The sequence below is a fragment of the Haliotis rubra genome, unplaced genomic scaffold, assembly GCF_003918875.1.
Source record: "Haliotis rubra isolate DU_JTF1 unplaced genomic scaffold, ASM391887v1 Scf120, whole genome shotgun sequence".
Taxonomy (NCBI): Eukaryota; Metazoa; Mollusca; class Gastropoda; order Lepetellida; family Haliotidae; genus Haliotis; species Haliotis rubra.
This window is the reverse complement of record NW_025765115.1, coordinates 392,178-536,356: the sequence shown is the minus strand read 5'-3', so window position 1 is coordinate 536,356 and position 144,179 is coordinate 392,178. Positions and strand designations below refer to the sequence as shown.

Sequence of the window (144,179 nt, the reverse complement as noted above, 5' to 3'; positions counted from 1 at the left end):
TCAACGCATGTACAGCACCGAGTAAAAAAGGCGTCATTCATGTATGTTTACATTAGAGAGCTGAGCTGGATATCGGCGGTATACAAATGTTAGCATAATGTTAATAATAATACAAAAGCTCGTGTATCAGGTGAGTTACAAAATCCCTCATGTCTCTTCGTTATTTCGATTATTTTCATGATTTTCAACTACTTTCTCGTCTCGAGTGAGTGAGTGAGCTTTAGTTTTACGCTGCACAAAGCAATATTCTAGCTATATGGCGGCGGTCTGTAAATAATCGAATCTGGACAAGACAATCCAGTGATCAACAGCATGAGCATCGATCTGCGCAATTGGGAAGCGATGACATGTGTCAACCAAGTCAGCGAGCCTGACCACCCGATCCCGTTAGTCTCCTCTTTCGACAAGCATGGGTTACTGAAGGCTCATTCTAACCCGGACCTTCACGGGTTTCTCGTCTCGACATTCTACCCGTTACCTCAGTAATATTCTCGTTCTTCCAAGTTGAATTCAAAATCTCTAAACGTCGAGTGATTTCCTGCTACTTCGAATACATTTTGTTGATTTCACAATTCTTGAAAAATCTCAAAAGTTTCAGTATTTTTTCTTTACTTTAATATTTGTATGATTTCGATTATTTCGCGTCGGTAATCTATGATATGAATCTTTTCAGTGCTTCAAAGAATGCATGAAAACAAAATGTAGTTAAAACCTACAAAATGTATATCACATCGATACACTGAGGAGTGTATGCGTCAACATCCATACAAAGGAACGTTACCCCACACATCTGCAGCTGACAAGAACATTGTTCGATAACTCGTGTCATCAAGTGGACACTTGACTAGCCTTTCCTTTGTTCATAAAGTTTTTGCTCCAACATGACTTTTGTACCATACGTTGGCACTTATAACTGTCGTTGTCTACATCTCCTTCACAATGTCTCGTACAAATGTTTTAGGTTCAATTCGCTTCCATTGATTTACCAATCAGAACTTGATATACATTAGACAGGTGAGATTGTCTGACTTGTTTCAAAGGTGGTGGGGTAGCCTTGTGGTTAAAGCGTTCGCTCGTCACGCCGAAGACCCAGGTTCGATTCCCTACATAGGTACAATGTGTGAAGCCTATTTCGGGGGTCCTCCGTCGTGATATTGCTTGAATATTGCTAAAAGCGACGTAAAACTAAGCTAACACACCCACTCATTCACTTGTTTCATATTTAGATTCATTGTTACAAAATACTCTCCACACAGCCATATGACAAAACAGATGATTCCTACTTTCCATTGGTCACAATTCCCTCATGTTGAGCAATATTCCAAACACTCTAGCCATTGGTGTTTACATTTCTTATCTTTTAAGGTACAATCGAGTAAGCTCTTTTTACCAAGATATCAAAGAGCTTTGTGAGACTTTGCTCGAAAGTTGTAATTTGATCAATGTTATAACTTTCATGTATATATTTTCTTTCATTTTATTGCGATATTCGATAAGATTCAATAGCCATATGCAAACTTTAAGGCAAAACGGGGCTTCATTCACGGCCTCAACAGTGAGTGAGTAAGTGAGTTTAGTTTTATACCACACTCAGCAATATTCCAGCTATATGGCGGCGGTCTGTAAATAATCGAGTCTGGACCAGACAATCCAATGATCAACAGAATGAACATCGATCTATGCAATTGGGATGCGGTGACATGTGTCAACCAAGTCAGCGAGCCTGACCACCCGATCCCGTTAGTCGCCTCTTACGACAAGCATGGGTTACTGAAGATCAATTCTAACCCGGATCTTCACGGGTCACGGCCTCAACAGAATGAAGTGTGTATTTCTAATTGCATGGGAATATTTACATGCCGTTTTACATGGCATAAACTCCAAGCCATGACTCCGAAATCAGAAAAGGTATGAACTACATCTCAAAGATTACTTTGATCTCACTAATTAGAACAGTCAGTTGTATTGCCAAATAACGGCAACCACAATGCTTCCATCTTTCTGTATGTCTGTTTAGGTTGGGGAAACTGATACACCTTTATAACACCGAAATCTTCTCAGAACACGGGTAACTATCATTGTACAGAAATGTGTACATATAGACTGTCAATGTGCGAAATAGTTTCCAAATTTTGCTTGTAAGTCAGTCTAGATTTGCCTGAAAGTTACTAGCCCACAAATTATTTCACTAACCCAAAATTTGAATGAAGAAACTAAGTAAAAGATTACAAAAAAGGTAAATGTCACCATTTATCAGGCCATAATTTTGCATGATTTAAAAGTGTATTATGACTTAACAAGTCGGAGAGAGTGATATATTTACAAAATGACGCCATGAAAATTCACTAGCCAGTCGGGCTAGTGACTGTGGAGATTTACTGGCCGGATTGGATTTTTACTAATTTCGCACACTGCCTAAAAGTATATTTGGGGGTTCGTGAAGACGGTATCCCAGTCTTTTGTCGTGTACAGTCGCTTTAGTCAACAAATCGACTCAACTGGCAGTGTCAGACAGCAGGGCAGACGCCAGACCCTTGTGCTCCTGTATCGCCGCCATATAGCTGGTAAATTGCTGAGTTCGGCAACCAGCCATTATTGGAGAAAATACTCAAACAGTGCAATAACTATTTTCATTCGCGTTCTTATCCTCCAAGTCACTGAAACCGTACACCTTATCTGGCGATAAGTAAGCTATATTGTCATATACATCATCGTTGGTGTTGTAGTATATGCTTATAACTGTCCACAACTGTTCTGCTGAGCGGACCGAACGTCTTGCATCTGGCCCAATTGTTCTGGTTTCTGGTTTAAGTCCGGTTACATGCTGTGTGGTCCCTTGAACAGAAACTTTTCTTGCGGTAAAGTCGAGCAGAACCAAGTAAGCTTGGAATATTTTTTTTACAATCAGTACTTCAGAATGATCGACGTACTGTTTCTTTTAACAATGCGTAGTTCCATTTACTCTGAAGAATAGTGTCTGGCATAAGCTATTATGAATGCCTATTCAAAACCACTTCTGTTTAGATGACGCTAATCCCGAACCATGGTGATGATGTTGTCTGCATATATGTGAGTTGTGATGTATTGCTCTGTTTTCTATAAGAGAACAAAGGATCCTCTATTGTTCAGTTGTTATGGAGTTGTCCATTGTGTTGGCATGGCATAGGGTACTAAATCATTAAACATGCCATTTAAAACACTTTGTATTGTCATTCATTTTGCTAAAATATTTCAACTTTTTTTGTGAATTGCCCCTTTCATATATCGTTCGCTCTCTGCCGCCTGAGTAACAAATGAACCTTGAAATATAGTTAAGTATATGCTTGAATAAACATGATTCAACAAAGGAACGCATGGTCATAAACGGAAGCTCCAACTGCAATGTACTTAATATCATTTGAAGATGGTAAGAAGACGACAAGCTGCTGAAGCTGAGAAAGGGGAGAAAATAGGATGGGGATGAGTAAATATTTACTCAAGTGACTGAAAGTGAGACTGCTCTGTCCCAGATTGGCGAAATCAAAGAATGTATTCTTTTGACGAACCTGGTCTAGTTTCTTGGCTTTGTTAATGTGTCCACAATCAACTTGTCATAACAACCAAACAAGTGTAGTTACAGTTCATTTAGTGTAACACCTAATAGAGAACGGGTCAATGGGATTGCATAACTCTTAGGTTCTCGGTACTTTCAAGATATATATTGACTCAATGTGGAGATTCAAAATGTCGGTATAGGGTCTAGATCTAAAATGCCTGTTTGGAGACATATATGAAAAAACACCTTTTAGTTATTAATGATATTGCAAGTGTGATCGTATAGATAACCTCATCATATCGGCTTCATTGTGTTCATGTGATCGCATGCATATGTCAATGACATGTATAATTCGAATCATTCTATTTGCATAACCTAATATCATTATGTGCATACTTGATTGAATATACAGTAAACACAATATCGCTTAATCGGTTGATGTTTCCGCGTGGCAGTGCGATATCACTTCAAATGCAGATCTATAGTATCTGTTGGAATAGTTTCAAAAGCAAATAAGACAATAGTTGTCTGACACTGAAACAAATCCATTCCTGATCATGAACCGTGGAAAGCCATAGCATGGTAGGAAAATTAACACTACAGTGTATCTCTGTGTATTGTTACAAGATATGGTATTTAAATATTCATTGAAATGCGAACATGCATGTATATCTATGTGGGTGCTATGATATTTAGTCAGCATAAATCAATGCACTAGTTTGCATTTTGTATAAGTGCAATTTGACCCTTCGCTGGTTTCTTTTACATGTTCGATACGCTTATTAAAAGACTGAGTTTGAACTCCCGTGTTACAACAATAACAATGGGAAAACCTTTGTTCGTAAAAGCATAAACTATTCGACTGTTTGAAATTTGTACCACTGTACAAGTTGTGTCGCCAAATGGTACATGGTGGCATAGGAAACAAGTCGATTTCGATGTGTCCCCTCGTGAACGTCATGACAGAGGTTTTGGTATGTACACATTTGCTCTATTTTGGAAATCTAGTGAGTGTGATGTATTTTCCTCCTAAGCGACACGTCTCGCATCAGCTACAAAACAAGGGCAGGGTCCTATCCACAAAGCGTTTGTATCAATACGATATTCGTAAGACTATGATAAACTATATACTTACGTTTGCCCGTAATGCTACGAACGTTTTGTGGATCGAGACCCAGGCCCGCTGATCTGGATTCGAGTAAATATAAAGCGTTGCTTAATCTATTAGTTTTTAAAGATTTGACTTTCACTTTGTAAACATTGCATCTCGGAGGGATGGGACTATAACACCCAAGGCTAATACAAGCAACCAAACACCTACAGAATGTACGTCATAATATGTGACCTAATGGTGGACGCGACCCCTAGTTACCCACTTTGTGTTTGGTCATTGGAGGATGAACCGTTGAAATGTGAGAGCTCCGACGTTCATTCATTTAGGCCATGGTGAGTGAACCATGTGGGTTCATATTCCAATGAACTGACAGAAAGTGAAAGTCTGTTCTTATAAATGTCTTGTTTTGTACTTCGTAGAACGTGCACACAAGTTTATTTAGTACGACCGACCTCAAGTGCACACTAACAGTTGTATCGCGGACATGAAATTATTTCCTCGCAACGAAGGATTCCAAAATGTTCTGTGGCCACATCATGTGTAGTTTATTAACAAAGTTTAACAGATTTGAATAATATCATCTTAAATGAGAAATGTCTGTCATGAACTACCACCGTCATGATCAGACGAGGTGCAATTCATTCACTTAAAGTACGTGATGTTAAAAACGCCGACACGATTCCTGTGTTGACGGCGAACGCGTAGCAATTAGGTATTAATCAGTATTGATCAGTTGCTCGTTCGATCGGGTCGATATAATGATGTTTACGAACAGACAAGTACCTTCACTGTTAATCTCTGACAGTCTAGCCAGTCAGTCTAGATCGAGTCGCTGGTTTGCATGTGCATTTCTTCACTATGATTGGTCGAAGCTAGGATATTCGATCATTCTACAGCGGCTGACTTTATCCAATGCACAGCCACAGATCAAACACTGTGTTAAAGTTAAAATTGTCTTTATGTCAAAAACAAACAACGCTTCTCGGTTATTCGTACCTTGAAATTCCCAGGGACCAATGGTTACGTCATTTCAACAATACAGTTATCCGGTCAGGTGACAGGCATCCTCCAATACAAATGCCGTAATTTGTGTAGAGTTCGTGTATGCATTCTAATAATTATTTGTAAAAAAAACCAACAACAATTATGTCAGAAGTGTACGCAAATTGTATCAATTTCTGATGCATATGTATTTTCATATGTGTATATTGTAAGGAGTGTGAATAATTGCTCAAATGAATATTATCCATTTCTCCTCAAACGAATTAATCACAGATCAATTTCAGGGAGTATGTACATTTCCACTGTGCATGCGCATTCTATTCGATATGGTTTATTTACGCCGCTTTGTTTCCATGGCGGTTTGTCTCCATGGCGTGCCGTGGGAAAATGCACTGGAACCACTGGAAATATTCATTTTTCATGATAATGGTATGAATATTATCAGAGTGACTTGACATATTCAAATGTTTTAACAAGCCTTGTTTCTTCGTAAACATAGGAATTGGCAAAGGAAGCACAAGAGGTCGATGTTTCCTCTGATTATGAGCAATGTCCTTGATCTGTACTGTCGTTAGCGTTATCTCCTTGGGTCAGTCATCTTGGATCCTTCTCATATGCAAATGTTATAAAAGCGCTTCCTAGTAAACACTAGAATCAGCCTTTACGGCACTTTCTTTCAAAATATGTACATTTACTTGTTGAAATTCCAAATTCGGTATTGGTTCAAATGAACAAATTCTTAATTTTATGAACACGTAACATTCACAACAATTTCCAAAAGTGTTGCCTATTTCGTAAATTATGTCAGTTCGTTCGTCATTTGGAGGAAATGATCAAGTTCAAAGTTTGCACTTTGGTAAAATCCAGTCTCACACCAATGACCGTGAGACTGGCTAATGGGGCAGTAGGACTCCAGCTGTTCACGTGCTTGATTGGCCTCAAACCATCTGGCTTCCAATGTCCCCAATCCAATGTCTCGAATTATCACGTACTATTATTCATCCATGACTCAAAGCACCATTTCTTAGTTATTCCTGGAGTATGTTATGCGCAAAGTATGTCTGTGTACTCATTCTTCATGTAGTCATAATGCCAAATTGGTATTGTGACGGCAAAGGGCCCACGGATCTTTTCACGGTATCATTGTTCACAAACAATGACATGGTATGGAGTGAGTAACGTAACGCCCAAGTAAAGTGAAACCCACTTCTGATGGAGCGCAACATGTGATAGGCTTAATGAATGGAAGTACTTCAGAGGTTTCACTAATAGTTTCAACTATTTTTGCAGGTGAAAGATGAAAGCCAACTTTGTTTCAAGGTACGCCATGTTGCAGACGCAGATGCAATGGATGTATGGGTTAAGAAGGACGAAGTCTTGACGAAAGTTGTCAAGTCAACAGTGGAAGACAGGGTTTCTTCGTTCGTATCAAAGTGCGTCGTGCAGATAAAGAAAACACTCTGTCTTCAGAACAGAAACAAAAGAGTAGTCCGCATCACGGTTGATGTTGATCAGGACATATACAAGTCTGTGTTTGGACATGTAGGAAGTGACGTCATGGTAAATGGGACTAAGTACACCATTGTCCCGGATAATTCTGAACTAGAACAATACTTTGGGGCAGGATGGAACTTGCGAATGTTAAATAGAAGAGGGGACTTTATGTTTGTCGTTCCCGGTACGTTTAAAGCATGCTTAAAGAGCCATGCCCCTGTGAAAGAGTTCGTACCAAGTTCAGCGGGTCTCATAGAAAAATGGATGTGGCAGGGATTGTTTTGTGAGCTTGTCTTTGTTCCAGAATTTGGCACAGGGCCGGATTATTTTCACCTCATGTGGTACTCTTTGGACACCTTGGTATAATGCACGAAGATCTATAGCTCGTAGTGAAAATTCACTTTGAATGTTCCTTTGGCACCAACGTGTCTACCCATAACGAAATGAATGGCATTTTGCTACATGTACCGATGTGCAATCAAGTCTGAACAACATCGTCTCCTGGGCCTTTATTCTCGAAACGTTCGTAGCCCTAAGAGCTCTTAACTTTGATCGTAGCCAATGTGTTAAGAATGGGCTTAAGAAGTTCGTAGGACTCAGAACGTTTCGAGAATAGCTAGCCTGGTTCATAAAACTATATCCTGTATATGTGGGTGCAGTTTGTCACAAACCAAACAACTGTTGTGCAACAGTCGAATGAAAATCTAATATCTTCGATATACTACATTACAACAGTAACAGTGCTTTACTCTCAGTAACACTCTTTGAGCATATTCGTATAAACATTATAGCAATTACTGTATGGTTGTAAGGCATGTATCGGGGTATATTTCGGACATGTAAGAATGCTAAATTCTACTTTCTTTAGACATGTACTCAGGACCTTAGTCACTGGCAGTGATTCCATGATCTATAACCATAACCTCCAACATTTCACTGGAATGGCGTTGCCTACTGTCGCTTTCACCGAATTTCGTGTGATGTCGTACAGAGACATTGTGATTATAAGTAATTACAGACCAGTCACGTGTCATAAAATTCGTTCCTTCCTTCCTTCCTTCATTTATAGCCATAAACTATGTGTATTGCAGTCAACCTGTTAACTAAATACATTTTGCTTCAAAATCAGATCGTTTACATTGTGTATTGGTTTCCGCGTTTAAAGTTTCAAAATATTTGGTTCATTTGCTTCATTTCAATTGTGCTTCTCGTAAGAGGCGACTAACGGGATCGGGTGGTCAGGCTCGCTGGCTTGGTTGACACATGTCATCGGTTCACAATTGCGTAGATCGATGCTCATACTGTTGATCACTGGATTGTCTTGTCCAGACTCGATTATTTACAGACCGCCGCCATATATTGCTCAGTGCGGCGTAAAAATAAACTCACTCAATCACTAACTCATTTCCATTGATCTTTTACGTAAGTGGATATTTGCAGAACTGGTTGGATAGATACATTCAGGTAGTCAAGTAGGTAGGTATAGACATAGGTAGATATAGGTAGATGGTACATAGAAAAGGAGATATATTGTAAGTACAATGTCGCATCGTTATGATAAAAGGCTATTAAAGATGTTTCCTCATTGTCATTGTTTTACATACAAGAAGCGTTATGTTAACACATCATTTGTATTCAGTGTTCATAGTTCATTCTGTTGTCAAGTCACTAAGTACAAAAGACAAAGATGTAATCAACGTTCCAGAGACTAGAGAATGTTCTTACATCCTATATTAATCAATAACAGACTCAACAAAATGATCTCTTTGTTCTTGAGTAGTTTACAATGCATAAATACAATCATGCTTGATTGCATCATATACAAATGTGCCGCATACATATTCCTTCGCTCGTATACCGTAAGCACTTGGACAAAGAAATAAACTCAAATGCATAAGTGATCCGTTTTTCAGTCGTTATTAAGGACCGTAACCTGTGTAGCCGTATAAGAGATCGCCTTATTATGTTTTCTCTTCACTAAGGCTCTGTGATTTGTTTACTAGTCAAAAGGGTGACATTTCATTATTTATTATCTATTTTTCTTCAAGTTATCGAGTTGGTACTGAACAAGTAAGTCAGTGCAAGAGACCTGTAAATGCAAGCATAGCTTTCTTATTACATAGTCTTCCAAGGAATACAATAGCTGGTGAATCAATGTACGCCTGAAGAGACATTAAACAAGTTCAAGTAACTGCGACAGCAGCGTGTGGACAATGGCTTACATCGTTTTACGGCAAATATTCCTGGAATGACAATTTACATCAGATATTTTAAATGAATATTAATCAACACGGTTTCACTTCCTTTCATGCGAACAGCATGGATAGGATTCAGACAGGCAAATTATGCACGATGACTATAATTTGTATTGAATAACCACAGATTTGTCACATATCTTTGGGGTAGGGTCGGGTTGCTGTTGTGGTTAATTTAAAGCAAATCAATACAAGCCATATTTTCCTTTTCAGAAGGTATTGATACCAACATATACCAATATAAACATATTAGCATACAGAAATGCATAGATTCCCAAACAAGCATCATATATCATATGCCATCTATTAAAAGCATCCTATTTCATATGTCATCTATTAGCATTAAGTAGACAGTGCAGTACGTCAGTTTAAGGATATAGTCTGTCGATGGAATTCCATGTATACTTACCTATGGAAAAGACAAACCATGCCTTGACTCATCCACCGAATGCAACTAATCTATTTGGTATAGAACGTGATTGTAAACAGCCATACCGGTAGGACCTTGACAAACACTTTGTTTAACATGACAGATTACACATTGAGGTCAATCAGCCTCAGCTTACACCTGCCTGGCTTGAGGTATACACTGTGCGTTACGGTCTCCTTAATTTTCCATTACTACCAAAACTATTCAGTTTGAAAGACTATGAAAGAATTACTCGTTGAACAAAGCGCAATAAATGAGATTGCCTTTCTTAATAATTAGCTAAGTAATAGTAAGGTAGGTAGGCAGGCAGGCAGGTCGGTCGGGATACACGGTCACATCTTACGGTCATGAACGTTGTTCTACTGGGCCGTAGTGATTAACGTAGTAACGTAGTAAACCGTAGCTACCACGATGTACTACGGTCAACACAACGGTGCAGTAAGGTCAACTACGGTCTTCTAGGGAGAACTAGGGTCAACCACGCTGAAGTTCTCTCTCTCTCCCACTACGATGGTCTACGTTGAACTACGTCTCAATACGTCAAACTACGTTTAACTAACTTTAAAGGTAAAATACGGGTTTACTACCGTCTACTACCTTCATCCTCCACTTAGGTCAACTACGTTTAACTAACTTTGAAGGTAAAATACGGGTTTACTACCGTCTACTACCTTCATCCTCCACTTAGGTCAACTATGTGCGTGTCCGTAAGATGTGACCGCCGCATTAAGCACCCCTTGGTACGTATTAGACACAATGAAGGTTTCCCATACTGAAACGTTGCTACGAACACCTTGATGACCTCTAACTTATTGTCACCAGCGGAGCTTTCAGTATCTCTGTTGTATCTGTGTGATTGATCATGCCTCTGATACATTAAGCTCAGTGCAGTGTGTGAGTGTACCAGTCAACCCCAACGTCATCTTAGACTTTTACTATTATTGTTTCATTGACAGTGTTATAGCGCCAACGACAACAAACATCTCATATTCAACAGAAGGTCGTCAAGTTCAGAACAAAAGTGGCATGACAAGGTATAGGACGTTATTGCAGCGTACTAACTGATGTACCTTCTGATTCTGAAGGTCACAAACAATTCCCTATGGTGTAAGGTATATATATCGGATTTATCGTTGAAAGGGAATGTGTGTACATGTAGGTAGTTAAAAGGGCCCAGTTAGACTCAACAGTTGAATGATGAGTACAGAAAAGTAAGTCAAAACAAACTCCCTTCGTGAGTACGTGCCCTGCTGATTAATGACGTCATTAAGCCGTTCAAGGCTTATTCTGATTACTTAATTGTACATCTTTAACCGATTAAATGGGACTGATATACCTGAGTGGGATTATGACCCACATAAAAACCAAGAAACGCATGTGCTGTTGTAATAGTTTAAGTGAAAATATATGAATAGATAACTGTGTATGTCAAACTAAGTCCATTAATGCTTCCTCAACAATGAAATGTCAGTGTCACTTGAGTTAATAGTCGCCATTATCATTGTTGGGGATCTGATGGTAGTGATGTTATCAGGTAATATGAACCGATCCTTGTATTGATTCAGAAGTACACAAACCACATGTGCAGTCAACGAGGATATGGTATTTGAGCTACGTCACAGCATGTCACCTTGACGTGGGAGGAAAGACGGGTTGACGCAGCTCATTCACATTTATTGCTAAAAGTCAAACGATCATAATCGGAACGAGTCTGGGGTTTAAACGTGATCTTTGTGCGGTAAAATGACAGAGTCCTTCACGCCTAGGCTCGATGTTTTAAAGGTTGGTTTGTTTAATGTTCATCGCTACATTCGTTGTATGGCGGCGGTTTGTAAATAATCGAGTCTGAACCAGACAATCCAATGAGCATCGTCCTCTTTTACGACAAGCATTGTACTATACTAAAGTCCTATTCTAAAACGGGTCTTCACGGGTTGCATTAAAAGAATGACCCATGCCACCTACGTTGCGAGACTGACCGGGGTCGGATTTCACCATGTCAATTACGTAGATTGGGGCTCTTGATGATAATCACTTGATTGTTTGGTCCAGACCGTGTTATATAGTGGAGTATCCCTGACTGAGGCGTTAAACAACAAGCAAACATCGGAATGCACAGACACAGTGCTGTCGTCTATGGTTCCTGAAACTGTCTTCCAGTTGTTCCTGTTCTTCTATGACGGATACGTAAATCTAATGTACACAAAGTGTCAAATCTCAGATGAACCGAACAGCCTTTCCGCTCCATATGTTTCAAAGTGGAAATGGACAGAAGATTGACATATGTCTGAGATCAATTATAAATGACGCACTAGATACCCCCCTGTCTCCGCGGGCATGCAGCAAAGTATTGCACGGTGACACTGTAGTACCTCTTTTGAAATTGAGCGAGAAATTGTGAGTCGAAGCGACACGCTTCGTGGTCACAGACGTTATTAACCGAAGAACCATTTGACTTACTGACTTAATGAAACCATTTTCATTTTTTCCAAACCATTGAAACATGTTTACGAATGCTCAATGTTTGATCAAGTGAATCTCAAAGGATTTTAGTCTTAAATGGATGAAGGTTTACAATTACAAAGAACTTTGTACGCTTGCCTTGTGTCTGTCTTCACTTGAAACCCTCTTTAATCATGAATACAAGTATGTAATGGTTGACAGGCAGCGGAAAAGTCACACCGTCACATGCCATCTTCAGGAATATACGTTCTGACTCAATAATCTCCTCTTAAATGTAACATCGTCATTTTATTTCTTGAATTCAACCACATTTCATTAATATGTTAATCACGGGACACACCGCAGAAATATGTGGTGCATGAAACCTTAATAATAATAATAATAATAATGGATGGCATATATATAGCGCTAATCTCCGAAAGGACTCTTTGCGCAAACCTTTTCTATTATATTTCGCTATGGTTTAAGGGAGGCGAGACATAACCGAATACTTCTGATATTTTGAGTAAGTAGGTGTTTTATAATAACCTGTGCCTCCTCTATAAGACGTTTCGACGTTGGTAAGCCCAAAGATATAACCAGGCGTCTGCCACAAACTCTACTCTATCGTATCACACGTGCAATAATTTCGTTGACTGAGTTTACTGAACTCGATTACAGGACCCCATGTTCAAGAACTCGAGTGCTGCTTCCGCCTTATTTATTCTCGACTTTCATTCTTCAGGTTTTACTTTTGCGTACTTCATCGAACGTATAAAGTTACTGTTATACGTTATGCTGTGTAAAGGGAAAGCGTGCCAATGGTCTTTGCTTACACACCCATGGGTGAGAAACCCATGTGATAAGACTGGTATCGAACATGTCAGATGCATTTCTGTGAGGTAGCCTAGTGGTTAAATCGTTCGCTCATCACGCCGAAGACCCGGGTTCGATTCCCTGGTTCAAATTATTGAACACCTTTATACCTACCTGTTACTCTCAGAGTTGTAACGTAAATGTTGAAACACTTAGAATACATATAACAACAACAATCTTTGATCCCTTTGATGGGTGACTGTGTTTGGCAGCTTGATTCCTGAGAGTTTCTGGGACTTCAGACCTGCCCCACAACGAAGCACATGTGACACATGTGGTCTCACTTTAGGCAAGTGAGTTTGTTCAAAATTGCCTCTGTTCACCCAGCAGAAAATGGGTACCCGGTGGGATAAGTCATGTGACTATTACCCTTCTAGCGCCTCACTGGCAGCTTGGGTTATCCGGGATAATAATAATCTGATTATCAGATTCTGATTACAGCGTCCAGTGAGCAACTAGTCAGATGGATACTAGGAGCTATTTAAATGAATTATTTTTATCATTAATTCAAACTGGCTTGAGCAGTCAGTGATACCTGTGTAAACAATTATGTGAATATCGCCGGCGCGGTTCCCTGTGGACATTGATACTTTAACTGAAAAGATGCGACAAATGTCATGCATAGTCTTGCAAAAATACCTGACACGATAACATCAGTGCCTGTCGATTATGAGATCAATTTGCCTCATGATGATTTCTTCGATAAACATCCAATTCCAGTCTTCGAGCTCCTTTGTGATTGATCTTTTTTTCACAAATTCAATCATGATAATCAGAACCGAAACACACTCGTTGAAACAATGTGCAACATGGAACGTTTGCAAGGGTTCATGAGTGCATAGACGACACACGTCCTTTCGATTCAATCCCACATCTACAAGCACGGTACACAAGTCACTGCTCAAAATATTAGTCCGACGCATAATATACAGGATGTTATCATCTCACATTTCATCCCCACAACAACGTTACATCAGTAACATCCCAAGTGACAGTTTCGGACTCATCATGTGTTGAAGAAGGGTAGTTGGCCCTCTATAGTGATCGTAACATCAGCAATGTCACATTCAAGCACTCTCGTACACATATATAATTGCAGAAACTCAATAGTTCTGGTTCCGGTCTTGTACAAGGGTCACCTTGACCTTGAGCGGAGTGACGTCACTCATTCATACATTTCGTTGTGTAATATTGCATCACTACGATACGAAAATATGAAATATTAATCTATTTGACTCTAAAGTAGTGTGTAAGAAACATATGACTGTACTCGTGTCTGTGAGATATATCTTCCAACTCTTTGTAGTTTGTAAGATAAATGGTATCTGTCTTTAATGCACTAGCACCTTACCCTGATGAATTATAGTGCAGTGTACGAACGTATTACATATGGGTAGCATCAAATCGCGATCCCTCACCTAGTATCAATTAAGGTTGACTTGTTGACTTGTGAATTTCAACTACTTTATTACAATGTTTTGGCACAGATAACAGGACTGCTTGATAGACGGTCTTGCGTCTGTTTCAGTAACGTAGAATTAAAATATTAAAGATTTGTTCTCGTGACTCTAGCACGTAGTCCTAACATTGTATTTGAACATTGTATTTTATGCTATAGGGATCAATAGAGGACAGTTATAGGTTAATACAGTATGGTATGAAACTTTCTATGAGGTATCTGGACTATGTAAGTGGGTAAGTGCATGACATCGTCATTTCATATTACAGATCGTTTTTTCACCCTGGATATCCAGCTTAGGGCTATGCTTATTATGTTATATTTTATATTGAAATTGTAATTATAGAGCCATTTAATTCTGTACTGCTACTATATTGCGTGCTACGATTGTACATATTTTGCAGTAATGTATAAACCTGGTTAATTTTAGGGATACAATGCGATTGTGAAGTGTGTAACATTTCTTTCTTACTTGTTTGTTACCCTCTGCACAAATACAGGTTTTCTCCAGTACCTGGGTAGGCGGTCATTCTTGTTCTTACCACTGCATTGAAATATGGTCAAATCACTCTGAGCAACCATTTTGCTTCATCTGGTGCAACACTTAAACTCTTCACTCTCACTAATACAGTACTTTTGATCACATTAGGTATGTGTCGTTTGCAACGTGGTAAACTCCCAGGTACCTTTGGCATGCTTCAATGTGGTAGTAGTCAACGGGAGAAAGGAAACATGTTCAGTGTGCCTCGGTCTGTGATTTGCAGCTTTACGTAATACGGGTGGGCGTATGGAGGCTTCCTAACGAACATCAAGCGAACATTAGTACATGACAGATATGTGGGTGGGTCTGTAATAATAGGGGCGAGATCACTGACGTCATAGTCAACCGCTAGGTGGGTCAGGCGCTTGGCGAGGAACAGACACGACTCCTTCGCGTTGTCTTTGGGAAATTGATTCGGGCCATGCCTACCCGACATACACATGTTTGACCAAGGGAGTAGCTAAACTAGTTATAGATCAAACATATCAAACGTCTCATTTCGTTTGTGTAAACTCCTTATCGTCTTTCGTGATACTTCCCATCCTTACAATATACCACCAACATGTCATGCTGAATGTCACTCCACCCATTACCACCTCTTTGTACACACCTCTTTGTATTTTGTAATCTTCTGCCAGTTTCGAATGTTAATACATCTTCATTTTCAAGAGCACAACGGTGCTGCAAACAATCTAGTGCGTATTGGTGTTATGTTGTGATCGGATCATTTCCCTCTTACAGTCAGCTACGAGAGAGGTGGCTGGCCGTGGAGTCAACCCTGTCCTGTCTTGCTGTCAGTGTGTGTGTGTGTGTGTGTGTGTGTGTGTGTGTGTGTGTGTGTGTGTGTGTGTGTGTGTGTGTGTGTGTGTGTGTGTGTGTGTGTGTGTGTGTGTGTCTGTCTGTCTGTCTGTCTGTCTGTCTGTCATGTATGTCGTCATCAGTGTATTTTGTATAATTATCGTTTTTGTTGGTTACTTATCACAGTGCTAAATATTTGGAACTTTATCGTATAAGCTTGTAAGGGTCCATTTTGTCGCAAGGACATTATCAATAGTCAGTTATTGCAACATTTCAGTCATTATAGTATTATACTGCCTCTGATAGAGTCAACCGTGTCTTTCCATCATGCTACATTTCCAGGTCTCAGTGTGTCTGGTGAATGGGTGTGAAGATGACCTCATGCAGTTATCCGTACACTAGCAAATCTGTGAATGCTGGTGAATGGGGTCAGGAAGTGTTCTGACGTATGACAGTGGCAATGTTACTTTGTCCATTTTCGGGGACCTTCGTGGAACATTCCGCAATACACTTTTCTGTTTTTTGTCTCCAATGTAGTAAAATGTTAGACAAAGAAAGTTTTTGAAAACTTCAAGAAAGTTTTTGAAGACTTTGACTTTTGTAACCTTTAAGAAACTTTACAGCAAGAGTTGTGTAACTGTCTTCGAAATCAACGGAGAAAGGCAGGGTTCGATTGTTAAAAAACAATGTTTGGAATAGTAGACACCAACTGTTGGTAGATTGCTAGATATAAAGATAAAGTTGAATATTGGAATGTTGAAGTCAGACCTCTTGTCATACAGTCCTAAAGCTAATGTTGCAGAAAGTACTGTGCCTAACGCCAAAGGATGCCTTACTGTCTCAATTGTCCAACCAAGTGGCTCAGCAGGCCCCATGGAATGGAAGTAGAGCAATACCTCATTTACTGTTAGCATCAAACATGGGCTGATATAAATTAACCCAATGCGTTACTATAAAACGTCTTAGGGAGAAAATAGCGGCCATGATATGAGACTCACGTGCGAATTTGTACCCAATTGTGCCTTGTTTACAGATTGCAGCTATATGTTCAAACTACTACAGTGAAATTGTTTCATCAGACTACCGTGTTAAGCGATTGACATGCTCATGATTCAAAATAATGCTATACGCAGTACACCGTGTATTTCCAGATTTTGTTCTTGGCGCAATGGCGTTTTCAATAAAGTACTTGAAAAACATGAATGAAGCGTAAATAAAATATAAACGTCTCTGCATTAAGACAAAATACCTGAAGCCTGAATCTGAAGCGTGTGTTGAACCCAAAGGGTAAGTATGTAAGTGCCTGTTAATGATATGAGACAATGGATAAAGGTGAACAGGTACACGAAGCGATACGTTTAAGAAGGAACATTACAGTGTATTGACATTACAGTGTATAGCGTTCGTGCATAAGCGGTGTCTAAGACCAAGTGCGTTGTTTCTATTTTGTGAAATTATCGGTGAAATATGTTTAACTTGACAATTACTTCCCTTAGGATGGCATGGCAATTAAAACGCTGCCATTCAGGAGTAGTGTTACACCAGTGTAAGGATCGATGATTGTCTGTAGCTCTGGGTTCAGTCAGTATAACAGGAACATGCTCTATGGCAGACTGGCACCGACTGACAGAAGACTGTTATCTGTAATTATCTGTACGCTATATAACAATAGACTTTACTGGAAGTAAACTGTCTGTACACATGTTGTATAAAGGAAAGAGCTGTCATGTCTGTGCAGGGGCATTTATCATTTGCTCATTTTATTAATATATTTGATACATTCTCTAAAATGGATTATCGTCATGTGAGCGAAATATTCTCAAGCACGACGGTAAACCCAATTTCACATCACCTGAAATGTATTCTCATGGGCAGGTAGAGTTGTCACCGTGATATTTAAACTATTATAAAAGTATAGTACGATGATCTTTTAAGGTTTAACACTCTGAATATTCCGAATCTCATGAGTATTTTTGGGACACAAATGAACATATAAAATACTCAAAGACTTTTTCTCACTAGACTCCATTGTAAATATAGCAGTCCAGGTGTTAAAAATGTAGGGAGGATTTTGAAAACAACTTCTTACTGGCGTATGTATGAACGTTTCCTGACTATTAAGGTAATAACGTCAGTGGTATATATTGATCCTCCCAGTCAACAGCTGCTGGTCGTAACAATTACACTTCAGTCCCTGTCTAACCACGGGTACTAGACAATACAGCATCCTACGTTGTGGGTTGCGACCATTCTTCTACGACAATCCTTGTGTAGCTACAAGAAAGCAAGAAATCAAAGACTACAAAACTAAAGAATAAATTATATATATTGAACTGTGGTTTACGTCATTGGTAACACACAAAAGCGTTATTTGGTAACCCGTGAAGAAGAAGTAGATTTGGGACAGTTGTCAGTCCTAGCAAATACATGTATAATGCTTTGTCCTGAAAACTGAATTTTGTAATGATTGGCACCATGTCGTGGACTTGTTTTACTTCATTTCATCTATTGTAAGATACCTTCTCGGCGGACTTATGTTTGAGATTTGTTGCTTCTTCTGGTTTAATGGTGTAACTTTTTCTGTTTCATACAAGTATACAGAGCGATTCTGACGACAAAATAATCAATGAGATTACTTTAACTGTGATTGTCTTGCAAAGTGGTTTGTAACTGAAGTTGTAATGTCACAGTTGGACCGTGACAAAGCGTGAAGAGGACATTTAAGCATTTTAAAAGCATTGGCATTAATACCAATCGAATTTGAATTTACTATGTGTCTACTTTCCGAAATACATTTCAGAGGGCTCGTGAAGATGCTGACGTTGTTATGCATCTGGCTGGCTGCCATTGTCCACATGTGAAATGGATCGTTAGTAAGACTAACTGCGTTGTTTCAAACTCCTGGCTGTCAAAACACGTTTTGATATAAAAGAAATAAACATCATGACAGTGCTGCAAATGCTGCTGTCTCCCTTGGCCTACATGTATCGGATGAGTGCAGCTAGCAGTGAGCACTTACAAGACCAGAGACATGATAAAGCATTTCGAGTTGTTCAGCGGTTTTGATTTATATATAGCACACATCGTTCTAGAAACACAGCGACACATGTACCTGGTCGGATTCTCATGAGGTATTCATGGCAAAGATAAAGGTAAAGCATTTGGATGTGTCACAACATCTTCATCCCATGAACAGACACAAGTGTAAACATCTTCGTTTACAAAAGAACGAATTAATCGAAAACTCTAATCGGAAAAGAATTCAATGTGAAACCAGCAAACAACAAAGAAATGTTATACAATACAAATGTGTTATAAAATAAAATAGGTTTACAAATCAAGCAACTGCAAGTAAATACAATGGCAGTACACAATGCCGTGATAGTACAATGGCAATGGCAGTATGCAAAATATGATATTATATTATAGGATATTTATATAGCGCATATATCCACGCAACTAGCAGTAATAATAATAAAAATGCCTGCGATGATATTATATACCTAGCAGCAACAGTGACCAGTCTTCTGACACAGACCTAGGCTGGCTATCCAGAGTGAAAGTGTGATCTTCATCCCAAGTCTGGTCTGGATGTAACTCATCTCCCTTATATAGTCTTAAACACCTTTCAAAATGTTCGATTAGTGTAAGCTGTATAGAAGATGAGAGAACACTTTTCACCCCCAGGAGCATCTTAATATAGCTACTTCCACAGCACTGCTTACATTAGATAGTAACACATTTCTCAAGCATACTTGTACATATTTTATGAACTTTAGCAAATTCGACTCTTTAGATTTTTCGAGGAGTATGACATATCTACTATATTTGTCGTCCATAATTACTTATAATTAAGAAATGTATTTCTTTGAAAATGAAAGTGATGGTACCTGCATGTGTTTATGATGTACCTAGTAATGAAGGAACGTTTTGAGCTATATACAAATGCAACTATTGTATGCACTTAGAATTTATTTTTGACTTATTCAAAAGGTTTGGTAACCATCATAAATCAAAGAGTGTAGTCAGTGTCAGATCTGGCTGGGAATACTTATACACGGCAGCGACGCACTACTCACAATGTACAACATCTTCACATCTTCTGCCGTATATAGAAACTAAATAGTATAGCATGGCTGCTTGCTTGTTTTGTTTGAACAGTTTTATTTGAGAAATTATCTCAATACTTTCCACACGTATTCCACCTTCAGAACTCAAGCCCTATCCTTTTCATCAAGCTTTCCAATGAACTTTCTCCCCGGTCTGCGCTTTGAACATGACATTGAGCATGAAAATGCGCAATGTAAATCGACAATTGCTATTATTTTTTGGCGTATATATACTTTGGGAGATTCCAAGTTTCCAAAAAAGCATACCTTTGCAAGTTGACCAAAATGCATATAGGTTTACACTTTGTAAGAAAGCATATTTATCAAACTTCCGTTTTCGGAGTTGTAGAAGGACATACCCATTTTAGTGTGTACTGACTAATTTCACTGTATTTGCCCATGAGCCCTTATCTTCTTGTTTATTGGCGTCCTGAATAGGTGTAGCTTTGTGTCACAGTCCCTGAAACATTCCCTTATTTTTCCTTACCGCCCAGTCCTTACTGTAATGACATGGGCTTAAATAAATGAATTCTGATGGCTGAATCCCTAGTATCAGCAAAGTTTTCATATTAATTAGGTTGTTTGTTTCTCTGCAAATTATATTGACAGACTCAGAGACTAAGCGATAATTTAGGTGGAGTCGTGCAAAACATGTCCAAGGCATAACTGCGTATGTTACGAACAGGTACACATTTTGGATTGGCGTCTGATTAAAAGAAGCATCTAGACGACCCAGCACGTCAAATGAACTATCTTTTATCCATGTGTTGTGTAGACTGGCGTATCGGACCTGATATTGTAGCGGCCATAACATTTCCGAGTCCCGTGCTCTGATTCGAACCACTGACCTTCTGATCCGAAGTCGGACACCTTGTCCACACAACCAAAGAGGTTAACCCCGTCAACAAGCTGAAAAGGTAAGGATGTCATCTGTGGGATGCCCTGCTACACTTTTCATCTTGCTTACTCTTTATTACAATTTTGCTTTCTATAAGGAAGATAGATTTATGGATGTCATCTACGAACACAACGTTTCGGGGTATATCCTTACTATCCATACTCTTTTCACTTAGTAATCGCAAGTGGGAATAGTTAAGTTGGTTATCAAGCTCCACATGAATCGAAAATTGCTGACTACTTGAAGAACGGCTTGTTTTCAGCTTTCCATGGCATGATTACACCAACTATATGGCTGTGAAATGTATGTATGTGAACATTTTGAAATTCTTGAAAAATTCTTACATTCTTAAAAATGTGAAAGATGCTGAACAACATGAAGTTAAAACAGACATTATGACATATAATAATCTCACCTTTCCTCAAAAGCATATAGAAAAATTACAAATTTCTATCAGAAAGTGGCAACGTTTTATGAGAAACTCTCATACAGCCTATTGTTGTCTTCAATGTGATTAAGATAAATATGATGGAAACATGTTGATGTTATCGTGGTGTTGAAGATATACTAAACCATTGTTTAATGCAACGTGTTCTGTTACGTCTCAATTGCTCATCGGATTGGTCTTATGTCCGCCCTGAGAACAAGTAGTCGGTGGTTGGATACCCTGGCGGTATCATGCCTAAAACCCGGGACTAGAAAGTATTCATTCTTACCCTGACCGGTGCTCTGCATTAAGGAGACAAAACAAGAAGTGGACGGTTTAGTATCAGTATACCGTGGGCGTATCCCTGTTAAACAGCTGAGTGATATCTTATTGATCTAATATTTAAAATCTGCGTTAGAACCGACTAATACAAGCAGCCACATGTGTACATACACGTCTTTAAACGTTGGATAATTATCAACGCTTTAAACTACATTAGACAGGTCACCCGGTTTGAAATTAGTTTTAAAAGATCAGTTTGTTTTCAAAAATGGTAGAAACACCACACCTTTCATGCACATTATATGTTACCATGAATATGACTATTCAATAAGGCCTCAGTTTAATGTGGACATATCAAGCGTATTCATGTCTCACACAGCAAGTCAGTCTTGATATTCAACTCACTACTTGTAATAAATCAATAAAGACACTATACTTCATCATCCTGCGGCAGCTACAATATATTTTGTGTGACAAACAAATGTTGCTGATATTATTCGTTTACACCAGAAATGCGCTCGTTTTAACGACATTTATCACTATTATTAACATCTCACTGCAGTAAACCTTAGATTTAACATACGTATTGAAGAGCCATTGTCGTGTTTTCTCGCCAGAACGACGTGTCAAAGTATATATAAAGTCACTCACTCACTCACTCACTCACTCACATATTTACTTACATACGGAATTGACCCGTGAAGGCCCGGGCTCTAATTGATCTTCAGTAACCCATGCTTGTCGTAAGAGGCGCCTAACGGGATCGGGTGGTCAGGCTCGCTGGCTTGGTTGACACATGTCATCGGTTCCCAATTGCACAGATCGATGCTCATGCTGTTGATCACTGGATTGTCTTGTCCAGACTCGATTATTTACAGACCGCCGCCATATAGCTGGAATATTGCTGAGTGCGATGTAAAACTAAACTCACTCACTCACATACACAATTATGATAAATAATATTTAAGACAAGTATGTATAGTAACTTACATATTATATACAATAATTACATTTTTCAGTATAATGTGTAATGATGCTGTTGCGAACAATGAATAAAACTGAGCTGATTTTGTTCGAAAAATGGTACAGGCAACACAGATTCTTCTAATTGTTTTCATTTATTTTACCCGAATGTCGTATTGACCTTAAGTAAAAGCTACAGGGATTCAGATTGAGCCGCCTATCACGAACGTCATTGCCGGCTTAATTGATATGTTTTCATGGGAAGGCTGAGATTTGCATGACATTTTAACAATTAATAACTGGCAGTCTTTGGACTGGGGTGTGATTTCACAACTCGGCCCGGCATTGCCAACTGAGGCTGAACAGGTACTGCGCGTCATTTAGCTGGAACACCAACTGAGTGTGACGAGATGGTCAACTATCGTCAGCAAATCGTTGACACTTCCGAATGGAGTTCAGAGCATATGCTGTAGATAGAAACGTCACTTTGGGCATGTTTTGCAACAAACTCTTCTTGTGTGCCGTGACCTCGTGGAGTGTGTGATCATTCCCTCGTGCACAGTTAAATAGTTATTAGTTGAATAACATGAATAATAAGTAGTAGCACCGCTCAGTTCTTTGTATTACTGGACAAAGAGTTTACACAAAATAAATGCATAAACCTTTGATGTTTCTGTGAAGTACGGTATATCTACATATTTAGCTATCACTTTCTCTTGGCTGCTGTCAATATTTAATCTAGGGGAGTTATTAATGTTTCGTGGGAAATTTAGGTTTGATGTTATGAATGTATTCCATATGACCTGGGTCAGATGTGGTGAATGTATATCGTGATATTTAAGTTTGATAATCAGATGAAGTTGAAGATGGTGATGTATTACACCATATATACAAATACAGCAAGAGATGGGTAATCATTTTAATCGCTGTTGATGGAAATTAACACATGATTTGCCATGACGCTATAACAACTTTCCATATATATTCTCATATATGCATATGTACATTTCTGAGAATAAACAACCTACTAAAACCAGACAGAGGGAATATATCATCATATTATTATTCATTAATTATGCATATGGATTTTTTATTCAAAATATCATCTTCTAGTTTTATGCATGGATACATCTCTGGTTGTGACGATGTTGTTAATATCTACAAGAATTCAAAGCGACAATTGTTGGTGTGCTTGTTTTTTATATAAATACACCAACACATCATATATGAACAAACTTGTTTACAAATAATGCGAAACAGTCCATGCATAAATTAGTAAACATTATGTGACCACACAAAAAAACGCAATGTAGAAGGTATGGTAGTCCCAAATCTGTATTAAAGAAAATGTGAATCTATTGACATCAACTTAAACGGAAACTCAATCACGATGTATCCTGTTTTCTACAATAAACATCCTCGTATAGTTAATTTGCATGTAATTATAACAGACATGACACATCAACTCTTGTTGTGAAATATCTGAAACGTAGTATATTCAACTTATTCAGTAAAAAATAGAGTGTCATCTCCAGTTTGTGAAGACAACAACTCTGTTGCCTTCTAATAGACACTCCTGAGAAAATTTGGAGATATGACATATCTGAACTGCCTTTATCGGGTTTCAGCATACAAACCCTGCTAATGTGATTGGGGTTGATTGTAATCTTCCATTACTCGGCCACTAGGGATCTTTTCTGTCTAGACTCACCAGCGGGACTGTTATAAGGAAGTGCTTACCTTTCATACAACGTTTATGTGCGTGCGTGCATGTGTCTATTTGTGGGATAATGTGTGGGATTAAATGCGCTTCATATATTTCTGTATTGAGGATGAAAACAAAATGGGTTTTTTAAAATCATTTTTTGGTAATTGTGATGGCCATATCATCAACCTATATTGAACCGACTGTTGAAGTCAATCAGTGTGTATTTTCACGCTTGTAATGGTTGGAAGAAAGAATAGGGTAACAGCTGCACAAGCAAATGACTGGGCCACATTCACAAAGAACAGATGCCAGGATGTTTGTAACAGCTGCAACACGTTTCATAGATAACGTTGTAATTGAATATACGACACAGTTAAAATCATTTTATCAGAGTGTAAAAGGCCGTGCATGTCATGCATAATATATCATATGCAATATTTTCTTCTTATCTAGTATCTTTTAAACATATGTTATTTAGTAATACAATGCACTTTTAAATGCATATGGATGAGGAATAGATAGCTATCGTTTTGAAACAATCATAATATTTTTTTCTAGATGCAAAGCGTGTTACGAACAAACAAAACAAACTAACATATTTTCGTTGGTCAGTTTCTCAAATTGAACCGAACTGTTCTGACAGCGACTGGTCTTGCTGGATACCGAGTCTGTATAGAGACACAGAAAACAAAATTCCATTGCCAGCTTTGCTGGGATCGGCGGTAACTGAACATTTAGACTTGCACAAGTCCCTTCAGTAACAATTATCACTTTAAATGACAGTTTGTGCATTATATAAATAAAAAGAACAGGTTATAGATATAAAAGACTGGCGTCCTTATGATGATGTCCGCTTGTCAAAACTTAAAAGGATGGATTTCCATACATTCATTGGCAAAGCATTCAGTACAACCTTGGAGCAAAGCTACTGAACATACTTCATAATCAGTCATCCACTACTGAACGGTACTACTAAGGCTTAGCTTGGAGACCTACATAGAATGGATTCTTGGATATTTGCATCAGTCTAAAGTTTATCCACAGTAATATTCTAAATACATGTGTATCAATATTTCCCAATAAAGAGCTTATATATTATTTGGATCAATAGTGGCATCTACTAGTATAGGTTTCAATTCACAAAGCTGTAAACATTTCGCTTGCAATATAGTTTTTATGAACGTTGGTCAATTACTTAGCCCATTATTTCTCAGGCAACATAAATAAATGAGTACTGTAATTGTGTTTGTGAAACAAAATTATATTTTCGATGATTTTATTCGTACTCTACTCATAATGGACCTTATATAATTATTATGTACAAGATATCCTAATATCATCATCACACCATTATGAGTACAGCACTATAAGTGAGACCGAATATCGTTATGATCACTGTTTTGACTGGCCTACGTACATACTCAAAAACTAAAGGGATGTTAACAGAAGAGATTGTATATTTTGTAGTCGGACGGACCCACGTTACAAATGTCGAGATCACTGGATTGTCTGGTCCAGACTCGATTATTTACAGACCGCCGACATATAGCTGGAATATTGCTCAGTGCGGCGTAAAACTAAACTCACTCATTCACTCCAAATATCGAGCACAAGTACAGGGTAGGTATGGCATCTCAGATGTACGTCATTTCAGGCATTTTAGGACGAACAGCAAGGTCCGAATGAAGTGACTGTGCTGTGCCTTCCGTCTTCTTGTCCCTCTGTGTTCCCCTAGGCCCGTCGATCCACATGCTGTAACAGTTCAAATCGGGGCCATGTCTAGGCGTATTGTATTGAAATCTGCCGTTCATTTTACTTTCCGAAAATCCAAAGTCTTCATACAGGAAACCATCATACTTGCTCCCAATGGCTCTGGGGACAATATCGGCGTCACTAGAGAAGGCGTGCCCTTTGTCGTTGGGTTTGTCATCTGGATCTAGTTTATGAGTCTTCCAGAAACGACCTTTCATGTAAAAGTGGAACCTTTTGAGAAAGCGTCTCTTGGGCATCTGGTAATGTGGTTGGTATTTTTTATAGCATGTGTCTGTATGTTTCCCAAAACTATGAGTGTGATGTCCACTAGACTGTCCAACAAGGAAGTCCTCCTCGTCATCAAACACAACCTTCTTGGTTTTCTTGTTATACGTTCCCTGTCCTATCCCGTGTTCAATCAAGTCAGCCCCTAGTATCTCTTCACACAGAGGAACTCGAAGACCAATAACTACGTCAATCAGTTTCAGGAATATATATGATGTCACAAAAGACCATGCGATCAAAACGACTATTGCAAGAGTTTGAATACCGAGCTGGTGAAATCCTCCTCCCTGTAAACAAATGAGATAAAAAGTCTATTTACTCCCACAAATTATATATTTGAATAACATTAAATCTATGCGCATTTAAATGGTTAATCTGTGTACTTTCAATTTGGCATGCATTACTTTCTACATGCATAATAGCACGAAGATGATTCTTTATCAAGCTGCCAATTATCCACGCCCGCAGGATGTAGATTTTTCATTTCATTGGCAAGCTACATTTCAAGCATGAGTACAAATCAGTGCCCCTCTTTGCTGCTTTTCGTCACGATTGGTGTGTGTTGATAACAAATGTTGATAAAGGTAATTATATGGATTCAGTATCATCGACATGCCCCGTGGTTCACCCAAATGGCACTGGCTGATAATTCAGTTAGGGTCAGTAAATATGCCTACATAATAAACTTGCAGATATCCACATGTGAGTTACCTGCCTGAATTAATGAAACACAACCGTTACCACGAAGACCACGCATTCAGCACTGTTTTCAGTACCTACAATCAGTTAGTTTCTTATTCAACAGAAAAACGGAGTGTTTGTACTGAAACAGTTAACATATACTTCTATTCCCAATTATAATACCACCAAAAGCAAGATCGATAATTTACCAAAGGGCACTTACAAGTGTTGTTTAAACTATTTATCAGATGCATGTCAATGAATGTGACCTTGTTTACCAGACAAGTGGTGTTGTCGTTAGGCATTAACTAATAACAACGTAATACAATCAACCTTACACTGAGGACACCATTCTGCACGTTGTTAAGTTGAAGTTCACTTGCAAATGTGTCCTTCCTCGACACAAACCCTGCTGCAAGCAAGCTCCACGTACCGCCTACAGCATGGACGCCTACACAACCTGCAAGACAGGCATCAGATCACCTCGCATGGCTTGTCGACTGTTCAATATTGCCCATTTTCCTCAAGAAAATTCGTGCGTAGGGACATATGTCTTTCTTCCTGTGCAGGACGACTATGCTACGTGTACATAAAAGTCTAGAATTTTGACAATTATTTCTTGCTAACCAAGGCAGAATCTGACAGAGACTTGAGAATGAGCAGTTAACGATACGACACTGAAAACAATACCTAAATAAATAGTACAACGTGCCATTCACAGTTGAACGTACTATCAACACCGCATTTGGAATTATATTAAATACATTAAGAGTCAGTCAATGCATTTAGACAAATAAACAGGATGTGGGTGTAAACGAATTGAACGATGGCATCCCTGTTAACCGAAACCATCAGTTGTTGGGGCAGTGAAATAGAGTGAGTGAGTGAGTGAGTTGGGTTTTACGCCGCTTTTAGCAATATTCCAACCATATCACGGCGGGGGACACCAGAAATTGGCTTCACACATTGTGCCCATGTGGGGCATCGAACCCGGGTCTTCGGCGTGACGAGCGAACGCTTAACCACTGGGCTACCTCATCGCCCCGCAGTGAAATAGAAGTATGGATAGTGATGTACAGCCATGGAAATTAACTAAATCACCGGTGTCGATATATGATGTGTTTTCGTAGACACTTACCAACGGGGTCATCAATCTTGAGTTTCTCCAGGACTGTAATACCAAGTATTGTAAGACATGCCCCAACTATTCCGATCAACAAGCCTTCCCATGGGTGGGCTATTGCACATGTGGCTGAAATGTACAATTGCATTCGTGTTAAAAGACCTACAAGTTGTATACCTTTTGATGATAGATCATCATTTATCATTAATATTATCTTTATTATTTTAAATATAATTATTCTCTGTGCAGGTATGATAACATGGTTCTGGTTTCTAAATTGGTCCCCGAACTCTTATGCTAGGGTTACACTATGTTCCCTGCGGCCACGGCAGCCCCGTTCCGGCGAAACGTAGTGAAACGGGGACAAAAAGGGATGGCCATGAGACAACGTGGGAGGACTGAATGAGCAAACGTGACAGTCCGTGATTGCCGCGGGTGCCGTGCCAATTTTTAAACTGTTTCAAACTTTGCCACGGCAGTCATGATGTCTCAGAGTCACTGACAGTTTCAATCCATTTTCGGTTCGGACCTCTCTGGTGAGAAATGTTTGGTAGTGGCCCAGGTGCTGCCTTCTCCCTTCCGATAACCATTTGCGCACCCACATATATCTTGGCCTTCTTCCTGCCTACTGTTCTCTGGCATTGTCTCTCTGCAGCTGATGCTGGCCTTCTTGCTGTCACAAGGACTCGATGTATGTCCCCGGCAAACATACAAACACAAAATCTTCATCTTGGGGGTTCATGCTGCTCTTGTGTCTCGAGACGTAATGGCTGCTATTGCTTGGGAGGCCTTATTTTTATACCGTGGGCACAAACGTGCCTCAAAGCTGGCCGGCGGCCACGTTTCATCCGTAGAAAGTCTTGACAGAACACACAAAACGTGTCAAACCTTGAACAGGCCGGGAGGAAACGTAGAAGCGTCCGTAGTGCGCCTTTGAGCTTCCGAGACTCAGCAGCCCGTTTTTCCCAACGGCCACTCACGGATACCGTGATGGTGTATATTTCCCAGAGAGATGAGAAGGCAGTGGGATGTACAGTGGTCCGTTGACAAGCGTAATGGTGCTAATATATACATTGGTTTACCACTTTCATAAAATAAACGTTTGGAGCATCCCGTGGGAGGGTCCTACGCAGTTGAAACAAACCCTTACATTATAATATTTAGACATTATTGTACTACAAAAGTACAATTGCAGAGAAAAAGTCATAAAATGCTAAAGCGTAAGACGAAAGGATAAATAAACACAAAGTGCTTCAGGACTGGCGTTATGTGCACATAGATATGTGTGCGTGTTATGAGCCTGGCAGCTGTGTTTTGAACACGCTGTAACTTGTCCATGTACTTCTGCTGTATTCCATAGAGTAGACTGTTGCAGTAGTCTAGACGTGATGTCACAAATGCATGGGTTAGGCATTTTACTGCTGGTGTGTCCATGTACCTGCTAAACTGTCTGATGTTCCTTAGGTGGAAATATGCAGATTTGCTTATGTTACTGACGTGACTTTCCATTCTTAATGTTGAGTCAAAGATGACACCTAGATTTCGAGCATGGCTTTCTGGTTGAACAAACGTGTCTCCAATTTGAACTCCAGGGAACTTGAACTTTGATTTTGTCGGTTTGGAGCTGATGATGAGAATCTCAGTTTTGTCATCGTTCAATTTCAGAAAATTACTGTTCATCCAACATTTGATCTCAGCTATGCAATTTGTTATTGCCTGCAGGGTATTCTGTACAGAAGATGCAGTTTGTGGCTTGAATCCGAGATATAGCTGAATGTCATCAGCATAGAGATGGTAGCTGAAATTGTGGGCTCGGGCTATATCACCAACGGGTATGGTATATACAGTGAACAGGATTGGGCCTAGGACTGAGCCTTGTGGCACTCCAAACCTTAATTCTCTGCTTTCAGACCTTACCCCAAAGATGATAACTGATTGTTTGAAACGATTGAAACCATGATAACGCATCACCAGTGACTCAAAGACGTAACTGTGGAGTTTCCAAGAGAGTGGAATGGTCTATTGTGTCAAATGCCGCTGGAAGATCCAAGAGGACAAGAATTGCCGCTCCCCTGGAATCAACACCATGCAGAAGGTCATTCTGCACACGCAGCAAAGCTGTTTCTGTGCTGTGACCTATTTTGTATGCTGACTGCATGATATCACCAAGATTGTTGTCCAGGAGGTGTTGTTTCAGTTGGTTTGCTACAACACCCTCTATCAATTTGGAAATGAATGGTAAATTTGAAACTGAGCGATAGTTCTTAAAGACATTTGGTTCCAATGTTGGCTTCTTTAAAAGAGGTGTTATTAGTGCTTCCTTCAGTGACGATGATACCTGGCATTGACTTAGTGACTGGTTCACTATGGATGTAATAGCTGGCATGACGGCCTGTGGGTTGTTTTTAATAAGCCATGTTGGACAAGGATCGAGAGAACACGATTTAGTATATATCCGCTAGACTTGCACAAATGTCTAAGTAATAATTCATAGTTTAAATGATTTTTAATTTATAAAAGATATGCATATCTAATTTATATAATATGTACATATTCTTCTAACAGACGAGTGTCCGTCACTTATCTAGACTTACCTCTTTAAAGGATAGAATTACTATACACCATGGGCTAAAAATTCAGTACAGCCTTGGAGCAAGGCTACTTGTTCCGCCTACTTGTTCCTTTATACGTGGTTCCTATATCCAAACTGTAGTTAATGGAAATGTCTATGTACGACGGTAGCTTTGTGTTATTTGACCTGTATCAGTCTCTGGCATAAGACTCACCGGTTATAGCAACAAGAGACCCAAGGATGCTGTTGATCAGATAACCCACATCAAACTGACGCTTCTTCAGAATGTAGCTGAAACTCAAACATCAGTGTGCTGAACAATATGTGTGTAAGTCTGTTATCACTGTGTAAAGAGAAATCTCACCCAAGTGTCTACTGATATCAATTATATCAACACGAGTTACAAATATCCGAGGCTTGCCGAGGATATTTTTACTTTTATCAACGAATGTTGATATAATTGATATCACGAGGGTGAGATTCTATTTATCATAAAAAATCACTCTTCATTAGCTTTCAATGAAAAATGTACATCTCTGAACACGGTACTACCATTAGACTTGCAGTGCAGCCATGTCATAGCATTGTGACGTCATCACGTTTATGACGTCATAGCTTTGTCAGAGCCTTGTACAAAATCTACTGTCAAAATGATATCTCCTAGGAGATATCGTTTGATCTCGCACAAACAATATCTCCTGTGGAAAACACAGTTTTGGATGATAAATATATATTTTGCATCTAGCATCCACACAACAAATTAACAAAGCCACCATCCCTACACACATACACACATGCTAACATCACCCCAAATACGCCTCCACACACCAACATTCGCGCACGCGTACACACACGAGATTCTCCAGATGCATTTCATTAGAGAAGTTTTCGACATAATTGTGAAATGCTACCTGATCTGGCTTCACAGCGACCAGTTAGAACACAGTTAATAATTCCTTAAAACTGTCTTAGTTATTGGCCATGAGATTACTTAAACTGGAAACTGGCTACAATCCGTTTCTAAGATATCCCACGAGGGTTTAATGACAACCAATTACTGGCACGTAATCAACCATTCAGAGATACGAGAGGCGATTTCCAATAGGTTTGAAAAACGTCTATATGTATAAGACGAGGCACGAGGGAAATGGATATGTGCGTCGAATTCACGTGTTTCGTTAAGTCAGCTGACATCAATTTTGTTTTCGGGCAATGTTAGTGATCCGATCATTGAAAGAAGATATTTCTAGAACAATAACTCCAGTGAAGGTGAAACAGAAGGAAAATTCAAATCATTCACCATTTCTATATTATACATAACAAACGTTTTATTTTATCGGAGTTTGTAAATGCTGAAGCAACAGCACATACGCTCGTCCATGATCGTTTGGGGATTCTCGAGAGGCATTTAGAAGTTGGTGAATATATAAGCCGAGTATATGGATGGCAACTTCTTCTTCTTTCTTATTGTTCCCAATACGTTGAATACATGCATATAGAGGAATATGTGTACAAAAAAGCTTGTGGGCTCATATGAGATATAGTACATTAAATATCAATATCAGTAATAAGTTTGGGTTAAATAGTCATTCAGGATTAAATTCTGGGATGAGAGGAAACCATTTGGCTAAAAAGCTTTTGACATCATTATTTCTTCTGGAAATGAATTTTTCAGTGGTGAATATGTCTTTCAATATCCTTAAGTAATTATCAACTTTTGGGATTGTTTTTTCAAAGAGCAAGTGTAAATATACCTCTAAGCAGATAATATTATATGATTCAGTAATGAGTTCTTACCTAAAAAGCCAAACCATATCAAAGTTTTTGTCAAATTAAGTGCTTGGATACTTTTCGTAATCCACTGTTCAAGTTTCTTCCAGAAAGTTTTTGTTTCATCACATTCCCAATATACATGGCATAAGGTCTCACCAGAAACTTAACTAAGAGAACATATTGTATTGTCAACAAGATTCATTATAGAAAGTTATTTTTTGGTATGAACAATTCCGTGCAGAATCTATATTGAAAATCTAACAGATTGACATCTCTTAAATTCTTTCTGCAAATATCAAAACCCTTATGCCAATCAAAGTCAATACAATCAAATAATGTATCCCATTTTGGGCACATATTAGGTTTAACATTTTCAGATAACAATTTATCATAGAATAATCTTGAATCTTTTCTTGAGGATATGAAATCCTTTTGGAGAGAATTTATATCGAGATCATTGATGATTATATATCCATATTCCTTTATAGTCTTTTTCCAAAATATATATAACATATCCAAGATCTAAGTGTGTACCTCTTATATCAAATGTAAGCTTGAAATGATCAAAGGATAAAAACCCATGTTCATCACAAAGATCTTTGATTGTCAAGATTCCACTTTTAGCCCAGTGTCTAATAATGTAATCTGAGTTTTTGAAATTATTATTCAGCCATCTAGGTTGGGATACAATTTCATTAATGTTCTCTGCTTCCATAGTAATTTTGATGCAATATGATTTCCATGCCTTTTAGACATCTTTACAGAAAGGATTATCAACTGCAACTATATTCTGAACATTTGCTCCATATTTTAGCATATACTTAAAAGGAAAGTTGCATGGGTTACCGGGATTTGTTTGTTTATTAAATATAGTTTGAGTGTAGATAATTTCATGGTGTTAACAAAGGTCTTAATATCAATCATGCGTAGACCCCCCGTAATACTTTTTTGCTCCGTATGATTTTGTCATTTTTGTCATTCCGGATGAATTTTAAAAAATATTCTCTCAAGCGCGGGGATAAAATCCTCAGGAGGGTTAGGTACAGTGTTAAAAATATGAACTAATTTTGAAAGAGCCAATGTCTTAAAAACAGTAACTTTGCCTATCAAAGTCAAATGTCTTTTTCTCCAAGTTGCCAGTAATCTATTTACCTTCTTCCAGTCTTTTCTTTGTCTTAATAACCCAGAAATTATTCAAATCCGAAGTAAGTTTAATTCCTAATACTTCAAATTGGTTTTTTTGCCATTCTATATTCACATCTTGTCAAAGCTTTTGAGCCAATCCAGATTGCTTTAGTCTTATCTATGTTTATTTTTAGTCCTGACATATTGTGAAATGTATTAAATGTGTCTGTAGCAGAATACAAGTTTTCATCTGAGCCATCCAAAAATAATTCAGTGTCATCTGCATATTGACCTAATTTGTATTTCTGATCATCCATTACAATACCCTTTATAGTTTCATGTTGTCTTATCATACATCCTAGGATTTCAGCAACAAAAAGAAATAGATACGGAGACATGGGATTCCCTTGCATGAACATGTGTCATAAGTTTAATCCAACGTATAATCTTTGGACCAAAACCAAATTTTACTAGGACAGAATTGATAAAATCTTTGGAAACTGTGTCAAATGCTTTTTCGAAATCAGTCAAAATTAGTAAACCGGACATGTCTCTTTTCTTAGTTTCAAACATAATATCATATAATAACCTTGTATTTTCACATAATGTTCTGCCAGGCATAAATCCAGTCCGGCTATTATGTATCAGGGAATCAGGGTAGTTTTTAACCGATTTGAGATACATGCACTTATTAATTTATACAGAGCATTTAATAAAGTAATTGGTCTCCAGTTCTTCAATAAGGTCCTATTTTTATTAGCGCGCGCGCGCACACACACACACACACACAACACACAAAACAAAAAAACAAAAAAACAAACACAAATAGGCATTTCGAAATTCGTAAGTAAGTCTAAAATCACTGAGAACAGAGTGATGCATACTCTTTACAGTTTATCGTACAATTTGCAGTGGTTTTCTTGTATTGTGGATACATCTAAGGAAAAGAGTCGAAAAGATGGGAAATTTCTCACGAATGTACGTCCCCTTGATGGAAACTCAATACAGTTTTGGATGTAGCTGTAATATTTACGCAACAGCTCCACCTACAATAAATCACTGTATACGTTGCAGTATTTCACTTAACGTTTATCGATTCATATCGCCCGTCCTATACCCATGTGTCTCTCACAATGCATATAACAAAATGAGAATGAATGTATTCCATCAATCATGTTTGAGCAAAGCATATCTACACCGAAGAGATAATAATCTCAGTCGTCACTCAAAACTTAAAGTGTGTTTATGCCTAAATCTGCTCGCTGTATCTAGTTTTCATCATATTTACTCAAAACTACATTTAAGTGTTTTGTGAACTACACGGTATGGGATATACCGGTGACAGAAAGTAGTATAGCGTAACAAATAATGCAATTTTAGCTAGGGACCTTTGTTGGTAAATGGTAAGCAAAACAATGCACCGTGGGAGTCCAGATAAACGTGCAATGTGTCCGTTGTTCGATGGCATCCGATGCCAAGGCAATCTAACGGAGCTGAGTTTAAGATACATGCAACGACAATTATGTCGTTATCTTTAGCACATCAAACCGACCTGACCTCATGCAACCCTTGATTTGTTTGACGATCACTGGATCTATCAGATAGAACCCCTGTAGTGGTTCAACAATTCGAGCGAATCTTTTAATTGAATGTCAAGTCCATTCACTTTTCCTTAATCAATAAAAATAGTTTGGTAAGCATCCACTTGATAACTGACTGTAATTTATATCTCACCGACTAACCAGAAACAGTCACATAATGGTCTTATCTGAAGCTAACAGCTTCGACCACTCAATTTTCTCGTTATTTAAGTAGGATTACAACTGATAGTGATGAAACGGTTTGAAACAGATGATAGGACAATTACCTCAGGGTGAGGCCAACAATCCCTCCAGATGTTGACGCACATATAGTCGAAACTGCTGATCTGGAAATAAAACAGATTTAACATCGGCGTGGAATACACAATATTCTTATTCAAACATCAACTATACATATAGTTCAATACCATATATACCGTATGTGAGATCTGACCGTTTTGTAAATAACATTGGGTATTCCTTAACTGTACAGTACTCACAGAAGCCGTCACTTCCACTAATGTCGTATTTGTTTTCAATACACAAATCAATGAATTTGACATAGGTTTCCTTCATGTTTGAAATTTCAACATGATAACCGTTTTGTTAAATTCATTATCTTTTATCTCGGGGCATTTTTCTGTTGTAAGCATGACAAACCTTAAAATTGTATGTTGTGATGAATTTGTCCATTGTCCATTTGTCCATTGTCCCTTTGTATGCAAAGTTTCTATAATACAGGACATGGAAATTGCGTCTTTATAGGTATGTTCACATGGTGGTTCGTGAACAAGAGTATGCGTTCAACAACTTTAGTGCAGGTAATAAGGAACTACCAACACTCTTATATTATGATGCAGTTAAACTGCTCTTTTCTTTCGATTTCCTTTATGCACTGTTTCTGTTGACTCTTAGCAGCGAGTTTACTTTGACAAAGTTCCAAGCACGGTACTAAAGCAGCCAAATACTGGAACCTGTGATTCTATGTTTGTGATACCAAAAGGGCATTCCAAGTACAGAATGATCTAGGTGAGGTGGTATGACTATATGGTCTATATAGACTTTAGAAAAGAATTTCCCTGCTTCAGTGGCACTACATCTAGAGATATACCTGGTATTTTAATATTTGCAGATCTCACATGTACATGGAATGAAATAACAAGAAGTTATCAAAAGACACTGTCTGATGCATACTCTCTCTAGACATAAATTCTCACAGCTGTGAAAGAGACATGGCGTCATCCTTGGATGTTATGACATCACGGTACACAAGAGGATATTTAAATGGCGTGCTTGCGTTTCTAACTGAATCGTCTGGTTAGGATAATGTACACACACAGAATATGCGTCATTTTTTCTGATATGTTGACGTTAAGTAGGAAGCTTTTGGTGTAAATAAGTGTTTTTAGGGTTTCAACTTCCATTTAATCAAGTTTTTCAACCAATACAATTGCAGCATACACTCTCATTATTTTTACAATAATTTTAACGAATTAATTGATGTGGAAGCTATTACTATTCCATGCTTGGTTCTGAATCTAGTTCTGGTCCTGGCGATATACCGGAACCACAGCTTTGCTATTGATAACCGTCTCCTCTTATTATCAATTAGTGTTAATGATCAAAAGGCCTATCCATTAATAGTTATTGCAACACTCTCTTATTGAAGGATATTGTGTTCTACATACCGTGCACCGTATGTCCAATAAAGGTTCTGTCCTGAAGGTATGTGGTTGCAGTCTATTCTAATAATGATTACACTTCAATTGACGAAAACGTCCCCGTGTGCTAAGATTCATCCCATAACAATGTTCTAAAAGCATGTATTTTCAACCCTTGACTGATCCTCTATAGTTCAATCTCGCGAACGTCATTACCTAGATTTGAGTATCACAAGATACACAGATGGTAGCGACAATTGCACTTGGGACCGTTACTGCCTGAATATTTTATTTTGAGTTCAAGCTTTTGAATTTAGCACTCAACACAAGAGTCAAACACACCTTGCGTAAGTGAAATTGTAACAGACACTTTACGCTCGTGTACATGTTCACAAAACGATTATACTCGAACAAATGTTCAGTGGATCCTGTCAAAGCTACGAATTGCTCCAATATGACTGTACGAAGTAGTCGTCTTCAGATAAATGTATGCATTAAAGATTTAAACATGCGGGATAAAGTACAATGCCTGGCTGAGAAAATGTCACTTTAAGCGAAAAGTATCTTTCAAAAACTCCAGAGCAGATGAGAAGGTATTACAAACACGCTTTTTGAACTCCACAAGAAAATCATTCTATTTTCCTCACATATACTTTATACGTTTAACGTGTTATGTTTATGTACCTGAAACCCAACTTCCACTTCAAACGAATGACTTACTACAGAGAAGGTAATATGACACCAGTCACAGCACTATTACTTTAAGGCCACGATGCATGTATTCTTTTTTTCAAAATATATCTGCCGTTTCCCGTTCTTCTCTTAATTGTACAATACCTGGCTGCCAACTTCCACTTCGACCCGGATATTCCAAACGTGCTGCCACAGTTAAATCCAAGCCAACCCCACCTTAAACACCAACATCCGTACAGTGTTAACGTACTGCACTTGGGTATATTCACACACACACATAGTTATATCAATTATGCCGTTACACATATGTGAGAGAGTGCTTGTGTACCACGGTTTACATGTCAGTTACTGATTCGATGTTGCACATTGTCCTGCATGCATTTACATTCTGATCATGATCGAGTCGCCTAACCTTTCAGACCATTTGTAGATATATTTAAACCTGGAGTTAAGTATGCTGAGTTATATACCTTGAAATCCTATTTATATAGAACTTACCAAAGCATAAACATTCCGAGCATTGCATTCGTAGGAGATCCCATTTGAGGGGCTTTCTTACTCTTGAAGCGATTGTGACGAGGCTTGAGAAGAAGAGTTGACACCAAGCCTGTGACCCCTCCTACTAAATGAACTGGTCCTGCTCCAGCGATGTCAATCACACCCATAGTCTGTAACCATCCCTGTTTACCCCAGAACCAGTGGGCGGGGAAACAGTACACGAATGTATTCAGTAATGAAAATATGATGTATGCCTCTAGTTTTGTCCTCTCCGCCATCGCACCTGGAATAACAATCAAACATAGGATGTATACCAGCTGAAGTCAAAATAGTTTATCATATACATCTGGAATGACAATCAAACATAGTATATACACCGGCTGAACCAAAAATAGTTTATCATAAACATCTGGAATGACAATCAAACATAGGATGTATACCAACTGAACTCAATTAGTTTATCATATACATCTGGAATGACAATCAAACATAGGATGTATACCCAACTGAACTCAATTAGTTTATCATATATACATCTGGACTGAACTCAAAATAGTTTATCATAAACATCTGGAATGACAATCATACATAGGATGTATACCAACTGAACTCAAAATAGTTTATCATATACATCTGGAATGACAATCAAACATAGGATGTATACCAACTGAACTCAAAATAGTTTATCATAAACATCTGGAATGACAATCAAACATAGGATGTATACCAACTGAACTCAAAATAGTTTATCATATACATCTGGAATGACAATCAAACATAGGATGTATACCAACTAAAATTCAAAATAGTTTATCATATACATCTGGAATGACAATCAAACATAGGATGTATACCAACTGAACTCAAAATAGTTTATCATATATCATAGAAAAAAGTTGTCATGTTTTTGAGCAATAAATATGTAAGTATAATCATGTCACATTTAGAGATTGCAATCATTTGTATCGTTGAATTATCGCATTATTGAAGTTATAATCGTAGTCTGTGTGAAATACTGCTCCATATAAATGTAGTAATTATTTACAGGTGAAGCTGTATACTCGTGAGAAAAATGTCGAATCTTTTGGAATCTGACCAAATAGACAGAGATAACTCTTCAGATGTATCTATAATACAACATTACCACTGCAAAATGTAGGTTAAATTCTGAAGTGATGAATCACTCTTTTCTTAGTGGTCACAATACTTGTGTGTGTGTGTGTGTGTGTGTGTGTGTGTGTGTGTGTGTGTGTGTGTGTGTGTGTGTGTGTGTGTGTGTGTGTGTGTGTGTGTGTGTGTGTGTGTGTGTGTGTGTGTGTGTGTGTGTGTGTGTGTGTGTGTGTGTGTGTGTGTGTGTGTAAAACTGAGTATTATTTGGACTCATTTTCTGTGCCAGCTGTTTACTGTGCCATCCCTTAAACACAACCATGAATTGATATCATTTATGTAACCCTAGCATTCATATTGACCCTATGGATGGTAAAAAAAGGTAACAAGGTTTCAGATCAGACACCATGGAATAACCAGTGAAACGTTCATATCTGGAACAACGTACGTCAATGTATATAGGGTATGACTATGTTTTCACCAAGAAATAGACAATCGTTAAGAGTTAGAGATCGGTTTCACGCCACTTTAAGGAACAAAATTAAAACGTCACTCATTGTACCATGTAGGGACTCGAACATTCTTAATTTGTGAAGCCCATTTCTGGTGTCCCCCGCCGTGATATTGCTGGAATATTGCTAAAAACAGCGTAAAACCATACTCCGTCAGTCAGTCAGTCGAACATTCTCAAAGTCGAGCTTTCAGCACCTCGAATTTTAAACTCTAGTACTACATGTGCAAGTTTATTCCTGTGGTTTATTTTTCGGCATGTGCTGGTAATATACTAGCTTTATTTGCCGACTTCAAGACGCACTGATTAGTATAACCGCTTTTACCCGGATTGTCATCATATGATACAAAATCTATGATGAGGTGAACAGCAAACATTATGGATATGTCTAGACAAGCGCACTATGACATTTTGTAATAACTGTAAGTTGTATTTCTTGTTTTCATTCAAAGATATTAGCACACTTGCGTTTTTTTCCTTAGATAAATAGTTGTCTTTGTAAGACAACGGGTTATACTCCTCTCAGATCAAATAGGGATCCCTTGTAATGTATCCAATTAGATCGATGTGTTTATTTTAAGGGATTCACTGACGTATATTATAAAAGACGACTTGGTCGATCAGGTGACTTAAAGATTCCATACAAACACAATAAGACATACAAACACAATGTATGACATACAAACACAATGAGAGACCATCATTGGCACTGATGGTGTTTATTTCGCAGTTTCAATATAAACTCACCACCTCGTTGACTTGAAACCCTCAGTATAGGTTAAAACTAGTGTTGCATCTCAACGGCTGCCACAAAATGTTCACCCGTTCAAAATATAAATCAATGAAGTTTGCGCAGAAATATTTAAAAGACATTCAGTACTTTGGCACATTGATTGAAAACTATTTAATGCTTCCAAAATATTTATCTTCACTTAACTGATGGACACATTTTAGCGCTATCACCTGATGCATGTTGGATAATCCGTACAGAGCGTCTTTGTTTTAGCACGAAATGTAGACTTAACATGGCAAGGTTGAATGTCTATAGAAGTGTCTATATACATTCTTGCTTCGTGAAGATGACTGTACATCTGAACGTATGTTCCACCGTCAACGCTTCTCTTCTCCATAACCTATGTGCATACAGACATTACAGTCTTACATAACTGTACATCCGGCATGTTTATGTCACATGCCACCCGTGAAGATCCGGGTTAGAATTGGTCTTCAGCAACCCCTGCTCGTCGTAAGGGGCGACTAAAGGGATTGTCAGACTCACTGTATTGCTTCACAAATGTCATCGTATCCCGATTGCGTCATCGATGCTCATGATATCAATCACTGGATTGGTCCAAGTTCCATTATTTACCGTGCAACGTTAAAGAACAAGTAAACAAACAAATTAGGTAGCATAAATGTCGGTTACCTGAAACGATAGTAGTAGCGGTCGTGGCAAACGACGCCTGGAAAAAGAACTTTGAATACACGTATCCTAAACTTTCTTCATCTGCCGTGACAAAAAAGTCCCCCCAGCCATTGAAAGGGGTAGCACCGCGTTCATCTTCACCAAAACTCAGTCCATAACCAAACATCCAGTATGTGAGTCCCCGCAGATTACATCCACGGCGTTCTTTACCATGATGTTCACCTCGTTCTTGCTGGAGACTGAGCCGCTTTCCAACAGACCAAAACCTGCAACAAACAGACGTTTTGTACACAAAACCAAGAATCAGCAAATGGAATGTTATATTAAGTCAGATGTGATGATAGGTGGTATTGGTACACGCGTGTGTTGGTTTTTGGTGTTTTTGGTATGTGTGCTATTTGTTGTTGTTGTTGTTGTTGTTGTTGGAGGGGGGTAGGTGTGGTGTGTTTTCCCCCGGTGCCAAGAGAACATGCTGTAATGCGCTACGTTCTAGCTATCTACAAGTCCAAATAAAATCTATCTTTACTACTTATATCTGTATAGGGGCGCTTTTCCAGAAATATCTATATTGCTTTCTGAACACATCGGGGCGGTAGGGTAGCCTAGTGGTTAAAGCGTCCGCTCGTCACACCAAGGACCCGGGTTCGATTCCCCACATGTTTACAATGTGTGAAGCCCATTTCTGGTGTCCCCCCGCCGTGACATTCCTTAAAGCGACGTAAACCCATACTCATTCAATCACTAGTATGTGTATAAATATGACGTGGTTGGGGAGACTTTCCAGTTACAATATAACAACATTTCTCCGCCACTGCTGCATCAAGTGCTATCATCCAATGTTTAAGAAACACCGGGTGGGTACTGACTGAACCCTGGGTATTAGTCAACACGAAACTAAGTCCCTACTCCAATCCTCTTTACATATCCGCTGTATCAAGTGGATACAGAAAGCTGGTAAGCGATACAGGTTCGTTTAGTACAACATCTTAAACGCAAATTGATCATGCTTTTCATGTCTATGCCCCTAAACTGTACCTCAATGAGTTCCACCGGTAATATTGTAAACGAAACAACTGCTTCAGCAAACCTGCGGCTAATACATTACCATGGTAACAGCTGGTAACACAACAATGATATGGCATATTTCTAATTATTATGGAAATGATTTTGTCGGTGCTATTTACTTTATCTTTCCTATGTGTCCAATGCCAAAGTATCCTAATCTAGAAGAAATACGAGTCCCTCTGAAGATATTCTTCTTCTGTAAAAACAAACAGTATAACATACTCCTATATTTTCACAATAATTGTGACCACCGATGATATAAGCAGATATGTGCTGTGATATTGCTGGAATATTGCTGAAAACGGCGAAAAATCCCTCCTCCTTCACTCAGGACTAAGGATTATATGTACCAGTACCCAAATCTTCTCTGAGCTGAACGTCTCCTTTTCAACGAACCGATAACTCCATACAGCAAATCACTTCACTGTATTCTATGCTAAGAGCCAATAATCAATGTACTTGATGGAGACAAAATGCTTTCTCCAGGGAATGGAACAGCTATTGTAATTTATATTCATGGCATGCGGGTGATAAAACTTTAGAATGCAGGAAATGAAAACATCAGCTGAAGACTTCCTTAGGATTTAATTCTAAAATTTGATTATGAAGTTGGAAATCTCTTTTACATGTACATTGCATATTAATTGTATGAGTTATTTCAACGTTTATGTATTGAACACTTAGGCACTAGAAATACTGCCATTGATCTTCACACCGGTACCATAACTTTTGGGGGTATTTTTAGAAGCAATTACTTGTAGTTGGCATGACAACTCACCTAATACGTTGTTACATCCTACCACATCCTTGTGAGATTACTGACTAAATATTTAAAGAACATGCACCTTCCTAGCAGTGGAAAACTATCCTAAATGTCATGTTTATATACGGCTAATTAGTCGGAGAGCATGTTGTATCTTGGAATCGCGAGTCTTTGTCATCTGAATATCAATACTTGGAACAAATAATTGGTTGTAAGATTCCTTCCAGGGATAGATAAAGACCTTATCAGTTTGCTTAGGCATCTCGTGTAGTCAAACACATGGTTTGTCGTCTCTTATATACCAACAATGTCAAAAGTAAAGCAATCACTTATCTCAATTTGTACTCGCTAGTATAAGTACAATATTAGTGTGTACATTCTTGAAGTAATTCTTGCTCGAATATGAATATGCGCAAAACGTTAGGCTAGTAGTCATGTTTTTTAAATAATGTGCATTTTAAGTCCTCATTTATTGTGTAACAATTATGTGCCTAGGGATATGGTATCAATGCCTTCAGTTGCGCATTCCACATTCGCCCTCTCAAAGGTGGTAAATTAATAATTCATCTGTCCAGTATATGTTTTAATTCCTTGAATTCTGCACTGTCATCTTTGGAAGAAATACGCTGGCCAAAAGATAAAACATGCAACGTTTATTAGAACACCACCACAAATTCGAAACATTCTTTCAGGCAAATGTAGATGGCATCACACGTTAAATTCATTCCCTCATTTTTTAAACCAAAGCTAAACAACATGATAAATCCAACTTTTGTTTAAATGTTTATGAATGTAACCAGCTCTCAGTTCTAAGTTAGTGGGTGAGTAAACATTTATCACCACATCGGCACTATGACGGCCACATAGTGACGGGAGCGCTCAGTCATGCAAAGCTCACCATGTGTGTGATAATGCATTGTGAAACAGCCCATACATCTCGTGTGTTTTAATTACCACGACTTGGGTTGTTAAAATCATGAACCTTGAAAGTGAGTGAATGAAATTTGAAATGACAACAAAATATTTGGGCTGTCTAAAATCACGTCAGCATATTAAAGTACAATAACTAGACTATCACAGATTTTATCTAAAACTAAATCTAGTTTAAGAGCGTGTAAGAAAATCAAACTACCATTTAACGACACAATATACAAGAAACAGTCCAGGGATCACCAGCAACCCAATCAGGGACCATGAAGACCTTCGAGAACCTTGAAAAAAACAAATGTTCGATAATGCGATTCCGTATTGACTAAATATGGCGTAACTGTGTTCTTCTATTACGTGTATTCAACACTTTAACCTCCGCTTTAATTGATCCGAAGAACGGCATTTCTATTCATGTTCCACACAATCTATATTCCTTCATTACTAATGTCCACGGTTCGGTGTATACATAGTCAGCCGAAATAAATAATAATCCATTCTAGTTACATCCGACGATGCGCAGTTAAATACGTTATCTTGGAAAGCCAGGTCCCTCTGGGTCCAATATGTACGGTGAGATAGACAGGGCTAACCTCTACTGACAAATACAATCAGTCAACATGTGGGCTTGGTTGATACAGAATTTCACGACGGCCGGGATAGTAGTCATAGTTAGTGCTGATGGCAGCGCCATAATAGACGTCCACAACATGATAATCATCGTTAATGCACTGGCATGTTGTTCATTATCAATGTTTATGTGTTTCAACAGATTCATTCTTTGGGCAAATTGCGTTTTACAAACTTTCATTTCAACACAAGGACATACAGAGTCAATACACATTATGAGGGATTAAGTGCGTTGCCAATTGTACTTTACCTCAACGTCTCAACAACCCCCACTGTACTGCAAGGCGAACATGTCTCATGAACGTTTTTCTTTACTCTCAACCATTGAACTTTAACTCAACAAGCCCCACTGTGCTGCAAAGCGAACATGTCTCATGGACGTTTTTCTTTACTCTCAGCAATTGTACTTTACCTCAACAAGCCCCACTGTGCTGCAAAGCGAACATGTCTCATGGACGTTTTTCTTTACTCTCAACCATTGTACTTTACCTCAACAAGCCCACTCTGCTGCAAAGCCAACCTATTTCTTGAATGTTTTTCTTTACTCTCAACCATTGTACTTTACCTCAACAACGCCCACTGTGCTGAAAAGCCAACATATTTCTTGAACATTTTTCTTTACTGATAAATCCCAAAGAAGCAATCGTCACCATCAAGCGCACTTCAAAAATACAAACATTGGGTGTCGCTTTATCAAAATCAGTAATTACGCTATCGCGTCACTGGATTGTCGAATAAAGAAATTCGAATAAAGACTATAGCTGGAAGATAGTAAATTACTGGGATATATATATCACTCCAAACTGCTTTTGACTTTCCTGCATTTGAACATTACGTTTTGTAAATTAAAAATATAACTCCCCTCACGGATATACTCAAAGAGATACTGAAAACAGACTTAATGATCCCTGGGGTAAAGTAGAATTTCTTCCAATTGCCCACCATATTGATGTATTTAGTTTGACGCGCCTTGGAACTTATGCTTTTACCATGGGAAAGATCCTGTTGATTTCCTTCTGCCACTCAAGGAGATTTATAGTGATAGGGCACGCAAGTGTCCGAGTATGGTATCACGAAAGACAGATCGACACCACTGATTGATCGAAAAGATATTTTGGTTAGAAATCAGACTCGCGCCCCTTTCTTAATGACACAACCCAGTGGCAATAATGTTCCTCTGCTGCCTCCTCGCCCGTAGTTACTATGAGCAAATTGTCATCCAGAATTGTTGTAACTAGAAGCAAGTTCCAGTTTTGGTCATCCGAAAATTTGTCTTAAATCATTCATATTTACTAACCATTATTTAGAGCGAATGCTGTTCATCACCCCTACAGCATGTGAACAGGACAAGTTCAATACATCTTGTCATCATTGCGATTGCATCCTTCAAAATGCTAAGCTTTACTGATGGCTTTGTCTTGGGAGAAGTACTCACAGAAGTGAAATTATTGACTTCTCAAATTACAGATAAATAGAATGATTGAGGCAACATTTTGCTCCAATAGATCTTGTACTAACAGAATGTCATTACGTGAACTACTCCAGATGCAGTAAATGTTAGTCGCACTGAGAGTCTTCCAAACATGACAGATTGTTGGAGAATGCCATTTCCTGCCTAATGGAGTTACATGAATACCATGGGTTTGGGAAAAAATTCGTATTAAGTACATACGTCTGAAGAGCATCATTAATCCTATATCATACGCTCAACTTAAAACCTCCTAGAGCTGATTACTAATCACGTGCGTTTTTATATGAAATCATTATCCGTATCTGATTAAAGTTAACTTTCATGATATACATGAATACTACTCCAAACACTAGGAACGTTTACCTTGAGCTCCAAATGGGGTGTGCTTCTGAGATTAGGGTCCTTAAATAAGAATATACTAATACTAGAAAACGTGGCAAAGATTCACGGTTTTATTAGTACCAACAAACAGTAATTAAAGACAAGTAACGCAAATTATAAAGGGCCAAAGCTCTAATCAACACTGACAAGGATGATCAGCTAAGCAACGCTACAGCCCCTATTAACAAAGGTAGCTAACACCTCCCGCTGAAGTAGACAACTCATTAGTCGGCTAAGATCAGTCATCAGCTGGGATTTACCATTAAGAGCGATTAACCTTGGCTTTGGTAATTAGGAAAGCCTTTCACAAAGCGTGAACCTAAAATATTCTTTTACACAGTAACAAGTTAATAAAAGGCTAGTCTTACAACATAAAGTTGTTTGGACTGAACCTTCAGATTTCTAAAACATACGGATACTTGACGTGTTGAGTAACTTACTAACACCAATAAAACGGTTCTCGACTCAAACTAGGTGATCAAGGGAAGATTGGTCATCTAGAGATTATTAGAAATAGGGGATCCTGAATATAACACCGCAGCCAATTGGTTTAGATCAGTACCAGCAGACGTAAGTCAGAATAAGATCAATATCCAACTTTAAAATAGTTAGTAGCGAAGACAAGTTTTGACCTGACCGCTCAGTAGCAGTACGACTAGATTCCCTCCAGCGACTCTTGGTGATAGTTATCCTTGAAGGTGGCAAAAAACGACCAGCGCTGGCTTGAAGCGACTACTAAATGCCCCAAGGAATATGAAAATTGTATTTTGTTTTAAAACAGTGACAACACTACTAGCAATAGGGAGATTTTTGCTGCAAGATGTAGGCACCAAGATAAGCAGCTGAACATGAGCTACCTAAAGGTACCAATAAAATGTAAAACCTGGTACAATTCGTGGGGTGGCACAAATGATAAAAAGTAGATGTGAAATACCTACATAGTACTGGGTAATCTCGCCACTTCGTGTAAATGTGGAGAATCATCACCAACACTGCTTTCAATCATCTGGTATCTTCAGGGCAAATGGTGGTCACCAACGACATTGATATCAATGTTAATTGTCTATTTGCCCCGTCCCCCATCACCCAGGTACGTCTCCAGTTCCAGGGTACGGGGTTTTGTCAATGTAATTATTATGATGGAACATTGCTTAGACAAACGACCAAGTATGAAGTTGCTATTATTAGAAACATAACATTTACACCACCTTATATTGAGAACTAAGTAAGTTATTACCACAATAGTGTTGTACAAGACCTAATTATTTCAAATTTCATACCCTTTTTAAGGAAAGAAATTACATAATTATTGATAAGCTAAGTAAATATATTAAATGTATCTAAGAAAATCTTTCAAAACTTTAATGATATTGCCTTGTTGTAATATTGTATCACCATTAATGCTTGAATGTACTATGTACCACTGTGAGTGGTTTTGGTAAATAAATTAACTAGAACTTGAACAGCTAGTCGTGTTCTCACAACACAGAAGATAAGCTATACAGGGAGCCGCCAGTTTTCATTGACACCTCATTAAGAAACGTCGCTTCTCCAATTCGCTTGCGATATGTCTTAACTGAAAAGTTTTTTACCTTTTTCAACAAGAGCGATCGATGCTTCGTTTCAATGGATGTTTTCAATTTAAAATCATAATTATGCAATTTAATTATATAGGTAGTGAGTTCATAAGATTTCGTAGCTATCTACAAAAGTGACTAGGCCCCAAAACATTCAATCAGTCATTTACGTTTCAACGTTCTAATCATTACATTATATTATACCGCCATTATCGGATAAGAAAATGTCACACATGTATCTTTCGATATCAAATTTTTGTGCACTCATCGAGAAAAGTGGTTTCTTTAGCTTTCATCGTCTTTTGATGATAGTTTGAATTTCTGTATGAGACACTGATGAGATTCGTTATGTATCACCCTGTTGTTAACAGCGCATTAGCTACCGTTAGATATTATATGTAGCCGTATTGTGTACACACATTGGTTATTGGAACATGGTAGGGAGAAGAAACGTGGTGCACACGAACACACCTTGTAAAAACGGTTCTGCACAGTTGAAGTTGTCGTTAACTATGTATTTTGGAATAAGTGTGATTTTCATAATCCGTCATACACCATGAATACACAATTCACGATTTATCCGGCACGTGTGTTATGTTTCCCCTATCGTTTGGTGAATTGAAAGTATAACATCCACTGTTAAAGTAGTTTGTTGGATTGTTGGGAGTTTCAACCGTGATTCTTCCTTTTCTTTTATTTCGAAGTCCAAAGCAGATTAATGGATCACTCTAAATCAGTACAAATGTTGTTGTTGGTACTTACCTAGTATCAATCGTACTAGTTTGTTTGTTTGTTGTTTAAAGCAGCACTCAGCAATGTTCTGTACAAAATAATGACTGGACCAGACAATCCAGTGATCAACATCACGAGCATCGGTGTACACAATTGGGATATGATGACATGTGTCAAAGAAGTCAGAGAGCTTGACCACCCGATCCCGTAAGAGGCTTACGACAAGCATGTGTTACCGAAGACCAATTCTTCCCCGAATTTTCTCGGGTGCAATCGTACTAGCTTGCGTATCGATTTTTAAACATAATAGCATGTACTCACTCGTCTGTTACAAATAATGTCCCGGAAACATAAACATTGGTTTGAGATAGCTGCGATTTGTGTTCTGATAGGGACATCTCGTATTGTTATGTTAGTATATTTTATTACTATTCTGATGATTGTACACGCATGACGTGAGAAGGTTTTTGAAATTCAAGACAAAACATTAATAGTTATATTTTGATATCATATTTTACTCTTTGCAATAACGTGTCCTATTTTATCAATAACAATTCCTGTAAGTGGAAATTTGTTCATTCTTGAACACTTATAGCGTACATCAAAGATTTATTGATTGAACCATAAGTGCAACACGCCATGCATGCACGTGTTCAAAGTAAAAGATAATTCTTATATAAAGTAAGGACACTTTTTTCAAAACTTCTGTAAATATTTTGTCAGGAACAATGTCATTTCATTACATTCAACTCGGCGGTAATGTTTTGATTTCAGTAGAATGTAACATTTCCACATGTTCAGGTATACTTGTCACCATGTACATTGTCAGGATAGATAAGTTACAGTGAGAAGCGTGAACAGTCGTGCCGAATGCAACTCATCAGGATACATTGTACAGGGGAACATTGAATGTTTATATTTTTGGACACATGGACTGCTGCTATCCATTTGTCTCCAGAAGCGGACGATGGATTGCACATTAGCTCAAAATCGAAAATTGCAGCAATACCTCATGGGACGTTGTTGTGTGTACCCGCCGTGATGTTGCTGGAATATTGCTAAAAGCGGCGTAAAACCAAACTGAGTCAGTCAGTCAGTCAGTTGTTGTGTGTGTGTGTTGTGTGTGTGTGTGTGTGCGGGGGGGTTCTGCGCGTGCTACATAGTATACGTCGTAATTGACTGAAAAGATTAACTGCTCAGCTGTAGTGACACAGTTCAACAAGGTGTGTGATTTCTTTCAAGACAGACAGACAGATATTTTATTAAAGTCTCACCTCGTATTTACAAAATAAAACAATTGACAAGTCATTAAAACAAACTATCCTTTACGAGCCACCCATTGAGGGTTACGAGAGACTATATGTACAATGTAAACTATTGTTTAATTAATACCTGGGAATTATAAAGCAATAATTGTTAAAGGTCACATGCAACCAACAAATCAAACATAATTAAAGCACAATTATCACTTCTTCATGACATATAATATGCATTGCTGATTATGAAAAAACAAATAAACAAAATTATAAGCGTATAATCGCAAATCAAAAGTGCAATATTTTGTACTTGGGTTTACCTCCCTCGAAACCAAGCAGCCGGGATACCGAACCCAGTCAGAGCGGGTGGGTGTGCACTCAAGTGTAACGGCTGGTTCATTAGCAGATGCCGCCTTCACGGCTCATTGTGTGTGTATATATAGAGATGTTGGGTTTTGTAAATACATGCTCATTTTTTGTGTATAACATTTTGCAATCAACAGACATCATAACATGTCATGTGTTCAAGTATCACACCTGCCTGTCTGTGTAATTACATAATGTGACAGAGACCGAACTCGGGCCATAAATCAATGCATTTTGTTTATGGTGTATAGCCTGATTGGTGTTAAGTTCAAATTGCATGTGGTCAGTGATTGCAGTTGTGTATTGAATATTGTCATTAGCAGACAGGCAGGCAGACACACAGGTGTCAATAAAACAAGACATTGAGTTTTGTCTGTGATATATATTCTTTATTTATCCTCCAAGTTGGGAGAGTACAAGTACAAGTTGCAAAAAGGTAATATTTACACCACAGTCACATTGTTATGTGAAATAGAGTCTCTCAGAAAGCTGGCTGCACTGCTTAGTGCTGTGTGACTTCTCTGCACATCAGATGAATGTACCTTACAGCCACACTAGTAAATGTTCTCTGATCCTCTGCATTAAGTCCATACTGAGGGCTACATGACAGAAGACACAACACCATCTCAATGTCTGACAAGTTGTGGAACCATACACTGAAGTCCACAGGACCAATATTGATCAGTTCACACCACAGCTGATCTCTCACAGAGAGTAAATTATCACACTGCACGACAGCATGAACACACGGATCACTATATAACCGTCCACACTTCTCACACAGGTACACAGCATCTTTAATGTATCTAATGCTGGAACATAACTGCACCAGGAACTTGGACGAGGTTCGGTACAGGTGGTCTTCCCGTGACAATGTCCATGCTGGATGAACACACAGATCTCTGTGTATCTGTGCGAACCACTGGAGATCTGGTTCAACCGTTATCCTATCAGTCCAAGAGGCGGAATAGAACTTCCAAACAGCGGCTTTCACACTTTGTTTCCAAGAAGCCTTACGTGGAAATATGCCAGTTGACAAGTAGTCTTCTAGCACATTTGTCAACTGATACTTCTGGAGGAGTCTCATCAGATCAGGAATGAAACCTCTCGGTTGTGCACACACACCATGAACAAAGCACAGTAGCCTTGTCAGAAACACCTGGTGTGGAAGGTAAGATGTGTTCATGTTTATGAGGTTTCCGGCAAACAAGAGTTTCTTTTTATCTATCTCAGCTTCCAGAGGTAGTAAACCCAGGAGACCAAGACACACATCAGTCCTAGTTCTCTTTGGGAGGCCTTGGATCGTCTTTATGACATGCCTGTAGGAACGTTCAAGCATAAGAATCTCAGTCTGACTGAGAGAGTTCCACAGCTCACTACCGAAAAGACACTTTGGTAGAGCTACTTTCTGGATCAGTTTCAGACAGACAATGGGAGACACCAGAGATGGATTCAATCCTTTCCTTGACATTGTGTAAGCATAGGATCTGATCTTAGTACATGCGTCTAGTGTTCTTTCCATTGAATTAAACCTGTCAGAGAGTATAATGCCGACATGTTTGACTTGGTTAACTGTTGGTAGTAGACACCCATATAAGGAGAGGTCGTCAGCAACAACTTTAGATTTTCTGCTAGCCCCAAATGTAACGCGCTCAGTCTTACTAGAGGAGAATGTGAAGCGCCACAACCTACTGTAGTTTTCTGCAATTCTCAGGAGGGAGCTGAGATTACTGGTACAGGAACTCACCAAGGCTACGTCATCGGCTTGAGTTGGACATTCTGTGTTCAAATCCATAATCAGGGCACCCTTCTTCGATTCAGTAATATCGTCCAAGAGTTGGTTGATATACAGCAGATACAGCCTTGCAGACAACACTCCACCCTGACGTACGCCTTGTTGAAGAGTGAACCACCTCGATTGCATGTTACCTATCAATACACAGCTCTCCATATCATGGTACAGCTTGTCTATAACAGTCCACAGTTTTCCTTTTACTCCACCATCATACAACTTCAACTTCTTCCGCAAACCATCATGCCACACACTGTCGAATGCTTTACAGCTGTCAAGAAATAGCACATGAACGTCGCTGCCTCGCTCTTGGTAGTGCTGAACTGTCTCCTGCAGGTTGAACGAAGCGTGAGTTGAACAGAGACTTTCCTGGTAAGCCATCTGCTGTTTGTTAGGGAAATTGTTATCCTGGCGCAGAGCGTTTAAGTGTGGCAGTAGGGCCATTTCAAAGACTTTCTCTATTACGGGGCTTAATGAAATACCGCGATAACAGTTTGGGTCTTTCTTTGATTTGCCGCCTCCTTTATGTAGTGGCAGGATAACACTACGCTTCCAGGCTCGTGGAATGAAACCAGTTTGAATGACAAGGTTATATAGACAGCTCAGGTGATGCATTAATGTTCTCCCTCCAAACTTCAGATGCTCATATACTAATCCATCAATTCCACCTGATTTTCCATTTTTTAGCTTCTTGCACACTGCCTCAACTTCATTAAGTGTGATATGACAGGGATCAGATGTGTCGGCGTTGCACAGTTTCCTTATCTCAGAAACCTGACTTTCGATGTTGCGTTTAAAACATTCATCAAAATGAGGCTTATCTGATGACTGAAAGACAGTTTCAAAGTGAGAAGCCCATTTTTCAAGCACATCATCAGGGTTGCTGTATGTGACCCCTTCTACTTGAATTGGTGTGATCACTTTGTCACGGGATCCTTTCAACCTTCGGTTCACCAGGTGCCAGAAAGCTTTTTGATTCAGTTCAGATGATTTCTCAAGGTCACTCATCCATTGAGATATCACATTATTTGCAGCCTGTCTCATCTCTCTCCTAAATTTGTCTTTATTCATCTTGTACTCCTTGAATGATATGTGTTGCATGCCTCTGGGACGTCCCTCTTGCTTCCACCTTGTTCTTGCCATAGTCATGTCCCTATGGGAGACTTTTACGCAATCTGTCCAGTAGGGCTTTAGATGTTTTCTGGAACCGTTTCAGAGGAAGTGTATCAGTAGCAGCATTTATCAAACAGGCGACAATTGTCTCATAGTATAGGTTTAGCCCCTCTTCACCACAGTTGACATCTACAACCGGCAACGGCCACAGGATATGTGACACAGCAAATGTATAATCACGGATGATACCACGGTCACGAGCTTTCTCCCACGCAACTCTATGTTTCGCTTCATTGTCAATATGATGTGGCAAGGCAGTATCTAACGCAAATCCACATACAATGGGGTGATGATCCGAGACATTGAATCCATGATCATCAAGTACTCTGGCATGAGTAACGTTAATTTGGTCATTCTGTGATACTAACACGTGATCAATGAGTGTCTTAGGTCCCCCATCATATGAACAGAAGGTCCAGTTTGGTCCTTGACACTCACTTTGTGTTACTATGGATACCATGTCGAAGGATGACAGCAGGTGAAGAAGTCGTCTGCTTCTGGAATCTGGCTGGAAGTCACATCTAGGTCCTGTAACATTGGTGTTGAAGTCCCCCATTACAATAACTGTATATTCTTCACAGAATGACTGCATCAAACCCTCTAGAACGTCAACAGCTCACATTAAGTTTTTCAAGGGTTGTGTTATTGCAGGTAAATACACCGACAATATCACCAATGGTCGGCTATTTGGTATATGTATCTCTGCACCTATTACAAAGTCATAATCTGTATCAATCAGTTGTGTGTATGGTGCCACACGTTGTGACAGGATTAAAGCAACTCCTCCCCGTGCTGGGAAGTAATTTTCTGGAAGATCATCATGATCACCAAAACATTTTACAAGAAAAGAATAGTCAGGTGGTAAATGTGACAGTAGACATACGTTGCGTTGATGCAACTGATGTTCTGTAAGAGCACATATATCAACCGAGAATGTCTGCAGACAGTCAGTGAGATATGCAGCTGAGGACGTGAATCCTCTACAGTTCCATGTCATTAGGCTTAGTACATCCATTTATCTTGCATTTTCCTTTGGTACTGACTCCAAGGAATCCATTTCTTCACAGTAATATGGTCTGGCCAGAAGTTTGGATCCTCAACTCTCACCTTATCGAGAGAGTCAACATTCAACTGAGCCCAAGCTGATCTCTTGTTAGGGTTACAATTAAAGCGGAGATGTGTAACCCGGACACCTTTATCCTGAAGAAAGTCCCTCATTGCGCTTTCAGTACACCGTTTGTCTATTCCTCCAATGAAGAACCTAGCTACCCGGTTTCCACTCACTACTCCTCTGAATCTCTCAATTCCTTTCCTTTTCACAGATTTCACTTGCCTGGTATTCTCTTCGTCTGCGTTACAGGTTACCTGAATATCATATGATTTGTTTAGCTGGGTACGACGACATGTGGACACGTTTTTTTGTTCTCCATTAACGCTTTGGAAGGTGTCGCTTTTCTCCACGTAATCCATTACATCATCCATATGTGTCTGTGAATCATTCTGCTCCGGAAAGAATGATAACTGTGAACACTGGATTAACCTATCCACCATACTGCCAATAACATGTTTCTTACTGCCCTGTTTCTCAGATCTAGTGACGCCATTGCCAGAATGGTCGCATATATCACACGATTGGCTTTCAATGGATATGCGAGGTGTCAAGTCTGGATTAATGGTACTACTGACTTTTTCACATTCAATATCTGTTGACGTCTGTCCAACGACATTGATACCTGCATTCTCATCATCGGGGGTTCTAAGCTCTGCTATCTCTTCTCCATTACATGCCCGTCAAAGATAGAAACAATCTTTGGCTAATTTTATTTCTAATGATTCCCCGTTTTTCCTTCTCGGATGTAGCCGCTTTTTCAAACTATCATTTTGATAAGGTAAATCAGTTTTTTGTCTTGCGTTTGTGTGCAATTCAAATCGACACATTTCAAGTTCATGTAAATCACATTTCACACAGCCAAGTAACTGTTCAATAAATGTCTGTTTTGGTAAATTCATACTCTGGCTATCGTTTAACAAGGTGTATGATTTCTTTCAAGACAGACAGACAGATATTTTATTAAAGTCTCACCTCGTATTTACAAAATAAAACAATTGACAAGTCATTAAAACAAACTATCCTTTACGAGCCACCCATTGAGGGTTACGAGAGACTATATGTACAATGTAAACTATTGTTTAATTAATACCTGGGAATTATAAAGCAATAATTGTTAAATACACAATACACATTCTAAAAGAAATACTACCCATCATGATATAAAATACTTTCCCGTTTTCCCAATAAAAGTTTGCAGGTTTTGGTTGCTAAGAAGAACATCTCGGCCTCGGACATGATAAAACTAAACTTGTCATTATCACTCAAACATTTAAAATCATAACATATTTCTTCATATTTGACCAAAAGACTGTTTGTAACATCAAAATAAAGTGGACATTGGAATAAAACATGACATTCATCCTCAACGCACTCATTACAATTAAAACACACACGTTGGTTCAGGGGCATGTTGGTGTATCGGCCCATCTGAACACGTAGCGGGGCGACACCACAGCACAACATGGCTAGCTCTCGGCGATACGACCAAAGGAGGCTACTCTGCAGATGCGGTTCAACTCCATACGACTGTTTAAAGTTACGATACAGTTTCAACTGGTTCTTCCCATCTCCCCGCTTACTATTCTCCTGACTGACTGCAACACTCCACTCACGTAAATAGTTTTGCATCACATGTTCAACCTCTGATATTAAAAAGCGTAATATGTAAAATGAATTTCCAATAGGGATAAAATGTTCAAGATCTAAAGATCTAAATTTCCTGTGTACACGTTGATGCCAATTCCGCTTACTAGACACAGCCTTAGAATGGGCCCACTTGAACACATTAAAAAATATTCTGTTCGGGTTCTGATCGTATGATCGCTTGTAAAATCGAGCAACATTCTTCCATTGCCGGACAACCGGTGGCACCCACCCCATATCACCGGCTAAAGCAATGTTCGGCGTATACTTCCTCACGCCCATAAAGTACCTCATAGCTCGGTTGGGAACAGCATTTATGGCTGGGGTATGATACGTTCCCCATATTGCAGCACCGTAGTCTATAGTAGCCCATACCATGGAATCGTAAAGCTTTGTAAAAGTCCTGTGCTGCATGCCTCCAAGGATTTTCAACTTGGATATGAGGAGTCCTAGTGCCCTGCTGGCTGCGCCTGCCACCGCATTTCTCATCCGGGTGTTGTTCATATGCTCTGTCAAGAGCAGGCCGAGGTAATGGTTGCTTTCTACTATCTCTAGGGTCTTGTCTCCACACTGAAATATCACATGTTCTTTCTACTGCTTGGCTTCTAAAATGTATGACCTTTGTCTTCTCTGGGTTGACAGACATCTTGTTTACTTGGCACCACTGACCGAGTCCCTCTAGAAGTATATTTCAATTTCAATGTGACGAAGAAGGAGGAAAAGCATTTATGCCACTTTATATGTGTGTCAGCGTGAACAGTGCACCGGGAACATCAACTGGTCCAGGAAATCACCTTAAGCTGGTCACCATGCCTCGGTTGCACGACGTTTCGTCACACCGAGAGATTGTTTTCCACTCTTGTGGTAATCGCGAAATCGGTTATTGCCCCTGTGTCCTGCTTTATGTAACGGTCATGTATGTTGCACCTCTGGTGCTCTGGTATTATCCTCTGTTCAGCACGTGAATTTGGTTGACAATGCCAAGCGTCTCTTATCCCTGGCACATTGAAATAACAAACAAAAACTGGAAAATCGACTGCACCCCCGAATTGATTGTACCGTTACAATGATAACACAATGCGTACACAAGCGTTACTGTCTTGCAGTATTGGCATTATCCGCCATGTGCTACGGCCGGGCTCTCGTATCACTTTACAATCAGGTAATTATATATTATGTCAATGGTTGTTTCCGTTTTGAAGGAGATAATGAAATTCATGTTGAATCATATTTCCAAAGTTGTGGACTACTGACACAAAACTGTTTTCATTTTGTCTGTGAATCGAGATGTAACATTCTCTATAACCATAACAGAAAACACTAGGCTATAACTTTACCATATTACCAGATAACATCGTTTCAGCTTAAAGTTTATGAGAGTAAAAGATATTTAGCCTACACTGTGGAATTATTTAACTGGTAAGGTTCAAGCGATGAACTGAATAACCTACAATGGGTTCAGAAATGAGTGAGTACGGTTTAACGCCGCTTTTATCACTGTTCCAGCAATATAACAGCGTGGGACACCAGAAACAGGCTTCACACAATTTACCCTTCAGAAATGAGAATTACTCGGTAAGCATTAATGCTAGAATTGCATTTTATTAAACATAAATACGACTTCCATAAAACAAAATGCAGCTTGAACATTGAATTGCGACCATACTGTACCACCTTGTGTTCATGTGTATTTGTCTACACCATTATCACACGCAATGCAAACATAATGTTGTTTGGCTAGTTTGTTGTATAAAGGTTTAAAACCAAACCAGCGAGCCTGACAACTAGATCCCGATTATCGCCTCCGTCGACAATCATTGGTTGCACAAGGCAAATAATCATTAAGTTCCCACATCCAAATTCATTGTGCACTGCATTTCGTGAAGATGTATATGCGATAACCAATATGTACCTTTTCTGTTGTGGTATTTACTGTATATATCATTGGATGCCATAACATGACAATCGTTGTGAGATCGTATTGTCTATAATATAAACGATAACATTAACTAACCACCATACTTAGTCCATAGCAATCATAATGCCCATTTACAAGAAGGTACACTGGAAGACAAGCATACTAAGAGCTTGTTCAATAAACCTGAACCACAGTGAACCAGAGAGAATTCACTACCCAGAGGTTCTGTTTCTATATCAGCATATGGACATTTTGTGATTGTATACAATCGTATACATTGTAATTTTAGTTTTGGAACTCGTATACCAATTTTCCACTGGTTAGGTTTGCTCCGAGCGCCTGAATGAAATCCAATACTTGTAGCGGGTTAAACATCAATGCTTGTCCAACATCAATGTAGAAATATCAATGCAGAAACGGTTTGTTTCATATTAAGTAATGTTTGTTTTACAATATTGAGTGAGTGAATGAGTTTAGTTTTACGCCGCACTCAGCAATTTTCCAGGTATATGGCGGCGGTCGTTTTACAATATTGACAATACCATGAATAGCCATAGACTATAAGCAGTTACACATACTCAAATAACACAGTTCAGGTTAGAGAACATTACGAATGAAATTTGACAAAGACTGGAAAGGGACAAGACCCGTGGACGTAGGAAGAGATTCGATTGCACGACAACTCGGAGATGTACATTATACAAGCTGGGGAATGACATTATACCCAGTGATATGTGAGATCTTGAAATCAGTCACTCACAGGTGGTATATGTTTACGTTGTCATCATGATTAGTGACGGTATTTGTGCCTGTGTTTTTCACAGACAGAATACCAATCTGTGCCAGTGATGTGTTGGTAGCCGCAATGCCTAACAGAATGGCCCTCCCAAGGTTTTCTATTTATTTAGTATTTGTTTCCCATGCATCAGAACAGTTCCTCTACTACATCTAGAGACAGATGACAGATACCAAATTTCTGGAATAAATGGTTATCGATTACAACTGCTACATGATTTCAGTCACTCCGTGAACATGTCACTGGTCATCCACTGTAATGTAAAACTTTCTACATTAGTTTTACTTCCAGTTGGGATATTGAATGTGCAACAGTAAAGTAGATAATGGCATATGAAATTGATTTGACAGTCTTTCTGTTTACCGTAAACCAGAACCCGGGGAACTCGAAATGATTGTAAGTATACTGACTGACTGACTGATTTTGGTTTTACGCCGCTTTTAGCAATATTCCAGCAACATCACGGCGGGGGACACAAGAAATGGGCTTCACACATTGTGCCCATGTTGGGATTCGAACCCGGGTCTTCGGCGTGACAAGCCAACGCTTTAACCATTAGGCTACCCCACCGCCCCGATTGTAAGTATAACGTTGTTGGGTAGCTTATAAATTAGTTCACATTTCCACTTCAGATTAATTTTGTAAATCGCGCCTTTTCTCTCCGCAATTTGCTTGAATATTGCTAAATTGGCATGAAATCAACGAACTGGAAGCATGAAGGTTCACATAGAATCGTAAGTATATATTTGTGCATTGTGATTGGCAAGACTTTTATATGTTGCTCAGATAAAAAATACAACCAGCCGAGACACATTTTCCTCTTCTAGTAGACAGTTTCATACAAAATCATGTAAATTTAGCATTTCATTATTGACTTACCAGTGACAGTAACTATATTTCTTCAGTGAGACACGCGATCATGAACCAAACTATATTGAATTTGTTAAGATGATGCGGCTCAGATTACTTGCATCCGAATTATCATCTGCACTGCCATTAGTCCATTTCCCGAAAGAATCTTACCACACCAATCAATAAAGAATCATAAGTTTGCTATTTCTGAATTTTGATGAAAGTACATGTTTTCTATACGTTGTATTGCCTTTTTATGAAGTGCAGAAGAATTTATGAGCATACATTCGGAAAATTCCAGCCTCGGAGATTTATGTTACACATAAAATATTCAAGAATCGATGCATTACAACCTGTGGAGAACATAACAGAATAATAGTTGTGGATGTCTTTATCACCATCTACATTCAAAGAAGTTGCGCCTTTCATGCTGCAACGATATTACATTGATATTGCTTTTACATTATAATGCTTTCGTGCCTGCATTATTTGATACCTACCATGGCAAGAACATCCCAAATCTATCGCAAACACTATAAATGTCAAAATTCATATCTGTCCTTATTTGCCTTCAGTTAACTTGGTGTGTCAAAACAATGTAACCCGATTGCTAATACAACATTCTTTATTTAACAATATTACTCAACATACTTCGTCCTTTGTATCAAACATTTACATAAATAAATCGTCATCATCATCATCATCATCATCATCATCATCATCATCATCACAACGAAGAGTCATTGCTACAAGAAGTATTCATTCTGACTAATGTACTACTGAGTGTCTTGCCATATCATAACTACTGTCTCTGTTTATTGATTACAGATATAAAACATTTTAGACTCATTTATTGCAATGTATACCTCTCTGCACGCAAAATACTCTTTAATCTGATTCCATGACACGCGGGAAGCGACATTTATGATATCGCTACAGTCTTCACTTGCTAGAATTACTCGTTACCATCAACATAACTTTCTTTTCAGTCGTTTATAACTAGTCCGTCAATCGGTGGCTATTTTCCACTGCGTATAGGTCAGGTTTCCTGTCTTTACGATGCCAGATCATTAAGGTACCAACACTAACAACACATCACTTTCGTCGCTTAAGACTTATGAACTAATACAAATGCACTCGAGAAGTGAGATTGAAGCTTAAACTGCAACTTCTTCACAACGCACCTAATCACAAATTCAAGTGGAACATTGCGGGTATGGTATACGCAAACGCGCAAATGATGAAAACACATAAATGTGTATTTCCTTAATTTTCAATAATTACATTTATAAGTCGACAGATAACGTGCAGTTCCCAGATATAAGCTTAAACTGCAACTTCCCCACAACATAAATGACCACAAGTTCAAGTGGAACATTGCGGGTACGTAATATCAAAACGCAAATGTGTATCTCCTTATTCAATAATAATAATTCGGTCATTTATAAGTCACCAGATAATGGGCAGTTCCCAATAATCTACACTGAAACTCCTTCCAAAAGAAACGACCGACCTGACTGCATCGCGAAGATGACAAATGTGCTTGAAAGTATCCATATACTATCTGATGAAGGGTCTTCACCATGAGAAGGCTCGCCCCTCGAGAGACCTATCTGCGTAGTAGCGGAGCTATCCATTGATCAGGAACATACACCAAGCGATAGCTCTTAAAATTTAAGAGCTTAAGTCAATCTGAAAACGTAACGTTATCTTTCACGATCATTGAGTAGGGTTAGACACGCGGTAAGCATACACAATATTGCATTTTCGATTGCTATTAATCTTGACACTCGTACTTATTCTTTATATAATTAATATTATAACCTAAGAAACCTCCTTGGTTTCGTGACCGCCTCCGTGGTGTAGTGGTTAGAGCGTCCGCCCGGAGAGCGGAAGATCGCGGGTTCGATCCCCGACCGCGTCATACAAAAGACGTTAAAATATGGTACTTGTTGGTCCCTGCCTGGCGCTCGGCATTAATGGGTACAACAAGGGCTGGTCGGCTTGGAGTCAGTATAATGTGTCTGAGAGGGGTATTCATGCTTCACTGCGGCATGGTATCTCAGTGGGCTAGCACTATAAAACCAGCTTAAGTCTGGGCTAGTACAAGCAGCCGCACATACACATACACACGCATGCACGTCGTCATATGAGCGAAATATTCTCAAGCAAGACGTTAAACCCAATTTCATCTCACCTCCTTGGTTTCGTGTAATTTACACATTTGATTGTATATGCTGTGGTCAATAACTAATGGTGGGTTAATCGGATTTCAGATGCAATGCAACACTAATGAAAGTACTTGGTCATTAGTGAAGAGAAGCATCTTTCATATTGTATCAATACGTATGACAATAATTGTGTCTTGTCATTAATTAACAATCTATATGGAGTCCAATATGTTGATAAAGCGAAAATAATACTAAGGGTATATATATATACAATTAGGACCAATTTGACTAACTACATGTGGAGTTTGATAACAAACGATGCCAAATTATGAAGAAATTGACAGATCAATTCTATTTTAAGCCTAATTCAGAAACCGGTAGAGTGAAGAGTGTTTTCCCCAATTAAACACTTCTGACAAGGGTTTTATAACCACATTTTCTTGAATAATTAAAAATTACACTCTTTAAACTACAGGTAGAATATACAACCATGTATATACTGCTACGGTTACACATCTACAATCATGATAAGGCGTTGTAACAAGCTGGAATGAGTAGCGCGTTTTCACAACAATAATGAAAGACTGAATATACTGATAGAGAAATGTGTTAAGGACTTCAAATCGATAAGCACTTGGTATTGGTTTTACCTGACTGCATTGTAAACACCACAAAAGCGCTGCTAAGTATCCAAGTTGCATCATCATGAGATTGAACCCGAAAATTCTTCCCAAGGGATAAAGTTGTTGTCACATCTCCCAAAGTATCATTCCCCCATGCTGTATTAGACATGATGTTGGAGGTATATCACATGTGCACTTATTACATCTGTCCATCCATCAAGAAAATAAGGATTGTTGAAAAACAGCTGTCACTTTAAGCTATGACGATCCAGAATGCTTTTAGCAACTAAAACATTTGATATTTGTGTTTATCGTCATGCGACATCATGTTAACACCAGCTGGGTTGTGCTCCTCACATATTCACACTTGATGCTATTGATATCTTGGTTTGGTACCAGCTTCAATTAACATGCAATTATCATTTATAAGTATTTCATATCCGCCTCGCTTATGACATCACACACAAATATCCTCTCAAAGGCTTTTCACAGAAATGTCTGGCTTAAACGTGCAGGTGCATAAGATTCCCGTGATGAAAACGATCCTCCCATGAGTAGAAAATACCTTGAAGTAAGGTAATACTTGTCGAAAAGCCCTTGCTGATATCACAGTTTCTCAGGAGAAGTTCCTCGATTAGACTCAGCGATAAGCGTATGACCATTGGTGCCACTGATCACGTGCAGATTACCGTCTTCAAGAGTCAGCTGCTTCTAAGAATCACGCCTATTCCAGCGCAAACCCAGTCATTTGTACCGCCTACACCTTCCGACCTACTTCGGGAACTGCCCCTCAGAATTTAGAAAGGTGTAATACCGTTAGCTTGAGGAGAATCTTTTGCGGTGATGGTAATCTGAGATGATCATGGTTTGACATTTACAGACAAGTGCATACTGATGACCATCCCCAGTAGAAATAGTTACTTCTCGGTTCACATATGTAGTTTAGATTATATTTAGACTTCACTCAAATTCACATTTGTCGGGTATCAATGTTAAATATGACGTGCTACTGATGATTCTGTTATAACGATTACCTGAAAAAAACAAGAAAATAAAATGAATATGATGATTGAATATTGGGGAATTCTCATATCAGTCGAACATATGGCATATGATAAAAGACGCAATCAATGTTTGAATGTTTGAGAGATAACGTTCATGACACATTTCAGTGTAACATGACACTCTTTCAGTTCTAAGACGAAAGTTTAGTTGATACCATATGTGTGAAAAGACATGTTACGCCGCTTGTAAAACAACACGATGTTTCCTGTCGAGTCGATATCTAATTCTGCTGATCATGACAACATACTGAAGTGGCATTCAGTGACCGTCCGTCACATACTCTCGGCGTGTGTTGAAACGCCAGTAATAAGGTAATTGCTTATCTCACGTCAGCAAAATCAGGACAGTGCTGAAAACAAAGCCACCATCGATTTTGACAATGTTTAACCAATAAAGTTAACACCTGTGCTTGATAGCTTCTGCGCCACTGACGAGTGGACCATTTATGGAGGATATTTGAATCTTCGTGTCTCAGGACATGTTTGTTGTACCGAGTGAACTGACAAAATTGATATTAAAGGGTTTTTTATCACGCCACGGGATTACGTAAACTTGCCAGGTAACAAAGAAAACGACTGAATTCCACGCCTAACGATATACCATCAGCTCCAGCTTAAGACGTCCACTTGGATTCTATTTCGCCAGATATGTACTCTCTGGCGTGGACGTTTCGACTATTACTCGAGTGAAATATCAATTATATATGTTCAGATAAATAAGGCATTTCATGCTGATTCCTTGATAATTCAAGTTATCCGTATTTCCAAAGTAACTGATGTCATTGTCAGCGCGTAGATCAGACTTTATCAATAAGGGTTATGCCAAGAACATTAACTGGCATTAATGACATTTTCAACCAAAAATGTTTCGCGCTAATGAAGTGTCTGTTTGATGCAAGCTTGAGGGGCCAACTCTTATTCGATCAAAACATGTTGTCTCGGGGTCTGGGCTTCAGATCCCAATAGTTAATAAGCTAGACTAAAACTATGAAGATAATTATTTATTTCCCTGACGTCATTCGTCTATGTTTTCTCAATAAATAGCACTGTATGATGATTCTGTTAGATTAACAATAATAGTCTGACTATTGAACATACCATGGCTTTGCATCAATAGCATGATAAATCCATCATATGCGCCTCGTAAAAAACTCGTAAAATTCGTCAGGCATTGCTTATTTCTGTATGGGGTAGAAGAAGCAGCTATATGGAGTGAGTGAGTGAATATGGTTTTACGCCGCTTTTAGCAATATTCCAGCAATATCCCGGCGGGGGACACCAGAAAAGGGCTTCACACATTGTACCCATGTGGGGAATCGAACCTGGGCGTGACGAGCGAACGCTTCAACCACTGGGCTACCCCACCGCCGCAGTATCTTGTACATGTACACACATATATGAGAATGTACATGAGCATAGCAATGCTCTGTGACTATATGGCCTGCTTTCACTTTCCTATATACAGTATTTCACTAAGTATGGGTCACTCCCTATGGCACAAGGCGACAAAATGGTGACCAGGTTATGTGATATTGTTGACTGCGTGTCGACATACACTCATGATACCGATCATCAGACTGTCTGGTCCAGACTCTTTTATGTTTTCAGACCGCAATCATGTGCATTATTGCAGAGAGCGGCTTTAAATACAGACAAATTAACAAAACTGACGTGGGCTCATGAGCTTAATGTTGCCTCAAACAATATTCCAATTATATAAGGTTATGTCAGCGTTTCGGACAAGAAAGCCAGAGATGACTGGATCACCTATCATTGAAAAGGACACATCAAGACTTAATAAAGGAGAACAGCGAATATTTCAGGTAAAAATACAAGACCATGTTGGATGACATCGTACAATGGACATTTGGCATAGGACCTTGTATGCTAACTAATAGCTGTATTCGAAGGGTACTTGTTAACGCCGCAGCAATCCAAATGAAACCGGTTATTTCTGCCTGTACACACTTGGCAATATATTGATTGCTGTTTAACTGTGAACACGATGTAGTGGTACTTTTGTTCCCATAAAAAACATGGTCTAACAAGGTGATTTGTAAACTAAGATATAATCGATTTGACACATAAAAAACGTTTGCTTTGGTAGAATATCCCATTATGCAGTCCTCCATAAACAAGTGAGTTTCTTCGAAGATCATCTGTTATTCTATTATAACGTGTTGTGGTTGTCATCCCCGATACTCTGGAGTAATAAATGAATCCAGTAAATACCAGAGAGCAGATCCAGGTCTTCTGTACACGCAAGTTTGTTTTCCAATGAAATCTAGGTTGACAGAAACAGTGATTTCAGCTGCCCTTTGTCCGCCTATATTGACAGGATGATTTCAGCAGCTGATCATATTCTTGTATACGAGTCAAACTTGTAGTATCAGATGTCTGTCACTCACGACTCCTGGTGTTTTGATCAAAGAGACGTATTCAATAAGTGCACGGTATGACATTAGATTCCCACTTCACACATCTATTTGTTTGTGTTTATTTTTTCAACAGAACGCGTCCCTGGAATAAAGCACTAGCAGTGTACATCTCCGCACTTTCATAGTTTAGGCCATAGGCTCATTCTGTATTACAAAGTTACACTAAGAAAGAGCATTCACAATATATCCATAATCATAAAAAGACGGAAGCGCATTCTTTTAGAAGTATATGCAGGAATATATTTTTAATACATTATTAGATGACATTAACAAAATATGCCATATCGGGAATAGATGGTATTTTTTGTGGCACATGTTTACCTCTTAGCTGTTTGTAAACATTACAAAATGCTACAAATTAGGCGCAATCCGTGGTGTTTGGGTTTTTTTAAATATCGCAGCTGAGCAAGTGCAGTCCTATATTTACAAATGGAAACTTGTTGCAAATAGTGCAAATAGATATATAATGGATTTGTATGCATAGTGTGTGTGTGTGTGTGTGTGTGTGTGTGTGTGTGTGTGTGTGTGTGTGTGTGTGTGTGTGTGTGTGTGTGTGTGTGTGTGTGTGTGTGTGTGTGTGTGTGTGTGTGTGTGTGTGTGTGTGTGTGCAGTCATGGGCACGATGTACTTGAAAACCTGTGTTTGGATGCATCGTTACAAAATCGGTGCTCATAAATGTCAGAAAGCACAACATTTGCTAGTGTGGCTTGCAACAGCTGAATACACATATTCCAACTCAGAAACCAAGATGCCAGCTTGACAACCAAAGCATAAGGCAAATCTTTGGCATGCATGAAACTGGGTTTAGCTATATGGCTAAATGTTGTCATTGTTCATATAAATTTTAACTCGTTTACTGCGGCAATTTAATGTCGTTGGTGCCAGCCAAACTGTGATCAGCTACCCAGCGATATGCATGTTTTTGACTTTGGCCCAACACACAACGAGAAGACAGATTTCTCCTGACTGTAGAGAGACGTCATCATTCTCAGAAAGACCTGCAGTGGGATTAAAATGTCTACTCTCCGTAGGACTGATCTCCTGATCTCCGGTCACGGAATGCGTTTGCATCCCACTTAACCCACATTGAATGCAGGCAAGTTTGGAATGGGCCGAATATCACGTCAATAGGACGACCAGACCTGACTCCAGTAGTTTCTAGTTTTCTATCGAAATACTGTCCAGACTTCATAAATCAACTGTCCCGAGTCTGGGAAAAGAGGGACAAGGGGAAAGATTACAAAAGATAGTCCAACATAACCGTGCTTTATTATATGAATGATAGTAATCATAATTTGTCTCGGATCAACTGGAAACAACCTTTCTCTATGTCCAGCAGCGGGGACGGATGACAGGACAGTAGTTTGACGTATTTCCTCTTGAGTAGCATATGGCAGGTCACCGATGTTAAATCTTTTCACCACACAGCATTGTTATATACACTGCTTCAAATTTTAGTGACGGAAGTGGGGAAGACGTTTACCAAGTAAAGAAAGAAACAGAATATGATATATACTTTCCCCATATTATATCTTTGCTTAATTTTTACCTATTTCCATCACAGAAAATCATAAATGTTCCATGTCAATCAAATGAAATACAGTTCTATTGTCACGTGTGATAAACTCCGTGTACTCAGTCTACAGTAACTATATCCTCGTCCAGGGTCAGATAAATCGTCCATAGAGAAATAATTAAAGTATTCCCTGTGCATTATTCATACAAGTATGTGACACAATCGCAGCAATTTCAACTTGACTTGCAAGAAGTCAAATTTATATCTTATCGATCGGAAATGTGAATGTAAGTGGTTTCCTCAGCTGATTCAAGCTGATTTCTCCAGGTTTGTTAGTGGAAATGAATGGAAGAGGAATATCTCTGACACTTTAAATGCAGATGACATTTACGTAGCTTCGAAATGCTTGGTTTATTTGTGAAAAGGTGGACTCTCTCATAATAAGATCAAGGTGAAATCGTGGCATCAATTGTGTTATGCTTGAATCGATATAGTCCAAACAAGAACATTCGGACAAGAGTTTAACTGAGGCTTCAGTTTAACTGAGTAAATCAAGGAGATTGATATCATTCAATAATAGTCAACCAGCTAATGATGATTCTCACCAAAATAAGCGACAAATGACATCAGCCTCATTTGTTTCAGAGTAACAAGATATTATGAACAGGTCTGTAAGACAATAGGATGACTTCAAAAAAGGTTTCGAGTATATAGTGTCGGTTATATACAATCATATGTACAACCTTTGGTGTCTATAATTCGTAGCGTTTACGGTACGACGGAAAATGCTCTTCATACGATTTAGTTTGGTTTGTTGTTTAAGGCCGCAATGTTCCAGCTGTATGGTGGCGGTCTGTAAATAATCGATCAACAGCATGAGCATCTAAGTAGCTGGGATACGATGACATGTGTCAACCAAGTCAGCGAGCCTGACTACCCGATCTCGTTAGTCGCCTCTTACGACAAGCATGGGTCGCTGAAGACCAATATTCTATCCCGGATATTCACGGGTGCTCTTTAAACGAAGATTTGAAAGTGTGCCGCCATACAAGGACAAACATGATGCCCGATGCAAATCCATATTTTCTACAATGCCTTTGCCGTGATAAAATCGGTACCCTTTACGACTGACAGAGATACACTGCCTGTACTTTGTGTGAAGTTCCAACATGAGCAGCCATAGCTTTACGGTCGATTTGTACAATGTCGACATTTCGCAATCTACTTTCATTATCACATCCAGCGTTTTATTTGGTTTGAAGGATCTTTTTCAAAATTCCAAATGATAGCTGATTAGATTTACATAGCTCTTTCAGAATCGCAGAATTTTTGTTATTTTTTTAGAATGTTAAAAGAGAAACCGTTAAAAGCTTCAGAAAGGTATTGTCTGTTCCTTTGAAAACCAATTAAAATTGTACCCGGTCGCCGACCATTGTTAGTTTACATAAAATGGTAAATAGAAAGTTCTCATTGCATCAATGCCATGTACGGAAATGAGACATGATTATCGATTTTCCCCTATGTTTATCAAACATATCACAGAGATGCAGCACTATTGACATTTGCCTATTGATTGCATAAAGGTATCCCTCTGATATCCAAACGACACTGATACCCCGGGTTGATAGAAACAATCCCTTCCATGAGACAATACATGTATATGCAGTAAGGAAGACGTCAGAGGTCTTTGAGACAGAGTACTGTGATTATGTTACAATGTTTCAGCCGCCATATTGCCGGAATATTGCTGAGAGCGGTGCAAAACTAAACTCACTCACTTACAATGTTTCGCACGGTATACCACCAGAGAGCATACGTAACAAATTAGTTTGAACAATCCGCGTTGAAGAAAATGTTTAATCTTAAACACTGAATGTAAAGGCATCATGGCGGTATTGGATTTGTTAGATTTGCTGAAGCGCATGACACAGTGGACAACTGGGAATAGTGACATAGTGACATTTCTACAGCAAATGCTTCCCTAGTCTTCAGCTGTCTTTAAGATGTGAACCCATAGCCCCTCCCACGACTCGATGCTAAATAATGTCTGCTTATTGTTATTTTCTGCTCAAAGATATTTATAATTTCCTGTACGTGCATATCCAGTACAGTGAAGGCCTATAATATGCAAGGCTTGTTTTAGATAATGATAACGTTCCGTTACATTTTAATCACTGAGAACGATTATTATTCGGATCACTTGTATCTATGGCTACGTGTATTACGTTCCTAGGTTTTCTGGTTGATCAAACAGAATGAACTGTTTGATGCTTGGACCGTGCTTCTAATTATTAACGAATGCTATCATTAAAGGCAATTCTTGGAGAAAACAAAAGGTCATTTGCACAAAACGGACTTTGAAAATACCATCCCTAACCGAACTGAGCTATTTCCACCTTGTGTGTTGATGTCGCTTCTATGACAGCAGCCACAATGGTTATCGAACAGTTCAGCTACAGATAAACAGCACATTGAAGTGGTTTTAACGCCTGTCCTTAGAGAATAAAACCAATTCATATACATACGTCGAGTAAACACGCTTCAGCGGATGTTCTTACAAATAACAATAAAAGTCTTCCAGTCTTCGTTTCTTACCAATGGTCAATAAATATTTAACACGCGCCTGAAATACGTATTTACAGTGCCGTGTCTGTACATACATACTCAATACTCAGACATTTGAGCGGAGTTCCGTTTCAAGATGGCGAACGTAACAGCGGCGTATGGGAATGAAAGTTTGACTTCAAATGTGACGGAAGCATATGAACCGAAGGCCAATTCACCATGGGACGATGCCACATGGATTCTCACCAGTGCTTTTATCATATTTACGATGCAGTCTGGTAAGGGTTTTTTTCGTTTTTACCTCCTGCGGGATATTAAAAGGTAACAACTGCAGTATATTTGCGTGACTCCAAAACATTTAATCGCGAATGTTCAGATTAATCGGATTATCAAACTCATCTATGACTATAAGTTGGTTGGCAATCAAATGAAAGTAATTTGGTGGTGAAAGAGAACCGTAGTTTCATTAAAATTATTTACTTCATTTTAAATAAACTTACCAATGTTTGTAGAGGACGAGACTGATCGTAATCATTAAGAGTTTGGCGCTGATATTAGCAAAACCATATTTGCTTTCACTTAGCATCTTTAATCAGCATTTGGGGAAGATAGTAAAGCAATTGGTGTTAAAGGTTTCTCAAGAACACTCGACGTTAAATTGTTAAGGCTACTCGTGCAGTCTTGCCAAAGAAAACATGTGGTACATGTGCATATTCACAAAATATCATCACCATTTTCACCAACGTAAAAATACCCCACACAACTCTTTGTATTCGTGGATTTCCGATAAATATGTTATTATACATTTGACATATTGGGTTCAAGTATTCATGCCAATATGGTAGAAATGTATTCTACATATGTCACGGTGGCGGTGCCAAGTTGACAAGTTCACGGTTATCAAGTATACTGACAAATGTATGCATTGTATTGATTCAGTGATGCATTATAATATGACACGATGTGTATCAATGCATCATGTAGACATGACGTGATACTCTGTTTCTGTTTCGCAATATGTAAATGAAGATTACATAACACGTACAGTTCCTGTCCGATGACGTCAATATATCGAATCTGTCAATATTTGTCATCCCCAGTTCCACTGTCACGGAACTGTGCTTTGGCACCAGATGACATTAATGAATAAACATTGCATCACTCATTTGATGAAGGAGCAAGAATTAGCTCTGAGACGCCATGAGAAAAAGATGTTGTTATCCATGAAATAGGGCCCGTACGTAGGTCACGGCACTTCGCGAGACCTTGGTACTTCCGGTGACAAGCAACGATGCATACATTTTCGAATGGTCTCATGGTTGTCTGCTGACAGTAAGGAACTGATCCTTGCAGGAATAACAAACGTCCGACCAAACCACCACCCCCACCCCACCCCCCAATTAGTACACTATTACGACTGTCAACAGCTGTGACAGCCAAACATGATTGGACACTTGGTCCGGCCTAGTAAAGTCATATTTGGCATTCGAGCAATTTTGAACCAGATCTGGTTCTTGAATATACGCTTGTCACCGGAAATCAGGTACCGGAAGTAAGCATATCGCGATTTGGCGCGCGCAATGGGAGCAAAGGGAGCTTTGTACCGAAAGTAGCGCCTGGCAAGACTTACAAGCTCTATTGTCTTACAACTTGTAAATTCCATTCAAGGACTTCAGGGTATCATTAAATAAGAATAAAGTAATAACACAAAACATGGTCCGTGGTCTAGACTACCTCATGTCCGGCGGTCTGTAAATAATCGAGCCTGGACCAGACAATCCAGTGATCAACAGCATGAGCATCGATCTACGCAACTGGGATACGATGACATGTGTCAACTAAGTCAGTGAGGCTGACCCGATCCCGTTAGTCGCCTCTTACGACAAGCATGGCTTACTGGCGATCAATTCTAACCCGGATCTTCACGAGTCACAGCAAAGTGAGTTCAAAGGCCTAATAAACACTGACAAGGGTCGCTGATTAACAAACCATGAGCAAATATACAGTCGGATTAGTTAAGCAACTGTATAACCGCTATTAGATAGCTGGCACCACTCCATGACAAGACAATCGAAAAGGTGTACAGACAGCCAGGTAAGTTACCAACTGTCATGTGGGATTTAATTAACTCCATGCTCTATGGAGCGAGTAACATCGGCTTGATAAGATAGGGAGAAATGAGCACTGAGGGCCTTTCCGTAAAATATGTCTTTTGAACTACATGTATTAAGATTAGACGAACACACCTGAACCAAAGCCTACTTATACAGAATAAAATCTGAACAATGGCATTCTAGACTAGGACAGTCAGGCATTTGAGCTGTGGTGTAACTTGAATCACAACAATTAGAAATTACAATTCCAGGACAATGATTCAAATAATGTGAGTGAGTTTAGTTTTACGGTGCACTCAGCAATATTCCAGCTATATGGCAGCGGTCTGTAAATAATCGAGTCAGGACCAGACAATCCAGTGATCAACAGCATGAGTCAACCATGTGTTAACCAAGTCAGCGAGCCTGACCACCCGATCCCGTTAGTCGCCTGTTACGACAAACATGGGTTGCTGAAGATCAATTCTAACCCGGATCTTCACGGTTTTTATTTACATAAGAATTGTTAGAAGTAACGGATATATATATACTATAAGTCTATAAGTTTAGCTCAGTAATACCATGAAGTAAGTCAGTACACGATCAAAATTGGCCCTTCAGTACTTACTAGCGAAATGGTTTCGACCTGATCACCCATTAATGATACGACCTGTAACGGTCGAGCCATGCCTGGTCAAGGTAGTTACAAAGAGAGTCGTCGAGAGAGCGACCGGGTCTGGCTAGCAGGGACCGTTAATTGCCTCAGGGTAAAAAGAGAATTGATTTCTAAATAAGGAAAACACTCACTCAGTTTCAAAGAACAGCCATGTTTAACGTATGGCACTTGATATTAGATCGGTTCTTGGAGACGTTTTGTCTTAATCTTTGAAGATAAACGAGAAATACGAAACATTCAGTCTGGCATGTTGTTGTGCTGCAGGGGAAGGGCAAACCTTTTAAAGCTGACATGTCTGTCAGGCGACATGATACATCGCTTTACTCGTCATAACAGCATGCCAACTGTATTTTATTGTCATTATAAAATGCATCCATTTTCAATCAACCCGGATACACCTTATGTTAAAACACCACAAATTACTGCACATAGATAGTTTCGTTGCCTACTTCTGTCAGGGGGCGGTGGGGTAGCTTAGTGGTTAAAGTGTTCGCTCGTCACGCCGAAGACCCGGGTTCGATTCCCCACATGGGTATAATGTGTGAAGTTATCTGTTATCCGCCATGATATTGCTGGAATATTGCAAAAAGCAATCAAGCTAAATGTTTTAAGCTAAACACTTTCAGATTGATAACGAGTAAGAATCTACATCGAAACATCGCTCTAGGCAACAAACAAAAAGTTGTATGTTTCATTTTTGACTGACCAACTTCTAGAATGCCGATCAAACAATTATGATATTATTAAATATAACCGTATTTTCAGTAAGACATTTGATCCGATTATCCTCATTTTGCGTTGCTATAATATACAACAATATCGACTGACATATGTCATTCGTGTCAATACATTTGAAGAGAAATTGAAAATTTTTAATGCTATTGATTATGTTTTTTTGGTATTATCCTTATATCATGGCATACACAGTTGTCAAGTGTATGTAAACATTTCACGGGAAACTGTTGCATCAAATATTTATATTTAAATTATTGTTTGCCTTATATTCCTATTTCCATTTAGATTAAATGTTACATGCATTGATATTTTATACCAAAACAATATTTGTGTAGTGCCTCAGTTCAACTGATAACTGCGACACGGAATAAAATAAACATCATAAAGAGGGGACCTGGAGACATTAACAAATTACGTTAACTGTTTAAGTGGATGTCCTTTGATCTCGTTTATACACCTTAGATATTCTGTCAGCAATATAAAACTGACTGATAACAGTCAAAGCAATTATTCATGTGTACCCTTGTATTCAGCTGATCAAACAAAACATCGAGATCACAGGAAAACTGCACAACATGTAGGTTTGATGTCATAGCCGCTTTACGTATTACGTGTGTCTATCATTCAATGGTATATTTGTTAAACGCGGCATTCAACAATAAAATCCAGACCAGACAATGCAGTGACTGGTATCGGAGTAGGATGGCATGCAGTCAACCAGGTCACCAGGCTCGCTCTATCTAGCGCCATCTAACAAGCACTGTTTTAGAAATATTATTGCCCAGTACCATCAAAGCGGTAGCTGTTTAGCTGGTTTAAGTATTACATGGATGTTTCGCGTGAAATGGACCGCGAAGGATTTTAATGTCCCCCGCAAGATCACACAGAGGAACCCATGACTGCAGTGAACGTTAGGTGATCACAAACACGCTGCAATTTCTCCACCCATCAACTGCTCAGAAAGAAGTTCCATAGTATAATTTCAATAATACCATTATGATAATAAAGTTGCTAAGGATGATGTAATCTTTATAATTTCAATATACACGTGCTCTATAAGATAACACACCCGTACTACGGATTGCATGTTTTTGCCAATTTAGCTCCGACAGATGATTTTACCAGATTTCCCCAGCATATACCCGTTTCGCCGTAGCACGTATGAGTTACTATATGCATCAAACATCATCAGAGCATGCGTCGAATTTATCCCGGCTTACATATTGTTTACACAGGTTTAATTGGATTCTTCCCATTTCGCCTACATCCCATTTCGCCTACACTCTTATCAAAACAAATTTACACTTTGAGTGAAAATAAGAATTTGTATGCTGTTCACTGTAGTTTAATGGACTAACCCAAATAATTAGAAACATTGTGAGTCGGGTTGAGTTGGTTTGACCATTTAAATAGTATATATATTTTAATAACTCAAATATATATCAAATAATATAATCATAAACTTGAACATATCGAGCTATATCAAATCACATAAGAACAAATATATCAAGTTATATATCAAGTCATCGAAGATATCAAGTTCATATCATTGTTCTCAACAAATCTAATGTATTTGCAGTTTAATTAAATGTCCAGCTGCGTCCAGAAACTGCAGCACTGTCTTTCTTCCAGTTGCTAACTGGTCCTTCAAGCGAGTCAGTCTAGCGTCCAGTTCCTTGTACTTGCGAGGACGTGAGCGGACTCCAGCACCATGGTCTATCTTCAAGCGAAGTCGTCGGTCAGCTGACTCAATCTTCTTGATTTCCTTGACAAATTCATAGAGGTTAGGATGGGACTTCTTCAACCTCTTCTTTAGTCCCAGATGGAAGCCTTCCAAGTGGTTGTTAGTTCTCGGGCCAATAGTTTCATGTTGGTTCCATATCTCTCTTAGAAAGCGTGCGTCGTATTCTACCCAGTTGACTGTGACGTAGTCATTGAAACGCTGGATGGATGGAGTGTTGGGTCCTGCATCCATTACAGCCATCCAGGCATCGTGGATTTCACCAATAGGCAGCAAGGGCAAGGCATCAACTCTGTTCACATGTGAGCTGACTGGTAGGTTCTCGTCCTTGTAATCGAGGGCCAGGACATAGTCAACAACATGACGCCAAAGGGCCTGACAGTAATGGAAGTAGCATCCACGGGTCGACGACTCAGGGAACACTTCTGCAATGGCACTAATGACGGCAGCTTCAAAATCAGTCTGGATTACTTCTGGCGATGGTACCGTACCGGTAACGGTCTCAGCGGTGTTCTTGAACAGAGTAAAAAGTCTCACATAAGTCTGTTTGGTTTTATTTGGCAGCAAAGAAAATGCAACAGGGTACATTTTCTCGTCCACCATACAATGCACAACGTAAACCTGCGCCCACAAACTGGGACATGTGGATAAACTACCATCCATGTACAGGGTCTCTGCCTCACTCAGAATATCTAGCATATCAGTTGTAGCAAATACGAGCAGCTTGTCGTCAACACCGTCGTCGATGCACAGGAACTGGTCGCCATTTAGGGTCTGAGTCCAAGGTTCTTGCAGATCAACCTTCGCTCGAGACTGAGGAAGAGGTGGAATACACTTGCTTCGCTGTCGATACAGTCCGGACTTCAAGCTGTTGAAGGATGGCATGGTTGCTGCGTTCACGTCTTCAGCTGCATTCAGCTCATCATCGTAGATCTGCTGAACTGGAGTGATGTCGGTCTGCACACGTTCACGGAGTCGGCTTAGAAGACGCGTATGATCTTCATTCTCTGTGGGATGGCAGTGGTCAGGGTCAGACGCAACGTGCCTTGCATCCTGTCTGAACACACTTCCAGTGTGTTGCCACCTGACGTTTCACATTCAGTCGCTGGCGATATCTATCATATAGAACTTGCTGCCCACCTCTCTGTGTCGTAATAAATTCTACTCTCTGAAGAAATGCGTTTGCCATTTTGACATCACAAACAACATTTCACATCCCTTATATACTGTACATTAAAACAACAGTACACTATGAGAAGAGAACATAACAAATTTGCACATTGAGCAGGAAGCCTGAGAGTAGCCACTTTATTAAGGCTTTATTAAAACAACAAATCTTATCAACATAGATATAAAGTGACTTTGATCTCAAACCTATTACAGTAATTTGCATTATTAAGCAACAAACCACTTTAATTAATAAAATAACAAAATTAAAACATTGAACATATTCTTTTGACGACACTGAGCAGGAAATGCGGGCCATCCCATTCACTGAATGAGGGGTGGATGAGTTGCCATCCTCAATTACTGTAGGCGAAATGGGAGGTAGACGAAATGGGAACATCCCGTTTAATTGCATTACAAGATTTTGCTGTTGTCATAGTGATCCCAGAACTACCTGCAATTGTCACGTTAAAGTAGCAAGGTGATGAGTCAGTAAATGGTTTGCCGCTTTGCCCCAGTATTATCTGAACCTCCTACAATTGTTACGTTAAAGTAGCAAGGTGCTAAGTCAGTAAACGTTTTGCCGCTGTGCCCCAGTATTATCTGAAGTTCCTACAATTGTCACTTTAAAGTAGCAAGGTGCTGAGTCAGTAAATGGTTTGCAGCTGTGCCCCAGTGTTACCTGAACCTCCTACAACTGTCACGTTAAAGTAGCAAGGTGCTAAGTCAGTAAACGTTTTGCCGCTGTGCCCCAGTGTTACCTGAACCTCCTACAACTGTCACGTTAAAGTAGCAAGGTGCTAAGTCAGTAAACGTTTTGCCGCTGTGCCCCAGTATTATCTGAACCTCCTACAATTGTTACGTTAAAGTAGCAAGGTGCTGAGTCAGTAAACGTTTTGCCGCTGTGCCCCAGTATTATCTGAAGTTCCTACAATTGTCACTTTAAAGTAGCAAGGTGCTAAGTCAGTAAACGTTTTGCAGCTGTGCCCCAGTATTATCTGAACCTCCTACAATTGTCACGTTAAAGTAGCAAGGTGCTAAGTCAGTAAACGTTTTGCAGCTGTGCCCCAGTATTATCTGAACCTCCTACAATTGTTACGTTAAAGTAGCAAGGTGCTGAGTCAGTAAATGTTTTGCCACTGTGCCCCAGTGTTACCTGAACCTCCTACAACTGTCACGTTAAAGTAGCAAGGTGCTAAGTCAGTAAACGTTTTGCCGCTGTGCCCCAGTGTAATCTGAACCTCCTACAATTGTTACGTTAAAGTAGCAAGGTGCTAAGTCAGTAAACGTTTTGCAGCTGTGCCCCAGTATTATCTGAACCTCCTACAATTGTCACGTTAAAGTAGCAAGGTGCTGAGTCAGTAAATGTGTTGCGGCTGTGCCCAAGTAATATCTGAACCTCCTACAATTGTTACGTTAAAGTAGCAAGGTGCTGAGTCAGTAAACGTTTTGCCGCTGTGCCCCAGTATTATCTGAACCTCCTACAATTGCCGTGTTGTGGATGTTAGGCGCTTAGACTTACATTTGTCGTTGTGTCAAGTTCTGTGAAATTCCTACAACTGCCATTTTACAGGTTACGGTACTGCGGCACTTCACGTGGTTATCCATTGTCCTGCGCAACCGATAATACTGCAGTTTCACGTTGACGATTAAAGACGGTGTGTCTCTGAAGATCAAATCTTCAACGACAGCTACATCCCGCACGCATGCACACACTCACTCAAACACACACACTCACGCACACATCACATCACATCCATTTGTCTATACTGGCTATCTTATGAACACACGGCATCAAGAACACAACTTGGTAGCCTGATCCACGATACTGATTTATTAATGGTCTGGTAATGCGTCAAACAATGCATGGTACCGCTAGGTATTTTACGCTTGAATCAAGAAGAAAGCGCCCGGCGACAGTGTATCCATCCATCTAAATAATTTGGCTATCAGGATTAGTCTGTATTAAATGATGTTCCCCACGGAGAGACTACATATGTATTATGAAAACCTTTTGTATTGTATTTATTTGTACTTTGTGTCTAATAAGCAGCCAATACGTTTATTAAATAAGGTAATATGTGTTGACACAGATGCAAAAATACACGGAAGGAGATGAAATATGTGTCAAATGTCTGGAGTCAGTTCAGTTTCCTAACTCCTGGTATTCATAAAATTCTCAGAGCTATTTTAAATACTGCGCCAAGTCGAATCAATACGACGGATGGTCAACACTGGTTGTTTACTTGCGTTCATGTTTCATATGCCACAGAAATAACTAGAAAGGGAACACAATTTCATCGTTGTCAGTAGAAGTATACATAAAAACAATAAAATGAAATATTATATATTGATATACTTCAGTAACTTTATGTACGCAAGCAATATATGAACACTTTAAAATTTAAACATAAAATTACCAAGTCCAGATGAAATATGTATTCAAGTTAAACTAGTCTTCCTCCATGGTAGACACAGGTTAAGTCGCTAATTGTGATATGAAATGAATTTTGTATTCCGAATATAATTTGGAAAGGTATTAGGGAGCTTATTTTCACGTTAAACCAAACATGTACTACGCTGTTTAATTTAAGAACACCCCTGAATATATAGAGAATAATTCTCCATCAACTCTTCTAAATGTTACGATTGCGGTGAAAGGCTTTGTGGCTTCCATTTAATGCATGTGGCAGACCAGTGGAACAGTTGTTGTTCTAAACCAAAAGACTCAGCTTCGTCCTCATATTGGTATAATGCTAAGTCAGTTCGTTGTGTCCTCTTGCTTTGACATACCGGAAACATTGATAAAAATGGTGCAAAACCTTACCTGGAACTTCCTTGCTGTGGGTTGCGGTGTATTGCAGTGGGCTTTTTCATTGAATAATATTATGACGTATGTGAGTTATATTGTAGGTTTTGGCTTGCTGGAGAGCGGAATGGCGAGTAGGAAGAACGAAGTTAACATCATGTTGAAGAACGTAGTGGATGTTGTGTTTGGTGGGATCACCTACTGGTCCCTGGGGTACGGCTTGACGTTTGGTGGGGATGCAGGGGCCAACGGTTTCACTGGTGTGGGATACTTCTTTCTTAATCCAGGTGAGCTAAACTCAACACTTCAAGGTATTTTACATGCAAATTACATATAATCGACCCAATCAGTCACTGTGTTAACATTGTAGTTGACATATTTTTGTTAGCGGATAGGCGCTCTCTTGAGACGTCTTGTGAAAGCTGAAATGAACGTACCTGTAAAATATTTCTTTACCTGTCGATACACACTCTTCCTTAATGTGTCCACCAAGATGACTTTGTGTGTTTTATAGCACTGATTGTGTCCTTTGACAGTTGTCATGATGTGACACAGATCCATCCTGAAGTACATTCCTACATGGCTTCAAAGTTCAGTACCAATTGACTGAATTGGTTACAACATGCATCTGACAATTTTTCAATCGTTTTGATTGCAGACGGAGAAAACATTGGTAACATCTACTCCAAATTCGTGTTTCAAGCCTCCTTTGCAACAACAGCAACAACGATCGTATCAGGTTTGTGTTTTGTTAAATGCCGCACAACCCCCGCTATATGACCCCGTCCTATAAATAATCAAGTCTGTACCAGGCAATCCTGTGATTGTCATCATGATCATCGATTTACGCATCTGGGATACAGTGGCAAACATTAATCGAGTTACCCACGACAAGGATTGGTTACTGATGATATCTTCTAAACGGGACTGGTGCTCTTAAAAGAGTTGGGTGTCGGAATGAATTCAACCCACTGGACAAGTCAGTTGGGTATTTTTTAGATATTGACAACATCAAGTATTACATGGTTAGTTATCGCTACAAACTTTCACACTTGAATCAAAAGGTGCATATGATAATGTGATCATAGAATTCTTTGATCATAACAACAGGTTATATAATATCACCATTTGCTCCATTATTCAGGTGCAATGGCTGAACGGACCAAACTGATGGCATACATCGTCTTCTCTCTCTTAAACACTTTCGTTTACTCGTTCCCCGCTCACTGGGTGTGGGCGGACGAGGGCTGGCTGAAGAAGCTTTACGTTGTTGATGTGGCTGGAGTGGGGCCGGTCCACCTTGTTGGGGGAGTGACTGCACTCATTGCAGCAATTATGCTGAAACCCAGAAAAGGACGTTTCAAGAAGGACAGTAGGATCTACCAGCACATACCTTCTTCCAACCCTGTAAATACTCTCTTGGGACTTTTCATGCTCTGGTGGGTGTTTCTTCATCACATGTGCCCCAGTGGAATGGTAGATTTTAAATAAATATGATTAACATTAGTTTTGTTAAAAGTTTAAACTGTTAAAGTATTTTTGATTTAATCATTTTATGGAATCAGTATGACTGTGATAATGAATGTTTGTCAGAATCGTTGGGAAATATTTTCAACCGGACTTTAATTTTCAGGTGGGGCTGGCTGGGTTTCAATTGTGGAAGCACATTTGGAATAAGCGGAGGCAAATGGAAACTTGCTACCAGGTACTCTGAATCATGATTCACTGCAACATCCGTGATGTATATTTTACATGATGCGTTTCGTAATAGTACGTAATAATACATCGTAACAATAACATTTCTGAATTTCTACTTGGTGAGGACCCGTGAAGGTCCGGGTTAGAATGATCCTTCTGTAACCCATGCTTGTCGTAAAAGGCGACTAACGGGATCGGGTGGTCGGGCTCGCTGACTTGGTTGACACATGTCATCGGTTCCCAATTGCGCAGATCGATGTTCATGCTGTTGATCACTGGATTGTCTGGCCAAGACTCGATTATTTACAGACGGCCGCCATATAGCTGGAACATTGCTGAGTGCGGCGTAAAACCAAACTCACTCACTCACTACTTCGTGAGTTTAGGTCATGGTTAGTTCATTGAAGTTCATTATATACTTTACAGCAGCCCATCGATCCGGCGTCCTAGTTGTTTGTTTGTTTGTTTGTTTGTTGTTTGACGTCGCACTATGTAATATTTAAGCTACACGACGGCTGTCAGTATATGATCCATTCAATCACATGATTGGCATTATTACCATGGTCCACACAATAGGATAATATACTGATGTGCATCAACCGAGTTCCCGAACCTGATCTGGCATCTTGAATTAAGTATACAACTGTCCATTGAACTGCCATAGGCTTAGCCTTTGCGACTGACTGAAATTATGCTTTCAAAAGAACTTTTGAACATGGTCATATATTTTCAAGGATGTTGCATTTTGGAGAGCTACCCCAAGGGAAATACCGATTAGAATACATGTCATTATTATACATGTGTTACATTTGAAACAAGTCTTTGAAAATTCTAACAATAATACCATTACAAGCCTCAAATTTGATTAAGAATTACTAGATGTCTGTCGCATCCTTTATTATTATATAAAAGCAAAGTATTACTTCTATCGGTCGACTGTACGAAAAAAATAAAATTAATTTAATTCCTCAAACAATTTAATAGTAGAAAGCTTCTATTCTTATCTTGAAATGCAGCTGAATTAGTTTTACCGGTTTTCCACTGCCATTCTTTTTTTCGTAGTGTAGAATTATAAATGAAGCAGTAATACTGTTGATTTATTGATTGTTGTCGGGGCGGTGGGGTAGCCTAGTGGTTAAAGCGTTCGTTCGTCACGACGAAGACCCCGGGTTCGATTTCCCACATGGATACAATGTGTGAAGCCTATTTCTGGTGTCACCCGCCATGATATTGCTGGAATATTGCTAAAACTTATCTCACTCACTGATTGTTGTCGGGTATTGGGAATGTGTAGTCGTAACGACTGAGTGTTATAGACCCGATGGATTGGATCGTTGCTGACGGATGTCAGTGGCCACCTATATACGCTGCAGCTGTGATACTACAGTGAGTGAGTGAGTGAGTGAGTTAGTTTAGTTTTATGCCGCACTCAGCAATATTACAGTTACATGGCTGCGGTCTGTAAATAATCGAGTCTGGACCAGACAATCCAGTGATCAACAGCATGAGCATCAGTCTACGCAATTGTGATACGATGACATGTGTCAACCAAGTCAGCTAGCCTGACCACCCCGATCCCGTTAGTCGCCTCTTACAACAAACATGGGTAACTGAAGATCAATTCGAACCCGCATCTTCACGGGTCGTGATACTTCAGAATGCAGTGAAAAATTGCGTTCGCTCACTCAGAGTGACTCATGTTATTGAAATATGATTTTGTTGTTGTTTTTTTATATTTAAAGAGCCGCAGCGACAACAATTCTAGCGTCATGTGGCGGTGGAATAACGGCGTTTATCATCAGGTAACATGACAATTTTATTACATTTTAAACATTCAACATATTAATTATTTTGTAGCAACAGTTTATGTCAAAACTATAAATATTCTTTTATTTTACTCTGCTTTACAACTAATGCATTTTCCTTCTAGTTCACTACAAGCCTACCTTATGTTCCAGTGAATTACAAGTGTTATTTGTGTGCACTGTGCATGACCGGAAACTCATCATTCCTTCAAAGCTTTTCTCTGAGAGGTTGTATTTACGATTGTCTCTGATATTATTTCAGTGTTTACCCTTTCAAGGCCTATTTTGTCATTGAGGTTGTGTTTCATTCTTTGATTGTTACACAACATGTATGCAAGTAGTTTGGTATTGATTTCGTGTTTTCTGTCATGGCGTTTATTTGATCGGTTTGTTCTACCAGTCGTCAGACCAGCGCTGGGCGCTTAGTCAAGATGGCGGACCTATTGCTTGAGCCTTCAGAGTCGGAGACACTGTCGGTGTTTACCACCAAGTGTGATAGCTGACATCTCCCTAAGAGTAGAAAGGATCCACGTGGCTGGTGTCCCGACTGCTCGGACAGGACGTCCACGAAGGAGGATAAGTGCCCTGAATGCGATCACCTTACGGAGCAGGAGTTTACAGCTTACCTCAGGGTGGTCAAGAAACGCCAGCAACAACAGTCTAGACGCACGCCTTCAGATCAGCGCCAGTCGTCAGACCAGCGCCAGGCTTGGGATCGGCGCCAGCCTTCAGATCAACGCCAGGCTTGGGATCGGCGCCAGTCGTCAGACCAGCGCCAGGCTTGGGATCGGCGCCAGTCGTCAGACCAGCACCAGGCTTGGGATCGGCGCCAGTCGTCGGATCAGCGCCAACCCATAGAGAAGAAATGAAGAAGAAGAAAATTATTTTATTTCCGTGTCACACACTGTTAAACAATGACAATGAAAATACATAAATATAATATACAGTGCCCGGCCAATATAGCCTATGGGATACGCAGGACGCCACATACATATAAATAAAAAAGAGAAATATCACAGATCATACATATACATAATATGAAAGTTATCAAGTGCAAGATCTATAGTTTGGGGGAGAACATCCTGATACTGAGCAGAAATTTAATGTTAATTAGGTTGGTAGAGACGAAAGACACAGTTGTCTTCGCTGATACATGTGATATAGTAGCGCGGCTAGGGGTCTAACAAACTTATCATTCCGCATAAAGAACACAGTCTGGTCGGCAGCGGTGATCTGTATGAAGTTCGGAGTTGATTGGGAAGCTAAGTTCCATAAATCATAGCGTATATCTGTATAGAGAGAACATTCAGCAAAAAGTGTATTTCATCCTCAACGACATTGCATTTACAAAATTTACAAATTCGTTCAATATGCGGGGTTTTGGAGCGGGTAAATCTCCCTAGTTCTATTGCTAATGGCAGTGAGCCGCAACGAAACTTACTTAATATACTGCGCTGACCTCTGCTTATCAATAAACTGACATAGGGTTCTACTGATAAAGAATCTTTAAACAGTCTGTATGTACGTAACTTATTACCATTTACCTGACCCGTATCGTTCCAGAGCCCATACAACCAATCAGAATGGTCTAAGGATAACAGACAAATGTTAGACAAGTTAAACTCTTCAGTAATAATATCATTCAGATCATAAACTGGTATATGTAAACAAATAAAGAAGTTGAGAACAGTATTATTCCACGATCTACGGAATTTTACTGACCATCTGCAAATAGTACTTCAGATCAGCGCCAGGAGTCCGACAAGCGCCAGACTTTGGATCGGCGCCAGTCAAGCCAGTCATTTGCTGACCGTCGTTCAGAATCACCTTTTGTGGAGAGCAGGTCGTCAGGACGGGACTACTCTGGTCAAGGAGTAGAGTTCGTTCTCCGCACATATCAGAAGGGTGGCGTAGGACTGGCGGTGGATGAACGGCAATACGATGCCTGGCGCCAGACCTGCACCAACCTTCTGATCTGTGAGAAGAACGACCTCTGCTGCCAGACATCGTAGCGCCGTTCATCCAGCGCCATACGTCATCTGTCACCGATCGCCACTTCCCAGGTCGCCAGCAGTGGTATTCCAGACTTTGAGAGATGTTTTTAAAGATGTCGAGGCCCGGTTGGATAGACGGTTTACGAGGTTTTCAGAGGCAGCTGGACACCACCAAAGCGCGGGTGTCTTCCTTGTCGGCGCCACCTAAACCTTGTCTTCAGGCTTCGACTGCTGGCTCTTCCTCGTCTCCCATCATCTCCTTGGAGCCATGATTGTATGCCTCTTTCCGGTGGTCGTCCGTCTGTCTCGGCGTGGCGTGGCGCCTCTCCGGATCATGCTTCTGGTAATGAGGATCTGGATTCTTCTCCCCTTGTTTCATCTTCAGAGGAGATTCAGATCATTGCTGATTTACTGGAGCCAGTCACACTTAGAGCTTTGGAGAAGACCTTGCAACAAACCTATAATGCTGATCCCCGGATTAGAGAATTTTCCATGGGTGGTAGACTTGCGCTACCCCCTCATAGGATCTAGGAGGTCAGTGGACTTTACAGCGACTGTGGAGAAGAAGGTTGTGACTTTTCCTCATTCTGGTTTCGCTCCTTCAATGACAGCTCAGGCCAGGAGGAGAATTCCCATTGCCGACCCTCCCTTACAGGTCGTGCCCCCCAATCCGGACTCCGACATCAAAGACCTAGTGAATGTGGCGGGTTCGAGCACAAGATTCCAGACTCCCTGCTGGTTAAGTGGGACGCGGAAATCCGAGCCATGGTGGGTCTCTCCGACATGATAATGCACACCTGCAATGCCCTTGCTTCAGTTCTGGTGGAATCGGACTTACCTGAACAAGCCCCTTATTACTTACAATTATTGAGAATTAGCGAGCATTGTGCTCAGATGTCAGCAGCACAGGAGAACTTAACCGCATCGATTCTCTTGGCCCGTACATGATGAGTGTATGCCTCTTCCCGGTGGTCGTCCGTCTGTCTCGGCGCTTTTTCGGATCATCTGGTAGATCTGGTTTTCTGGAGGATGCAGAGCTTCCTGATCATCTGAAGACAGAACTTTTCCGCGCATCCCCAGCTTCAGATTTCCACCGGGGGAATTGCAGATGTCAGGTCCAAGTACGAACAGGTGCAGCGGATCAAGCTCATGACCAAGGCAGTTGAAAATCTTTCTCGAAAGGGCGTGGTGTCAGCGACTCATAAGAGGCCTAGTTTTCATCCCTCCAGGATCATATCTGGCAAGCCAATGGGGAAGAAGCCTGACAAATTCTCCCAAGATCCTGTCCAAGACCCGTGGCAGGGGGCGTGGACACAGGAAACAGTGACGTGGCATGGGTGTCTCCATCACTTCCCACCCCAGCCATAGACCCCAACGCATTCGTTTCTTAACCTTTGGGCGGTCGTCTGTCGACATTCCTACCCAAATGACGTCAGATTTTAGATGACCTCTTCATCTTCTCCATTTTAGATTGAGGGTACCAGCTTCCGCTCAAGGCGTCTCCACCGTTGACCACTCGCCCAATAGAGGGACCCCTAGCACCAGACAAGCAGCTTCAGGCTGTGTCACAACTTCAGTTGCTTCTGGACAAGGACACCATCCAAGTCATAAGTCCCGACGACATCACTCCTGGGTTTTACAGTCCAATCTCCTTCATTCCCAAGAGGAATTCAAGCAAGCTGAGGGTCATCCCAAACTTAAAGGTCTTCAGCAAAAAGTATGTGGACGATCCGCCATACTTCTGGTTTCTCACGCTGCCTCAGCAGAGAATTTTGGCGCAGAAAGGCGACTTCATGATCTCCTTAGATCTTCAGGATGCATACCTGAACATTCCGATCTTCCCACTATATCGCAAGTTCTTGAGATTAATTTTTCAAGGACGCCACTATCAGTGGAAGGTGATGCCGTTTGGAATCTGTATGGCCCCGCATCTATTTTCCAGGGTGACGCTATCTGCACGAGGTCGATGTACCTAAATGACGGATACATGATGCAACTTTGTTCACGGCTGCTTGTCAAACAGGGAGACTTCGTCATTAGTCCTTTTCATCGACTGGGACGGCTCGTCAACTTGAACAAGTCGGACCTCACCCCGTGTCAGTCACGGGTCTTCATAGGATTGTCACTTCTGGACGGACCTCTGTCGTCTGGTAGTTCCCCAAGTGAGGTCTTCACAGCTACCAACCCCTGATCCAGCAGGAGCTTCGCACCTCCCTCAGGTTGAGGCCTATTAGGTCTTCTCACTTCCACTCAGGATCTGACATCCCGAGGACGCCTGATGCACAAACCTCTTCAGAGGTTTCTGACTCCGTGGGGCGTTTTTATCCAGATCCCTTGTCCCCGCAGTCTCCACCAGTACTTAGAAAAGTGGCTCCAACAATCAAATGTCCTAAGAAGCGTCTCCCTGTTACCATTCCAGGCTACTCAGCATTTTTCCGTGGACGCGTCCTTCCAAGGGTGGGGCGCTCATTTGGATGGGGAGACATCAGCCGGGTTGTGGTCGGAATAACAACAAGATCTTCACATCAACAACCTTGAGTTTCTGGCAGTGATCCTAGCATTCGATCGTTGGAAACTTCATTTGTCAGACAAGCAAGTGATGGTCGAATTCGACAGTCGCAGCATTCATCAACAGGGATCAATCTCTATTTACCCTGACATTCCATCTATTCACTATCGAGGACGAGTTCAGAATTCAACTGAAAGCACGTCACATTCCAGGTGTAACCAAATTTCTGGCAGACGACCTCTCTCGACCAGGTCTTCCTCCACCAACGGAGTGGATGCTGCATCCAGCCGTCTTTCGCCAGATAGCCGATCTCTGGGGTCGACCCTTCATAGATCTGTTCACCACAAGGCACAAAATACAGCTAGAGACGTTCATCTCTCCAGTCCCGGACCCTCTGGCGTGGGATCTGGACGCTTTTACAGGCAGCTGGGAAGGGTTGGATGCGTACGCCTTTCCTCCCCCAGGCCTCATGCTAAAAGCAATGGAGAAGGTTCAGTCCACCAATCTCCTTCGTCTGCGTCTGATAGCGCCACTCTGGCCTCCACGCCAATGGTTTGTGGCACTAACAGAACTGACAAGCGGTTCACCTCTACCTCTGCCGGATCGGGTGGATCTTCTGTGGAGCCAGCACACGAGGAGACTTCTCCCAAGGTGCGGCTTCAGTTATTTCCATGGCGTATCTGATCTCCACTAGAGCGCTCTATGACAAGCAGTGTGTTTCATTTTTGACGTACTGTCAGTCTTCGGTTGCTCAGGTTGCAGACTGCCTCCTTTTCCTCCGGAAGAAGCGAATTTCAAAGCCACAACGATCATCACTTATCTCCCTGCTGTCGGTTCTGTGATGTCTAAAGCTGGCGCCTCTCTTACAAGGGCCCCTGAGCTTCAGCTATCCTCAACAAGTCCCGTCAGGAAGATGGGGCTTTCGGCCCCTATCTTGGCAGTTATCAGTGGTTCTCACCTACTTGGCAGGTGAACCATTCGAACTACTGGAAGATGCTACTCTCCTTCATCTTCCGATGAACTCGTTGTCCCTGGTGGCCTTAGCAGCGGTGGCTCGATCATCTGAGATTCACGCCATTTATGCCACAGGTATTGAATCCGATCCTGTATTTTGAGGGCTCATAAGAAAGCTGGACTTCCGCCGCCATTTCGCTCCAACCCTCATGAGGTTCGGGCTGTTGCGGCGACCATGGCCTTGCATGCTAATGTCTCTGTGTTGGACATCATGCGAGGCTGTTTCTGGACTAGAGACACCACCTTTGCCAACCACTACCTTCGGGATATTGCGGCTCAGGATCTGGATTTTCTGTCCTCCCTAGGTCCCCTAGCTTTTTCTCAGCACACTGGTCGGATTGCAAAGTCTCGCCAGTCTTGACGCTTCCTAGTATCAGTGTTTGTCGTTCACCTTACTCTGGGGATCGGTATGCCTAAACTTGAGCCTATACCATCCCTACTCTCTGTGTTTGTTCACGCAGTCTGTGATTCACGTTGCGCTGACAGCCCAGCGTCTAAGGTTGCCTGCTGTGGCGCTGTTCTGTAGCTGGTAGCGTGGTGTATCTGTAATTTGACATGCTTCATTTTATTCAGAGGTCGTGTGAGTTTTGTACTGTGCATTATATCATCAGTTCCCACCTCCGAGCTGCGGCATTAACATACATTAGTTGTGAAGCAGAGTAAGTTAAAAGAATAAAAAATTCAGAGTAATTTCTTATCTTTTATACTCACCTGCTTCACAAGTAAATATGGCCCTACCGTGCCTCCCCGCTTACTAGGGCAACTTCTGGCTAGTTACATTTCAAAGAAATGATGATGTGCACACACAGACAGATACTACAAGTGATAACACTTGATATTCAGTAGAACATAAAGTAAACTTCTAGTGAACTAGAAGGAAAATGCATTAGTTGTGAAGCAGGTAAGTATAAGATATAAGAAATTACTCTGAATTTTCTATTTGTATGATATTGTAGAAACTACCTTTCCAATCAGTTAATGTTTTTTTGTTTCTGTTGTATATTTCAGCTATATATTTCACAAGAGAAAATACATCATTCCCCTCATTGTTAATGGAATTCTTGGTTCTCTGGTATCTGTCAGCGGTATGTATTAATTAATTCTTTTACCGCAATTTGGTTTAATTATCCTGGGTGTTTGGTGTTTGGTGTTTGATGTGTATTTCTACTGCTTCTAAGTAGCCTAAAGTAGCATGTTCATCCAGAAGTATGACAGAAACATCACAGCGATAATTTGTTATAATTTGAAATTATCCTTGGAATATATTAGGAATTAGTAGAGCCTCCGTTTGAATTGTTATCAATACGTTGTTTATATATTCGATTGGCCGTCCATGCATGCCACATTATGAATTTCACCACTGCACCGGCGACATATATGCAACATAATTGGTGTTCAAGAAATGATTTCCGTTTCTTGTAGTTTTTACAGAAAAGGACTATAAATTCACATTAAGTTTGGTCACCAAGCTTTCGTTTGAGACAATATCTTAACAGACAATGTCATCCACTTATTTTACATAAAAATAGCATTGTTCTCCTGCAGGGGCAGACCACTCAACGGCGTCCATTACTCAATGTAATAAAAACTTTGCTTTACCTGGCAATTTTCTTCATAGTCTGGCAACGAAGGATAACTTTTCAATTATCCGCCCCGATAGTACCGTTACATTATAGTGCATGAAGCAAAAAGGTATTATTTATACATTGATTCTTATGTTCACCTAAAATAAACCAGTTTCTCATTAAGGTAATATACTTTTCTGTTCTGCCTCACGAAAAAATATTATGTTCTTTTGAAGCAATCTGCGCAGTGACAACAACGTGGGCAGCCGTAATAATAGGGTCCGTTGGAGCTATTATCGCTGCCTTGAGTGACCTTATGTTGTTCAAGCTGAAGATTGATGACCCAGTCGGGGCCAGCTCTGTACACCTGTTTTGTTCTATCTGGGGTCTTCTTTGTTGTGGTATCTTTGCTCAGAAAGATCAGATTCAAGGGGAGTTCAACTTTAACCATGGTCTACTTTGGGTAAGTCGCCACTATCCTCATCATTTAAGACCCGTGAAGATCCGGGTTAGAATTGGGCTTCAGCAACCCATGCTATTCGTTAGATGTGACTAACGGGATCGGGTGGTCAGACTCACTGACTTGGTTGACACATGTCATCGTATCCCAACTGCAAAGATCAACGCCAAAACTACTTCATTTAATATATGCCTTTAATCAAATATTATGGGTACACAGGAATTTGTACATGTTGGGAATCGAACACGGACATTCAATGAGATGGGCGACGCTTCAACCGTTAGTCGCTCTTCAATGCAATAATCAATGCTGCCACTTCTGGCCATTACTGCATGTGTATAAACTAAACTGTTGGCATGTCGCACACTACATAAAGCAAGCGCCGTCAAATAACCATTCAGCGAGGGGTTACTCAACAAGTTCCGTGCGCTGGGCAGTGAGTGAGTTTAGTTTTACGCCGCTTTTTAGCAATATTTCACCAATATCACGGTGGTGGGGACACCAGAAATGGGCTTCACACATTACCCATGCGGGGAATCGAACCCGGTCTTCGGCGTAACGAGCGAACGTTTTAACCACTATGCTTCCCCAACGCCCTCGCTGGGCAGAAAAAGATATGTGATATATGATGATGCAATATAAATGTATTCATTAAATTAGAGCATTTTTGTTTTAATTTGTATTAGTAATTGTTAACTGTATCATTATTTTGTTAATTTCACTCGTACAGTTGATATGTAAAATATTGCCATGATGATTTAATGATAGTTTCAATGTCCAGTGCTCTCATTATTACAGGGTGGAGGATGGTACCTCCTCGGCGTCCAGACTCTCGCTGTCGTAACAATCATCCTCTGGTCAGCAATGATGTCCGTTATCATCCTCAAGGTCATCGACCTGGTTATCGGTCTGAGGGTGTCAGCAGAGGAAGAGATTGTTGGTGCAGACTTCTTTGAACACAACATCATGCCTCCCAATGGGGTAATGCCAGTTCTTGCAAAGCACTTCAAGACCAAGCGATCCGCGAACAAAACTAAGGACGACGGAGGGGACGAACAGGTTGTTGCTGATGAGAAACTATGCTTCTGTTTCATTAAGAAAAAGACTATCGTGGCAATAAGACGGAAGAGGGGCAATAGTGATAAGGAAGAGGACGAATCGAAAGGTGACGAGCTTCAGACGGAGAAGAAAGCGTTGGACATCTTCAGGAAACACGCTAAGAAGGAAGGGAAAGCAGAAGAAGATGTTATCAGTGACATAACAGAAAGTGAAACTGCGGCTGGAGTGCAGTTTACCAACTTTGGTTTCATCAAAGATGAGAATGAGCCAGAGAAGAGTTATGGAGCAAACCCAGTTGACGATATAAAAGGTGACTGATCTGACGTTGTTGTCAATGTGCATGTCATAACAAGGGGCGTTATTGTTGGTTGTTACCCGTGAGTTTTTCATTTTGTTTTACCGTTTGTTACACGCCTTCAATCTTACAAATGATTACTTTAACGCTGCCTTCATTAGCATTTCATTTATATCACGCCGTGCAAGCCTTACATCGGAGCAAAGCGATACACGTGGATCAACACGTATTGGCAAAACCGCAAGGCAAGAAAACATCAATCCACACTTCTATAAATGTGGAGAAACACTTCCTACACTCCATGTCTTGACGACAGAAGTTGTTCTGATTGTGACGGTATTTCTGCGATTATATTGTCACAAATGACATCTAGTAAGTATTAATTAAAGTTGTGGCAATGCTCCCCTTTGCTTCTTGTATCACTACTCCTCTTGTACCAAGGCATATGTAAATCGTATCTAACTTCCCGTACATGACTACTACAAATCGGTTTCAATTCCGGAGATATGTGAAGACTTAAACCTTCACTGGTAAATGATCCGTCCAAACGTTTTGGGCCAGAGGTTGGTGACAACAGCTCTATAACAAAACATAATGATTCATGATAATTTGATGTACCTGTTATATATTTTCTTGGATATATTGTACGTATTAGTAAGTGCTATTTACAAAAGACATGCTTGACAAATCAGTGAGCTTTGTGCACGTTTCTCAAAGATATTTGCAGTGGCAACGAATGTTTATTTTCATTTCTCATTTCAGCTTTAAGCAAACGTTTATGTATTTGTTTTGGAGAAAATAAAAAAGTGCTCATTGAATCTGGCGATGTGTGAACTATTTGACTACGTGTTGATTAGCATCCACGAATGGTTTGTATAGTACATGAGCATTGTAGCACTGGCCACCATTTGTGACTCAGTCTTCCAAATGATTGGCTGAAGGTCGATGGTTCAAACTCCTATCCCTTTGTTAGCGGAAGACGTTGAAATATGGTACTTGTTCATACGCTCAATTGCTCCCGGCATTAGTTTTGGAAAACAAAGACTAATCAGCTCTGACGCAGTATAATGTGTCTTAGTGTGGCACCCATGGTATCCCTGTTGGGTGGAGCTATAAAACCAGCAGAAGTCCGCAGCTACATACACACGTACGCAGGCACGCACGCGCTCACACATACACGAGCAAACACACACTTGGACGCTGAAACATCTCCAGCGAAACACGTTCAGTAGTTATTGTGTGGCAATATCTCTATTGTATTTTAACTAGCTGTTTATGTAAGAGAAAGGTCGCTGTCAAGTCAAGTGCAAATCACTGATAGTAATGTTACTGTGGTGTCATTACGTATTGATTGATAAGTCCTATGAGTGTATTATATCCAGGTATACTACAATAACACTTCCATCAATCGTGAATAAATGATGAACTCCAATCATTGAACGTAAACGTTAGAGCTAATGGGTGACTTGGTGCAGATACGTTAAGCCTGGAATTGGCGTTTTAGTAGTTCAATGCTTGTTGCTACGATACGATGTTGAGAGTAACGTCCCTTTGACGCACGTTATGACGGAGAACATGACACAGTAAGAAGGAGAACATGACACAGTAAGAAGGAGAACATGACACAGTAAGAAGGAAAACAAGACAGAGTAAGAAGAACATGATACAGTCAGACAGAGAACATGACACAGTCAGACGGAGAACATGACACAGTCAGACAGAAAACATGACACAGTAAGACAGAGAACATGACACAGTCAGACGGAGAACATTACACAGTAAGAAGGAGAACATGACACAGTAAGAAGGAGAACATGACACAGAAGAAGAAGACAAAGTAAGACAGAACACAGTAAGAAGGACAGAGAACAGACAGACACAGACACAAGACAGAGAACATGACACAGTAAGACAGAGAACATGACACAGTCAGACAGAGAACATGACACAGTAAGACAGAGAACATGACACAGTAAGACAGAGAACATCACACAGACGAACATGACACAGTCAGACGGAGAGAACATGACACAGAAGAACATGACACAGTAAGACAGAGAACATGACACAGTAAGACAGAGAACATGACACAGTAAGACAGAGAACATGACACAGTAAGACAGAGAACAGTCAGACGGAGAACATGACACAGTAAGACAGAGAACATGACACAGTAAGACAGAGAACATGACACAGTCAGACGGAGAACATGACACAGTCAAAAAGAGAACATGACACAGTAAGACGGAGAACATGACACAGTCAGACAGTCAGAGACAGAGAACATGACACAGTAAGACAGAAAACATGACACAGTCAGACAGAGAACATGACACCAGACAGTAAGAAGGAGAACATGCCACAGTCAGAAAGAGAACATGGCACAGTCAGAAAGAGAACATGACACAGTAAGACAGAGAACATGACACAGTAAGACAGAGAACATGACACAGAAAGACGGAGAACATGACACAGTATGACGGAGAACATGACACAGTAAGAAGGAGAACATGACACAGTCAGACAGAAAACATGACACAGTAAGACAGAGAACATGACACAGTAAGACAGAGAACATGACACAGTCAGACAGAGAACATGACACAGTAAGACAGAGAACATGACACAGTCAGACAGAGAACATGACACAGTCAGACGAGAGAACATGACACAGTCAGACAGAGAACATGACACAGTCAGACAGAGAACATGGCACAGTAAAGAAAGAAGAAGTCAGACGAGAGAACATGACACAGTCAGACAGAGAACATGACACAGTAAGACAGAGAACATGACACAGTCAGACGGAGAACATGACACAGTAAGACAGAGAACATGACACAGTCAGACAGAGAACATGACACAGTAAGACAGAACATGACACAGTCAGACAGGAGAACATGACACAGTAAGACAGAGAACATGACACAGTCAGACACAGAGAACATGAAACATGACACAGTAAGACAGAGAACATGACACAGTAAGACAGAGAACATGACACAGTAAGACAGACACAGTCAGAACATGACACAGTAAGAGAGAACATGACACAGTCGAAAAGAGAACATGACAGTCAGACAGAGAGAACATGACACAGTAAGACAGAAGACACAGTCGATGAAGACAGAGAACATGACAGAAGTCAGACATGAACATGACACAGTAAGACGGAGAACATGACACAGTCAGACGGAGAACATGACACAGTAAGAAGACAGAGAACATGACACAGTAAGAAGGAGAACATGACACAGTCAGACAGAGAACATGACACAGTCAGACGGAGAACATGACACAGTCGAAAAGAGAACATGACACAGTCAGACAGAGAACATGACACAGTCAGACAGAGAACATGACACAGTCAGACAGAGAACATGACACAGTAAGACGGAGAACATGACACAGTCAGACAGAGAACATGACACAGTAAGACGGAGAACATGACACAGTAAAACAAAGAACATTACACGGTAAGAAGGAGAACTCAAAGCAGTAAGTAGAACGCAAACCGGTGCCATCTTCAGCGCCAAATTGCCAAAATCCTGCAACAACACATTCTGCTCTTTCAAAAGGACAATGACAGTTTACAGTGAATATTTTGTTTGTAAACAGTATTTTAACTTTATGGTACAGAAAAGAATCCGAAGTTAATGCATGCGTGTTCAAATGCATGTCTTCCACAAATAAAATTAGCTCTAACTGAGCAAACTCAGGTTGGTTTGGCTTGTTTGCATTTCTTTGAGCAAGTGACGTGGATTTAAGGTAACGCACAACGGTTCCTGAGCTCTATACTGAAGGCAAGTCCGATTTAATGGAGATCAAAGGAAGAATCATAATATGAGCGAATCCGGTTATCGACCCCAGGATCACAGGATTATGGTAAGCCTCACTCTTTACACGCACAGACAATCTTTGGATGTTATACAAACCATTTAATAATAACATACATGAGCATGCAAGTCTAAGAGTGCAAGTAAATTCGCAAACATCGTAACAAATGTAGAAGCCAAAAGCAAATTGCTCCACAATGATTTTTTAAGAATAGCACGCATGAGCATGTGAGTTATTACAGTGCCGATATATTTGCAAACATCCTAAACAAATGTAGAATCCAAAGGCAAATTGTTTGACAATGCATGTTTAAGAATCACATGCCTGAGCATGTGAGTAATACAGTGCCAATATATTTGCAAACATCCTAAACAAATGCAGAATCCAAGGGCACACAAATATATACTCACATGCAAAAGTAACCATGATCGCCTTTGTGGGAAATCATATAGGACATAAATAGAAGAATATGGACTCATTGTTCTTTGACCATTTGCCCTATTGGTGTTAGATTACATAAAATCAAACCATAAAGAAATTATTAACACATGAAAGCATTAGTCGTCCCCATGACCGTTTAGGGCCACAAAGGTCGGGCGGATTAATCCCATACAGAACTGTTGTTGTTGAGAAATGTATTTTTATTGCAATTTATTAATACAAAGGCTTCTATGACCTCCGATCAATCCCATTTTCCACAACACAATCCTACTAATATGGGCAACGGTGCTTTCCCACTGTCGATAACATACATCTGTCCATCTGAGTGCTGTGTGGAAACTGATTCAGCATCCATCTCGGGATTGTCAACAATATGGACGCCATTTACGCTTTCTTACTGGCTTACCGACAAGCTTCAAAATGGCCAGATATCGATTGGATGAAACACAATGCTGGATTAAAAGGACCTTTGTTGTCATGGATTGTTACAGAATCTTTAAGCCGTAGTGGAAGCATTACCGGATCAACGGTTTGAAGTTTTCAATTATATCACTGGTTTCTGAGCATATGGGCATATTCAGAAACATTGAATGTAAGTTTGTGTATAACGAAATCAAATAAGAGAGAATTATTTATGAAAACAACAAAACCTGGAATCAGAATAGTCATTTTGCCAGAATATTCATGGACAATCAATCTAGATGGATTCATTATCAATGATGACCAGCCAGTCTATTTAGTATATCTGCAAGAGCTGCTCTTCTCGTTATGACCATGATCCACTATATTTTGACACGTTAGGAAAACTTTTCGTTATTAAGAATACCTACCTGGCTGCAAGCAATGACGCTATACAGTTTACGTCAATGGTTTACCTTTGTACTTCAGTGTCACTCATACTTAGCTACATGGCATGTGTGTATATTTAGCAAACGTATATTTCATACTGCCGTTTACTTTAATCTTTGTGCTGTATGCGTTTAAGCACCCTGACTTGATGTGTCTAAAGAGCACGAGTGAACACTAGACAAAAGATCTCAGATGAAATGAATGGGGACGTCGAAAGTGTTTTCTGTGAAAACACTGATTTATTTAACCTGAGTGGTATAGAAAGGTGTATTGACAAGATACGTGCCAAACAGTTTACAATAAATATTTCATTTGAAATTCATGAGCCAAGACACTCATTAAAGCTACTGTAATGAGACATTTCGCAACAATCGTATTTGTATGGATAAGTTGAACAAAAACAAGACGAATATTGTGTGGATCTGGTATAATAATGCAAGATCGCAACATTCTGCTTGGCACTACAAAAGACTCAAAACATTCGCTGTACCGAACGGGGGATAACAATTTAGGAGAATAGCGTAATAATTTAAGCATCAACATTTTGTGACGAGGTACAGGCTGACTGTCATGCCGAGTTGCAAGGGTTACTCTGCACAGTATCCACATTTCTTCGAAAATGTAAATAAAGGCGACCTTCTCAATCAGTGGAGGCCTCACCACAGTGAATCTGTTGTTAAACGTTACATGAAGCCGACTGTGAAATCTAAGTGACGGAGAACAATGGTTGGCGTCAGCTTCAATTATTGACGGCATCACGTTGACATGGCATCACGTTGCTATGGGCCGCTTTGCGAACAATGAAAACAATAAGTCTGAACATGCCATTCCGCACGGAAGAGAAATGATAATGTTCAGTGAGATACACTGGAAACAACTGCACCGATATTCTAGGTTTCTACATGCAAACGGTTCCTCAATGTTATATGTCTTATAACCCTGTACCCTCGGTTAATCGGTTGGTACTGTGATACTGGTACCTTTAATACTACTTTAATGCTTCTGGGTTAATAAAGAACTTCAGTCATTCAGAAGAAACATCCACCCAGTTCAAGTAAATAGAACGCCAACGTAACACATGCCAGCGCCATGGTGGAAAACAAGCCAGTGACGATAACAAACTAGTTCTTGTCAGCAGACAAACATGCGTGTAGTACCAACAGGAGACAAAACAACGATGGTGATCGGCAACGGCGCAGTTACTAATAGACTGAAAACTAATTATCACTGAATATGCCTAGCGTCTCCATTATCCATAAGGCTAAATAGGGATAACAAAATATGAATCGATCTCTGAAAATGACACTTGGTGTTGATGCAAATGGACCAGCATCCTAAACTTCCCCAGAAATGGTAGCTGCATCTTTGTTTCCTGACACAGGCCAACAGCACTCCCGTCATGTGACGTCGGCCTGTAAAACAAACCAGACAATCAAGTGACTGATCAGAAAACCGACAACACCATAGCGCATTTACTGACTTGTGAAGCTTAATTCGATGTAATAATTTTAGATCACAGCAGCTAAAATCCGTATGGTATCTAAATATTGTATAGTCAGTATGTGGAACAAAATCATCAAACATATACTGTGCTGTATAGTAGGAGGTACGGAGAATTAACTTACGTCTTCCAAATTGGTTAGAGATATTAGTTTGTAGCAAAAATGTGTGATATTGAACACATTACAAACAGTAACGAAGCATAGCAATAGATTGTATCTTCAACGACAAAAGGGTAAGATATAAAATTTGTTGAGAAAGTTGACGTTTTTAGATCAGAAGTGGGTTTGTTAAACATCCCTCGATTAGGCATATTCTGCGTGTGAGTCTCCCAGTGGCGAGTTGAGGGAGTCGAACCTACTCCTCATGAAGCGCCTGACCAATATCGCCTATGATGTTGAGGCACACGTCTCCGTATCATGTCCTAGACATTTATTACATGAGGGACACGTCTCGGCTCATTGCTGGCCTTGGCATTCCTTAGTACGTAGGTGAGCTTTGGCGATTGCATGGACGTTGTCGTCCTCAAAAAAAGTTATCCCGATGGTAATGTCCACTGAACTTGCACTGCACAATACGGAGTCAGGTTCTGTCAGTCAGTCATGCCACCCAACATCATAACTGTCAAATCTGTCTGAAGGCCTCAAGTTGACATTGGCCTGGCGTTCAGACAGGACTACACGACCACGACTATTAAGAAAGAGCAAAGTGAATCACCTGAAAACATAACACGTGATCAGCAACAATTTCGTCAGTTTAGACGCTTCACCATTGACCTTTGTTGGCCATATGACGATTTCTAAGCGGCATGGAAATCAGATGCAAGTAGTCGATTTCTAATAGTCTGACTAGTAACCTGAACACCAGCAGCATGATTAAAGCAGTTTGATGCGCCGTTTCAGCTCTATTTCTTTGAGCCAGGTGGAATATATTCCTGTACTCTTGTTGACCTGGGACGCACTATACAGGTTCAGTCAACCTTTTGGATTTTGGAACCTGTTCCATAATCACCGAGTCACTGCAGAGCTGGTTCATACACGAACAATAAATGTTATCAAGTATATCAGAACTGTATGAGAATAAACAAGATTCCTAAGAACTGTCTAAAAAGAAAAATGGACCACAAGGATTTATCGACCTCCCTCGAGCGTGTCAAAATCAAGAATGACACATGGTTGTGGGGTACGTCCAAATTACCGGATTAGGTTTTGGTGTTAGTTCTACAGACATAACAATTTTCCCGAATAGAATGTTTTCGTCAACTGGTAGCTTTGTCTGACATTTAACATCAATATTGATATTTCGTGAGCCTCTGCTCGTTAAGTTGAGTACATATAAAACGTGGCCCGTGAAGATCCGGGTACAGCTGAAACAGTGGGCGATAAATTATACACACCTACTCACCAGGACATGACTGCCTATCTTCTGGCTTCACGGACCCTTGAAGATCCGGGTTAGAACGGATCTCCAGTAACCAATGCTTGTCGTAAGAGGCGACTAACGGGATCGGGTGGTCAGGCTCGCTGACTTGGTTGACGGGATCGGGTGGTCAGGCTCGCTGACTTGGTTGACACGTGTCATCGTATCCCAGGTCGATGCTCAGGCTGTTGATCACTGGATTGTCTGGTTCAAACTCGATTATTTACAGACCGCCGCCATATAACTGTAATATTGCTGAGTGCGGCGTAAAGCTAAATTAACTCTCATATAAAACAACGCCAGAGAGTGAGTGATGAGTTTAGTTTTTACGCCGCACTCAGCAATATTCAATATATGCGGCGGTCTGTAAATAATCGAGTCTGCGTCCAATCAACAGCTCGATCTGCGCAATTAACCGATGACATATCAAAACAACGATCAGTCGCCTCTTACGACAAGATAGTCGCCTATGGCAAGCACATGGGTTATCTGGATACAACGTCAGACATTCGACGATTCATTTGGGAATAAAGGGCAAAATAGCCGTAAATGTTATAAAAATGACCGAGGACACGAGGGCTGCTTACATATGTCCTGCCTGACACCACACAGCATTCTCCTGTCATTCGACGGCTTCATGTAAACATTGCATTGTATAATTGCAGTCACACGACAGCGCTTGTATTTATAAGAACTTCAAACAATATGCCAGTTTCGAATTACATCAGATTCTACTACTTATAAACACAGTTATATACCTATTGCCCGGTATCGATAGCAGGCTGCATTTTGAAACATTCATGATGCTTTCTGTCTATGCTGAACATACACACAATATGTTTAAAGTTTTAGTAATATCTTCAGGGTTTCCTTTTGATTTCATTTCTGAATATCGGCTCCAGAAACGATGGGATAAGAAATCATTAACGCCAAAAGGAATTTGCAAGAAATTTGAAATATCAGCTTATATTTAATTCGCTGCTAATGATATTCTCTTCACATGTTCCAATTTCCTACCTCAATACACGAATATGAACTCCTCGGTGATAGTGATGTTAAAATGAACATACATGTCTATTGCACTCACCCAACAAAGATCCTAATTTGTATAAAGGAACAATTTAAAGTATAAAAATAACCCAAAAGACATTAATGCGTTAGTCGAACACATGCTATCCGGTAAACTAAATGATCTACACCAACAGCGATCGTAGGATGTAATTTCCAAGTGATCAGCTGAGATGACATGGCATGGCTCCGAACAGCATCTGGTGAGTAGCTCATGCTGATCACCAATAGGCGATCGATTTGTCCTGATGTTGTCAGCCACACAGGTAAGCTATATTTGTTCCATTCAGCTTAGTCCGCTTGAAAGCGTCAGTCCGTGTCAGTGAACCTATCTGTTGGCTATATCAATACGGACTGGACAGTGGTTTCTTCACAGCAGTGGTTTCTGACTTGATGTCATTTTTTTCATCTTGTCGCTGCTGTTTTCTTGGGGATCACCTTTAATCTGAACAGGTGTATTAGACTCAAGTGATTATGTGTGTTGAAATGCAAGGCTGTCCCGTGACTAGACAAACTATCTCCGTTATCTATAAACTGAGTGTGGATTTATACTCTTCACATGTATAACTATTGTGTGTTTTCAATGTCATTTGAAGACCTTTTACAGCTTGGACAAGGTGTTCATGTGTTACCATCCTAGACAGATGTAAAGACAATCTTGTTAAAATGTATAGCCATATATGATTTTGTGCTCTCCTACAAAGAGTAGTCCAAATTTCAACTCCAAATCGCAATTGGCTCAACATGGCGACAAATACAAGTTCCCTGGAAATTACGACAGAGTCAACATTTCCTGCCAATACATCGTCGATGACCACTGTCCAAAGTCAAACAGAGGCTACAGACTTCCGAAACACTCCAACGTGGGACGATGCTACATGGATTCTTACAAGCTCCTTTATTATATTTACCATGCAGTCAGGTAGGCTCATTTCATAACTGCTACGATATTGTGTAGATTCTTCAAAACAGCGATAAATTCACTTAGAGATAAAAGAAGATATGTATTGTTTGGTCTGATACTATTTGTTGTCATGAAACAATTTTCTGAAAAACCACCATCAAAGAACTGTAAATTATTAATTCATATGTCCCAACAACATAAATATAACTGATACGTTTCAGTTTTGAAAACATGTATGTTCAGTTTTGAAAACTGAAAGAAAGCGATTCAGATGCAATGGTTTTATATTTATCTAATTTATCTTACCTAAAGTGTTCTACCCGTGAAGATCAGGGTTAGAATAGATCTTCAGCAACCCATGCTTGTATACAAGTATCCACTCACACATTCAAATTGTGAAATAATTGAAAGGATTGACTTTCGTTTTGAATTGTATCGACGTATGTAGTTCTGAATCTTTCGTGTGGTCGATATTTTATATCCTTATGGGATGTACTTGGTCCACCTCTCCTATTCAACACGTGGAGGTAACACTCATATATAATGAAGAATGTCTGTAATTCCCCGAGGACATGTTCACAGGAACCCGACCCAAAATAGAACTATACTGAAACTCAAGAGTAAATGTTATTTCTTTAGAAACTGCCGTTAAATTATGTTATTTTTGTATGTGTTAGACTCCAAACAAGTGTTGTGGGTTTGCTGTGGGAGTGTTGTAAGTGTGTTGTGGGTTTGCTGTGGGTGTGCTGTGAGTGTCTTCTAGGTGTGTTGTAAGTGTGCTTTGGGTTTGCTTTGGGTGTGTTGTAGGTGTGTTGTAAGTGTGCTGTGAGTGTGCTCTGGGTATGTTGTCAGTGTGCTGTGAGTGTGTTGTAGGTGTGTTGTCAGTGTGCTGTGGGTGTGTTGTAGGTGTGTTGTAAGTGTCTTCTGGGTGTGCTGTGAGTGTGTTGTAAGTGTCCTGTGGGTGTGTTGTGGGTGTGTTGTAAGTGCCCTGTGAGTGTGCTGTGAGTGTGTTGTGAGTGTGGGTGTTGTAAGTGTGTTCTGGGTTTGCTATGGGTGTGTTGTAAGTGTCCTGTGAGTGTGTTGTAAGTGTGCTGTGAGTGTGTTGTAAGTGTCCTGTGGGTGTCCTGTGAGTGTGTCCTGTGTGTGATGTGGGTGTGATGTGGGTGTGTGCTGGTGAGAGTATGGGTGTGTTGTGAGTGTTGTGGGTGTTGTGGGTGTGCTGTGGGTGTGTTGTAAGTGTGGTGTGTGTGCTGTGGGTGTGTTGTAAGTGTGCTGTGGTGTGTGTTGTGTTGTGAGTGTGGGTGTGTTGTGAGTGTGTTGTGGGTGTGTTGTGGGTGTGCTGTGGGTGTGTTGTAAGTGTGCTGTGGGTGTGCTGTGAGTGTGTTGAGAGTGTGCTGTGAGTGTGTTGTAAGTGTCCTGTGGGTGTGCTGTGAGTGTGTTGTGAGTGTGCTGTGGGTGTGTTGTGAGTGTGGTTGTTGTAAGTGTGTTGTGGGTTTGCTGTGGGTGTGTTGTAAGTGTCCTGTGAGTGTGTTGTAAGTGTGCTGTGAGTGTGTTGTAAGTGTCCTGTGGATGTGCTGTGAGTGTGTTGTGGGTGTGCTGTGGGTGTGTTGTGAGTACGGGTGTTGTGAGTGTGTTGTGGGTGTGTTGTGGGTGTGTTGTGGGTGTGCTGTGGGTGTGTTGTAAGTGTGCTGTGAGTGTGTTGTAAGTGTATTGTGAGTGTGTTGTGAGTATGGGTGTTGTGAGTGTGCTGTGGCTGTGTTGTAAGTGTGCTGTGGGTGTGCTGTGAGTGTGTTGCGAGTGTGTTGTAGGTGTGCTGTGAGTGTGTTGTAGGTGTGTCATAGGTGTGTTGTAAGTGTGCTGTGTGTGTGTTGTGAGTGTGGGTGTTGTGAGTGTGTTGTGGGTGTGCTGTGGGTGTGTTGTGGGTGTGATGTGGGTGTGTTGTAAGTGTGCTGTGTGTGTGTTGTAGGTCTGTTGTGAGTGTGCTGTGGGTGTGCTGTGGGTGTGTTGTGGGTGTGTTGTGGGTGTGCTGTGTGTGTGTTGTGAGTGTGGGTGTTGTGAGTGTGGGTGTTGTGAGTGTGTTGTGGGTGTGCTGTGGGTGTGTTGTGGTGTGCTGTGAGTGTGTTGTAGGTGTGTCATAGGTGTGTTGTAAGTGTGCTGTGTGTGTGTTGTGAGTGTGGGTGTTGTGAGTGTGTTGTGGGTGTGCTGTGGGTGTGTTGTGGGTGTGATGTGGGTGTGTTGTAAGTGTGCTGTGAGTGTGCTATAGGTCTGTTGTGTGTGTGCTGTGGGTGTGCTGTGGGTGTGTTGTGGGTGTGCTGTGGGTGTGTTGTAAGTGTGCTGTGGGTGTGTTGTGGGTGTGTTGTGGGTGTGCTGTGTGTGTGTTGTGAGTGTGGGTGTTGTGAGTGTGGGTGTTGTGAGTGTGTTGTGGGTGTGCTGTGGGTGTTTTGTGGGTGTGCTGTGGGTGTGTTGTAGGTGTGTTCTAGGTGTGTTGTAAGTGTGCTGTGCGTCTGTTGTAAGTGTGTTGTGAGTGTGCTGTGGGTGTGTTGTGGGTGTGCTGGTGGTGTGTTGTGAGTATGGGTGTTGTAAGTGTGTTTTGGGTGTTTGTGGGTGTGCTGTGGGTGTGTTGTAAGTGTGCTGTGGGTGTGCTGTGAGTGTGTGCTGAGATGTGTGCTGTGAAGTGTGTTGTGGGTGTGTGTCCTGTGGGTGTGCTGTGAAGTGTGTTGTGGAAGTGTGCTGTGGTGTGTGTTGTGGGTGTGATGTGTTGTGGGTGTGGTGTGTGTGTTGTGGGTGTGTGCTGTGTTGTAAGTGTGTTATGTGTTATAAGTCTGTTGTGAGTGTGCTGTGGGTGTGTTGTGGGTGTGTTGTGGGTGTGCTGTGGGTGTGTTGTAAGTGTGCTGTGGGTGTGTTGTGGGTGTGTTTTGGGTGTGCTGTGTGTGTGTTGTGAGTGTGGGTGTTGTGAGTGTGGGTGTTGTGAGTGTGTTGTGGGTGTGCTGTGGGTGTGTTGTGGGTGTGCTGTGGGTGTGTTGTAGGTGTGTTCTAGGTGTGTTGTAAGTGTGCTGTGCGTGTGTTGTAAGTGTGCTGTGAGTGTGCTGTGGGTGTGTTGTAAGTGTGCTATGAGTGTGTTGTAGGTGTGTTGTGAGTGTGTTGTAGGTGTGCTGTGAGTTCGTTGTGGGTGTGATGTGAGTGTGCTGTGAATGTGTTGTGGGTGTGCTGTTGGTGTGTTGTGGGTGTGCTGTGGGTGTGTTGTGGGTGTGTTGTCAGTGTGCTGTGAGTGTGTTGTAGGTGTGTTGTCAGTGTGCTGTGGGTGTGTTGTAGGTGTGTTGTAAGTGTCTTGTGGGTGTGCTGTAAGTGTGTTGTAAGTGTCCTGTGGGTGTGTTGTGGGTGTGTTGTAAGTGTCCTGTGAGTGTGCTGTGAGTGTGTTGTGGGTGTACTGTGGGTGTGTAGTGAGTGTCGGTGTTGTGAGTGTGTTCTTGGTTTGCTATGGGTGTGTTGTAAGTGTCCTGTGAGTGTGTTGTAAGTGTGTTGTAAGTGTCCTGTGGGTGTCCTGTGAGTGTGTTGTGGGTGTGCTGTGGGTGTGTTTTGAGTATGGGTGTTGTGAGTGTGTTGTGGGTGTGTTGTGGGTGTGCTGTGGGTGTGTTGTGGGTGTGCTGTGGGTGTGTTGTAAGTGTACTGTGAGTGTGTTGTAAGTGTGTTGTGAGTGTGCTGTGGGTGTGTTGTGGGTGTGCTGTGGGTGTGTTGTGAGTATGGGTGTTGTGAGTGTGCTGAGGGTGTGTTGTGGGTGTGCTGTGGGTGTGTTGTAAGTGTGCTGTGGGTGTGCTGTGAGTGTGTTGAGAGTGTGCTGTGAGCGTGTTGTATGAAGTGTCCTGTGGGTGTGCTGTGAGTGTGTTGTTGAGTGTGCTGTGGGTGTGTTGTGAAGTGTGGAGTGTTGTATGCGTAATTGTGTTGTGGGTTTGCTGTGGGTGTGTTGTAAGTGTCCTGTGAATGTGTTGTAAGTGTGTGCTGTAAATGTGTGTTGTAAGTGTCCTGTGGATGTGCTGTGAGTGTGTTGTGGGTGTGCTGTGGGTGAGTATGGTATATAGTTTGTGAAGTGTGTTGTGGGTGTGTTGTGGGTGTGTTGTGGGTGTGCTGTGTGTGTTGTGAGTGTGGGTGTTGTGAGTGTGTTGTGGGTGTGCTGTGGGTGTGTTGTGGGTGTGATGTGGGTGTGTATGTGTAAGTGTTGCTGTGGAGTGTGTTATATAGAGTGTGTTTCATAGAGTGTGCTGTGGGTGTGTTGTGGGTGTGCTGTGGGTGTGTTGTAAGTGTGCTGTGAGTGTGTTGTAGGTCTGTTGTGTGCTGTGTGTGTTATTGGGTGTGCTGTGGGTGTGTTGTGGGTGTGTTGTGGGTGTGTTGTGTGTGTTGTGAGTGTGTGGGTGTTGTGAGTGTGTTGTTGTAAGTGTGCTGTGAGTGTGTTTGTGGGTGTGCTGTGAGTGTGTTGTAGGTGTGTTCTAGGTGTGTTGTAAGTGTGCTGTGCGTCTGTTGTAAGTGTGCTGTGAGTGTGCTGTGGGTGTGTTGTAAGTGTGCTATGAGTGTGTTGTAGGTGTGTTGTGAGTGTGTTGTAGGTGTGCTGTGAGTTCGTTGTGGATGTGATGTGAGTGTGCTGTGAGTGTGTTGTAGGTGTGCTGTGAGTGTGTTATGAGTGTGTTGTAGGTGTGTTGTCATTGTGTTCTAGGTGTGTTGCAAGTGTGCTGTTGGTGTATTCTAGGTGTGTTGTAAGTGTGCTATGGGTGTGTTGTGGGTGTGCTGTTGGTGTGTTGTGGGTGTGCTGTGGGTCTGTTGTGGGTGTGTTGTAAGTGAGTTATAAAAGTGTTGTGGGTGTGTTGTGGGTGTGCTGTGGGTGTGTTGTGGGTGTGTTGTGGGTGTGTTGTTAGTGCGTTGTAAGTGTGCTGTGGGTGTGTTGTAGGTGTGCTATGAGTGTGTTGTACGTGTGCTGTGGGTGTATTGTAGGTGTGCTGTGAGTGTGCTGTGAGTGTGCTCTTGGTGTGTTGTACGTGTGCTGTGGGTGTCCTGTGATTGTACTGTGAGTGTGTTGTAAGTGTGTTGTAAGTGCTCTTTGAGTGTGTTGTAAGTGTGCTGTAAGTATGCTGTGGGTGTGTTGTGGGTGTTTTGTAAATGTGCTGTGAGTGTTCTGTCGGTGTATTGTAAGCATGATGTAGGTGTGTTGTAGGTGTATTGTAAATGTCCTGTGAGTGTTTTGTAGATATGTTGTAAGTGTGCTGTGATTTTTTTGTGGGTGTGTTGTGGGTGTGCTGTGTGTGTGTTGTGAGTGTGTGTGTTGTGAGTGTGGGTGTTGTGAGTGTGTTGTGGGTGTGCTGTGGGTGTGTTGTGGCTGTGCTGTGGGTGTGTTGTAGGTGTGTTCTAGGTGTGTTGTAAGTGTGCTGTGCGTCTGTTGTAAGTGTGCTGTGAGTGTGCTGTGGGTGTGTTGTAAGTATGCTATGAGTGTGTTGTAGGTGTGTTGTGAGTGTGTTGTAGGTGTGCTGTGAGTTCGTTGTAAATGTGCTGTGAGTGTTCTGTAGGTGTATTGTAAGCATGATGTAGGTGTGTTGTAGGTGTATTGTAAATGTCCTGTGAGTGTTTTGTAGATATATTGTAAGTGTGCTGTGATTTTTTTGTGGGTGTGTTGTGGGTGTGTTGTGGGTGTGCTGTAGGTGTGCTGTTTGTGTGTTGTAGGTGTGCTGTGAGTGGGTTGTAGGTGTGTTGAAAGTGTGCTGTGGGTGTGTAGTAGGTGTGTTTTAAGTGTGCTGTGAGTGTGCTGTGGGTGTGTTGTAAGTGTGCTATGAGTGTGTTGTACGTGTGCTGTGGGTGTATTGTAGGTGTGCTGTGAGTGTGATGTGAGTGTGCTCTTGGTGTGTTGTACGTGTGCTGTGGGTGTCCTGTGATTGTGCTGTGAGTGTGTTGAAAGTGTTCTTTGAGTGTGTTGTAAGTATGCTGTGTGTGTGTTGTGGGTGTGTTGTAAATGTGCTGTGAGTGTGTTGTGGGTGTATTGTAAGTGTGCTGTGAGTGTGTTGTAGGTGTATTGTAATTATGCTGTGAGTATGTTGTAAGTGTGTTGTAAGTGTGCTGTGGGTGTATTGTAAGCATGATGTAGGTGTGTTGTAGGTGTATTGTAAATGTCCTGTGAGTGTTTTGTAGATATGTTGTAAGTGTGCTGTGATTTTTTTGTGGGTGTGTTGTGGGTGTGTTGTGGGTGTGCTGTGCGTCTGCTGTAGGTGTGCTGTTTGTGTGTTGTAGGTGTACTGTGTGTGTGTTGTGAGTGTGTTGTGAGTGTGCTGTGAGTGTGCTGTGAGTGTCTTCTAGGTGTGTTGTAAGTGTGCTCTGGTTTGCTTTGGGTGTGTTGTAGGTGTGTTGTAAGTGTGCTGTGAGTGTGCTGTGGGTATGTTGTCAGTGTGCTGTGAGTGTGTTGTAGGTGTGTTGTCAATGTGCTGTGGGTGTGTTGTAGGTGTGTTGTAAGTGTGCTGTGAGTGTGCTGTGGGTGTGTTGTATGTTGTAGTGTGCTCTGGGTGTGTTGTAGGTGTGTTGTAAGTGTGCTGTGAGTGTGTTGTGAGTGTGCTGTGGGTGTGTTGTGAGTGTGTTGTGGGTGTGTTGTGGGTGTGTTGTAGGTATGTTGTAGGTGTGCTGTGAGTGTGTTGTAAGTGTGCTGTGAGTGTGTTGTGGGTGTGATGTGAGTGTGCTGTGAGTGTGTTGTAGGTGTGCTGTGAGTGTGTTATGAGTGTGTTGTAGGTGTGTTGTCATTGTGTTCTAGGTGTGTTGCAAGTGTGCTGTTGGTGTATTCTAGGTGTGTTGTAAGTGTGCCATGGGTGTGTTGTGGGTGTGCTGTTGGTGTGTTGTGGGTGTGCTGTGGGTGTGTTGTGGGTGTGCTGTGGGTGTGTTGTGGGTGTGCTGTTGTTGTGTTGTGGGTGTGCTGTGGGTGTGTTGTGGGTGTGTTGTAAGTGAGTTATAAAAGTGCTGTGAGTGTGATGTGGGTGTGTTGTAAGTGTGCTGTGAGTGTGTTGTACGTGTGCTGTGGGTGTCCTGTGATTGTGCTGTGAGTGTGTTGAAAGTGTGTTGTAAGTGTTCTTTGAGTGTGTTGTGTGTTGTAAGTATGCTGTGTGTGTGTGTTGTGGGTGTGTTGTAAATGTGCTGTGAGTGTGTTGTGAGTGTATTGTAAGTGTGCTGTGAGTGTGTTGTATGTGTATTGTAATTATGCTGTTAGGGTGTTGTAGATGTGTTGTAGGTGTGCTGTGTGTGTGTTGTAAGTGTGTTGTGAGTGTGTTGTGGGTGTGCTGTGAGTGTGCTGTAAGTGTCTTCTAGGTGTATTGTAAGTGTGCTGTCTGTTTGCTCTGGGTGTGTTGTAGGTGTCCTGTGAGTGAGCTGTGAGTTTGTTGTAGGTGTGTTGTAAGTGTGCTGTCAGTGTGCTGTGGGTGTGTTGTAAATGTGCTCTGAGTGTGCTGTAGGTGTGTTGTGAGTGTGCTGTAGGTGTTTTTTAGGTGCGTTGTAAGTGTGCTGTTAGTGTGTTGTAAGTGTGCTGTGGATGTGTTGTAAGTATGCTGTGAGTGTTTTGTAGGTGTGTTGTACGTGTGCTGTGGGTGTCCTGTGATTGTGCTGTGAGTGTGCTGTGAGTGTGTTGGAAGTGTGTTGTAAGTGTCCTGTGAGTGTGTTGTTGATGTGTTGTAAGTGTGCTGTGATTTTCGTGTGTGTGTTGTAGGTGTGTTGTAGGTGTGTTGTGGGTGTGGTGTGGGTGTGCTGTAGGTGTGTTGTGGGTGTGCTGTGGGTGTGTTGTGAGTGTGTTGTGAGTGTGCTGTGGGTGTCTTCTAGTTGTGTTGTAAGTGTGCTTTGGGTTTGCTTTGGGTGTGTTGTAAGTGTCCTGTGAGTGTGTTGTAGGTGTCTTGTAAGTATGCTGTGAGTGTGTTATAAGTGTGCTGTTGGTGTGTTGTAAGTGTGCTGTGAGTGTGTTGTGAGTGTGCTGTGGGTGTGTTGTGAGTGTGTTGTGGTTGTGTTGTGGGTGTGTTGTAGGTGTGTTGTAGGTATGTTGTAGGTGTGTTGTGGGTGTGCTATGGGTGTGTTGTGGGTGTGTTGTAGGTGTGTTGTAGGTTTGATGTGGGTGTGCTGTGTTTGTGTTGTAAGTGAGTTGTAAATGTGCTGTGGGTGTGTTGTGCGTGTGTTGTGGGTGTGTTGTAGGTGTGTTGTAGGTGTGTTGTGGGTGTGTTGTGAGTGTGTTGTGGGTGTGCTGTTGGTTTTTTGTTTATGTGCTGTGAGTGTGTTGTGGGTGTTCTGTGAGGTTGTTGTGAATGTGTTGTGAGTGTTTTGTGAGTGTGTTGTAGGTGTGTTGTGGGTGTGTTCTGGTGTGTTGTAAGTGTGTTGTGGGTGTGTTGTAGTAGTGTTCTGAGTGTGCTGTAAGTGTGCTGTGAGTGTGTTGTAGTAGTGTTCTAAGTGTGTTGTAAGTGTGTTGTGAGTGTGTTGTAGGTGTGTTGTAGGTGTGCTGTGGGTGTGTTCAGGTGTGTTGTAAGTGTGTTGTGAGTGTACTGTGGGTGTGCTGTAGTAGTGTTCTGAGTGTGTTGTAAGTGTGCTGTGATGGTGTTGTAGTAGTGTTCTAAGTGTGTTGTAAGTGTGCTGTGAGTGTGTTGTAGGTGTGCTGTGGGTGTTGTGAATGTGTTCTGAGTGTGGTGTAAGTGTGCTGTGGGTGTGCTGTAGGTGTGTTGTAAATGTATTGTGAGTGTGCTGTGGGTTCGTGATGAGTGTTTTTGTGAGTGTGTTATGAGAGTGGTGTGGGTGTATTGTGAGTGTGTTGTAAGTGTGTTGTGGGTGTGTTATGAGTGTGTTGTGGGCGTATTTTGGGTATGTTGTATGCTGGGTACGCCAGCCTCCTGGTGGATATGGAACCATTGAAAACCTTTCTGTTTTATTAAACAAAGCCTAAAGTTTATGTGCATTTGTACAGTTTAATTATGTCTACAAAATGATTTGACTTTACATGTAGCATCACAAATAGAGCAGTTACCTCAACCGACTCGTTTGCTATGGTTTCTTCCTGCTGCCTTTGAAAACTTTAACAGATGTACTATGTGTTATGCATGACCATGGTTTGGCGATAGAATTTGAAGACATTCATCCACAATTTAATTGACAAGCTACGAGTAATGTTTTGATCTACATATCACGTGGGTGACGAAAATAACCAAACAACAAAGCAACCCCAGTCGTGCCAAAAAAACGGGCAATAGCATGAAACTGTTTGTCCATAGAGCTGGCGACTGACGTGAAAAAAATGGACATAAAGAGTGTAACACAACAATCACGTGCATCCATTAGAATGCAAGCAGATATTGCAAAGCAAGCAAACGTATGAAAATTGCAAGTTTAATCAAGGCGAGATCACAAAATAGTTTGCCGTGGGAAGACTTAATGTTGGAACAGGTGATCACCACTTACCTGTAGACGTTGGTCGTTGGACAAATGTTCCTAGAGAATATCCTCTGTGTAATTTATGTAACTCTCATGCAGTGGGAGATGAACTCCATAATCTGTTCAAATGCGAAGTTTTACTACTGTATAGACAAACATATTTACCTTCTTACCTGAATTCAGTTAATTTCCTTAAGGAAAGTCACAAACTGATCACGTCTAAACAAACGCGTAATCTCAAAAATCTTGCTATGTGTATCCACAAAGACTTGTGGTTATTCTTTCATTTTTTTATTTTTTGTCCATCTTGACATATTAATTTATATAAATATTCTAATTTTACATTCTCATGTACCACCGTTGGTGGAGTTTCGATATATAAATTGAATTGACAATCCGTTGCACGAACCCTGGTCTGTAGTTGAGAGACACTACGCCCAAAGCTTGGGGCACCGCGCGTGACGTCACGCAAAGATGAGGTACAAATCAGGTTACGTCATCTGCACAACAAATATCGTGATTGCAACCTCCACAAGCAGACAGTCGTTCAGAGGTATAGGGGAACCAGCAGGTATAGAATGCGCACTGCATTGAGCTAAACGATTTCGTCGTACTCAGCGTTTACCATGGATCCGCAGACACAGTGGTGTTTTCGTTAATTTCCTTTGATTTGGGGTAGAGCGGAATGGTTTGGGGAGCATTTTGTGCCAACGGCCGATCTTAATTGATCGACGTCCAGGGGAATGGTACTGCGCATGCTATACAGCACCGCACCACGTTTTGACCCGTCCTTTTGTCTCTCATGCAGCTTTATACTTGAGTTGAACTGACATTTTAACATGACATTTCCACGCCCCATACTTTAGTTCTTACCTAACACCGGTGTTGATATACTGGACATGTTATGGGTGAATCAACCCTGACCTTGCAAGTACTTGGGCAAGCACTCCTTCAGCGGCGACGACTTCCGGCTAGACTGTTTCCACAAATTCTCCTGTCCACGAGGAGACGTTGTGTTGCCGTCATCGTCGCCCTAGGAGTGAGTGAGTTACCCCTCACCTCGGCAATATTTCTGCCATTTTGTGACGAGAAAGGTTGTGCATACGTCGCCCTACGAGGTCACTCTCGTTGGTGACTTCTGTGCGAACAGTTCTAACAATGTGGAGTTTGCGTTGGGTATGAGGGAAAGCTGGGCGTGATTTTTCCAATAAAATATGTCACAGCCCACTTTTCATCGTCTGTATTGTTACCTGGATGATAGCTGTATAATTTCCATCTATAATAATAATGATCATAATAATGCACAAGTGTCGAGTTTTATTATTTCGTTGAGTATAATTATATGGGTGATATGCAACAACATGCATGTGGCCAAAATCTCTCTCTCTCTCTCTCTCTCTCTCTCTCTCTCTCTCTCTCTCTCTCTCTCTCTCTCTCTCTCTCTCTCTCTCTCTCTCTCTCTCTCTCTCTCTCTCTCTCTCTCTCTCTCTCTCTCTCTCTCTCTCTCTCTCTCTCTGCACAAAACTACATTAGTTATTTAAGCACTATATTTTTCTTCAGGATTTGGGCTCTTGGAGAGTGGATTCGCTGGATGTAAAAATGAAGTTAACGTCATGGCCAAAAACGTTGCGGACGTTATTTTCGGAGGGATATCCTACTGGATGTTTGGCTATGGGTTTAGTTTTGGAACAGACCCGGGAACGAATGCTTTTTGTGGTATTGGACGTTTCTTTCTGAATCCAGGTACTGTGACATGAGATCATCCGCAAATTTACATTAATAACTGTTCGTCTTTCAGTGTCTTACAAAACCTCGGTGGGTCCTACATCTGTTGTTTTGTTGGTACGATGTTGTCATAGAATAATGTCCAGTCTATGTTCAGTGCCCTCACTGGATCTCTATGTTGATCAGAGATAGGAACATACATACTACTTATTAAGATATCTGTTTTGGCAGTTATTCTCATGTACCTGAGCTTCACACTTGGAAACATTGTAATATCACAAAACAAACTCTACCTCTATTAGTTTTATCATTTCCAATGGCCCCATCTATATATTTCTTGGTCATACCTTGGATGGACCTCAAAACCCATAAGGAGTCATTACGGAAAGCATGGCCAAGAGGGTCATGAATGGATCGACCCCTTGTTTCCTGTCCTTACAGTGTCTGTGCCAATGCCAGGCATCTACTGACATCTTGTTGTCAGCAGCAGCATCAATATCATTATTATCACATAACTATCATTTTTGTTTTGAGGGGCGGCGGGGTAGCCTATCGTTAAAGCGTCCGCTCGTCACGCTGAAAACCCGGGATTGGTTTCCCACATGGGTACAATGTGTGAAGCCCATTTCTGGAGTCCCCCGCCGTAATATTGCTGGAATATTGCTAAAAGCGGTGAAAACCATACCCACTCACTCACTATTTTTGTTTTGACAGATGACTCTGTAATGGGCGAGGAGTACTCACGGTTCGTATTTCAAGCGTCATTTGCTACAACGGCCACGACAATTGTTTCAGGCAAGTGATAGAATGTTGTATGCGAATTAAGAAAAAAGGATAGAAGCTATGCTGTGAGGAGTGCATATGTTTTTCAATGAAGGGTGGTATATGTGGTACAATCAAATGCACTTTGGGAGGTAATATGGCATTACTCTAACGCCATTCTCCAAACAGTTCTTGAAAACGTGCCAAAAACTATGACAAACTGAAATTAGTAAAAATGATCTCATGACGATATCGACCAAGCATCTTGAAGTTGTCCGAAAGTACAAAATCATTGCACTATTGCCTGCAGGTTCTGACAGGCGACTTGAATCTCTTGTAACTGACCGTAGTAAGTTTACCTGAACAAAAAAATTCCTCGAGGACGCCGCAGTTCATCATGTAGAGTGGCGTCCGTTGGACACTTCAGAAACTATGACTGAAGGTGAGAATCACGGTTCTCCCTGATTGCTTTTTAAAATTTGTCAGCACATACCCTTGTTCGTGAGTTTCACATGTGGTAAACGTCAACACTTCTGGCTGTCGTTCCACGTGATATAAATTCAATTTAAATACAAAGAGGATTTAAACTCAATTCACTCATTCACTGTTTCAGGAGCTTTGGCGGAAAGGACCAAATTTACAGCGTACATTATATTCTCCTTTCTCAACACCTTTGTGTATTGCTTCCCGGCTCACTGGATGTGGGCGGAGACAGGGTTCCTAAAGAACCTGAACGTCGTCGATGTCGCGGGGGACGGGCCTGTTCATTTGGTGGGTGGCATCACGGCCTTAGTGGCGGCTGTTATGATTAAACCCAGAGTGAACAGATTCACTAGCAAAGACAACCATCGAATGGGGAACCCAACCAATGCTTTGTTAGGAACATTCATGCTGTGGTTAGTATACATTATTCATATACACTTGAGATTAATAATAGAATCTTTCTCGAAATAGCTTTGAACGGTCATAACAGGGAACGTTCTCTGCGGGATTAACATTATGTGCATCTACGTGTACAGAAAAAATATGTTATTAATAGGCAAATAAAATTACTGTGCGGAATCCGTGAAAGGTTATGCACCTGCTTTGTGCGCTTTGCTAGTCGTAAGAGTATAATCAGGAGGATCAATCGTTCTGTCCATGTTTGCCAAGTTCAAACTATTACTTTGTATACCCGCGATATAGCTGTATGGCTGATCGTGTGCTTTTTTGCTTTCATGTCGCTGAAACGATATTTTTATGTACATCCAAGCAAACAAGCGCTATGATCAGGAACATCCGTCTACTTTCATAATGGTGTAATGCATAATATATAAATATTTTCAGGTGGGGATGGCTTGCCTTTAACTGTGGGAGCACATATGGCATAAGTGATGGGAAATGGAAGATCGCTGCCAGGTAACCAACAAGTTTTCAATACAGTGGATACTCCTTCCTGTTTGTTATAATCAGTGTGTTTTATCCTTGATGGTGTGCCAGCAGTATTCCATCACTGAATACTCGTTTAAAATACGATTTCGAGACACCTGTATGTTTGTAAATTTACCGTAGCAATTGTGATGCAAGTGCGTGACGTAAAACATGGACACGACTTATCCCATAGTTAAGTTTTAATAACCGGGTATATAAACCCATGGAGTGCTGTGAACCAAAATCATATCCAAGAGAAATGTCTTGAGTTTCCAGATCTAACCTTTTAACAGAAACCTTCTATACACCACGTAATAACACTTATACCAAATAAATGACAGATGGGGTGTTTACTGACCATAAATGCCAGGTTTAAGGACTCTACATTGGTTTCCTATTCAAGCCAGGATAGAATTCAAAATACTAACATTCACATATAAATGCCTATATGGTACAGCACCACCATGTCTCTGAACTGATTACGTAATATCACCCAACCTGAACACTAAAATCTGTAACTCAGTTTTCTCTGTATTGTCCCTCAGTGGCGACTGTATGGTCCCTTAGTGGCCACTTAAAGGATTTGGCTTCAGACGATTTCCCAATCTCCCGAGCTGCAATCCTCTTGAATTCTCTTCCAGAAGAGTTGAAACGAGCGCCAAGTCTTGATGTTTTCAAGTCAGACCTAAAGACCCTGCTCTTCAAGAAATACCATGACTAGTGAACTAGTCCAATATGTAGCGCTATGAGTATGCCATCTGGCGTGGAGTCTAACGCATTCCAAGTGGACATGGACAATAAATCGGCATGTTAAGGTCCCTCCAGAATGTTTAATCCCATACAGTCGTCCTAATACTTCACGCTACATCGAATTTGGCCGATTAGGAAGTAGCAAATACAAATAAAGTAATAAAACACGTTGGCAAATAATTTACTAATTTGATCATTTCTACAGGAGTGCAGCCACTACGTTAATGTCTGCCTCGGGTGGTGGAATAACGGCATTCATCGCCAGGTAACTTAGCCTTTTGTCATTTTTTCTTCTTTTTGTTAGAGCTGTTTGTGCCACGACCAGAGTCGATCGTTAGAGATAGATTGTCTCACAACATGTCACGTTATTCATGCCTCCTGGTGAATCTTTATCCAGACATAATACTGCGTAATGTATAACCTTGCTAAATAATGTCTTAAAAGTGAATCGATAGTTCCACGGCAACAGAAAGCTTTTCATATATCGCTGGTGTAGTTAAGCCGTCCACGTTTATCGGTTGTCTATACAGCATAAACAATATCCTGCTAGAATGTTTACAACAGATCTAATCTTTCTATGATGTGTTGAGAACACAACTGATTTTCCAGCGATATATTGTTAAAAGCCAAATAATATTCCTAAGACTTTTGTCCAAATCATTGATTCACAAGCACATGCTTGCTTTTGTGGGACAAATCATTTCCATCATATTTGGCAGGTTTTGTGCGAGGTATATTTGCGTAACAAATTATCACAATAATTATTTTCAGTTACATCGTCAAAAAGAGAGTTTTTGAAATCGGCTACATTGTGAATGGAGTATTGGGTGCCTTAGTGTCAATAACCGGTGAGTTGCAATTAATATAAAATGACAGATGACGATTGGTTGTTTTGTATCCGAAAGAGGAACGAAATACATATATGCTTATATATTATATATACTCGAAATACTCACGTTCAATGCATAAGTTCCAAATATGCTCCACATTTTCACGATCCGGGTTAGAATTGGTCTTCAGCAACCCGTGCTTGTCGTTAGAGGCAGCTAACGGGATCGGGAGGTCATGGTCGCTGACTTGGTTGATGTATGTAATTGTGTCCCAATGGCGTAGCTCGATACTCGCTATGTCAGTCACGGGATTGTCTGGTGATGACTCGATTATTTACAGACCGCCGTCATACAGCTGGAATATTGTTGAGTGTGGCGTTAAACAACAAAGAAATATTCATCACATATCCTTTTCATTTCAACTCTAAAATGTCACTATTGAAACTTCCGCATTGAGGTTACCGTGACTTATTATAACTCCGCGCAAAGGATGTATCATACGTGTATACATGTGTACAGTCCTCTGCATGAGTGAGGGGTTCTGATCACGAAAGAAACAAAACAGAATAAGAACTGACACAAAACAACGTCCATTAAATCGCTAGGATGTTTGACAATTAGTGAAGTTCAAGGACGGCAGCCGAGAAATACGGAAATCGCCTGTATTGCTATCATAAGATTAAATTCATACATATATGCAATGAATTTATGTATCCACTTATACATTTATATACGAAGAGATACGGTTATACATTTGACTTTATATATGCATTATATGATTGATCCACGAGATGCACGCCCATTTAACCACACATGAGGCACACATTTTTAAACATCTCATTGACTCCTTCCATTTACAGACAAGCACATTTAATTCCTTACAATTTCTTTTAATTGATATGGCAGCGTTTAAAGGTTAATTTTATATATTATTGGTAAGCTGGAAAGAGAGAAATGCCCAGCACTGTGATGAAGACTACAGGAACAACATTACCATACAATAAACACTAACAACCTTTGTATTGACGTAGCGACGCTTTCAATGGCAGCAGAAAGACACATGTGTATTTGTTGACAACGAAAATGAATAAAATATAATACGGGAATGCACTCGTTCTGTGGGTATCACTTGGTGCGGAACGTATTGGTTTGTACATGTATGGATGCGGTGATGCGATATGACGCGTGTGACGCACGTACAACTGTGAACTGTAACTTGTCTTCAAATGGCATGTTAGAAGCTGTTAATGAAGACAGTTGATAGATTTCATTGACTGTATTCTTTCAGTGCAGTGTTTCGGTAAAGGCGATGTTTATTCATCAACAAGTCAAAAATCAACCATGTTCAACTGATTTCTTTTTGGCAAGGATTCCTACAATGTATCTTTAAAAGTGTGTATGAATGTGTGTTTGCATAATTTTGTGTATGTACGAGTTGTGTGTGATATTTGTTTTAAGTATAGATTATTCGTTTTGGTCTAGTCCTTATTCTTTTTTATTAAAGATAAGTTGTAACTGTACACATTGGTGAAACAGATATTAACAATCTCTCTCCCTTAATTTCCATAGCAACAACAGCCATAGCTAATTTCTTGATATTTACCTATATGTTGTCCTTGTTAATTTCTCATTTGTCATTGAATGCAAACATTGAACCGCACGTATTTAAGACCGACGTCGTATGTATTTTAATGTTGTATTTCTATCGATCAATACATACATAATAAATGTTGGGTACAGCTGACACAAGTCAGTTGAAACAGTGGGCGATAAATTATACACACCTACATACCCGAACTTGACTGCCGGTCTTCTAGCTTCATACACACATGAAGGTCCTGGTTAGAATTGATCTTCAGTAACCCTTGCTTGTCGTAAGAGGCGACTAACGGTTCAGGATCGCTGAGTTGCTTGATACATGTCATTGTATCCCTATTGCGTAGATTGATGTTCATGCTGTTGATCACTGGATTGTCTGGTCTAGACTCGATTATTTACAGACCGCCGCCATATAGCTGGAATATTGCTGAGTGCGGCGTAAACTAGACTCACTCACTCTAGCTTCATAATATAGTAATAATAGCCATCTCAACTTTGCAATACTGACACACGACGTTGAAGTCTACTAAACATATTTGCTCATCATAAAACTGCCACTTCTAAACCAGTAATTGTTATTGTGATCCACCCCTCACGCCTTGGGGGACGATGAAAACAGTCAGACAAGTAAGCATGCCTTGACCCGGTGATCCATGTAGAGATGCAGTTCGACAAGCATGGAGTTAAACAAGGGGCGGTGGGATACAGGATTCGATTACCCACATGGGTAGAATGTGTAAGGCCATTTCAGGTGTCCCCGCCATGATATTGCTGGGGTATTGCTAAAAGCATTGTAAAACTAAACACAATCAAACAAGGAATTCTCACTTAAGACACGAACGATTCATTTATACAGTGAAATGTTCTTGTTTTCATGACCACAACAAGCGTTATACATATATGTGTAATACATATCTCTTCTTGCAGCCATCTGTGCCGTGACGGGCACATGGGAATCCATTATCATTGGATCAATCGGTGCGTTGTTAGCCTGTGGGGCTGAGGCTCTGTTACACCGTTTGCACATTGACGACCCAGTATCAGCATTTCCGGTTCATGGCGTCTGTGGGGCGTGGGGTTTACTTGCACCTGGATTCTTTGCACACGAGGACACAATAACGATGTCATTCTCTAAGATGAACGGCTTAGTTTGGGTAAGAATTTAGTGTATACAATGCTTTCGTTCCCGCAGCGCATAACCCTGAAATACTTTGACATGTACCCCCAAATTGTAGTGAAATATTTGCTCATGGCAAGGCAAAAGTTATTGTAGTGAACAAACAGCTAATAGAATCTTTACTTCCGCAAGTACCATATTATTGAATGGAAAAGCCCATGTTCCAAGATATGGTAACGGCCAACAGTATATAAAATTTAGAAAAGCCACAATACATGATGGGGTGACAAGCAAGTTCACATGGTCAATAGTGAGTGTGTCCACGTGGTGCATTGATCCGCGCCTACCACCTTTATCTCCCGCCCCTAAACGTATTCCATATACGAGGAATGATTTCGCGGAATTCCTGTATCATTGCTGGAGGATCGGAAGGCGTACTTTTTCTGTCATATTTTTACAGCGAATACAGTTTCTTCAAGATCTGTTTCTTTTTCTATATTACTTTTACATAACTAACAACAAGTATTTGGGGGTACATACAATGTATATCGTTAGGGTCAGTTAGATTTGTTCTATCTGCTGGTTTCACTGGTTCATTTGCTATTACAATGTTTGCAACCATGTCTGTAAATATGCCACTACTCACCAGGCTAACGTATGTCCTGTTTTCTAAATGGCAGAATTATTATTTTTATTTATCACTTTCTCAATAACATTTAATTGTATTTCTTTTCTCTATATCTCTTAAGTTTCATCTATCCATACACAGTCTGTGTATTATAGATTTTAACGAAGTTGAGTGTTACATTTCGAGTAAGTACTTCCTTCATTTGCACAAAGTGTATCAGAATATTTGATGTAATTACAGAATCATCTTACATTCACCTCAGTAAACTATTTTATATTCGAGTGATAATACCATTAGAAACCCAAACGACTTAATTCCCTCCAGCATCCATGAAAGTGTCTATATTTGCTGGTAACATTGTCAATGTTTGGTCTTAAATGTGACACAGTTTTCAGAATTCCCTTTGCCACTTACGCACAACAGCATATCATCGCATCCTAATTGCGTAGATCCATGCTCATGCTCTTGATCACTGGATTGTCTAGCCAAGACTCGATTATTTACAGATATATATAGCTGGAATATTACTGAGTTCGGCGTTAAACAACAAACCAACCAGCCAAAAATCCAACATTCCCAGAAGATTTTATTAAAATATTCACCGACAAAACACAGGCGTACTTACTGTTCGAAAATATATTTTAGAGTTAGTTAATGTGATATCTCGTTACCATTCTTGTTGACAGCGAAAATGCGTATCGTGCGTTTTCAATCCTGTCCACTGTGCATGTGCAGGGTAAACGATTTCACGTTTTGGAAAATAACGGGAAATTTCAAAAGACCTTGATCTTTATTGGATATTTTCTGCTACGTTTTCAGGGCGGAGGGTTCTACCTCATTGGAGTACAACTTCTGGCAGCAGTAACCCTCATTGCGTGGTCTGCGCTAGTTTCATTCTTCTTCCTCAAGATCATCGATCTGACTGTGGGGCTGAGACTGACCCCAGAGGACGAACTGCTAGGAGCGGACTTCGTGGAACACAACATCGGAAGCAACCGTCAGATGATCGATGGGAAGATGCCGGAGAGAGAAAACAGCCAGAATAAAATAGAGCCTATGAATCTTGAAAATGGCGTCGAGGAGAGGAAAAAGGAAAACAACAAACCATACTCATCTCAAATATGTTTGATAAGTTACACAGCCAACAACGATATGTGATCGTAGGAAGGCTAATGTTCCTGACTGACTGATGTAACTGACATGTTATGTGTGCTGGCGATTAGGTGCCGCACTCTCAGAGTGTGGGTTATGTACTTTACTGAGAAAGTGTAATTCAACGTACAGCATATGTTGCATATGACCACTTTCTATACGGCATTGTGTATTCATACAAATGTCATTGAAAGAGAAACGTGTTATCAAAAATGCAATTTCAGTTTGGTGCTTGCGATTTCTGATTTTGATGACGACGATGATGATAATGATGATGATGATGACGGTGGAGAAGAAGAAACTGTGATAGCAAAAAGTAATAGTTGGTGCGAACTTTTATATATTTCCGAAGAATAGTAAAAGCTCAAATCGAAACGACAAACACGAAAGTTCAATATTTTTTTCGTTCCAACGACGTTATTGGTACAACGTGAATACATGTAAGCATTGTTATATACTGAACGGATCATGTTAGATTCAGTGTGTGGTGGTGGCCATCCACTGTTGGTAGTATGCCCTAAGCACTTGACCACTTGTACTATGTGCGCACACAATATTATAGAGGTGAATAGTTTACCTTTAACTGGTCAAAATGCTTTTCACTTTAGATGTACATAGTGTTAGAATTGTCACAATGTGTGAACATTCATTGCTATACATTCATCATAATTAACGTTCTCTCAGATCAGAACCCTGCCTGAGTTGCTAACTGTTCTAACAATATCCCCGCTGTATTACTGTGGTCTGTGGGTAATCTAGCTAGACTGGGATATAAACAACCTCCACCGGTGTAGTAGGGGATGTCACACCATCATCTACTAAAGGTTTTGTAGCCACATAATAATTGCTCACTCAAAGCCTTTTCTTTTGTATGTACATTAGAAAGATGCTTTCGCTGACATGATTAGGTAAAGCTTCATTGCCAACTTATACAAAACCAATATTAACATCACATGTTTTTTGTAAAATTAACACTTGTAGAAGTTTTAATTCGTTTCTCGGTCATCTGAAACAATGGAATCTTGATGAAAAAGGTACATCAAGTTTCATATGAATTACCATTTTTGAAGTTGAAACTTTGTTTTCTATCTATGATTGTTTGTTACGGTTTTAGTTATTTTTAGTCCCAGGCACCATATGCTGGAAATTTAGAACCTTTCTTAAAATGGTTTTAAACCGAGAGAACGCACGAAATTTCCTTGGTAAATGTTATTGTATTCCACAATTTGATAGAGAGTCGTATACACGATAATTCACACATCTGAAAACTTTATACGCCTCAGACGTATAGCTTGCTAAACCAGAGACAATTCCTTCTACACCAAGTTTGTATGATCTGTCTCCCTGCTGTTTCTGACAACCGTCCCTAACTTCAGAGGAATATTCAATATGTCATGTTATAAAAATAGATATTGTGTAACAATGTACGACTAAGCATAAATTCAAGCTTACTTCTTTCATCTGTGATGGAGTGTAAATGATTGAATGATCATGGCATGATCACTTCCCTGATGACAATATAACCACCACGGCGTTTGTGTGTTTTGACATGTTCCGTGTGGTTATAATCAAAAATAGTTCGATGCGGCTCTCTTATTACAAAAACTTCGATTTCGCATATGCGTGGAGTATATATTATAACCCAGTCTTGAGCTCATTCATTTTGAAAGACATTTTTTGGGGCATTCGATGTTTTTGAATAATTAGCCCGATAGCAATAATAGGATCGGACCAAGTACCGATCCCTTTCTCACACCACATTTTTAGGCTTCAATATCAGTCAATGTATTACTAAAGAGACACACAGGTTTAAAGTTTTTGCTAATCAGCAAGCCGCTCAAGCAACCTCGCAGTTTTAATCATAACTTTTCAATCTATATATAAACCCGCTGTTCCCTACTCTGTCAGATATGTTTTTGTAATATCACAGAAAGTAATATCCCAATCGCACACAATCGAACTCTTTGCTATCGACTGCCTTGCACACTAGAAGAAATAATTCTATTTATTGGCAAAAGGCTTCAAATAGTTACAATAATGAATTCTCATGAAAATAATTGTGCAAGTGCTTGAACACAACTCGTTCGAAGAGTATCCAGAGACAGATAATCAAAGATATTAGTCTATAGTTTCGAATAGTGGCGTAACATTTCCATTGGCTAGGACAGATACAAATTTGAGTAAAACATTCAAAGATTTATATGTATACCCGTATCTGTATGTAATTTTAGAATGGACGTTCAGTTAGAAAAAGGGACCGTTCATAAGTAATGGCTCGGGGGGTGGGGTGATGATGATTTTAAGGGTGGTCACCCATTTTGTTCTGGGGACGTACGGAGGTCATCAATTTTGTACACATGCACGAGAGGGGGGTCAGCAATTTTGTACATAAAAATATTTTTAAATTATGCTTAAACATTATGAGAAGGACATTAATGTATGTATATATTAAATTTTGCCATATTCACCGCTTCTGTAAGATGTAAAACAGTATACGAGTATCTTCAGGAAATGTTGATTTGGTTTATCAATGTGATTTCACTAATATATACGTTCCCCTATGGTCCGTAATCAGTGGAAATCAATCATCGACATTTAGAGTTATATGGTCAAGTGTAGTAGAAGTCTTTCTTATAGAAATCATTGCAAGTTCATTTGTCATATAGTAACATTTTTCGTGTATAACCAATCATTCACGCGTGGGTATTATCGAGTCTGTACTATCGCCAAGGCAATTGATGTTTCTTATTATATTCAGGTTTGTATAACTTACACAACACCACAGCTGTACTGATTTTACCACAGCTGTACTGATTTTGTGTGACAGATATATTTGTATAGCTTCATGACGGACATTTACAAAACAGTCAGTTGCTTATGCGTGGAGTATATATTATAACCCAGTCTTGAGCTCATTCATTTTGAAAGACATTTTTTGGGGCATCTGATGTTTTGAATAATTAGCCCGATAGTAATAATAGGATCGGACCAAGTACCGATCCCTTTCTCTCGGCACCACACATTTTGAAGCTTCAATATCAGTCAATGTATTACTAAAGAGACACACAGGTTTAAAGTTTTTTTGCTAATCAGCAAGCTGCTCAAGCAAAACTCGCAGTTTTAATCATAACTTTTCAATCTATATATAAACCCGCTGTTCCCTACTCTGTCAGATATGTTTTTGTAATATCACAGAAAGTAATATCCCAATCGCACACAATCGAACTCTTTGCTATCGACTGCCTTGCACACTAGAAGAAATAATTCTATTTATTGGCAAAAGGCTTCAAATAGGTACAATAATGAATTCTCATGAAAATAATTGTGCAAGTGCTTGAACACAACTCGTTCGAAGAGTATCCAGAGACAGATAATCAAAGATATTAGTCTATAGTTTCGAATAGTGGCATAACATTTCCATTGGCTAGACAGATACAAATTTGAGTAAAACATTCAAAGATTTATATGTATACCCGTATCTGTATGTAATTTTAGAATGGACGTTCAGTTAAAAAAGGGACCGTTCATAAATAATGGCTCGGGGGTGGGGTGATGATGATGATTTTAAAGGGTGGTCACCCATTTTGTTCTGGGGACGTACGGGGGTCATCAATTTTGTACACATGCACGAGAGGGGTCAGCAATTTTGTACATAAAAATATTTTTAAATTATGCTTAAAACATTATGAGAAGGAGGGAGGGTGGGGGTCACTTACTTTGTACATAAAGTTTAGGGGGTCATTCACATTGTACAAATCATCATCACACCCCACCCCAACCCACCCCCAACCCACATCCACCCCCAGCCATAAATTATGAACGTTCCCTTAGTTGATAATTTCAAATGTATGTATATATATTAAAATTTGCCATATTCACCGCTTCTGTAAGATGTAAAACAGTATACGAGTATCTTCAGGAAATGTTGATTTGGTTTATCAATGTGATTTCACTAATATATACGTTCCCCTATGGTCCGTAATCAGTGGAAATCAATCATCGACATTTAGAGTTATATGGTCAAGTGTAGTAGAAGTCTTTCTTATAGAAATCATTGCAAGTTCATTTGTCATATAGTAACATTTTTCGTGTATAACCAATCATTCACGCGAGGGTATTATCGAGTCTGTACTATCGCCAAGGCAATTGATGTTTCTTATGATATTCAGGTTTGTATAACTTACACAACACCACAGCTGTACTGATTTTACCACAGCTGTACTGATTTTGTGACAGATATATTTGTATAGCTTCATGACGGACATTTACAAAAACAGTCAGTTGCTTATGCCTCATGTACATAATACCTACCACCAAAAGCATTTCTCTCAAGGGATCGTAATAAGTTTATGGATTATATCATGCAAATGAGAGTCAGTGAGACGAAGGCAAATATTTTATAGGAGTGTTTACTTAATTATGCACGAGGGACGGACAACGTATACCAGTAACACACTAACTTCTTATTAACGTTAACCATAATTTATGCATATAAATATGCATATAAATTATGAAATGAACAAGTAAACCATCACACTTGTACTATAGTAAAACAGTGAAGTAAAGTTAATCCACCCCATGTATATGTCCAGAATTGCTGATCAGTTGATTGGGTTGAGTTCCCTTTATCTGGTTGTAGATACAGAGGCACAGAGTGTATGTACATTGTTTGTAATTCACCCAAGAACATTATTGATTGAATTCTTTCACATGGAGTCTCATTATTCACTTATAGCTAGCCATGCTAGTGCATGGTTGTAATTTAACATGATAACTTCTTAGTGGCACACGATCTTGTATAATGTCGATACCCACATGTATAGCAAGTTCGATTTGTACCATCATGCTGTTTGTGTTGCAACATAATTGATGGGGGATCACAAGACCAATGTACATACCACAAGGAAACAGTACTGGAATTATTCAAACGTAAACTTGTATTATTATCAAATAAGACAGCCGAAGTGTGTGTGGGTGTCCTAGAAAAATAGGAGAACACAAAGACTAAAGTTCCAGAGTGAAGACGAGAACCATGGCTTTTATGCAATGTCATATGATGGATAAATGTGCATCGACCGCGTGAGACCCCTGTAATCTATAGGGAGAGTATTTAGGTGATATTTCGAAAGGTCCCCTGTAGATAGTCTAACTCGTAGCCGGCAGCAAAGAGCCGGAAGTAGAACAAACCAGAATCCACACCAGAGATCCATTCTTGCTGGTGATGTTCTCGGACAAAGAACATATTTCCTGCGGACTTCGTCTCCAGGACTACGTTTTGTGCCAATCAACATTTAAAATGATGTGATGTACCCAAACAAACATTTCTCAAATGACCCCCAGTTATTGTGAAACAAATCTATTTCTTATAAGCATTGGAATCTCTGTACTTCTACACAGTACTCGTAATTCTAAATTATCTGACTGGATTGTTCAGTCATTCGGTCACTTGATTGTCCGTTTTTTTACAGACCGCCATCGCATAGCAGGTGTAATGAGATGCAAAACGTGCAAAACATACTTCCATTTTTAGGGACATTTTGTGAATGGCGGGTGCTCCCTCTAGATCAGGACATGCTTACCCTTTACGCGAACCTACTATCATCACTGATGTTCAGTGATTCATTCATATTGTTTTCACAGCTATAGTTGTCCTTTACACCAAACGGAATTTGTTCCCGGGGATAGTCAAGACTGGGTATTTTTATTGCACTGACGTTCTGAATCTATATTGAAAGTGATTATGAAAACCTCGTTGTCACACAAATATGTCATATAACTTAGGTCAGTGATTTACCTGTAACATTGGACATATTTATTGTGTAGATATTTAACGTTCATTTTGTTCACTACTATGTAAATAATGACAATAATCTGATGTAAATACCATGTATGTGTGCTACATCATACGATCAGTAGTCTTTCTTAATGAATGTACATCGTTTAGATTTCATATACAAAGTGCTATAGAATCTGATGCATATGCAAATCCAGTGTATGGTTCAAACAGTTACTCAGTTTGAAATATCAACCAGTAGAAATTAGAACATGATTAATAGAATAGACTTAAATCAGATAGTATCATTTATCACAAACTGACTGTTTTTGGATATTTTAAGATTATGGAAACTCTGGGATTTTATCGTCGGTTGCATACACCTTGGACTGATTCATAACTAAAGGAATTTAATTCCTCAGGCTGTTCACATATGTGATATTCAGATACCTCCTGTCGTCATGTGCCATGTACATAGTCAGGTTTTTCAAATGACTCTTATATAACTTGTTTCTAACTTGCCATGTCCTCGTTGAGATAGACGGATTGTGCCGTTTGTTTTTCGGATGTTTCATTTCTCAGACTGTATTTCTATCCCAGAAAAATGCAAATTTGACAATTACCTGCCTCTTCATCCCCAAATTCTTTCTCCCACCGATGATCTCATACGTCTTGCATTGGGTGGTGTACTGTTACTTATATATGTATATAACTCAAAACGGAAATATTAAAACTGTTATAAAGTAGATGGCAATAGTAATTATTAGATCTTCATCCAGTTAAACGTGAACGGAGGGGATTTCCTTATCAAACAAAATGCTGAATACATACACTCTGAATGAGCTTAAAGCCACCTGTTTGATTGAACTGCATATTCAGTGTTATTTCAAATATTTAGATATATTGACTGAGTATATGGGTATTAAATTATTTTGGTTCACAGTATGACATATGTGTTAAGACCAATAACGTATTATCAGATACAAACTTTGTGACACAAATACCATACTTCTGCGACTGGCATGCTCAACATATCAGCAACAGGTCAAACAGAATCTTCCCGATTATTATTATCATTATGTAAGACGATGCAAACATAATACTATAATCCCGCCTGGTGCTCTTCACGTGTCATCCCTCACTGTCAACGATCTATCCTTGTAGTTTTCATTTCTATTTTTTGTTTCGCTCTTTCGGAAGATATTCGAGATTGGTTTTACATTCAGATGTGATCTCATGATAACCGACCCTTTGGTGTTGGATGCCAGGTGATGAATTAAATACATCGTCAAGCGTGGTGGCTGTCCACTGAATGGGACACGATTATATAGTGTGTATTTCTGTATTTCCGTTTAAATGAAGCATTTTATCCAGTATGCATTTCATTTAACGTAAATATCCTCTATGAGTTTCAATTATCTGATCCGGATAAGCGGGGCTCCACTGAATATCGGAGACAAAATGTCTGGATGAGAATTGGTGTTTAATCAGAGAGACTAACGAGGCTGGGTGCTCAGGTTCGCTGAGTTGGTAGATGCATATCATCCTTTTTCAATCACGTAGGTCGACATTCATGATGTCAGTCACTGGATTCTCGGGGCTTGACTTGTGTATTTGTTCCAAACCCTTCACAACAGTGCCACGGGATTGCCACGGGCAACGAAGACGGGTATTCAATCCCAAGACACGAAATAGTAATGAATCGTATTTATAGTACTATGTCATTTCTTACTGTCTCAATTAAATAGTCAATTTGAAACGTCTTGTTGCTATGTTTCGTTATGTAATGCACATCATTCAAACACCAGCCTGTGATCATTTACTATATAGTATACATAATGAACTAGAACCTTCAAGTGCGAACGAGTCACACTTGACGAAACAAAACAAAGCACAATGGCTGCAGTAAACTGATCTACGTCACCACGTCTACTTCTTATTCTGTTTCCTAAAAATCAATTCTCAGGAACGTAAAATGACTTCCAAGTTCTACTAATAATGGACAAGTGAAGATGTTCACTTTTGTGTTGAAAGTACACTTGGATAGTAAACTCCACTGTGCTTTGTCAAGTCTATCATTCTTGTTTTTAGATCCTCCCAGCTCCCATTTGACAACGCGCTGCAATCCACCCAAACGCTTTGTCATAACACACCAGGGAGTACATACAATCGTGGGAACAATGTTTGTTCAACAGAGAGAAAAGCTGGTGCAGACAAAACGTGTAAATATCCCTGATTCTTCTTTCAGGGAACTATGGTCCATGCTTTAAAAGGTCGAGAGCAATAGTTTATGTCAAACGGTGTTTGTCGTTGCTTGAAGTATGTCCTTGACGGTGTCAGCGTGAACTTCAGACGTTTGTATATTGTTGATACAAGAGTGAATTTCCTTGGCAATTCACAATGTGTTGAAACAACAATAACCATGTATCCTGCAGAGAACTGAATAATGCAAAGCCAAACTAACTTATGTTTAGTTGCGTGATGTTTGGCTCTGGTGCACAGGGACTTTGAAAAAACAGTTCACATTAGTTCATGTACTGTTACTTATCGATTTCCAAAGAAAACAATTTGTTATTTACTAGAAGATTACCAATCAACAAAGAAATACTATACACTTGACGATTTTAATATAAAATTAACTAGATTTACCAATCATTGCAAATTACTGCAAAGGAACTATAAAGGCAGACGAAAAAGGAGTACCAGTACAAACTCTGGGGTAGTACAATTACAATGCCAGTTTACAATATTAGTCTTGAACTGGATATCAATGATGAGTGATGTTCACACAACGGCTGGTTTTGATGTAATGTGAGATTATTCTAATATTACGGCGAGGGACACCAGAAATGGGCTTCTCACATTTTACCCACGTGAGGAATCGAACGGCGCTTGGTCTAAATATAGCGACATGCACATCACTGCCCGCTACTGAATATTTACATAAACAATATGTTATGTAATTACAACATTTCCAACAACATTTCCAACAACAGACTGACATACAACAGTAGATGATTTCCTGGTATGTCTACATTCCTGTGTATACCTTTGACATTCATGTAAGATTAGCAGCATTGTTCTGAAACTTCATATAGTATAAGAGCAATAGAGCAAATTCGCTGTGATAATATACCACTGCTTAACGGAATACCGATACATCTAGTTTCAAAATGTAGGAGCGTTACATACATAATTAACGCACTCATTCCACTTTAGGAATGTTTCAATACACACATTATGGTTATACATTTTACTTTTCAGGTTGTATACAATTTGGTGATTGTTCATTTGAAAACATAAGTTACTGTATAAAAACGTATCCGCTGTTTTCAGATAAATGGAATCTGACAGACAAACACGTTGTTAGATAAATGGAATCTGACAGACACTCGTGTAGAAATCTCTATTTACCTGCATCATCGAGCAGCAATGTATTTGATGTATGCTTGGGATACTCGATTTAAACAAGTGAAAGACAACATTTTACTGGCGTTTTACGACCGTGGGCTCAGCCACTTCAGCTGAGTTGTTCCCCTTTGACCAGAATGAATTCAAAAAGGTATTGACGCAGTATACCCCCTTGCAGCCTTGCTCAAGGCTGTACTGAATGCTGATCCCATGGATGTATAACAATTCTATTCTTTAAAGAGGCAAGCCTAGAAAAGCGGACTAAGGACCCCGGTCCGTGTTACATATATAAATTAGAAATTATCATTTAAGCTTTTAAGCATTACCTTACAGACTTGTGCAAGTCTTACTCCCTTGTTAAAACAGCCATTAAAAAAACAACATTTACATGATCGTTTGTTAAACAAATTTAGTGACGATATGGTACATGTATGGACAAATGTCTTTCGAATATATAGTTTTTTATTTGCCATTTCACGATTTTGCAGCAAACAGACTATAGGTATTTTGGGTGCAATTTTGATCAGGTTGATGCCGGTGTTACTGCAGTAAACATACTGACTTGGATTTCATATTAAATAATTTAGTGAGATGTAGGTGGAAGACCTGTCTATTATTAGACGTCAAGATCTCCTGAAGGTGAAACACCGATATGTTTGGGAAGTCCAGTATTTCCATTTTCAGTCCAAGTCACTGTTTAGGGATAGACCTTTAGTGCCCCTTGCTCCCTACGTACACCCGCCGAGGTTATTCTCACATCGGAGTATGCTGAGATAATCATCTCCCAGGGAAATGCTTACTCCTTCATTAGGTGAATGAAAACTACAAAGCATACAGCTATATATGTACATTTTAAACAAAATTGATCAAATAACACAGGTGGACACTCATTAAGGGAAGTCTATAGTCTAATGGCAAAGTCAATATAAAATTGTAGTCAGGAGTAAATCCAGGCTGATAAAGCAGGATCACGAGTGGGAACAGCACTGATGGGAAAAGTGATGACGTGGAAGGCAGCTAGATGGTTAGCAACACAGATAATGAACTTATTAAGACCAAAGTGAGTTCCCTGGTCACGGTTGGAATCTTCTGATGTCTATGGCTTCCTTTGACGCCAGTTGTTGCTGGCGGACATGAATTTAATAGCTTTCCACGTGATGATTGGTGTTCTTTGAGTCTGATGTTCCGGGTCTGAAGGTTTCACCGATGCAATAGTGGTCGCCACAATTACTCCGATACGCCGTGATCCTCCTGGACACACGGACATTAATTAAGCACCATATCCCAGGGCAGTTATTTCATTTTGGTCTCAATCATTATACCGCAAAAGTGAAGGTGCCAAGTACATTGGGGTATAAATTTAATAATTGCAGTATGTGCAATACAGTAGTTTACTGAACTGCTTTAATAGATGACATAATTCATGATTTTTCTTTAAATGGCAAGACACAGACCTTTAGAAAAAGCACGATAGCAAATTATTGGCATGCATGACGCGGGTATGTCCTGTCGCAACATCGAAGCTAACTCGAACATTAGCCACACGGTTTTTACTCGTGATGAAGCACGTGACCACTGGTGAAGTAAACGATCGTTAAGACCGGGAAGATCTGGGCCGTAATGACGGAGTCCTTACACGTATGGCAAGAAGCAATCCCATGACTCATGCCGTCTCTCCACTGTTACAGAAGCAGTTTCGGGCTGATGATCAGAGGGAATGTCATCCGATCAGACGTACTCTCTTCACAGACAGGAACAGCCTCAGGCTCAGCGAAAACGGCAACTTCAAGACATGGCGTCGAGTTCATTTGCCTGATAAAAGGCTTTCTTGTAAACATTACCGACGTCCGTGGTCGAGTATGGAGACGTCGTAACGAGGAATATCACCAGGAGATGACCCATGTAGCCGACCCCTTTGGTGGTGGCTCAGTGATAGTGTGCGGTCGGGGTTCGTATTCCTGCAAGTTGCATCTCATTTCAGTATCTGGGGAACTCAATGGTCAACGTCCTGCATACCGCCGTTGTGCCACATTTTGATAACCATCCCCTTTCCAGTCATCATATTCGTGGATGATAACGCTTAACATAATCGCCCATTTGCAGAACAACGCAGAACAGATATTATTGATATTCACGCTTTTCTATATTCCTCTCGCAATTAAACTGTTACCAACTTCCATTTCAGTTTTGTATGTGCTTTTAATCAGAGTAAATACGGTAAGTTACCATATAATTGTGCGGAATTTAGTTTACAAAGCACCTACAACTACATGTGGTGTTTTCGTACTTATTATATAAATAGTGGGTAATACTTAATTAATGCTTATGTGTATATTACATATATAAGCTAGGTACTTTTGATAGCAAGTATTTTCATACGTAACTGCGTCAATCTATATTATACCGATCTGCATAACGTTTGGTGTGGCAGATGTATATTGTGAATTATGATAACATGATTGATATGCCTACTTTGTAAGTAGACGCGGTGTGGTCTTCGTGAACTATATGTGGAGAAACTATGTGAGATTATTGTAAAAGTGTACCAAAAGATGAGTATCACGTGTTAATGAAATGTCCTTTATATGCAGCGGTAAGAACTCACTACATACCAAGTATCTATATTATGAACCCAAATAAACAAAACTTTGTACATCTTCTAAATACCACATAATATCATACTCCGTCTAGCAATTTTTGTAAACAAAATCAAGTCCATGCGCTCTGTAAAAATTTAAATCCAAGTTGTCATTTTGTACTATTGGCCTCATGGCCAGAATTATGAAATAAACCTGTCTGTCTGTGGAGAACCTTTTTTTCAGTTGATTTATGAATATTGATAAACATACTAGATTATATGATACCAATATTGGACACCAAAAGTAGAAGTGTATATGAACTGTTGGGCTTGCCTACGACCCCACACGTTCTTGTGCTGGTTTAAAAAGGAAATCAAGCCATTAGGATTCTATATCTCTGTATACTGCTCAATTAAAATTGTGAACATAAGTGACCAAACATACAGTTGGAAAACTTCCTTAAGAGGCATTTTAACTTCTACAAGTGGCATTTAGTTGGAAAGTATTCCAAAGTGTATGGCAAAACCTTGGTTGTACTGCAGCCAAGACATGAACACTTTCTTATTGACAGTCTCTCTGATTTGATACGTCTTACAACATGTCACGCTTTTGTATGCACAGGTTATATTGTAATATGAAATTTGCAATTAGCAGATGATACACACTAAAAGATCCGCAGGTCATACATGGTTGTATCCCATTACCCCTACATCCCAGTACCCCTACATCCCAGTACCCCTACAATTAGTTAAAACAACACACGGCATTTACCTGTCTGGCATAATGAACTTACCCATGGGAGCGATTAACATGTTGTGTATACAACTTAGAAAGGATTAAGGTGTTCTTGGTTAGAGAAAGTTTGTTAAGATGAAATTAAATGCTGAAATTGACAGAGATGAGACAAGTGAGATGTTGAAATAACATGACATCAACATGGCTGGTCTTCGCAAAGTTTGATGACGGAAGGTGGCACCCAAGTCCTATTTGAGGGTTATCTACACACTAAGAATGTCGAGAGACAGTCTTGTGTACACTGGAAGTGTGTCCAGTCAACTTGCAGAGGCAGAGCCACAACAGTCGGAAATGTTTTGAGGAATGCGACGGAGCAAATCATCCGCCAGAGGATAGCCAGAAGGTCCGGTTTGTCAGCAACCTGAGGAAGAGAGCGAGGGAGGAGTCAACATCGATGCACACCCTCTACAACAACGAGATTACGAACTTGGACGATGATAAGATACCATTGATGCCATCCTTCCCGACCATGAGCAGTGCTATGTACCGCCATCGACAGAAAACAATTCCTGTTTTGCCGCAGACGAGATCGGAAGTGAACCTTCAAGATTCCTGGACGCAGACAACAGATGGTCGACCCTTCCTCCTGTTTTCAGATGGTGATGACGATAAGATCCTGGCATTTGGCACCATAGATAGTCTTCAGGCCTTGCAGTCATCTGAAATCATCGATATGGATGGAACCTTTACTGCCTGCCCTGGTCCGTGGAATCAAGTGTACACCCTACATGCAAGACGTGGAACCACAACCTATCCCCTCATCTTCACCTTACTCCCCGACAGTCAGACTGAGACCTACTCCACCAGACTCGTCAGACTCATCAAGAATGAAGTTCAGCAGAGACTTAACCGGCCGCTTGCCCCATCCTGTGTCCAGACAGACTTTGAGCTGGCGGCAATTCATGCTATAGAGAGAGAGATACTGTCAGGCGCTTTGGAGGAAGGTCCAGGATCTGGGACTTGCTGTTGCTTACAGAGAGGATCTGGAATTATCCAGATGGGTAAGAAGAGCGGCTGGACAACCCCTTTTACCCCAGAACAGTATCCAGGACACGTGGGTTGACGCCATGGACGACGCTCCCGATGTACCAAGAGCGGCCACTTTCAACGATTACATGGTGACTACTTGATGGTCTGCCACTGTGGAACCATCATTCAACAACAGGTCCAAGGACAAACAACAACCTAGAGAGATTCCACAACCGCCTGAACCGGGGACTCCCACATCGACACCCCAACATCTACCGATTTGTGGAGGTGATCAGGAAAGTTGAACACGCTGAGAGAGCGAAAATTTCCCAGATAGACTTTGGAGCAGCACAGAGAAGCAGAAAGAGAGTGTACAGAGAGATGGAGCATCGTTTGTGTCGCCTCAAGGAGCAGCTCAATCTTGGGCTGAAAACACCAATGCAGTTCCTTGACGCTGTGGGCCATCTCCTCAAATTGGGATAGAGACTTGTTTAAAAGACAAAAATTAACATTAAAAAGTTAACATGACCTGCTGCTCATATTCATGTCACGACCAGGAAGATATCTGTGTATTATATTCATTTATTTGTGTAATTAAATCCATAAATTAAAACATTAAATCTTGTGTTCATGTGTTTGGGCTAGTCCATTGTCCAGGTAACAGGTAAATGGAAGGGGATTAGCAGTGCATTGGACGGTGAACTTTGTTGTTATAAGCTGTAGGGGTAATGGGATGTAGGGGTAATGGGATGGTACCTCATACATAGTTCCAATGTAACTTTTATGACATGAACATGTATGCATCTGATTAGTATGCCTCTCATCAGATGTATGTGTGGTTTATTAAAGTACAAACATCACATGTTGCAACACAATACCAACAGCGTATTAATAAAAATACTACATACATGTGCATGTTGGTTTTTACAACACATGTGATATCTGGCATTTATCTCACTGAACCAGGAAAAACGCTAACACGTTTGCAGTTATGTGTGTAACGCTTGTTGTGATTTCTTTACATTAAGACGTTATATATTGTGTCAATAACTAAATAAAAACAACTAACTTCCTCATGTGACTAAACTCCTCAACTGGTCCATCTACAACACATCACAACTGGGAGTGTCATTAAGGAGGAAATGACTTTCTATCGAAACAGTACGTGATGTGAGGATCCAGAACGTTGCGAGGAAATGTGTGTATTTTCCTTGGCTCACGTCACGGGAGATTTACGTTAATTCTTCCTCCTCATCTGCTGGGCTTAGTAAATCTTACCTGCAAAGAGCTTTTTCTTTATTCACTTGTTCTGCTCACATTCGTACTGCCTGTGCAATTAAACAGGATCCAGCGGTAATCTCTCTTCGAACAATGATTTAAATAACCCTGACGTGTAGATAGCTGCCAATGTTAAACGGGAAATTTAGCTAATGCTAATGCACTCTTGTCCATGCCAGGTGGCCATATTAGCCCTCTGCAAACCTTCCTCCAAACTGTACGTTGTTTCTCGTATGCCTGAGTACATGTTGATTAAGTGAAGGACGCGCACTTACAGCGTCTTTTAGACTACGTTGAAAACAATCAACTTGAGCCATGTTACATATGTAACGTAGATGTGACAGACCCTATTTAAGTACAATACACATTTTGATTTAGATTCGTCGATTCTCTTGATTTTTTCAAGTCGATTTTTCCCTATTCTTGTCATATTGGTTTGACATGAAATCAGAAATACTGTATATAGGAAGCATAAGTACTTATACTTATGTGGGGCGGTGGGGTAGCCTTGTGGTTAAAGCGTTGGCTCGTCATGTCGAAGACCCGGGTTCGATTCCCGACATATGGGTACAATGTTTGAAGCTCATTTCTGGTGTCCCCCGGCGTGATATTGCTGGAATATTGCTAAAAGCGGCGTTGAAACTAAACTCACTCACTCTCTTATACTTATGTAATTTACTCGTGGAGCAGCTCACAATAGGCTCTTTTCTAACACACGTGATTAAACGCTTCGTTGGCACATATAATATCATATACACGTTAAGTGATATAACACTAATGGATATTTTCCTTTCAATGTAGGTCCGTTTTCATATGTATGGATTTTTCGTCATATCTAATCTAACATGTACTGTTATATATTGTATGATCCATGTCCACACATCAGTGGTGGTGTTGTTGTGGACGGGGGTTAACACTTCATAAATAAACGCGACAATGACCTTCCATAATCATAAGAGCTCACCAAAGCTGATAACCACTGCCCATCTCCCAGACTGTGGGTAACTGAACAGTATTGCATTGCTGTTTTGATGTAATCTGTATTTTGTAATTAAATCTTTGTACACTCATGCTGGCTCTGCATACCTAAGGATGATGATGTAGTATCAATGGACGGTGATTGCATTTTCTCCAGTCACGTATTACCTAATTGCCCATGCTTGTCGTAAAAGGCGACTAACGGGATCGGGTAGTCAGGCCCGCTGACTTGGTTGACACATGTCATCGTATCCCAATTGCGTAGATCGATGCTCATGCTGTTGATCACAGGGTTGTCTCCAAACTCGATTATTTACAGACCGCAGCCATATAGCTGGAATATTGCTGAGTGAGGCCTCAAACAACAACCCTAATTGTCCATGGTTCAGCAATTCTTTGCGCAGTTAAGTTACTTATCCTTGCCAGAAACCTGTGATATTGGATCGGAGTCCTACATTTGCCTCACAATCATGCTCGTGGGATGCATGTAAGTTGTATTTATAAACGTCTACCACCTCGGGCTTTCCCTTCATCCAAGAATGACACGCCATGATGTAACTCTTCAAATCGTAGTTAAACCAAATTCAATCATTCACCATAACGATCTTGGTACGCTTGAGATCCCGGATGCAAAATGTGCTATGTAGAGATTCATTGGTTCTGTGTTCTGATTCCAGAGGGGCGGTGGGGTAGCCTAGTGGTTAAAGCGTTGGCTCGTCACGCCGAAGACCCGGGTTCGAATCCCCACTTGGGTACAATGTGTGAAGCCCATTTCTGGTGTCCCCCGCCGTGATGTTGCTGGAATATTGCTTAAAGCGGCGTAAAACCAAACTCAGTCAGTCTGATTCCAGAACTGAGCCGTTTATGACCTTTGGTGCGTCAGCACCATACGTCTATACGGGGGGATTGACAACGGTAACGTTCCCAATCTGCGTGTCTTTGGGATTTCCGCCAACGTTTTGTTTAAACGTCATCGGCTCAAAGCTACCTTCAAGCAAAGGTCACTAATCGTCGTAAACTGTTATACATCAAACAAACCATAGATTCAGTATATTATAAAATTTATTTTGATTACATGTTGGAATATGTATATATATGTATACTTTGTACACTTCAATCCATTTCATTGGAGATCGTAGGATTGGACTGAAAAAATATAGATCATACATTGGATTTTTACATATGTACATATATACAGCACATTAAGTTAATCATATGGTACACATGAAGACCTTCCCTGCTCTCTGTAACACGCGTGCATAGTTACGTTACACAGTACTGAAGTATTGCATTTTCCTCGAAATGATCATTTGGATTCCTACCATTTTAGTACATCGGTGATTGATCGGAAACTCAAATGTAATGCCAGCACTTGTCGAAGTTTAGGTAATGTTTTCTCAATAAGGGTACCTAAATTTGTTAAATAGCTCGTACGATAGTACTTCTTTTAAGAGAAGAACATGGCATCGATCATATATTCATCATTCTGAGAGGGAAGGCCTTGTTGATTATAAAAGCAGAATAATTAGATGTAAATGTTATCGTCTATATATCCAGGTATTATATATAGTGGGCGATCACTCTCACTCAGTCTCACTTATCACATTCTCACAGGGATGACATCCAAGATGGCGGCACTGTTACCGGAAGGAGTTTGCCCGGGAACTGAAACGAGATTCGGAGATATGGCATGAGACCTGAACTTATAACAAGCTACCTGTTGGGAAAATGTTTGATCTCATTGAATTTTGTGATTCTTGAGAATCCTTTCTCGCTTTCTACTTTCCAAACGTGCTTATGAGATCAAACAGTTTCTGAGTTAAAGCAATGTCTATCTATAAAATCATACACTTGTTTCTGATATCATGGCTCACGTTGTCTGACATGTCAGTTACCTAGGCAGGAGGTAAGGAATTGTAGTTATTGTAGCATGATTTGTTTTCATTTATAGATCGGAAGTATGTCTGACTGACTGACTGACTGAGTTTAGTTTTACGCCGCTTTTAGCAATATTCCAGCAATATCACGGCGGGGGACACCAGAAATGGGCTTCACACATTGTGCCCATGTGGGGAATCGAACCCGGATCTTCGGCGTGACGAGCCAACGCTTTAACCACTAGGCTACCCGACCGCCCCGAAGTATGTCTGACATGTCTTAAACTATTCTTAGATCAAATCATGTACATTTTCAATGTAAATCAGAATCATCTCAGACCTAATTGCCACACAACATACTCCAACGATTACTTTTTTCTGTGTTCTCTACATGTATAAACAGTTCAAAATGTTTCGAAATTATATGTTTTCTCCGGATAGTTATAGTGGTCATTGAGCATAGAAAATACACTCAGCTATAAACATATAAATACAAACAATAAGTAAACATGGACATTCGTATCAACTTTGTATTAACGAGGACATGGAAATGGTGTATCTATATCGTTCAGAATGTTTATGAATTTACAAAACTTTGTCTGCAGAATAGAAATATCTGTATCTAATGAGTTTGCAATTATGCATGCTTTTTTAAAGTAAATTAGCACCATGTTGTCCTTCCATTTTATCATACCTGTATTCCAGTTTCGTCCGTGTTTGTTTAATCTATCATGCATTATTTACAGGACTAGTTTTCTCGCTAAACTACACTAGTAACTAGATCACTAGATGTCAAACTTGTAAAGGATAGGTTTCCATCTTTTCCCCTGCTGTCAAAGGTTTTAATTCAGGCGAAACTAAAGATTATTTTTGAGAATAATCTTCATAGCTGAAAATAAATGTTAGCTGCAAACACATACATGTGTATAAATAATCACTCAAAACTGACTTAGTCATTATTAAAAACATCAAGTTATACAAATGGCCTTAGTACTATAATTTCATAGAATTTTAATGTGCTCGTTAATCAGAGTTAATCAACCAATCGGCAATTTAGAAAAGAGGCCATAAGATTACACTTTATCATGTATCTGAGCAGTTACAGTTAAAACGATTTTTAATTAAAAGTGCACGTATCTCACAGTTATTAAAACTTACCAGCCCCACCACTTATAACCACATGGCGGACAGATATTCTGTGGGAAGTCACATTTCCCCGCCTTCTCGTTGAAGAAGAACCCTCCTTGAGAATAGGAACACTGCTTGAATCCCAAGAATTTCCTATTAGAACACTCGTAGTAGAAACTGCACCCTTTCAGAAGTGCAGAATATTTCCCATCTTTCTTGTTTGCACAGGATGGTGTGAGTCCACAAGGCTCTGCGGCGTTTTCTTGCCTATCACATTTACCACTTACGCTACTAAAGACTTGATCTGCAGCACATGTCCCATTCCTGATAAGAATCCCCCTGCTGCATTCAATGTAGCTCTTGCAACCCGTGTTGGCGTCAGGATGGAACCCCGAGGATTTCCTCTCGCAGGGATTTGGAAGGAGTCCACATGGTCTGGGTACCAGCTCATTTGGAATGATGCATTCCTGTCGGATTGGGTCAAAGGAACCAAAGTCACATGTTCTGTACCTGATGAATTTCTTCCTTCTGCATTCGAAGTAGTACGTACATCTACCAAAGGGATCGGCATGGAAGCCATCATCCCGGTCATAGCACTGTGGTTGTTGACCTGTTCCACAAGGAGGTGCGGCAATTTCCAAAGACTGGCATTTCAGGCTCACTGGATCAAAGACCTTCCCAGCAGGACATTCATCGTAGCCCTCAAAGTCTCCGTCTCTGCATTCAAAGAAGATTCCACATCTGCCTTGCTCGTCTGGGTAATAGCCGTCATCTCTGAAGCTGCAGTCTGGACGAAGACCTCCGTTGGCCTTGGGTACTTCAAAGAGGGACACGCAGTCGTGGACCTCTGGAGAGAAGATTGGAGTAGGCACTTGGCAGTCATCCTGCGCAATGTTCCTCTGGTCGTAACACGTGACAAAGGTTGGGGTCCAACGTTCAGTGTGGAAAGGGTAGATACCACTTGGCTTTCCTCTGCACTTTCCATATCGCTTATCACAAGGTATGCAATTGACTCGATCACACTGGTTGGCGCGATACTCGCCTGCAGATGATAACAAATAGACAATCACATCAAGTAATGAATAGAGATATATGACTATAGAGAAACGTTGTTACAAGACAATATATGATAAACATCTAAAAATCATAATATTTTGAAAATCAGACACAATTGTTTATAATTTAAAATAAATCTGAACATGGCCACGGAATAGCATATACAGAAGGAATGAGTGTGAAATGTAATATCACATCACTTGCATTTCATTAGACGTTTAACAATATCACACTACACTATGAACATGCTACTTAAATAAAGACCAACTATAAATGTAAATCCACATAATTCAATAAATAAGTATCTTCACATATTCTGAAAATAAAATAACAACAGTCACAGCGAAATGGTTTATAAATGCTATGGTGCCATCGAGGCTTGTATGAAAACTGTTTAACTCAAAGCTTTTCGATTGTGGTGCTAGCAAATCTAACATATAAACATATAGTAAGAACAGATCGCGTTTGTGCGCATGGCCCTCTTTTTTTTAATCCTAGCTACTGTCTTTGCAAATACATATTTATATTTAATACATACCCATGAAAAGTTGGCAGCTTTATGTTTTGCTACTGATATTTCACTTTAAGCCACATCATATCAGTTTAAGACATACCAAAAACATAATTGATCTTTCTGTATGTTTTTGTTTTGACACTTGTAACCAACTCGAACGTATCAATACCCGTACTTGCACATTGTCATTATGATCTTCAAAACTGAAACTGACTAATGTTTATACATCTTAAGCGCAATATATTTTCCCAAAACCAGTGTCCTTCTGTGACTCGATCCTCTATATACCGTATAACACTTGCCATTTTGTTTATACACATTATATCCGAGTGTGTCAGAATGTAAATATAATAAAACAAGATATAAAAAGTTCATGCCAGAGAAAAATAAGTTGTTTTACAGAGAAAGGGATTACAACTTATATAGTCCTTTTTGCCTCATTTGTCCCACCGACTGAAGTCATCTCTATGTGATGTTTATCAAAGAAGTATCACTTGTATTCCCCCAGTCTTTTCGGAGCTTTAGATTTGTGTAAAGGAGAATTTTCTTCTGTTCTCTTAGTCAGTTTGCTTCCATTGATATATCGACCTGAGCTTGAAGACTCTACACACCAGTTTCATATAAATGCATGCATAAAGATTCACAGTAACCAAAAACTATCCAGACTATTGTATGACAAGTGGGGCGATTTGAACATTCAAAATTGCTGAAAACTATCAGCAAGAGAAAACATTCCTTTTGCCAACTTCCCCTTTTGGTCGATCAATATTCCAGCAGCCCAAGCCTTTGATGTCAATATTACATAACTTTTGTGGTACAATAGAGTTGAGGTATAATAGAGTACGTTTTTTCATCGAGGAATTCAGAAAGCGTCATATGACTCTTACTCAAAGTTGTTTTACCAAGGTCACAACATTGAACGCCAAAGTAAACCTTTCGTAGATGTCTACAGTAGATGTGATGAGGACATTTCCCAAAAAATGTGTATTAGTAGATTGTTACATTCGAGTCGAGTCCCATTCACCTATCCGATTGTCATCACATTATGTTATCTTACATTGTATGATAATTTTGTATGTAAAGGGTCCCATTCTCTAAACTCATCCATCGAGAAACTCGCTTCGCTGTGACCAGACTCTGTCGATGGAATAGACACATACTGAACAAAAAAAACACTTGGAGAAATGAATTATATTGAAAATGGGTAGAACAAGGTAGTTAATATGGGCGAATACCCTAATGGTTAGGTCTTACCAACTATTTAAACAGGTGAGCCACGCGGGGTGCGTGCAGGTTCACGTAACCACAATTTTCATGTGCCTAACCACTAAAGTGTGGAGAATTTGCTTGTGAAAAGAAACACCTTAACAAACCATGAGAGGTGCCCCACCTTAAAAATGTTAAGTTTGCAATTGGCATCCTCCATGCTGACTGGTCTACTGTAGGTGGCATTTCATGCAGAAGACGGACAATTCACAACCTGAGGACATGTATGCATCAAATTGGTACGGCATCTGATCGCCCCAGGTCAGGAGGATCACGCGTGAGGTCGAAAGCCCAGGGCAATTTGCGTGTCATTTCCGAGATCGTTTTACGACCGCAAACGCCAACGCACTCTGTGTGTGCGTGTGCGTGCGTGCGTGCGTGCGTGCGTGCGTGCGTGTGTGTGTGTGTGTGTGTCGCGTAACTGCCCAGACTATACGGAACCGCAGCCCAACGTTCTTATGTTAGGCCGATTCTGACACAGGTAAACCATAATGACACCTGCGCTGGAACCAGAGAGGTTGGATGAGTTGAGGGATGGATGAGTGATGGATGAGTTGCCATCCTCAATTACTGTAGGCGAAATGGGATGTAGGCGAAATGGGAACATCCCAATGGAATAGTGTTGTGACGGGTATTGACGTCAATGAGTGGCCATCGAGATCATCTGACCTTAATCCCATCGAAAACGTATAGGATGCTCTTGGAAGAGGTTTTCGTGCCTTGAGACGTCAAACCCAGAATATTCAAGAGCTGGAGGCCATGTCGGTACAGCAATGGCACAGGTTGCCTAATGCTGTGTTCACAGGTGTTAGGCTGTCAATGAGACAACGTTGCGTTGCTGTTGTGAATGCCAGATGGGGGTATACGCGGTACTGAACAAGCTACAAACAAATGGCAGTCCCCATGAAATCCAAATGTGACGCCATCGTCCTACTTTTGACTGTGTGTGTGTGTATGTGTGTGTGTGCACCAAGCGTACCTTAATGCGCAATCCTGTTTTAGTGTACACCAGTTACTTCCATAAACCAGGTATATCTACTACCGACACATTTCGTTCCATATGAGTATGTTTGGGACATAAAGTAAAACGTGTGAAGCTTCTTTTTTCATTCGGTATATGTCTTCATGCTGTTTGTTACTCAATGGAATTCAGCTCCCTAAGGTGATTCCTCCGGGACCCAGTTCTTCACAAGTGAACACATTAGTGGCCATGTGACCATCATGTGATCATCGGTTTCATAGAAATGAGCTCATGACTCTTTCTCAAGAAGATAACAAAAGCAACAAAACCCAATAAACATCCGTAAGAAATCCACGTCAAAGGCAAAGTCGATTACACATTTCCAGCAATATCGTGGACATGTTTATTTGAATCATAATGAAATAGTGTTGATACCAGGTGTTCCAGATTGTTCAAGTCAAAAGAGGGAATTACATCGGTCATCCTTCCTGTCACTGATGCGTCACATTTGGAAATGTCTTCCACATGTCTACCATACAACTGTTTGGAAGCTTTAGTGAGGCACTGAATGTTGTACCCTTGAACAAACAATTTCTGAAAAAAGCTAGGTCGATTGTA

General features: G+C 40.2%; 5 protein-coding genes across 5 annotated transcripts; 3 read left to right on the top strand and 2 right to left on the bottom strand.

Moving 5' to 3' along the window:
* The first annotated feature begins 4,438 nt into the window (after window positions 1-4,438).
* On the top strand, window positions 4,439-7,707 carry LOC124263699. The gene is made up of 2 exons (XM_046698368.1): window positions 4,439-4,509; window positions 6,942-7,707. Exons 1-2 carry the CDS (start codon window positions 4,474-4,476, stop codon window positions 7,509-7,511), a joined length of 606 nt encoding a protein of 201 aa, XP_046554324.1. The 5' UTR covers window positions 4,439-4,473; the 3' UTR covers window positions 7,512-7,707.
* Window positions 7,708-24,252: 16,545 nt separating this feature from the next.
* Window positions 24,253-62,805, bottom strand: LOC124263296 (putative ammonium transporter 2). The gene is given in 10 exon segments (XM_046697885.1): window positions 24,253-26,657; window positions 27,390-27,511; window positions 28,190-28,303; window positions 30,961-31,037; window positions 35,512-35,571; window positions 37,723-37,794; window positions 38,077-38,359; window positions 41,121-41,306; window positions 41,309-41,386; window positions 62,396-62,805. Coding segments are annotated over 10 exon segments (1,824 nt in total). The 5' UTR covers window positions 62,538-62,805; the 3' UTR covers window positions 24,253-25,967.
* A 7,196-nt stretch (window positions 62,806-70,001) lies between these two features.
* On the top strand, window positions 70,002-92,389 carry LOC124263286 (putative ammonium transporter 3). Its single transcript, XM_046697875.1, has 9 exons — window positions 70,002-70,229; window positions 79,277-79,459; window positions 79,831-79,911; window positions 80,317-80,611; window positions 80,806-80,877; window positions 82,613-82,672; window positions 89,201-89,277; window positions 89,994-90,220; window positions 91,016-92,389. The coding sequence occupies exons 1-9, from the start codon at window positions 70,088-70,090 to the stop codon at window positions 91,592-91,594; spliced, it is 1,716 nt and encodes a 571-aa protein (XP_046553831.1). The 5' UTR covers window positions 70,002-70,087; the 3' UTR covers window positions 91,595-92,389.
* Window positions 92,390-100,985: 8,596 nt separating this feature from the next.
* On the top strand, window positions 100,986-122,561 carry LOC124263274 (putative ammonium transporter 3). Its single transcript, XM_046697868.1, has 9 exons — window positions 100,986-101,607; window positions 112,564-112,746; window positions 113,443-113,523; window positions 114,104-114,386; window positions 114,817-114,888; window positions 115,856-115,915; window positions 116,422-116,498; window positions 119,007-119,233; window positions 120,644-122,561. The coding sequence occupies exons 1-9, from the start codon at window positions 101,430-101,432 to the stop codon at window positions 120,980-120,982; spliced, it is 1,500 nt and encodes a 499-aa protein (XP_046553824.1). The 5' UTR covers window positions 100,986-101,429; the 3' UTR covers window positions 120,983-122,561.
* A 17,229-nt stretch (window positions 122,562-139,790) lies between these two features.
* On the bottom strand, window positions 139,791-141,797 carry LOC124263621 (chondroitin proteoglycan 2-like). Its single transcript, XM_046698273.1, has 2 exons — window positions 141,785-141,797; window positions 139,791-140,806 (listed from the first exon to the last, which is right to left on the bottom strand). Exons 1-2 carry the CDS (start codon window positions 141,795-141,797, stop codon window positions 139,791-139,793), a joined length of 1,029 nt encoding a protein of 342 aa, XP_046554229.1.
* Window positions 141,798-144,179: the final 2,382 nt, after the last annotated feature.

What these genes read in the sequence shown, in the direction of transcription:
- LOC124263274 (XM_046697868.1), top strand. Translation starts at nt 101,430, where the DNA reads ATGGCGACAAATACAAGTTCCCTGGAAATTACGACAGAGTCAACATTT. An exon ending in TATATTTACCATGCAGTCAG is followed by an intron (nt 101,608 to 112,563) that starts GTAGGCTCATTT and finishes ATTTTTCTTCAG; the next exon opens with GATTTGGGCTCTTGGAGAGT. An exon ending in ACGTTTCTTTCTGAATCCAG is followed by an intron (nt 112,747 to 113,442) that starts GTACTGTGACAT and finishes TTGTTTTGACAG; the next exon opens with ATGACTCTGTAATGGGCGAG.
- LOC124263286 (XM_046697875.1), top strand. Translation starts at nt 70,088, where the DNA reads ATGGCGAACGTAACAGCGGCGTATGGGAATGAAAGTTTGACTTCAAAT. An exon ending in CATATTTACGATGCAGTCTG is followed by an intron (nt 70,230 to 79,276) that starts GTAAGGGTTTTT and finishes GTTATATTGTAG; the next exon opens with GTTTTGGCTTGCTGGAGAGC. An exon ending in TTAACCATGGTCTACTTTGG is followed by an intron (nt 90,221 to 91,015) that starts GTAAGTCGCCAC and finishes TCATTATTACAG; the next exon opens with GGTGGAGGATGGTACCTCCT.
- LOC124263699 (XM_046698368.1), top strand. Translation starts at nt 4,474, where the DNA reads ATGTGTCCCCTCGTGAACGTCATGACAGAGGTTTTG. An exon ending in ACGTCATGACAGAGGTTTTG is followed by an intron (nt 4,510 to 6,941) that starts GTATGTACACAT and finishes CTATTTTTGCAG; the next exon opens with GTGAAAGATGAAAGCCAACT.